The sequence below is a fragment of the Pelophylax lessonae genome, assembly GCF_965119305.1.
Source record: "Pelophylax lessonae genome assembly, chromosome: 4".
NCBI classification, from domain to species: Eukaryota; Metazoa; Chordata; class Amphibia; order Anura; family Ranidae; genus Pelophylax; species Pelophylax lessonae.
This window is the reverse complement of record NC_138771.1, coordinates 502,593,265-502,711,886: the sequence shown is the minus strand read 5'-3', so window position 1 is coordinate 502,711,886 and position 118,622 is coordinate 502,593,265. Positions and strand designations below refer to the sequence as shown.

At 43.6% G+C, this 118,622-nt stretch overlaps 1 protein-coding gene across 1 annotated transcript; it reads left to right on the top strand.

Moving 5' to 3' along the window:
- Nucleotides 1-36,055: 36,055 nt before the first annotated feature.
- On the top strand, nucleotides 36,056-118,392 carry LOC309552433 (uncharacterized protein; the record flags this gene model as incomplete). The annotated part of the gene is made up of 7 exons (XM_082253388.1): nucleotides 36,056-36,087; nucleotides 94,783-95,118; nucleotides 99,642-99,721; nucleotides 101,168-101,236; nucleotides 103,012-103,071; nucleotides 103,148-103,250; nucleotides 118,331-118,392. The coding sequence occupies exons 1-7, from the start codon at nucleotides 36,072-36,074 to the stop codon at nucleotides 118,390-118,392; spliced, it is 726 nt and encodes a 241-aa protein (XP_082109514.1). The 5' UTR covers nucleotides 36,056-36,071.
- Between the last annotated feature and the right edge of the window lie 230 nt (nucleotides 118,393-118,622).

Below are 118,622 nucleotides of genomic sequence, written 5' to 3'. Positions count from 1 at the left end.
TGCCTGCCAAGCTTTAAAGTCAAATCTAAACCATGATATAATCACACATTGTTACATTGGTCCAGCTTGGTTCAATGAAAGCATATATAGGGGTGGAGCCTTGTACTGATGTCACTATGTAGCCCACAGGTGTCAAACACAAGGCCCGCGGGCCGAATCCGGCCCTCCAGGCCATTTTATTTGGCCCTCGCACCTCTCCTGCAGCTGCAGCCGCACCTCCTTTGGTCCTCCTCTAGACCCTGCACTTCCTGCTTCCTAGCAATACCCCAGCTTCTTCCAAGCAGCAGCACAAGGTAAGGGAGGGTGGGGAACTCTTGACTTCTGATGGTGGGGGGACTCTTGACATCTGATGTAAGAGGGGGTGGGGTGCCCTGGACATCTAATCTTACAGATTCAACTGGCCCTTTGGGGGCAATCATAATGCTGATGCGGCCCAAGAAAAAAATTAGTTTGACACCCCTGATGTAGCCAGAACCAGGGGTCCTTGCCAGCTTGGTGAGTAGATTTTAATTTAATCTTGTTTTTATTAGGTTTTGCAGATATTAAAGTACAAAAGACCAAATAATTGACCAGAAAGGTACAAACATATCCATACCTGGAAAACATAGACATACCCGTACATATAAGTCAGTGATGGCGAACCTTGGCACCCCAGATGTTTTTGAACTACATTTCCAATGATGCTCATGCACTCTGCAGTGTATTTGAGCATCATGTGAAATGTAGTTCCAAAACATCTGGGGTGCCAAGGTTCACCATCTGTAAGATTCTGGTACCTCTGGTACCCTTATTTTCCACTTTTCTTTCAAATATGCGTCCCACCTTTCTAATTAGGTGGTACGCATACACCTTTAAGACGGATGACGTCATCGCCGAGCGCCGCAGAGCGGCTATTTCAACCGCCGGCGTTCTCTCTCACATCGTTCGTTCAACCTGCCGTGTGTCCACATGCTTACCTTGCTACCGGAACCTCCAGCTATTCCCTTCTACTTGGAAACAGACCGGAACCTCGCTACCGATCCCTGTATCTCGCTACTGGATCACTCCCTTACTACTGGACCCTGCTACTACTAACTTTACTAGTGATAAGTACCCCACAAAATAAACCCTCCTCTAGTGTTTACAGGTGATCGGAAAAAAATTTGTGAATTCAAAAACGCATGTCAATTACTTTTTTTGTTAAAACCTCGTACATACCCTAGTGATCAAATTAAAGTCTGTACCGTTATCTCATACTTAACGGGTGACCCACGGGCCTGGGCAGACTCTCTCTTTGAGAAAAATGATCAGCTTCTGAACTCCTATTCTTTATTCCTAGCGGAACTCGCTAGTTTATATGATGACCCCAACAGGCAGAGTACTGCTGATATTCAATTGAGGGCTTTAAAACAAGGAAGGAGACCTGTAGAAGACTTTGTAGCTGAGTTCAAAAGATGGACCCTTGATTCAGGGTGGAATGATACATCTCTGCGAACTCAATTCAGACTCGGCTTGTCAGAAGCTGTTAAAGACGAGCTCGCCCGAGCGGATTTACCTGGCACCTTGGATGCCTTAATACAACTCAGTATCAGTATCGACAGGCGACTGCGTGAAAGAAAGGGCTGAGAAAATGGGAATGCCATTGTCTAGTCCTTCTCGGATTTCGGCCGTTGACCCTACTCCCATGGAGGTAGGAACCATACGCCCACCTTTATCAACTACTGAACGAGCCAGAAGAAGATCCAGAAACCTCTGCATGTACTGCGCATCCCCGGATCATTTGATAAGCGTCTATCCCCTTGTCCGCAAAAAAGAGGATGAGTGTTCACATGTTTTGCTAGGAGGATTAACGACTTCCTTTTCTAACCCCTATCTCTTTGTTCATTTGACATTACAGTGGGACCAGACTAGGATTACCACCAAGGCTATGATCGACACCGCATCTTGTGGAAACTATATTGATACATGTTTTGTTACCTTAAATAAAATACTTATTATTTCAAAACCTAAACCTGTTTCTGTTAGTTTCATTAACGGTATCCCACTATCTTCTGGTCCAATCACCAACCAGACACAAGCACTCCTCGTCACTACTAACGAGTCTCATATGGAGACCACCACTTTTGATATACTATCTTCACCCCATTTTTCTATTATTTTGGGACTCCCCTGGTTACACACACATCAACCAATCATAGATTGGAAAAAACTGACTTTGTCTTTCCCTTCTCACTATTGTGAGATTACGTGTAACCTCCCATCTTATGGAAAGATCCTGTCTGTGGTGTCAGATGAGATTGCACCACTATGCTATCAGGATCTGTCCGAAGTATTCCTTGAAAAAAATGCCCAAATGTTGCCTCCCCATAGGGATTATGATTGCACTATCGATCTACTCCCTAACAGCAAATTGCCTTTCGGTCATGTTTATCCTCTTTCACAGGATGAACTTTCTCATCTCAAGGAATACTTGGATGAGAATTTGACAAAAGGGTTCATCAGACCCTCTACTTCTTCCACAGCTGCAGGACTTTTTTTTGTCCGCAATAAGGATTCAAGTCTTAGGCCTATTATCGATTATAGGCAATTAAACACGATTACAATAAAGGATCGCTATCCTTTACCGCTCATCCCTGAACTCATTAAGCAAGTGCGTGGGGCTACTTACTTCTCTAAATTAGACCTGAAAGGGGCATACAACCTAATCCGAATCCATGAAGGAGATGAGTGGAAAACAGCATTCAGAACCAGATACGGATTATTCGAATATCTTGTGATGCCATTCGGGTTGTGTAATGCTCCCGCAGCCTTCCAAAGGTTCATAAACGACATCTTTAGAGACTTACTTGATGTCTGTGTTGTAGTATATCTGGACGATATACTTATCTATTCTCGATCTCTCCCTGAACATATAAAACATGTAAGACTTGTGTTATCCAGATTACTCGCACACAATCTATACATGAAATTAAAAAAATGCCTATTTCATAAAGAAGAAATATTATTCCTGGGATACATCATATCCAAAACCGGAATTTAGATGGATATGAGCAAGATATCCTGTATTCTGGACTGGCCTATACCAACAACTCGTAAGGCATTACAGCGATTCCTTGGATTTTCAAACTTCTATAGGAAGTTCATCAAGAACTTTTCTGCCATTGTGAGACCTCTCACACAATTGACAAGTATAAAGAAACCATTCAAATGGTCAGAAGAAGGAAATCGAACTTTCTGCTTGTTAAAATCAAGCTTTACTTCTGCTCCCATACTACGCCATCCAGACCCATCCCTCCAATATATTCTGGAGGTAGATGCGTCAAATATGGCAGTAGGAGCAGTTCTCTCCCAACGACCAACAAATACTTCACCACTCCACCCAGTTGCTTTCTTTTCAAAATAATTAAGCAGCCCAGAGGTGAATTACCCAGTGGGTGAAAAGGAGTTGCTTGCCATGAAACTGGCACTGGAGAATTGGCGACATCTACTTGAGGGTACCCGGTTACCAATACTAATATATACAGATCACAAAAACCTTCAATACCTCCAGACTAACAAAACTCTCTCCCACCGGCAGGTACGATGGTCATTATTTTTCCTAAGATTCAACTTCTTAGTAACCTACACGCCTGCAGACAAAAATAAAAAAGCGGATGCGCTATCACGATTAACCGAAGATAACTGCGCTGAAATCCCTTCTATTCCTATAATACCCTATGAACGTATTATTGGGGTTGTTCGTTCCCTGAAGGAAGAGATTTTGCACAGTATAAGATTGGATTCACCTCCACCACAACTAAGCACTGATGCAGAAGGCTTCCTCTACTACAACGACAAACTCTACATACCCCCTACTATGCGTACCAAGATCTTGGAGTTATCACATGATGTGCCCATGGCAGGACATATGGGTATGACGAAAACCCTTAATTTGCTTACTAGGCAGTTTTGGTGGCCTGATATGAAGACGTCTGTAAAAAAATTTGTATCTTCATGTGACATCTGTGCAAGGTCCAAAATTGACACTACAAAACCATCTGGTCTACTCTGCAGTCTACCAATACCCCAGGTTCCATGGGAGGTTGTATCCTTAGACTTTATAGTAGAACTACCACCTTCTAAAGGATTTAATACCATTCTAGTGTCAATGGACCACCTGACAAAGATGGCACATTTCATCGCTATCCGTAGACTACCTTCATCCAAACAAACAGCGGAACTACTGATGAAACATGTGTTCAAGTTACACGGAATACCAAAGACTCTTTTATCCGACCGTTCATCTCCAAATTTTGGCAAGCTCTTTGTCAAATATTACGGATTGAGCGAAAGCTCACTTCTCCCTACCACCCTCAGACCAACGGACAGACTGAAAGAGTCAACCAGTGTATAGAACAATATCTGCGTTGCTACACATCATACCTACAGGATGATTGGGTGGACCTTCTCCCTCTGGCGGAATTTGCTTATAACAACGCAACCCACAGTACTACTAAGCAAAGTCCGTTCTACTTGAACTATGGGTTTCATCCCACACTTCTTCCACCACGCATCCTACCATCAAGTAACCCAGTAGCCTCAGACTATCTTACCCAAATAAAGGACTCTCTGGGTTTACTTAATACCACTATCTCACACGCCCATAGCCAACAAAAGAAGTACTACGACCTACGTAGAAGACCTTCTCCTCAGTATGCTATTGGGGACCTCGTTTGGCTATCGACAAGAAATTTAAGATTAAAAATCCCTAGCAAAAAGCTTGGACCTTTATTTCTGGGACCCTTCCCAATTAAGAAACTTATCGGAAAAGCTGCAGTACAGCTCACCTTACCAGCAGATCTCAAGATCCATCCCATCTTCCATGTTTCACTACTGAAACCCCATGTTCCTAATCAGGGAATAAGGCCTACCATCTTGCCTCCACCTCCAGTACAAGTTGAAGGCGGAGAAGAATATGAGATTAAGGAGATTTTGGATTCTCGTATCCACAGAGGAAGACTCCAGTATCTCATAAGATGGAAGAACTATGGACCCCAAGACGACACCTGGTTGGATACCACTGATGTTCACGCACCTAGGCTTATACGAAGATTTCACTCGAAATACCCGGAGAAACCAGTGCTATAGGCCTTCCGGAGCCGGCCTTAAGGGGGGGGGGGGTACTGTAAGATTCTGGTACCTCTGGTACCCTTATTTTCCACTTTTCTTTCAAATATGCGTCCCACCTTTCTAATTAGGTGGTACGCATACACCTTTAAGGCGGATGACGTCATCGCCGAGCGCCGCAGAGCGGCTATTTCAACCGCTGGCGTTCTCTCTCACATCGTTCGTTCAACCTGCCGTGTGTCCACATGCTTACCTTGTGTAACGCTCCTGCGTTTTTGTAGTAGGCTGGATATGCAGCTGCAAAATCTCCACTCAGTAGTCATGTAGAGTTGTGTTGAATAACCAGATCCAACTCTCCAGACTCATCACTGTGGGCCTGTCAGCTTCAACATACAGAAATATACACACTCAATAAGATGTTCCTGGAGTGGTGGAATGTATATGACAGTATGAAGGTGTTGTGCTGAAGGGACAGGTGTGAACAGTGATAGAGATGGTAAGTACTTGATAGGTTTGTTCAGGAGAGTACTAGATGGTATTAGGTAGAGTGCAGATAGGTTAGTAATCGAGTATGGTGACAGGTGGTAAGGACAGCAGATGACAATTACAGGATAGACTAACCCAGTGCAAGGATAGATGGTAATAGACTTAAGAACTAGCAATCTATGTAGCAGTGCAGATGATAGATGGTAGTAGACTCAAGAGCTAGCAATCTATGTAACAGTGTAGATAGTAGATGGTAGTAGGCTCAAGAGCTAGCAATCTATGCAGCAGTGCAGATGATAGATAGTGTAAGTAGGTTATGGAGGATTCCCCTGTGGGGTACTTATCACTAGTAAATGTTAGTAGTAGAGGGGTCCAGTAGAGAGGGGAAGATCCGGTAGCGAGATACAGGGATCAGTAGCGAGGTTCCGGTCTGCTCCAGGTAGAAGCAACCAGCTGGAGGTTCCGACAGCAAGACAGGCTTGAAAGCATGTGGATACACAAGGCAGGTTGAACGAACGATGTGAGTGAGAACGCCGGCGGTTGAAATAGCCGCTCTGCGGCGCTCAGCGATGACATCATCTGTCTTAAAGGTGTATGCGTACCACCTAGTAAGAAAGGTGGGACGCATATTTGGAAGGAAATAGATTATTAAGGGTACCAGAGGTACCAGAATCTTACAGTACCCCCCCCTTAAGGCCGGCTCCGGAAGGCCTATAGCACTGGTTTCTCTGGGTATTTCGAGTGAAACCTTCGTATAAGCCTAGGTGCATGAACATCAGAGGTATCCAACCAGGTGTCGTCTTGGGGTCCATAGTTCTTCCATCTTATGAGATACTGGAGTCTTCCTCTATGGATGCGAGAATCCAAAATCTCTTTGATCTCATATTCTTCTCCGCCTTCAACTTGTATTGGAGGTGGAGGTAAGATGGTAGGCCTTATTCCTTGGTTAGGAACATGGGGCTTCAGTAGCGACACATGGAAGATGGGATGGATCTTAAGATCGTCTGGTAAGGTGAGCTGTACTGCAGCTTTTCCAATAAGTTTCTTAATTGGGAAGGGTCCCAAAAATAGAGGTCCAAGTTTTTTGCTAGGGATTTTTAATCTTAAGTTTCTTGTTGATAGCCAAACAAGGTCCCCAATAGCATACTGAGGAGAAGGTCTTCTACGCAGGTCGTAGTACCTTTTTTGTTGACTATGAGCGTGTGATATAGTGGTATTGAGTAAACCCAGAGAGTCTTTTATTTGGGTAAGGTAATCCGAGACTACTGGGTTACTTGATGGCAGGATGCATGGTGGAAGAAGAGTGGGATGAAACCCATAATTCAAGTAGAACGGACTTTGCTTAGTAGTACTGTGGGTTGCATTGTTGTAAGCAAATTCCGCCAGAGGGAGGAGATCCACCCAATCATCCTGTAGGTATGATGTATAGCAACGTAGATATTGCTCAATGCACTGGTTGACTCTTTCAGTCTGTCCGTTCGTCTGAGGATGGTAGGGGGAAGTGAGCTTTCGCTCAATCCGTAATATTTGACAAAGTGCTTGCCAAAATTTAGAGATGAACTGTGAACCACGGTCGGACAAAAGAGTCTTTGGAATTCCATGCAACTTGAACACATGTTTCATCAGTAGTTCCGCTGTTTGTTTAGACGAAGGTAGTCTACGGATAGCAATGAAATGTGCCATCTTTGTCAAGTGGTCCACTGACACTAGAATGGTATTAAATCCCTTAGAAGGTGGTAGTTCTACTATAAAGTCTAAGGACATAACTTCCCATGGAACCTGGGGTATTGGTAGACTGCAGAGTAGACCAGATGGTTTTGTAGTGTCAATCTTGGACCTTGCACAGATGTCACATGAAGAAACAAATTTTTGTACAGACGTCTTCATATCAGGCCACCAAAACTGCCTGGTAAGCAAATTAAGGGTTTTCGTCATACCCATATGTCCTGCCATGGGCACATCATGTGACAACTCCAAGATCTTGGTGCGCATAGTAGGGGGTATGTAAAGTTTGTCGTTGTAATAGAGGAAGCCTTCTGCATCAGTACTCAGTTGTGGTGGAGGTAAATCCAATCCTATACTGTGCAAAATCTCTTCCTTCAAGGAACGGACAACACCAATAATACGTTCATAGGGTATTATGGGAATGGAAGGGATTTCGGCGCAGTTATCTTCGATTAATCGTGATAGCGCATCCGCTTTTTTATTTTTGTCTGCAGGCGTGTAGGTCACTAGGAAGTTGAATCTTAGGAAGAATAATGACCATCGTACCTGTCGGTGGGAGTGAGTTTTGTTAGTCTGGAGGTATTGAAGGTTTTTATGATCTGTATATATGAGTATTGGTAACTGGGTACCTTCGAGTAGATGTCGCCAATTCTCCAGTGCCAGTTTTATGGCAAGTAACTCCTTTTCACCTACTGGGTAGTTCACCTCTGGGCTGCTTAGTGATTTTGAAAAGAAAGCAACTGGGTGGAGTGGTGAAGTATTTGTTGGTCGTTGGGAGAGAACTGCTCCTACTGCCATATTTGACGCATCTACCTCCAGAATATATTGGAGGGATGGGTCTGGATGGCGTAGTATGGGAGCAGAGGTAAAGCTTGATTTTAACAAGCAGAAGGCTTGATTCGCTTCTTCTGACCATTTGAATGGTTTCTTTATACTTGTCAGTTGTGTGAGAGGTCTCACAATAGCGGAAAAGTTCTTGATGAACTTCCTATAGAAGTTGGAGAATCCAAGGAATCGCTGTAATGCCTTACGAGTTGTTGGTATAGGCCAGTCCAGAATACAGGATATCTTGCTCATATCCATCTTAATTCCAGTTTTGGATATGATGTATCCTAGAAATAATATTTCTTCCTTATGAAATAAGCATTTTTTTAATTTCACGTATAGATTGTGTGAGAGTAATCTGGATAACACAAGTCTTACATGTTTTATATGTTCAGGCATAGATCGCGAAAAGATAAGTATATCGTCCAGGTATACTACGACACAGACATCAAGTAAGTCTCTAAAGATGTCGTTTATGAACCTTTGGAATTCTGCGGGAGCATTACACAACCCGAATGGCATCACAAGATATTCGAATAATCCGTATCTGGTTCTGAATGCTGTTTTCCACTCATCTCCGTCACGGATTCGGATTAGGTTGTATGCCCCTTTCAGGTCTAATTTAGAGAAGTAAGTAGCCCCACGCACTTGTTCAATGAGTTCAGGGATGAGCGGCAAAGGATAGCGATCCTTTATCGTAATCGTGTTTAATTGCCTATAATCGATAATAGGCCTAAGACTGGAATCCTTATTGCGGACAAAGAAAAGTCCTGCAGCTGTGGAAGAAGTAGAGGGTCTGATAAACCCTTTTTTCAAATTCTCATCCAAGTATTCCTTGAGATGAGAAAGTTCATCCTGTGAAAGGGGATAAACATGACCGAAAGGCAATTTGCTGTTAGGGAGTAGATCGATAGTGCAATCATAATCCCTATGGGGAGGCAACACTTGAGCATTTTTCTCAAGGAATACTTCGGACAGATCCTGATAGCATAGTGGTGCAATCTCATCTGACACCACAGACAGGATCTTTCCATAAGATGGGAGGTTACACGTAATCTCACAATAGTGAGAAGGGAAGGCCAAAGTCCGTCTTTTCCAATCTATGATTGGTTGGTGTGTGTGTAACCAGGGAAGTCCCAAAATAATGGAAAAATGGGGTGAGGATAGTATATCAAAGGTGATGGTCTCCACATGAGACTCGTTGGCAGTGGCAAGGAGTGCCTGTGTCTGGTTGGTGATTGGACCAGAAGACAATGGAATACCGTTAATGAAACTAACAGAAACAGGTTTAAGCTTTGAAATAATAGGTATTTTATTTAAGGTAACAAAACGTGTATCAATATAGTTTCCACAAGATCCAGTGTCGATCATAGCCTTGGTGGTGATCTTAGTCTGGTCCCACTGTAATGTTAAATGAACAAAAAGATAGGGGTTAGAAAAGGAAGTCATTAATCCTCCTAGCAAGACATGTGAACACTCACCCTCTTTTTTGCGGACAAGGGGACAGACGCATATCAAATGATCCGGGGATGCGCAGTACATGCAGAGATTTCTGGATCTCCTTCTGGATCGTTCAGTAGTTGATAAAGGTGGGCGTATAGTTCCTACCTCCATGGGAGTAGGGTCAACGGCCGCAATCTGAGAAGGACTAGTTAATGGCATTCCCATTTTTTCAGCCCTTCTTTCTCGTAGTCGTCTGTCGATGTTGATACTAAGTTTTTATTAAGGCATCCAAGGTGCCAGGTAAATCCGCTCGGGCGAGCTCGTCTTTAACAGCTTCTGATAACCCGAGTCTGAATTGAGTTCGCAGAGATGTATCATTCCACCCTGAATCAAGGGTCCATCTTTTGAACTCTGCTACAAAATCTTCTACAGGTCTCCTTCCTTGTTTTAAAGCCCTTAGTTGAATATCAGCAGTACTCTGCCTATTGGGGTCTTCATATAAACTAGCGAGTTCTGCTAGAAATAAGGAATAGGAGTTGAGAATCTGATCATTTTTCTCAAAGAGAGAGTCTGCCCAGGCCCGGGGATCACCCGTTAAGTATGAAATAGTGGTACAGACTTTAATCTGATCAGTAGAGTATGTATGAGGTTTTAACAAAAAAAGCAATTGACATGCGTTTTTGAATTCAAGAAATTTTTTCCGATCACCTGTAAACACTAGGGGAGGGTTTATTTTAGGTTCAGGGGGCTGAACAGTAGTAAGCCGTAAGAGACGGGTTACCTGCTGCGTCAGAGTCTGATTCTCTTCTTTTACTTCAGTAAGAGCGAGTATTAACGCATTTACTTGTTGTGTTAATTGTGTCACTTGAGTGGGTAATTCTGCTGAATCCATTTTTTTTTCTGGTTCGTTCAATCTGTAACGCTCCTGCGTTTTTGTAGTAGGCTGGATATGCAGCTGCAAAATCTCCACTCAGTAGTCATGTAGAGATGTGTTGAATAACCAGATCCAACTCTCCAGACTCATCACTGTGGGCCTGTCAGCTTCAACATACAGAAATATACACACTCAATAAGATGTTCCTGGAGTGGTGGAATGTATATGACAGTATGAAGGTGTTGTGCTGAAGGGACAGGTGTGAACAGTGATAGAGATGGTAAGTACTTGATAGGTTTGTTCAGGAGAGTACTAGATGGTATTAGGTAGAGTGCAGATAGGTTAGTAATCAAGTATGGTGACAGGTGGTAAGGACAGCAGATGACAATTACAGGATAGACTAACCCAGTGCAAGGATAGATGGTAGTAGACTTAAGAACTAGCAATCTATGTAGCAGTGCAGATGATAGATGGTAGTAGACTCAAGAGCTAGCAATCTATGTAACAGTGTAGATAGTAGATGGTAGTAGGCTCAAGAGCTAGCAATCTATGCAACAGTGCAGATGATAGATAGTGTAAGTAGGTTATGGAGGATTCCCCTGTGGGGTACTTATCACTAGTAAATGTTAGTAGTAGAGGGGTCCAGTAGAGAGGGGAAGATCCGGTAGCGAGATACAGGGATCAGTAGCGAGGTTCCGGTCTGCTCCAGGTAGAAGCAACCAGCTGGAGGTTCCGACAGCAAGACAGGCTTGAAAGCATGTGGATACACAAGGCAGGTTGAACGAACGATGTGAGTGAGAACGCCGGCGGTTGAAATAGCCGCTCTGCGGCGCATAGCGATGACATCATCTGTCTTAAAGGTGTATGCGTACCACCTAGTAAGAAAGGTGGGACGCATATTTGGAAGGAAATAGATTATTAAGGGTACCAGAGGTACCAGAATCTTACACCTTGCTACCGGAACCTCCAGCTATTCCCTTCTACTTGGAAACAGACCGGAACCTCGCTACCGATCCCTGTATCTCGCTACTGGATCACTCCCTTACTACTGGACCCTGCTACTACTAACTTTACTAGTGATAAGTACCCCACAGGGGAATCCTCCATAACCTTACTTACACTATCTACCTCTGCACATAAGGACTGTTACTATCTATGCATACTAATTCTATCATCTGCACTGTTACATAGATTGCTAGCTCTTGAGTCTACTACCATCTATCCTTGCACTGGGTTAGTCTATCCTGTAATTGTCATCTGCTGTCCTTACCACCTGTTACCATACTCGATTACTAACCTATCTGCATTCTACCTAATACCATCTAATACTCTCCTGAACATTTCTATCAAGTGCTTGCCATCTCTGTCACTGTTCACACCTGTCCCTTCAGCACATCATCTTCATACTGTTATATACATCCTATCACTCCAGGAACATCTTATTGAGTGTGTATATCTGTATGCTGAAGCTGACAAGCCCACAGTGATGAGTCTGGAGAGTTGGATCTGGTTATTCAACACATCTCTACATGACTACTGAGTGGAGATTCTGCAGCTGCAAATCCAGCCTACTACAAAAACGCAGGAGCGTTACACCATCGCTGATATAAGTGTTTTACAGTGAGGTCAGTCAAAACCATAAAAATTTGGTCATATTATACTGAAAAAAGAGGAAGAACAAAAATCCTCATAGCAGAAGCTAACCAAAAAACATACTAGGTATGGTAATATACGTAAGTCAAACAAACAGAAAACAACAGGGTTCCCATTTATAATATTGAGGAGATAATGTCTACATAGGTGGATGTCCATTGGAAAAAGCACCTCTATGTCTAGGATGTTATCATTGAGTGGTGCTCAAAAACAGAACAACCCAAAGAGAAAAAAGTACTAAAAAAGAGAGAGAGAGAAAAGGGGGTGAAGGGGAGAGGGGACTTGGTCACTGAACAGTTATAGGAGGGCAGGTGCACCTATCAGGATCCTGGAAGCAAGTGCACAACCAAACAGTAGTAGAAATAAAAGAGGCAAAATTGGAAGTTTACAAACCCCCCCACATGAGGCTGCGAGATTCAGATTTGTCCTAGTCTCTGGCAATCATGCTTTCCATTTATTCAATATTGTTCATTTCACAAGTCCAAGCTCAAAGCCCAAAGATAGGCTGACGCCAACATCTGGCAATGATAGATCGGGCTGCTGTCAGGAAGTGTCTAATCAGACTTTTCTTAATTTGTTTGTAGGATCACGGCAGCATAGAGAGAATCGTGATTTGGGGTTGATTTGGGTATTTATCGCCCACCAGGGAATGAAACAAACATAGTATTTCATCCAAAAAAGGAACAATGCACCCCAAATATGGAGCATTGTGCCAGGAGCCTGCAAACAACGCCAACATACATCGGGGACAGAAGGATCAATTATGTGGAGGGTGGTAAGGCAACAAACTCCCAAGAAAAAGAATGTGATAATTGCGTTCCTGGGCTTAGGATGCTACTGGAAGTTTGTATGACAAGACAGATATTTTGTCCAAGTCCAGTTCATCTGCCGGTATATTCAGTTCCTGTTCCAATTGGGAAAGAAATAGGGGTTGGTCCAAGTAAAATTCCTGGAGCAAAATTTGGTATATCAGAGAGAGTGGATGATCAGGTCTCATGGACATGGAGAGTAATGACTCAAAGGTTGTAGGTAATCTCGTCAGTAGGTCAGAAGAGAAGTACTCTCTAAGGTAATAAGTATTCAATTGTTGGCGGAGGAGGAAAAGGAGGAAAGGCCAGGGCCTCTTTAAAAACTTCCAGCCCAAGCCAAATCTGGCACTCCTCTGTTACATCTAAAGATAATAGTTTTTTGCTGGAAAATTACTCAGAACTCCACACAATATATATGTTTTTTAGCAGAGACACTAGGGAATACAATTGTGGTCGTGTTTTTTTGGAAAACAAAAACTGTTTCATGAATTAAAAAAGCAAAACACTAAAGTCAGCCCAATTTTTTTGTATAATGTGAAAGATGATGTTACACCAAGTAACTAGATACCTAACATGTTACGCTTTAAAATTGTGCACATTCGTGGAATGGCGCCAAACTTCATTACTTCAAAATCTCCATAGGCGACGCTTTAAAAAAATTTTCAAGTTACCAGTTTAGAGTTACAGAGGAGGTCTTGGGCTGGAATTATTGCTCTCGCTCTAACGTTCATGGCGATACCTCACATGTGCAGTTTGAACACTGTTTACATATGCGTCCGCAACATAGGTTTGCGTTCACTTCTGGGTAGGAGGGAGGCACTTTACATTTTTTTTTATTGTTTATTTTACTTTTATTTTTTTATTTTTAGTCCCCATGCACACAGTGCGTTTTTACAGTCGCTTTTAGGGGCATCAAGTGTTTTTGTTTGCAGCTTAAAAACGCTCCTCCATATTATTAAATGATTAAATGACCTTTTGCACACACAGGCATTTAGGAGCCGTAAGTGGCATAGGCGTTTTTCAAGCTGCAAAAAAACCCCAGAGCCAGTGTGTTCTGAGGACCGGTGTTACAGTTGTAAAAACGTCTGAAGCTGGAAAAGGCTGCTAAACGCAGCTTCGCTTATAGAACCCCAAGAGGAGCTTTAAACCACAGGGCCCCCCACCATCCAAGAGGAGGGTGGTATCAGAGAGGGGGGATATCAAAATTACCAAATTACCATATGAGAGCGGGCCATATGTATAATCGGGGACAAGACAATACAGAACCATACAGGGGGAAAGGGCCCCACAGGGGAAATTGGAACCATCAGTGGGAATACCAACAAGAATCAGGCAGGTATACAGGATAGAGAACAAGGGGAGTAGGAGAACAAGAGGGAAGAAAGGAGGAAGGGAAAAGGAAAAGGAACAACTAGGCACTGGCGTTTTTAACCACTTTACCACCGGAGGATTTTGCTGTCTTACGTCCAGGCCACTTTTTGCGATTCGCCACTGTGCGACTTTAACTGACAATTGCGCGGTCATGCAACGCCGTACCCAAACGAAATTTATGTCCTTTTTTTTTGTACAAACAGAGCTTTCTTTTGGTGCTATTTGATCACCTGTGCGATTTTAATTTTTTGCGATATTAATTAAAAAAAGCGACCATTTTGAGAAAATATTTTTCTACTTTGACAGTTAAAAAATATCCAATATATTCAATTTTTGTCATATATTTAGGCCAAAATGTATTTAGCTACATGTCTTTGGCAAAAAAATTCTCAATGAGTGTATTTTTAACCGCTTTATGACCGGAAGGTTTTACCCCATTCCTGACCAGGCCATATTTTGCGATTCGGTACTGCGTTATTTTAACGGACAATTGCGCGGTCGTGCAACGCTGTACCCAAATTCAATTTATGTCCTTTTTTTCCCACACATAGAGCTTTCTTTTGGTGGTACTTGATCACCTGTGCGATTTTTAATTTTTGCGCTATAAACCAAAAAAGAGTGACAATTTTGAAAAATTAACAATATTTTTCACATTTTTTTTATATGAAATTCTCCCCCCAAAAAATGTAAAAATCTAAATTTTTTATCATTTTAGGCCAATTTGTTTTCTGCTACATATTTTTGGTAAAAAAAAACGCAATAAGCGTATTTTGATTGGTTTGCGCAAAAGTTATTGCGTTTACTAACTAAGGGAAAGATTTCTGTCATTTTTGGTGTTTTTTTTTAACGAGTAATGGCGGCAATCTGCAATTTTTTTTGCGGGACTGCGACATTGCGGCAGACAGATCGGACCCTTGACTGACATTTTTGACACTTTTGGGGGTACCAGTAATATTACTACAGTAATCAGTGCTATAAATATGCACTGTTACTGTAAAAATTACACTGGCAGGGAAGGGGTTAATTTTTATTGGAGAGGGAGGGGTTAATGTATGCCTGGTGCTTACTAACGTGTGTGGGGGGAGGTGACTGAGTGACACGGGGACAGATCGCAGGTTCAGCTATGCTGAACCCTGCAATCTGACCCTGCCTGTCACTTAGGAGATCCGCCTGCTTTGTTTACACAAGCGGACGGATTTCCACACTAGATCCCCGACGATCGGGGAAGAGCGGCGGTGCTCACCGCCGCTCCTCCCCTGGCCCGACTCCCGCTGTAACTGAATACAGCGGGAGCGAGCCTCCTGGGGCACGCGCGCGCCGCCGAGAGAGGGGAGTGTCTGGTGACGTAGGTCTACGTCGTCAGACGATAACGAGCCACTTTGCCGCAGTACAGTCAACGTGACTGGTCGGCAGGTGGTTAATCTCAGCAATGCAACCCTGACAGAAGCTGAATTAGAAATTTTAGATTTGGGTCTGAATTTTATTTCTTATGTGAATATAAGCAAATGTAACCTTTTATTGACCTTCAGAAATTTGTAAGGAAATTGAATATAAAAATTTACTTTGAAATCAATAAAGATCATTTTTTTTAAACAGGATAATGACAACACTGTTTTTCAGCAGAGTGGAATAAGAAATGCATCTGTTTTTAACCCCAGTAATAAAAAAAAATATTTTTTGGAGGTTTTTAAAACTATGGTTGAAAATGACATAAAAATTATGAACACCAAAAGAAAATATAAGCCATTTAGGGATGTAGAAATAGGTATTAGGGAATTGGAAAAGAGGACAGACATAATCATCCGAGCGGCAGACAAGGGAGGGGCGATTGTTATACCTGAATAAGTGTGATTATGAGGATGAAATGGCTTGCTTATTAGCCAATAAAAGCACATATAAAAAATTGCCAGGAAACCCTACCAATAAATTGAAACATGCCCTGAAAAAGCTTATTAAAAAGGGTAAGAAGTTAGGGATCCTCAGAAAGAAAGAAGCAAGATACCTAATGCCCAAAGCTCCACAAGTTCCCACAATATATTACTTACCCAAGATCCACAAGAATCCCACCAAACCTCCAGGGAGACCTATAGTGAGTGGCATCAATTCTATATTTTCCAGAGTGGGGGAGTACATTGAACATTTCTTGCAGGCTATTGTGAAAGAAAATGAGTCATATTTGAGAGATACTGGAGAACTAATTAAATTATTAGACTCAGAAGATTTTAGGGAGAACTGTCTACTGACAACAGTGGACGTCAATGCTCTTTATACTGGCATTAATCAAACGGATGCTATGAATGCAGTAAAATGTGCCCTACAATGTAAAACTAAATTGAAGAATAAGCAAATAGAGTTCATGCTCTTCAATCTTGCCATGACTAACAATTACTTTTGCTATGGAAAACATTATTATCAACAATGCAAAGGGGTAGCCATGGGAGCTAAATATGCTCCCAGTGTGGCCAATATAGTCATGGCAAGATGGGAGGAAGACGAAATCTTTGGGAAATGGCCAGAAATGTCACTTTACAAGAGGTACCTAGATGACATTGTAATAGTATGGGAAGGCACACAAGAACATCTAAAAAAACTTCCTACAGGAATTGAACTAAAATAGATATGACCTCAGCTTCACAGGGGAATATAATAGGAAGGAAATACATTTTTTGGATCTTGTGTTATGTAAAATGAATGGAAAAATAGGTACAAAAACATTTTTCAAAGATACGGATCGTAATAGCTTCATTCCTACTACCAGTTGTCATAAAAGATGGATATATGACACACCAAATAGCCAATTCACGAGAATTAGGAGGAATTGAAGACTAGATTCAGATTACTTTATGCAAACCAATTTGTTAATTGAAAGAAATTTAGAGAAGAGGTATACTAGAGCATTTCTTGAAAAAGAAAAAGAAAAAAGAAATGGATAGCATTGTAAATGTGAGTACATTTTGATTATTAAACTTGGAAGTTTAAATACAGTACTGCAATATACGAGTTTTTCTCCTCATATGTCACCCGGACTATACCTGAGCATTTGAGAATACACAGTACAGGATCCAATGTACTGTTAATACCCACCTGATAGGACCCCTAATGAGGCCATTGGTAGCCAGAGGAACCGCTTGATGACCAGTGAAGGATATTGGAGCCATCATAATACAGGCCCATCTGGTAAGTGCGGTCCTGGGAGAATGGGGAGCACCCTGACCCACCACACCGGCCACACTTAAAGAAGCACTGGAGATACACGAATCACCTGTGCTGTGAAGTCGCAGCATCAATATTTGCACTGAAGCACTTTTTTTTTCATGCGATTTGGGACTATTATATTTATTATTACACACCGCCCTGCACTGGGATTTTTTCAGTGGTGCGATTTGAACCTATTTAAGTTTTTGTAACCATATGCCTCACATTTTCATTTTCTCTCACTTTCTGCATTTTGCGATTTGATATCGCATTTCATTGAAGAATATCACTTTATTTATTTGTCACTGCGGTGTGGTGGATACCAACCATTTTTATCATCCACATGCACATCCACTTCTTAGTGGCTCCTTTAGATTTATATAAGCACGTCAGCACTTTATATCTGCACTTGTTGCTCATTTGCACTTGATTGATTTATTTATATCTCACTGAGTCACTCAGTCACTTTAGTCATTTTTGCACTTTATTTATACCACACCAACAGTCACTTATTTGCATATATTTATATTTATAAATTCATTTGCTTATATAAGCATAGTGTGCGGTTTGTTATATTATGTTTTAGAGTTTATACATTACATCTACCCCACACAGAGTCGGTTTGACCTTAGATATATAAACTCCAAGAGTTTTCTTCCTTCCTTACATTCATCTTTGGCAGCGCCATTGACCTCCTCAATTTCCTCATTCCTTACTGAACACTTTGTGTACAGTTCAGAGGTAGGCAGCAGCCATATATATACACATATATATATATATTTTTTTAATATACTGTATATATATATATATATATATATATATATATATATATATTTTTTTTTTAGGTATAGACTGACTTTTTATCCTAAGCGCGGATTTATATCTCTTTTCATTGGCATTGTTAATCTCCCTCTAGTGGAGTGAGCACATTATTATGAGAGAATAGTGATAATATAGGTGATATTTAACAGGGGAAATCAACAGATGCATTTCTATAATGTATATATTTTTAAGTTGCTATCTTTACTAAGTTACGAGTAAATTAAAGATCAATTCAGTATAAGTTTTTTGCACAGAATTCATGATTTTTCCTGCACCTTGTTGGATTTCCTTTGGGGACTTTTAGGAATATCAATGAATGGATATTGTTTATGATTCATTTTTTTTTACTTCTTTAACATTTATTTTACTGATTTGTTACACTATAAAATATAATGAAGGTGCCAAACCCCTAAATGAAAAAAAAAAAAAAAAAAAACAACATATACTGCTGCCCCTTTAAATGTGAATGAACATGTGCACAAATGAAATATTTAATAGCGAAAGAAGGTGCTGTATAAATTTGTGTATGTGCTGGGATTCACCACCAATACTATTCAAAAATGATACAATGTATCTATATATGGATATGTGCAGCAAAGTCCAATAGTGTGGTGAAGATGAGTGGCTGTCAGAACACCTGCACCTTTGTGAATGAGAAATGGAAACCTTTTCACCCTATGTGTAAATGGATAATCTTCATGCTCACTAAAAAGATTCAGGCCACCAGGACCTATATCACTTATACAATGGATGGATGCTCCATCCACACTTGCACCCTCTTATCTTCCCGCAGTTCGATTGCATATATATGAGGAATACAAAAATTGTATAATAGTGTAATTCTGTTTTTTATTGTCTCATGAATCAATAAATAATTGTGCTTACAGCAATGAGTGCCTATCCCGGCACTGGTGAGAACCACCACAATAGATATAGGAACCGTCCCCCACCCCCCCCCCCCCCTCCGTTCCTCAGCTGACTTGTCACCCTGCCTTTCTCATTCACAAAGGTGCAGGTGTTCTGACAGCCACTCATCTTCACCACACTATTGGACTGTTAGACATTTTTTGTCAAGTTTTCTGAATTGGACTGATCTTGTATGCACATAGCACTTTTTTGTATCTATTGGGAAAAGTTTTAGTATGCACATGAATTGTATTCACTTTATTTGGACTTTATTAACTAGATGATTTTATTTATCATTTATTGCTGGATATATATATTTATATATTTACTATTCACGTTTCACAGATTGCTAATGGCACTTAGGTTTTATTGAGTACACAGCAAACCATCTCATATAGGTATGTGTAGGTTGCCTTTTTGGCACATTGCTGCACATATCCATATATAGATACATCATATCATTTTTTAACAGTATTGGTGGTGAACAGAGATGTATAGTAACGAAGTAGAACTACTTAAGTACTGTACTTAAGTACCGAAATGCGGTATCTGTACTTTTCTAGAGTATAATTTTTTTCTCCTACTTCTACTTTTACTTCACTACATTTTTTCGATGATTTCGATACTTCTACTCAAGTATTTTTTTTTTGTGCTGCATAGTTACTCGTTACTTTTAAAAAAATTACCACTGCCAGAACAGTAGATGGCAGGTTGCATAAAGCTCAAAATGTGTATAATGTCATTTGTAAATCAGCGCATACGAAAATAAAGGCTGTGTATAATAAAAGCTGCTATACCAAATCTTTCCAATAAAAAGAAAATATGAAACAAACAAATAAATGGTGCTACAGCGCTTAAAGTGCATCAAGAAACTACTAACAAACACAGGTTAATCATTTGAATAAATCATTTGAAATAATAAAAAACAATATGATGTTCAAACTTTTGACTTCTTTCTTTAATAACTACATAACACAGTACTTCTACTTCTACTTTCAGTACTTGAGTAGAAATTTTTTTTCAAAACTACTGGTACTTTTTACTTTTAGTACTTAAGTAGCAAATTTTTTGAAAAAACTACTTGCAATACTTAAGTAAAAAAAATGTTGAATACTTTAGTACTTCTACTTAAGTAACTTTTTCTGCGAGCACTTCCACTTCTACTCAAGTCACTTTTTGATCGAGCACTTGTACTTTTACTCAAGTAGAAATTTCGAGTACTTTATACAAGTCTGGTGGTGAATCCCAGCACATACACAAATGTATACAGTGCCTTTTTTCACTATTAGGGCTCTCTCACACGGCCGCTCCGCTTGTCCGCAAATCATCCTATTTTTTTGCGGATGATTTGCGGACATAATGTAAGTCTATGGCATTGCGGATGTCAGCGGAATACCATCCACTGACATCCGATTTTCCTCCTTTCAGTTCTGTTCTGTTTTTTGGAACGGAACAGAACCCTATTTTTTCATCCGTGTAAAAAACGGAAAGGAAGGAAAATCGGATGTCAGCGGTGTCATCCGCTGACATCCGCAATGCCATAGACTTACATTATGTCCGCATATCATCCGCAAACGGATGGGATGATATGCGTGCACACGGAGCAGATGACACAAATGTCATCCGCTCCGTGAAAAAAAAAAAAAAAGTCCCGCAGCGGACTAAAGCAGCGGAGCGGCCGTCTGAAAGAGCCCTTAAATATTTGATTTTTTACACTGATATGAATTGTTTGAGATATATATAATTTTGAATATTACTTTTTATTACTTTTGCTGTCACATTATTGATTTGTTTTTGGCGCCAGATCATTTTTTTTATTATTCACATATTATTAATTGGCCTCATGCACACACAGGCATTTAGGAGCTGTATGTATGTTTCAAGCTACAGCCAGCGTGTTCTGATACTGCTAAAGGCTGCTAAAAAAAAAAAAAAAAAAAATGCTGCATTTACGTCAAAATCAGTTGTTCCCTATAATAGCCCATTGATTTGAATATAGGTCGCATCGAACTCAGATCAGGATGATCCAACTTGTGGTGCGACATGTCCTCTGAGGATCTTGAAGGGGAAAAATTAGAACAAAAACGATGTAGGCTCCCTCGTAAGACTATACCATGCCCTTATCTGAGCATGTAGCCTGGCAGGTTTAAGAAAGCGGAGGGGACGAGCAAGCACCCCCCACCTCAAAGCACCTTATCCCCATGTTGATGGAGACAAGGGCCTCTTCCCGACAACCCTGGGTTGTGGTTGTGGGGGTCTGCGGGCAGGGGACTTATCGGAATCTGGAAGCTCCCTTTAACAAGGGGACCCCCAGATAACGTGACATCACAAAGGGCGGGTCTCATGGTGACGTCACCAGATGGCCACGCCCCATGGCTATATAAGAACCAGCAGAGAGCGGAGGTAGCAAAACCACGGGAGACAGCGTCAGAGGAGGACTGGGTTGGTGGCAGAGAAGACAGCAGTGGCGGAAAAGACCGGAGGCAGAATAGTCCGCAGGAAGAACACCAGAGGAATAACTCCGGAGGGAAAAGATGGGAGGAAGAAAACCTAAAGGAAGAAGATCGGAGGAAGATTTTTATCAAAAGGACTTCTCAAAACCGTCTCTAGTCTTTATTTACACTACTCTGACCTCTGACTGAGTCACTCAGTCACTTTAGTCATTTTTGCACTTTATTTATACCACACCAACAGTCACTTATTTGCATATATTTATATTTATAAATTCATTTGCTTATATAAGCATAGTGTGCGGTTTGTTATATTATGTTTTAGAGTTTATACATTACATCTACCCCACACAGAGTCGGTTTGACCTTAGATATATAAACTCCAAGAGTTTTCTTCCTTCCTTACATTCATCTTTGGCAGCGCCATTGACCTCCTCAATTTCCTCATTCCTTACTGAACACTTTGTGTACAGTTCAGAGGTAGGCAGCAGCCATATATATACACATATATATATATATTTTTTTAATATACTGTATATATATATATATATATATATATATATATATATATTTTTTTTTTAGGTATAGACTGACTTTTTATCCTAAGCGCGGATTTATATCTCTTTTCATTGGCATTGTTAATCTCCCTCTAGTGGAGTGAGCACATTATTATGAGAGAATAGTGATAATATAGGTGATATTTAACAGGGGAAATCAACAGATGCATTTCTATAATGTATATATTTTTAAGTTGCTATCTTTACTAAGTTACGAGTAAATTAAAGATCAATTCAGTATAAGTTTTTTGCACAGAATTCATGATTTTTCCTGCACCTTGTTGGATTTCCTTTGGGGACTTTTAGGAATATCAATGAATGGATATTGTTTATGATTCATTTTTTTTTACTTCTTTAACATTTATTTTACTGATTTGTTACACTATAAAATATAATGAAGGTGCCAAACCCCTAAATGAAAAAAAAAAAAAAAAAAAACAACATATACTGCTGCCCCTTTAAATGTGAATGAACATGTGCACAAATGAAATATTTAATAGCGAAAGAAGGTGCTGTATAAATTTGTGTATGTGCTGGGATTCACCACCAATACTATTCAAAAATGATACAATGTATCTATATATGGATATGTGCAGCAAAGTCCAATAGTGTGGTGAAGATGAGTGGCTGTCAGAACACCTGCACCTTTGTGAATGAGAAATGGAAACCTTTTCACCCTATGTGTAAATGGATAATCTTCATGCTCACTAAAAAGATTCAGGCCACCAGGACCTATATCACTTATACAATGGATGGATGCTCCATCCACACTTGCACCCTCTTATCTTCCCGCAGTTCGATTGCATATATATGAGGAATACAAAAATTGTATAATAGTGTAATTCTGTTTTTTATTGTCTCATGAATCAATAAATAATTGTGCTTACAGCAATGAGTGCCTATCCCGGCACTGGTGAGAACCACCACAATAGATATAGGAACCGTCCCCCACCCCCCCCCCCCTCCGTTCCTCAGCTGACTTGTCACCCTGCCTTTCTCATTCACAAAGGTGCAGGTGTTCTGACAGCCACTCATCTTCACCACACTATTGGACTGTTAGACATTTTTTGTCAAGTTTTCTGAATTGGACTGATCTTGTATGCACATAGCACTTTTTTGTATCTATTGGGAAAAGTTTTAGTATGCACATGAATTGTATTCACTTTATTTGGACTTTATTAACTAGATGATTTTATTTATCATTTATTGCTGGATATATATATTTATATATTTACTATTCACGTTTCACAGATTGCTAATGGCACTTAGGTTTTATTGAGTACACAGCAAACCATCTCATATAGGTATGTGTAGGTTGCCTTTTTGGCACATTGCTGCACATATCCATATATAGATACATCATATCATTTTTTAACAGTATTGGTGGTGAACAGAGATGTATAGTAACGAAGTAGAACTACCGTCTCTAGTCTTTATTTACACTACTCTGACCTTTTAATGGGGTGCAATGTAGGGGTACAATGTATCCCATACTCATTCACATGGGGAGGGGCTGGGATCTGGGGGCCCCCTTGTTAAAGGGGGCTTCCAGATTCCGATAAGCCCCCTGCTGACGCGCACAACCACCGTCCAGGATTGTCGGGAAGAGGCCCTTGTCCTCATCCATGGGGATAATGTGCTTTAGGGTGAGAGGGCGCAGAGAGCCCTTCTGCCCCAAAGCACCCACCCCCCCATAATGAGGGCGTGTGGCCTGGTATTGGTCCAGAAGGGGGGGGGGGGCGCTCGCTCGTCCCCTTCCTTTTCCTGACCTGCCAGGCTGCATGCTCTGATAAGGATATGCCATGGATTTTGGGGGGAATCTTTTCAGATGTGTAAGAGCCTAGAAACAGCACACCCCAGAACTCCTTCAGTTGTGGCATAGTCTAGTAGCAGCGCATCCTTGGTGCTACTTTAGGCCAGTTGCACATGGGAGTAATAATTTACAGATGTTTACTCAGGAACTTGTTGACAAAGTCTGTGACTAAAAAAACTGTATGTACCTGAGACCTGAGTAATGTTGAGTATAGGTGAGTAAAGGTGTGTAAGCGTATTTACAAAACAAAATGACAGAGAAAGATGGGGCTTTGCGGGCCAGTGGGAGTAGAAGGATCAGACAAAGAACCGTTTGTAAAACCAAAATTACATTTTATTTGTATAAAGAACAATAAAACTCAGCATGGACTACCATGCATATGTGATAACAGAGGACTGACATAACATACAATAATAAAATCAAACAATTAACGTCACTACTTATAGAGAAACATATCCCCAGAAGGGGTTGTAACCAAAATCTGTATAGGATGGAAGTTGGGTCTCAAGCTGGATTCGGTCAGGGTAGGTCCCCAGCAAGCCGACGCGTTTCGCTCAAGGCTTCCTCAGGGCCTGAGAGACCATAACAGACCGATGTTTTCTATGAACAACATAAAAGCATAATCAAATGAATGCCAGTCAGTCATAAATTTCATGATAAATCATACATAATGACATTATATTTCAATTATTTTATAGGTATATTTGGTCTTAAAACACAAATATGACCGAAACATTGTTAAGTTCACTGTGTTAGATGTTATCCCTGAGGACATAAGAGGAGGAGATGTTGATAAAAAAGTGTTAGCACGAGAGGCCAGATGGATATACGATCTAAGGGCGACCGTGTATCCAGGCCTAAATGATATGATCAGCTATAAATCATTTTTATAGTATCTCCACTAAAACAATCCTCCTTTTGAGTCCATAGATCCGTCTCCTTCCTCTCCTCTTTTTTTCCCCCAGGGAGTTCTTTCCTTGCATCACTATGAGGGACAGATGAAGATTTTCTATTAGAATAGGGACTGTCAAGTAGATATAGAATAGAATAGTAAATTAAAATGGATCCTATGTGGATACCACAATGGAGTAATGATTCTGTATATATAAAGTGACTAACACATATATGTATTTTGTGCTATATATAATAGATGACTTGTGAGGCGACACTGCTGTAGCATATGCTGTTGTGGAACGATCAAAATAACCATCTGATATTGCACTGCCTGGGATTATTATTATATACCCCGATATGCCAATTATATATATGTGGCCTTGCACTATTGGACCGATGGTTGGTCTTCTGCAGGTTTCCAGGAGGTAGGATTATTGCCAAGGTATTCTACTATTATCCCACTAGATGGAGCTTGAGTAACAAATAACTCAGCCCTTAATATGACTTTCATCCAATCGGATGCTGGATTCTGGCATCCGGGCGGGTCCAGAGTTGGTCAACACTTCCTGTAAGATAACGGCCTCACTTCCGGCGCGACCGGAAGTGATGTAGATACGCGGCGCCATCGCCGACCTAGTCCCAAGCAGAGGAGAGCATGTCCTCACTTCCGGAGCGACCGGAAGTGACGCGGTCAGGCAGCGTTACTGCCGACCGCAATTATGTAGTAAGCAGTTCCACATGAACTGCCCCAAATTAAGCGCCAATGCGCATCAATGAGGGCGTTTTCCCCCTATATATAGGATTAACAACGTGGAGGCAAATAGGCAGGCTGCTAGTGAACCAGACATAGAGGTAAGTAATGCTAACCCTGTAATGGAAGTATGGATAGGTGCTCGTAGGACTGCATTCTCTGTAATATAGACTGGAGGGCTTATAGATCTGACATTAACTCCTATAATTATCTCTTTCAGGGCTTATACAGCCCAGGACCATAGTGTCCATATAGCTGAAATTTATGCATGTCTCCCTTTCCTGCCTGGAGTCTATCTTAGACTGAGGAAAGGTATGTATACGTTTATGTAGCTTCCTTATCTTTTTTCTAGCATAATAAGCCTCCCCCCACTAACCACGTTATATGGCACTGTGGCCTTAAATATTAACAATTCTTTATATGCACAATCCCGGTCCTCCTTCTAGGTCAGCTATATCGCCATCAAGGACCCTTAAACTGGGGAAATATACACTATATCTTTGAATTACAGAAAGAAAGGTGCTGCCTGTCCTATTCAAGCCATGTAACACAATACTAGGTGGGTGTGAACACTTTGGCTTTACTATTATATATATTTTTGATACTACCATCAAATCAGTAGTCTATCCATCTAACTGTCTCCATTCAACCAATAGCTATCCTCATTAGCCCTCTTCCCTCTTCCACTGATAAAGAATAACCCATGCTCTCATGTTCATAGATCTATTATATCTAGAAGTGAATATATATATAAGGGCGAAGATATCAAGGAGAGGACCTTCACCTTGTGAGTTGGGACTCACCTCAAAAAGTTCACACAGGGGGGATAGCCAAAAAAGGTTGGTTATGAGATCATAAACATATGAAAATCGAAATTATACGGTAGGCACATATATATATCTATTGGCATTTTGATTTACAGCCCTGCCCCTGGCAACACAATCTGGGACGTAATACATTGGATCCTATGCAAGAAATACATTCTTGATGTCTGTTATGATAAATACGGAAGCAATATAGCTCCAAGCAGCATTAGTATCGCTACAGCTTTGTCGCCTAGCGCAAGTCACTATCAAGAAGGGTCAGTACAAAAACTAAAACCAAATATACCTATAAAATAATTGAAATATAATGTCATTATGTATGATTTATCATGAAATTTATGACTGACTGGCATTCATTTGATTATGCTTTTATGTTGTTCATAGAAAACATCGGTCTGTTATGGTCTCTCAGGCCCTGAGGAAGCCTTGAGCGAAACGCGTCGGCTTGCTGGGGACCTACCGTGACCGAATCCAGCTTGAGACCCAACTTCCATCCTATACAGATTTTGGTTACAACCCCTTCTGGGGATATGTTTCTCTATAAGTAGTGACGTTAATTGTTTGATTTTATTATTGTATGTTATGTCAGTCCTCTGTTATCACATATGCATGGTAGTCCATGCTGAGTTTTATTGTTCTTTATACAAATAAAATGTAATTTTGGTTTTACAAACGGTTCTTTGTCTGATCCTTCTACTCCCACTGGCCCGCAAAGCCCCATCTTTCTCTGTCATTTTGTTTTGTAAATCCCTCACAGGGGTAAGGGCCTATATTACACGGTAATTTTATATAGTGTGTAAGCGTATAGACGAGTACAAATCTGCTTCATTGCCAGTGTTTATTCTCACATAAACATGTTTATCGATGAGTAAACATTTTTATGTGAGTAAATTACTGTACCAAAATGTAAAATGTTCCATTTTATGTTTTATGGCTCAGTACTCAACACTGTATTACTGATCTTTACTGTTCAAATCAGTAAAAAACACATCTTTCTCATGTGCAAGAGGCCTTAGATATGAGCCTAGCTATACATACTGTAACTACCCAGAAATTGACTGGAGTAATGGCACTGCTGGAACAGTTAATGGGCAAACATTTAAAAAACCTATTACAAGACAATTTTATGGTGCAGTTTATAGAGGCCCTGAGTAGGAACGATGCTCTTCTGGACCTGGTAATCTCAAACCATGCAGAGTTTATTATCAATATTCATATAAAAGAACACCTGGGTAGCAGTGACCATAACATGATTTTATTTAATGTTAGCAGTAAGCAACAAACGGGAAATATAAAAACATTTAACTTTGAGAGAAAAGTTTCCAAGGATGAGGGCTGAGACTTAGACTGCAAGGGAATTTTGGCATCGTTGAACACAGAACAGAAATAATTGTCATATTTAACCTTTATTTTCAATAAAGCCTTTTGGAACAAAAAAAAGAACAGAAATAAGAATTCTTAAAAAGACTGTATGCAAACTCACTGCAAAGTATTTTCCCATTGCAATAAGTTTAAAAGGCTATAAATAAAACCTATGTGGCTCACGGCCAAAGTTAAAAAAGCTATAAATAATAAGAAAAGAGCTTTTAAAAAATATAAAAATGAAGGAACACTATCATTGTTTAAATGTTACAGAGAATATAACAAAATATGTAAAAAGGAAATCAAGGGTGCAAAAATTCAAAATGAACATCAGATTGCAAAAGATAGTAGAACAAACCCCCCAAAATTCTTCAAATTTAATAATAGTAAAAAGGGCAGGTCTGTCAGGGAACTTCCCACAAGAGAGCTGGATCTGCCGCCCACACTAACGCAGCGACGTCCAGTGGCCTATTTAAACCAGCCTGCTCCAGCCATTAGTTGCTGGATGATCTTCAGCTTCCTGTTTCCTTTTTTCCTGTTCCTGTTTACTTGGATTACCTGTTAACGACCCGGCTTGCCTCACATGTCTTGTCTCTCCTCCTGGCTCCGACCACCGGCTTGTTTACCTACTCTGCTCCAGTCTGCTGTTCCCGTGTATGACCCCTGGCTTGCTCCTTCAGACTCCTCTACTGCTTGATGAACTGTGTTTGACCCCTTGGCTTGACCCTGACCTCGCTCTTGTCGCACGCCTGGCTACCTCCTCCGGTCACCTTCAAGGCAACCTGCATTGCAGCACGCACTACGTGCCTACTACCACAGCAGTCATCTCTTCACCGGAGCTTGCCGCAGCCAGCGACCCCTGTTCCTTTGGGCACAGCACTCCCTGTCTCCACCTCCAGGGGTGCCTTGCACTTAGCCACAAGGGTAGCCCTCTCAGCACCTTGGCATCTGATCAGGTACGTGATAAGGTCTGAGCATGTAGGCGCTTTACAAAATAATCTAGAGTGGGTGACTGGCGACAAAGAGAAGGCAATTATATTAAATACTTTCATCAGCTCTGTGTATACAAAGAAGCATGGGGGAACTCATGACCATAATGAGGATGGTATTGCACCGAATGATCCACAATGGCTTAAAAGTGCTACGGTCCAGAAATATTTAGACAGAATAAAGGTGGACAAAGCACCAGGACCAGATGGCATCCATCCGCGAATCCTAAAAGAATTGAGCTCTGTCATTTCAAAGTCATTGTTTATAATATTTAGGGACTCGTTATTGATTGGAATATTGGACTCGTTATTGACTAGAACTCTTCATGTGACAACACTGAAGAAATTACACTTTCCCACAATGTAAAGTAGTGAGTGTACAGCTTGTATAATAGTGTAAATTTGCTGTCCCCTCAAAATAACTCAACACACAGCCATTAACCACTTACCGCATATCAAAGTAGGGCTACGTCGGCAGACTTTGCGGGCTTATACCGGGATGATGCCTCTAGCTAGTGACATCATCCCGGTACCATGGTTTGAAGCCGGCGGTCAGCTTTCCGTCGGTAATGACCGATGCGGCTCGGGAGCCGCTCGATCGTTACCCGGGGGGGGGGCGGGAGGGGACGTCCCCCCCTCCCACCGCCTTCCGTGGCTTTGCTCTGGGCTCCCGTCCCACCAGGAGCCCCGAGCACCCAGCCGGCACATCCGCCGGCTGGATGGAGTCCCGATGAATGCTGGAAACGGCATCGATCGGGTCTCCAATGACGTAACCTGGAGGCGGCGTCCATGACGTCACGTCCGGGTTACTGTGCTGCAAAAGGCGGCAAATTTGAAAAACGGCTGTATGCAAAAATGCCATTTTCGGCGTTTTGCATACAGGGAAGTGTAGTGGAGGGGTCTAGGGTCTTTTAGACCCTCGATCCCTCCATAAAGTGTACCTGTCACTACATATTGGTGTCACAAGGGATGTTTACATTGCTTGTGACAGCAATAAAAGTGATCAGTTTTTTTTTTTAAAAACCTGTAATAAAGTTAAAAAAAAAGAAAAAATAAATAGAAAAAAAAAAAAAAATTAGCCGCCCCCGTCACCGTTAGCTCGCGCACAAAAAAAAACGTATATGCAAGTCGAGCCGCGAATTAAATCGCTGTTCAACCCACACATGTGAGGTATTGCCGCGATCGCCAGAGCGTGGCCAATAATTAAAAAAAAAGAGCTACACTCTAACTCTAAACTGCTAACCGTTAAATAAATTTAAAGCGTCGCAGATTGAGATCTCTATTGACCGTAGTTTGTCGCCATCCCACGGGGGGGTGCAATTTTAAACCGTAACATGTTGGGTATCTATTTACTCAGCGTGACATCATATTTCACAATATACAAAAAAATGGGCTAACTTTACTGTTTAGTATTTTTTAAATGCAGTGAAATGTGATTTTTCAAATTTTTTCCAAAAAAATGGCGTTTTAAAGACCGCTGCGCAAATACCGCGTGACAAAAAATTTTGCAATGGCCGACATTTTATTCTCCAGAGTCTTTGCTAAAAAAATATATATAATGTTTGGGGGTTCTAAGTAGTTTTCTAGGAAAAAATACCGGTTTTAACTTGTAAACAAAAAGTGTCCGAAATAGGGCTGGGGCTTAAGTGGTTAATGTCTAAACTGCTGGCAACAAAAGTGAGTACACCCCTAAGTTAAATTTGTCCAAATTGGACCCAAAAAGTGTCAATATTTTTTTGTGGCCACCATTATTTTCCAGCACTGCCTTAACCCTCTTGGGCATGGAGTTCACCAGAGCTTCACAGGTTGCTACTGGAGTCCTCTTCTACTCCTCTACTCCTCTAAGACAACATCGCGATCAACCAACGATGTTGAATGCATGTGGTCAGCATCATATCCAGAGGTTGTCTTTGGGAAATAGACGTATGAGTGCTGCCAGCATTGCTGCAGAGGTTGAAGGAGTGGGGGTTCAGCCTGTCACTGCTCAGACCATACACCGCGCACTGAATCAAATTGGTCTGCATGGTTGTCATCCCAGAAGGAAGCCTCTTCTAAAGATGATGCACAAGAAAGCCCGAAAACAGTCTGCTGAAGACAAGCAGACTAAGGATATGGATTACTGGAACCATGTCCTGTGGTCTGATGAGACCAAGATAAACTTATTTGGTTCAGATGGAGTCAAGCGTGTGTGGCGGCAACCAGCTAAGGAGTACATAGACAAGTGTGTCTTGCCTACAGTCAAGCATGGTGGTGGGAGTGTCATGGTCTGGGGCTGCATGAGTGCTACCGGCACTTGGGAGCTACAGTTTATTGAGGGAACCATGAATGCCAACATGTACTGTGACATACTGAAGGAGAGCATGATCCCCTCCCTTCAGAGACTGGGCTGCAGGGCAGTATTCCAACATAATAACTACCCCAAACACACCTCCAAGAGGACCACTGCCTTGCTAAAGAAGCTGAGGGTAAAGGTAATGGACTGGCCAAGCATGTCTCCACACCTAAACCCTATTGAGCATCTGTGGGACATCCTCAAACATAAGGTGGAGGAGCGCAAGGTCTCTAACATCCTCCAGCTCCGTTATGTCGTCAGGAGGACTCCAGTGGCAACCTGTGAAGCTCTGGTGAACTCCATGCCCAAGAGGGTTAAGGCAGTGCTGGAAAATAATGATGGCCACACAAAATATTGACACTTTGGGCCTAATTTAAACATTTTCACTTAGGAGTGTACTCACTTTTGTTGCCAGCGGTTTAGACATTAATGGCTGTGTGTTGAGTTATTTTGAGAGGACAGCAAATTTACACTGTTATACAAGCTGTACACTCACTACTTTACATTGTAGCAAAGTGTCTTTTATTCAGTGTTGTCACATTAAAAGATAAAATATTTACAAAAATGTGAGGAGTGTACTTACTTTTGTGAGATACTGAATATATTTGGTGTCTATTTTTACATGCACTGTTTGTATATTTTTCAATGGCCTTTTGCACTTTGCCATGATAAGTATCACATATACCTTTTGTTATAGCAGTCCTTTTTGGTTTGGGTCAAGCTTGGAATGCACTTCCTTTTTCTCTGCAATGCACAGTGTTTTTAAACTTCATCTAAATGACTTTTCTAGCTACTTTCATCTCATGAACCTAATCCCAGTTAATTGGGGCAGGTGAATTCTTTATTGTGAGCACACATTTGGATTTTCTTGACACATATTTTTTATCGCTCACCTTAATCTTTTGTAATGACTAGAACTTATAGTCAGTGCACTTATGTACACTTCATTTTTTTCTTTTGACATTTATTTTTATATCTTCATTATGCACTTTTTTCCCCCCTATTTTCTTTCTTTTTCTTTTAATTTTTGATTGCTTTAGGTTGATTAGATTGCTTTAGGTTGATTAGATAAGCAATTAGATTAACAAAACATGACATCCATGCTGTTCGGACAAGTGTCATGAACTTTACTTTATTCTGTTTGTTGGATGATTTTATCGCGTTAAAGATCTCATAGCATTTGGGAGTGCGGTCATTCATTTTTTCATTGGATGCATTTACCGGACCTAGACCTGCATACCTTTTTCTATGAGCTTTCATTTATCACCTGGAGCAGCATTATCTCTTTTTTGTGCTTTAGGTTTTGTTGCAGTTCCAGGATCTCACATACACAGCCCACTGGTCTGTGGGGTTGTCTGGGGGCACCCGCTGCCTGCTTTTGACTTGATTTGTTCCCCTCCTCAACTCCCGGGAGAAAATTTGTGGATCAGGGGGTTTCCTCATCCAGAATGACACTGTGAGCCATTTGGACAGTTGACCAAGTGTATCAGGCTTTCCATTATCCATTGGTTCTGTGTGAAGGTTTAGACAATTATATTAATTGTAAGTCCGGGTATTAGGGGGATGTTTGGTTTCCGGCATGGAAAGCCCCGAATCCTCCTTGGATCGGGGCACTCTGAAGCCGATGGGTTGGTCATGTACCTTCCTTCATCCCCGCCAGGGATCTCGGCATGTACTCCGTGTCGGCGGCCGCACAGGCACATCCGCACGGTTACAAGGGATGCAGCTTCTGCCTCGCGCAGGCGCACCTCTTGCCACACCACGGACCCTGCCCACTGGCGTCACGCAGCGCATCACTGCGCATGCGTGACAGCCTTTAAAAGGCCGGGGAACTCCTCCAATCCTTCAGTCTCTCCCGGATCGAGGGAGGAACCGGACCTGGAGGCAATATGCTGTGACATAACTCCCTTCCAAGTCTAACCTTTGTACTCTCACTCAAAACCATTCGAAGTTTTTCCCTTTCATGATGTACTTCACTTCACATGATGTACTATTTCACAATAGCCTCTTTATATATTCCAAAACACTGAAGACGATCTCTATCAATGTGAAAATCACAGCCACATTGAATCCTTGGACCAGAAAAACGTGGCCCAAGAAGTAATTTATTTATTATCATTATTTTTTCAATTTTATTATCTTTCCAAACTACCAGCCAAATCACACTATTTTTCACCCAATACAGCATTGTTCCTGCAGTTCCCGGAGAAACTCTGGGGAGGCAATATTTCAGGAAGTGGACAAAAAATATGAATGTCAAACCACATTTTGTATACATCAAAATCTGACCTACAGTATATATTGCTATTACTGACAATTCTTTTCAATTAATTCTAGAATCGGTAAACATATCCTTAAAAAAGGCCGCAACAGGCCGAAAAATGTCGGATTACCGATCAGGCCCTTTCTCTGCATCTACCCCTATCCTTTGATACGAGGAACAGCAGAGCAGGACCATCCACTATCTATGTTCAAGTCACTTATTATCACGTGTAATACACACTTTATTACTTCCTCTTCACCAGCACAATGGGACTTTACCCATTAGTTCACTCGAATTTTTGTATATAACCTATACATGTAAATAAATTTTACCTATAATTTGCATTACTACCTCTTATCTCTTTTACTCCTGCCCTTAAAATCCCATACCTGACTTGAGGCACCACAAATCGACAAACTATACTCTTGGGATGGTGGCAGAAACGACTACTTTATTTCCAATGTAAGATCCAAAAACCTACTTTTCTAGTTGACTGGCTGTCATGAGGATTCATAGGCTTCTGTCCTTTTCTAATCACTGACCAGGTACAAGCATGCAGCTCGGAATTCCTCTAACTTCACATGCTCATTTTAGGAAGGTGACTGAGAAACAGCTGAGTCCATGTATAGCCAGGCGATCAGTGGCGGCCTGTGCATAGGGGGCGCCAGGGCGCCGCCCCCCTTAAAAAAGAAAAAAAAATTACAAAAAAGAACAATAAAGTTAGGAAAAAAAATAAAAATCGGTTCATCGGCCTGACCGGCCTATGTGGTGGCTAAAGGGGGAGTGGGGTTTACGACCCAGAAAGGCGCCGATTGGCTGCCTTCTGGGGGCGTAACCTGGGCGCAGGAAAGAGCGCTTGGCCACCCCACCTTCGTGATGTCCTGGCTGTGATTGGTCCAGTCTCCAGCCTGGACCAATCATCATCCAGGACATCCGATCGCTGATGTCAGGGGCGGTGCCGGTGCGGCGTCAGTCACTCACCGTCACCGCCGCTCGGACGAGGGAGAAGCCGCTCACCTTCCCGCCGCCGCCGCAGAAGAGGACGAACTGGATCGAGGAGGGGAGAACCCGCCACCGCCAGGTAAGTACATTAAATTGAAGGGAGCACGATCGCTGGTCTCTGCATTGATTGGGGTACGATGCTGTGGCACTCTGCAATCATTTGGGTAAAATGCTGTGGGCACTCTGCAATCATTGGGGTACAATTCTGTGGCACTCTGCAATCATTGGGGTACAATTCTGTGGCACTCTGCAATCATTGGGGTACAATGCTGTGGACACTCTTCAATCATTGGGGTACAATGCTGTGGCACTCTGCAATCATTGGGGTACAATTCTGTGGCACTCTGCAATCATTGGGGTACAATGCTGTGGGCACTCTGCAATCATTGGGGTACAATGCTGTGGCACTCTGCAATCATTGGGGTACAATGCTGTGAGCACTCTGCAATCATTGGGGTACAATTCTGTGGGCACTCTGCAATCATTGGGGTACAATGCTGTGGCACTCTGCAATCATTGGGGACAATGCTGTGGCACGCTGCAGTGATTGGGGACAATGCTGTGGCGCTCTGCATTGAAAGGGGCTCGCACGCTGAACTCTGCATTGATGGGGGCACGGAACAGTGTTCATTGCATTGAAGGGGGCACAGCACAGTTGCATTGAAGGGGGCACGCACGCTGAACTCTGCATTGTGGGGGCACAGCACAGTGTTCATTGCATTGAAGGGGGCACAGCACAGTGTTTATTGCATTGAAGGGGGCACAGCACAGTGTTTATTGCATTGAAGGGGGCACAGCACAGTGTTCATTGCATTGAAGGGGGCACAGCACAGTGTTCATTGCATTGAAGGGGGCACGCACGCTGATCTCTGCATTAAAGGGGGCACGCACGCTGGTCTCTGCATTGAAAGGGGGCATATACCATCTCCTGTACCATGACCTGTGCCATGCCTATACCATATCTGTGCCATGCCTATACCATATCTGTGCCATGCCTATACCATATCTGTGCCATGCCTATACCATCTCCTGTACCATCACCTATGCCATGCCTATACCATCACCTGTGCCATGCCTGTACCATGACTTCAAAGTCACGCAATTTTTTACTGCGTTCTTGGCGCGAAGCAATGCCTATTACATTTTTCTATTTGCGCCCCCCCAAAAATTTTGAGCACCAGCCGCCACTGCAGGCGATTAGCATTTTTCACAAGGAAATCTTCAATGGCCTCAAGGAGCTTACAATCAAAAGTCCCTCTCTCACATACATTTACTAGGGTCACTTTAAACAGAAGCCAGTTAACCTACCAGTGTGTGGTTGGAGTGTGGGAGAAAATTGGAGTACTTGGAGGAAACCCATGCAAGCACAGGGAGAACATACAAACTCCATGTATATAGTGTCTTGCATGGGATTTGAACCAAGGACTGCAGTACTTGTCTCAGACAATGTTATCCACCATTGTCTGAAGAGAAAATGACTCATTGGGGTCATCGTGTTTCCTCTGCATTTGTTGACTAAAAAAGGCAGCCAGATTTGGTGACCACAAAGTCAAACTTCCTTTACTGGTTAGACAAGATTATACCTCAGAATATCATTATTGCGATTACTCTGTGCAAAGATGGGACTGTTTAGCCAACTGATGCTGTTGCTCACAGGTAATTTTTATTACTGTTATTATGTACTGTATATGCCAATGTCCATACCATATTTAGATACAGGGATGCAGGAAACAGAGGTGGCATAAAAAATGTGGCTTCCACATATACTTCTAAATGCATGCAGCTGAGACCTCTGCTTTTAGAACCATGGAAGACTGACAGCAGAAGAGGTCAACTAATCCATCCACTCTCCCCCTTTCTTTAAACATTTTTGCCTGAGGATAGAAGCATGTTTATTCCAGGCCTTTGAAACAATTTTTGAATTTTTCACACATGGTAAAATCTCCATTTTTTTGGGCTAGAAAATTATTTTAAACTCCTAAAACATAATTAATTCTTGAAGGCAGGAGTCCCCGTAGAATAAAAAATTAGTAGTTGTAGTAACTTTGTCATTACTTAAGATAATAAAGTAATACATGTATTTTAATTTGGGAGCAGCAACACTATTTTTGTTGGTTTTGTCTTGCAAAATAGTTTTATTTTTTATGCAATCTGTAGTATAAACTAAAAGACGTAACAAAAAAAAAAACAAAAAAAAAAAAACAACGTGCTGCCTTTAAAAAAAAAAGTGTTTTTTTTTTTTTTTTTTCTTTTATGATCATTGTTATTTCCAAAGCAAAAGTGTTACTTTAGGTAAAAAATAAACTTGCTAGTCTATCATTTGTCCCGCTTTATGATTTTGGTACAAAGCATTTCAAAGTTATTTTACAAATGAAAAAAAGGCTTTTTTGTTTTTAGCACATTTTTTGAATGGGAAAAATTAAACATAAATAAAAAAAAAGTTAAATTGTTACTTGTTAAATAGCAACAAAAAAATCAAAAAAATATTAATAGCTAAAGTGGTAAGGAAAATGGTAAATATGGCTGATTAGAGCTGACTAAAGATTATTACATAGTTAGTCAGGTTGAAAAAAGACACAAGTCCATCTAGCTCAACCAAATCCCATATACACAATCCTACAGTGGGTACGGAAAGTATTCAGACCCCCTAAAATTTTTCACTCTTTGTTATATTGCAGCCATTTGCTAAAATCATTTAAGTTCATTCTTCTTCCTCATGAATGTACACATAGCACCCCATACTGACAGAAAAACACAGAATTGTTGACATTGTTGCAGATTTATTAAAAAAGAAAAACTGAAATATCACATGGTCCTAAGTATTCAGACCCTTTGCTCAGTATTTATTAGAAGCCCCCTTTTGATCTAATACAGCCAGGAGTCTTTTTGGGAAAGATGCAACAAGTCTTTCACACCTGGATTTGGGGATCCTCTGCCATTCCTCCTTGCAGATCCTCTCCAGTTCTGTCAGGTTGGATGGTAAACATTGGTGGACAGCGATTTTTAGGTCTCTCCAGAGATGCTCAATTGGGTTTAAGTCAGGGCTCTGGCTGGGCCATTCAAGAACAGTCACGGAGTTGTTGTGAAGCCACTCCTTCCTTATTTTAGCTGTGTGCTTAGGGTCATTGTCTTGTTGGAAGGTAAACCTTCGGCCCAGTCTGAGGTCCAGAGCACTCTGGAGAAGGTTTTTGTCCAGGATATCCCTGTACTTGGCCGAATTCATCTCTCCCTCTATTGCAACCAGTCGTCCTGTCCCTGCAGCTGAAAAACACCCCCACAGCATGATGCTGACACCACCATGCTTCACTGTTGGGACTGTATTGGACAGGTGATGAGCAGTGCCTGGTTTTCTCCACACATACCGCTTAGAATTAAGGCCAAAAGTTCTATTTTGGTCTCATCAGACCAGAGAATCTTATTTCTCACCATCTTGGAGTCCTTCAGGTGTTTTTTAGCAAACTCCATGCGGGCTTTCATGTGTCTTACACTGAGGAGAGGCTTCCGTCGGGCCACTCTGCCATAAAGCCCCGACTGGTGGAGGGCTGCAGTGATGGTTGACTTTCTACAACTTTCTCCCATCTCCTGACTGCATCTCTGGAGATCAGCCACAGTGATCTTTGGGTTCTTCTTTACCTCTCTCACCAAGGCTCTTCTCCCCCGATAGCTCAGTTTGGCCGGACGGCCAGCTCTAGGAAGGGTTCTGGTCGTCCCAACCGTCTTCCATTTGAGGATTATGGGGGCCACTGTGCTCATTGGAACCTTAAGTGCAGCAGAAATCTTTTTGTAACCTTGGCCAGATCTGTGCCTTGCCACAATTCTGTCTCTGAGCTCTTCAGGCAGTTCCTTTGACCTCATGATTCTCATTTGCTCTGACATGCATTGTGATCTGGAAGGTCTTTTATAGACAGGTGTGCGGCTTTCCTAATCAAGTCCAATCAGTATAATCAAACACAGCTGGACTCAAATGAAGGTGTAGAACCATCTCAAGGATGATCAGAAGAAATGGAAAGCACCTGAGTTAAATATATGAGTGTCACAGCAAAGGGTCTGAATACTTAGGACCATGTGATATTTCAGTTTTTCTTTTTTAACCACTTTACCACTGCTCACAGTAATATTACTGCGGCAGAGTGGCTCGTTATCGTCTGACGACGTAGTACTACGTCGTCAGACACTCCCCCTTCTGGGCGGCGCTTGCGCGCCGCCGGAGGCTCGCTCCCGCTGTTTTCATTCACAGCGGGAGTCGGGCCAGGGGAGGAGCAGCGGCGATCACCGCTGCTCTTACCCGATCGTCGGGAATCGAGTCTGGAGATCCGCCCGCTGTGTGTAAACACAGCGGGCGGATCTCCATAGTGACAGGGAGTGACAGATCGGACTGTTCAGCATAGCTGGACATCCGATCTGTCCATGACTCACTCAGTCACCTCCCCCCCTACACGTCAGTAAGCACCAGGCATACATTAACCCCTCCCTCTCCAATAAAATTAACCCCTTCCCTGCCAGTGTCATTTTTACAGTAACAGTGCATATATATAGCACTGATTACTGCAGTAATGTCACTGGTACCCCCAAAAGTGTCAAAAATGTCAGTCAAGGGTCCGATCTGTCCGCTGCAATGTCGCAGTCCCGCAAAAAAAATCGCAGATCGCCGCCATTACGCGTTAAAAAAAAAAACACCAAAAATGACAGAAATCTTTCCCTTTGTTAGTAAACGCAATAACTTTTGCGCAAACCAATCAAAATACGCTTATTGCGATTTTTTTTACCAAACATAGGTAGCAGAAAACAAATTGGCCAAAAATTTTTTAAAAAATTGGTTTTTACATCTTTTTTGGGGGGAATTTCATATAAAAAAATGTTAAAAATATTGTTATTTTTTCAAAATAAACGCTATTTTTTTGTTTATAGCGCAAAAAGTAAAAATCGCACAGGTGATCAAATACCACCAAAAGAAAGCTCTGTTTGTGGGAAAAAAAGGACGTAAATTTCGTTTGGGTACGGCGTCGCACGACCGCGCAATTGTCAGTTGAAGTCGCACAGCGCCGAATCGCAAAAAGTGGCCTGGACGGAAGACAGCAAAATCCTCCGGTGGTAAAGTGGTTAATAAATCTGCAACAATGTCAACAATTCTGTGTTTTTCTGTCAGTATGGGGTGCTATGTGTACATTCATGAGGAAGAAGAATGAACTTAAATGATTTTAGCAAATGGCTGCAATATAACAAGGAGTGAAAAATTTTAGGGGGTCTGAATACTTTCCGTACCCACTGTATACCCACAGTTGGTCCAGAGGAAGGTTAAAAAACCCCAGGGTGATCCAATTTGTTACAGCAGGGGAAAAAATCCCTTCCTGATCCTCGAGAGGTAATTGGATATTCCCTGGATCAACTTTACCTATAAATATTAGTACCCAATTATATTATGCACACCTAGGAAAGAAACCAGGCTTTTTTTTTTAAAGCAGACTAGTGAGCTGGCCAGAACCACCTCTGGAGGGAGACTATTCCACATTTTCACAGCTCTTACTGTGAAGAAACCTTTCTGAATTTGGAGAAGAAATCTCTTTTCCTCTAGACGTAAAAAGTACCCCTTGTCCTCTGTGATGACATTAAAGTGAATAACTCAACAACACCAAGTTCACTATATGGATGTACTATATCAAGGGCCTTCAAACTATGGCCCTCCAGTTGTTCGGGAACTACAACTCCCATCATGCCTAGTTCTGTCTGTGAATGTGAGAGTTTTACAATTCCACATGGGATGTGTAGTTCCGAAACAGCTGGAGGGCCATAGTTTGAGGATCCCTGTACTACAGTGGGTACGGAAAGTATTCAGACCCCCTTAAATTTTTCACTTTTTGTTATATTGCAGCCATTTGCTAAAATCATTTAAGTTCATTCTTCTTCCTCATGAATGTACACATAGCACCCCATACTGACAGAAAAACACAGAATTGTTGACATTGTTGCAGATTTATTAAAAAAGAAAAACTGAAATATCACATGGTCCTAAGTATTCAGACCCTTTGCTGTGACACTCATATATTTAACTCGGGTGCTTTCCATTTCTTCTGATCATCCTTGAGATGGTTCTACACCTTCATTTGAGTCCAGCTGTGTTTGATTATACTGATTGGACTTGATTAGGAAAGCCACACACCTGTCTATATAAGACCTTCCAGATCACAATGCATGTCAGAGCAAGTGAGAATCATGAGGTCAAAGGAACTGCCTGAAGAGCTCAGAGACAGAATTGTGGCAAGGCACAGATCTGGCCAAGGTTACAAAAAGATTTCTGCTGCACTTAAGGTTCCTAAGAGCACAGTGGCCTCCATAATCCTCAAATGGAAGACGTTTGGAACTACCAGAACCCTTCTTAGAGCTGGCCGTCCGGCCAAACTGAGCTATCGGGGGAGAAGAGCCTTGGTGAGAGAGGTAAAGAAGAACCCAAAGATCACTGTGGCTGAGCTCCAGAGATGCAGTCAGGAGATGGGAGAAAGTTGTAGAAAGTCAACCATCACTGCAGCCCTCCACCAGTCGGGGCTTTATGGCAGAGTGGCCCGACGGAAGCCTCTCCTCAGTGTAAGACACATGAAAGCCCGCATGGAGTTTGCTAAAAAACACCTGAAGGACTCCAAGATGGTGAGAAATAAGATTCTCTGGTCTGATGAGACCAAAATAGAACTTTTTGGCCTTAATTCTAAGCGGTATGTGTGGAGAAAACCAGGCACTGCTCATCACCTGTCCAATACAGTCCCAACAGTGAAGCATGGTGGTGGCAGCATCATGCTGTGGGGGTGTTTTTCAGCTGCAGGGACAGGACGACTGGTTGCAATCGAGGGAAAGATGAATGCGGCCAAGTACAGGGATATCCTGGACAAAAACCTTCTCCAGAGTGCTCTGGACCTCAGACTGGGCCGAAGGTTTACCTTCCAACAAGACAATGACCCTAAGCACACAGCTAAAATAACAAAGGAGTGGCTTCACAACAACTCCGTGACTGTTCTTGAATGGCCCAGCCAGAGCCCTGACTTAAACCCAATTGAGCATCTCTGGAGAGACCTAAAAATGGCTGTCCACCAACGTTTACCATCCAACATGACAGAACTGGATAGGATCTGCAAGGAGGAATGGCAGAGGATCCCCAAATCCAGGTGTGAAAGACTTGTTGCATCTTTCCCAAAAAGACTCCTGGCTGTATTAGATCAAAAGGGGGCTTCTACTAAATACTGAGCAAAGGGTCTGAATACTTAGGACCATGTGATATTTCAGTTTTTCTTTTTTAATAAATCTGCAACAATGTCAACAATTCTGTGTTTTTCTGTCAGTATGGGGTGCTATGTGTACATTCATGAGGAAGAAGAATGAACTTAAATGATTTTAGCAAATGGCTGCAATATAACAAAGAGTGAAAAATTTAAGGGGGTCTGAATACTTTCCTTACCCACTGTATGAGGTGAGCAGGTCCAAAATATTATTGCAATCATATACAATTAAAAATCTTATTTGTATACGATGCGATTCAATATGCTCGCTCAAGAACAAGGATGTTTAAAGAAATGAAATTCTATTATTGACATGACTTGTCAGCCTAGGCCAAGATACAGCACTGGGTACATCACTGATGACCATTCAGAGTAAGAATCATTACCCACTACTCTCTGAATTCTGTCTTATAGCCAGTTTACTATCCATTTACAAACTGATCTTTCCAAGCCTGTAGACTTTACCTTACACATTAGCCATGTGTGGGGAACTGTATCAAACGCTTTTGCAAAATCCAAGTATAGTAAGTCCACAGCCACCCCTCTGTCCAGTGCTATAGATACATTTTTGTTCTGTGGGGGGGTTCAGTAGTAGGTACTATACTTAGTAAAAGTCTTTTTAAAAAAACACAAATTGCGCCAAATTAAAAAAAAGCTGGAAAAAAGGAAAAAACTATGTGTTGCTCATAGTAAGCAATCACATTCTTAAGTCTATTTTCTCAGATCTTCTTAAAAATTGAGCCTAATTTCAGTTTTGCCTTCTTCCAGTTCTTATGAACATTGCCCAGTTTGGTTGGCTATTGTCCAGCCTAAAGCTGGGTACTGGCTGAAGGAAAAAAACTGACCAATCACTGTACTAAAACACGCTGTGTTAGTACAGCGATCTCCCCAGCTGTGCTATTGTGTTTCCCCCTCAGCCATTGGACTGCCTACAGGGTGTTGCACTGTAATAGCCAATCTTACTGGGCAGGTGCAAAGGGCAAGAAAGCACTCACTGATTTTTTTGTTAACCTGGCATACCAGACAAGAGAAGCGGCACTGTGCATTGTTCATACATACAGAACATACCTCACAACTTCTGAGCTTCCAAGAATGAGGGACATGACAGGGAGGAAGTGACTTGCTGCGCGCGTAGCGTGCCGTAACAAAAAAGTGGGAGTGGCAAAACATTAGAGTGGGAGGGTCTAAGAGACATGGTTAAACAAAACCTGGGCTTCCTTGTACCCATAAAATACATTGAGGCCGGGGCCTCCATAATTGCTGTTGTGTTAGCCTGTTAGGCCCTGACTTTTCGCATGTAGCAATTTGGGATCTTTACTGGGCAGATGCAAAGGGCACCATTTTGTGGAAGGAAGCAGTAAAGCACACACTGATTTTTTGTTAAACAGGCATACAGGACAAGAGAAGTGGTACTTTGCAGACACCGCAGAGTCCATACATACAGAAAAAGAGAATATACTTAGAATGTGGTGCACCCGGGAAACACAACACTATCACAACAGCAATGGAAGACTCAGCCCAGCCTTAGTCGATGTCATTAAGGCCCTGTTTACATTTAGTGATTTGGGATCAAGGGTAGAGATGTCCCGAACTATTCGCCGGCGAACAGTTCCCGGCGAACATCGCTTGTTCGCGTTCGTCGCGGCGGGCCATCATATGCGATGTTCGGTCCACCCCCTATACATCATCATTGAGCAAACTGTGACCATGTACCTCACAGTCAGCAGACACATTCCAGCCAATAAGCATACCCTCCCTCCCAGACCCTCCCACCTCCTATAAAAAAGCAAGGACGGCATCCATCTTAGATTCATTCTGAACCTGCAGTGTTAGTTAGAGCAGGGAGAGTGCTGCTGCTGCTGAATTAATAGGGAAATTGTTAGCTAGGCCAGTGTTCTGTGTCCACTCCTGCTGTAAGGACAGCGTCCTGACAGCACCCCAAAAAGCCCTTTTTAGGGCTGGTACATCAGTCTGCTTTATATATATATATATATATATATATACTGTATATATTGCAGTTGCCTGCCCGCCATGTGTGACCCACAGACTGTACTGTGTGCACACCACTCATATCAGGTGGTACAGTACCTTGCAGTTAAAAAAATAATTTATTTTTTCCTCTGTCATATAATTGCAGTTGCTTGCCAGTGAGTGTCAGGCCCACAGACTGTACTGTGCCCACTGCCCATCACTCATATACGGTGGCACAGCACCTTGCAGATAAAAAATAATTTATTGTTTCCTCTGTCATATAATTGCAGTTGCCTGCCAGTGAGTGTCAGGCCCACAGACTGTACTGTGCCCACTTCCCACCACTCATATACGGTGGCACAGCACCTTGCAGTTAAAAAAATAATTTATTTTTTCCTCTGTCATATAATTGCAGTTGCCTGCCAGTGAGTGTCAGGCCCACAGACTGTACTGTGCCCACTGCCCACCACTCATATACGGTGGCACAGCACCTTGCAGATAAAAAAATAATTAATTTTTTCCTCTGTCATATAATTGCAGTTGCCTGCCAGTGAGTGTCAGGCCCACAGACTGTACTGTGCCCACTGCCCACCACTCATATACGGCGGCACAGCACCTTGCAGATAAAAAAATTATTTATTTTTTCCTCTGTCATATAATTGCAGTTGCCTGCCAGTGAGTGTCAGGTCCACAGACTGTACTGTACCCACTGCCCAACACTCATATAGGGTGGCACAGCACCTTGCATGCACAGTACCACTAATCTAAAAAAAAATGACAGGCAGAGGCAGGCCACCCCGCAGGGGCCATCGTTGTCGTGGTGCTGTGATTTCCTTTGGCCCTAGAATAATGCCCAGTGTTCAGAGGACATAGTTGACTGGCTTACACAGGACACCCAATCTTCTACAGCTTCCGCTCGGAACCTTGATGCACCATCCTCCTCCAGCTCAGCTTCGGGCACCTCTCAAGTTACCACTCACCCGCCCGCTGGCACCACCAACACTAGCACCACAGCCGCTTCATTTGATCTGTCAGAGGAGTTATTTACACATCAGTTGGAAGAAATGAGTGATGCGCAACCATTAGTGCCAGAGAATGTAGATAACAGGGATATGTCTCAGTCAGGCAGCATTATACACATGGACATACGTTGTGATGATGATGATAATGTTGTACCTGCTGCTGCTGCCTTTGCTGAGTTGTCAAATACAAGTGAAGCGGCTGATGATGACGATGTGTCCGTGGATGTCACGTGGGTGCCTGCTCGAAGAGAAGAAGAACAGGGGGAAAGTTCAGATGGGGAGACAAAGAGGAGGAGGAGATGAGTTGGAAGCAGGCGGAGGTCATCGCAAGGAGCTAGTGGCACAGTCAGACAGCATGTATCGGCACCCAGGGTCAGCCAGACAGCACGCCAATCAACGCAAGCTGTTGCCACCACCAGAATGCCGTCATTGCAAAGCTCAGCAGTGTGGCATTTTTTTTTGTGTGTCTGCCTCTGATAACAGTGATGTCATTTGCAACCTGTGCCAAAAGAAACTGAGTCGTGGGAAGTCCAACACCCACCTAGGTACAACTGCTTTGCGAAGGCACATGATCTCACATCACAAATGCCTATGGGATCAACACATGATGAGTACAAGCAGCACACAAACTCAAAGCCACCATCCTCCTCCTGGTCCAGCATCTTCAGCCACGTCAACCACTGCTGTCCTCCTTGCCCCCTATCAACAACCCGCCACTCCGCCTCTCACCTTCAGCAGTTCCTGCTCATCTGCCCACCGTCAGGTGTCTGTCAAGGAAATGTTTGAGCGTAAGAAGCCAATGTCACTGAGTCACCCCCTTGCCTGGCGTCTGACAGCTGGCTTGTCGGAACTCTTAGCCCGCCAGCTTTTACCATACAAGCTGGTGGAGTCTGAGGCCTTCAAAAAATTTGTAGCTATTGGGACACCGCAGTGGAAGGTACCCGGCCGAAAAAAATTTTCACAAAAGGCAATCCCCAACCTGTACTCTATTGTGGAAAAGGAAGTCATGTCATGTCTGGCACACAGTGTTGGGGCAAGGGTCCATCTGACCACGGATACCTGGTCTGCAAAGCACGGTCAGGGCAGGTATATCACTTACACTGCGCATTGGGCAAACTTGCTGGCGGCTGCCAAGCATGGAATACGTGACTCTGCAGAGGAGTTGGTGACACCGCCACGACTTGCAGGCAGGCCTGCTGCCACCTCCTCTACTCCTCCTACTCCATCCTCTTCGCTAACCTCCTCGGCTGAGTCCTCTTCTGCTGTTGTGTCTTGCTCCACACCAACTGCACCCCCCCAGCTCCCCAGGGGCTATTCCACATGCCGGATACGACAGTGTCACGCCATCTTGGGGTTGACTTGCCTGAAAGCAGAGAGTCACACCGGACCAGCACTCCTGTCCGCCCTGAACGCACAGGTGGATCAGTGGCTGACCCCGCAGCAACTGGAGATCGGCAAAGTGGTGTGTGACAACAGAAGCAATTTGTTGGCGGCATTGAATTTGGGCAAGTTGACACATGTGCCGTGCATGACACATGTGTTGAATCTGATTGTACAATGCTTTGTGCATAAGTACCCGGGATTACAGGACATCCTCAAGCAGGCCAGGAAGGTGTGTGGCCATTTCAGGCGTTCCTACACGGCCATGGCGCACTTTTCCGATATTCAGCGGCGAAACAACATGCCAGTGAGGCGCTTGATTTGCAACAGCCCGACACGTTGGAATCCAACACTCCTAATGTTCGACCGCCTGCTCCAACAAAAAACGTCGTCAACGAGTATTTGTATGACCGGGGTGCTAGGACAGCCTCTGCAGAGCTGGGTATTTTTTTCGCCACGTTACTGGACACTCATGCGCAATGCCTGTAGGCTCATGCGTCCTTTTGAGGAGGTGACAAACCTAGTCAGTCGCACCGAAGGCACCATCAGCGACATCATCCCATTTGTTTTCTTCCTGGAGCGTGCCCTGCGAAGAGTGCTGGATCAGGCCATAGATGAGCGTGAAGAGGAAGAGGAAGAGTTGTGGTCACCATCACCACCAGAAACAGCCTTATCATCACTTGCTGGACCTGCGGCAACGCTGGGAGAGGAGTCAGAGGAGGAATGTGGCTTTGAGGAGGAGGAACACCAACCACAGCAGGCATCCCAGGGTGCTCGTTGTCACCTATCTGGTACCCGTGGTGTTGTACGTGGCTGGGGGGAAGAACAGACCTTCAATGAGATCAGTGAGGACGAGGAATTGGACATGAGTAGCTCGGCATCCAACCTTGTGCAAATGGGGTCTTTCATGCTGTCATGCCTGTTGAGGGACCCTCGTATAAAAAGGCTGAAGGAGAACGACCTGTACTGGGTGGCCACGCTACTAGACCCCCGGTAGTGGCAGAAAGTGTCTGAAATGTTACCGAATTACCGGCAGTCGGAAAGGATGCAGCAGTTTCAAAACAAGTTAAAAAGTATGCTTTACACAGCGTATAAGGGTGATGTCACAGCACAACGGGAATCTAACAGGGGAAGAGGTGAAAGTAATCCTCCTCCTACCACGACCACGCCAGCAAGGACAGGACGCTTTACAGACGTGTTGTTGAGGGAGGACATGCGGAGCTTTTTAAGTCCTACGCATAGCCACAGCCCTTCGGGGTCCACCCTCAGAGAACGACTCCACCGACAGGTAGCAGACTACCTCGCCTCGACACTCTGAGGAGCGATGAACCCCTTGACTACTGGGTGTGCAGGCTTGACCTGTGGCTTGAGCTATCCCAATTTGCGATAGAACCTCTGGCCTGCCCCGCTTCAAGTGTCCTGTCAGAAAGGACCTTCAGCGCAGCAGGAGGTATTGTCACTGAGAAGAGAAGTCGCCTAGGTCAAAAAAGTCTAGATTACCTCACCTTTATTAAGATGAATGAGGCATGGATCCCGAAGGGACTGACAGTGGGGGATGCATTTGACTAAAAAAGGCCTGATGAGATGCCTTGGGCTAAAAATGGTCCACACGCTGCTGTATTTAATCTCTGCATGCCGGATGACTTACGTGACTTCTCCGCCACCAACTAGGGTTCAAGCCGCAATGTTTTAGTGCACTTTCTGCCTGGAAAACATTGATTTTTCCGGCCGTTGCTACAGCTGCGGCTGCAACAATACCTACTTTTTCAGGCATGCATACATGCCTAAGTTTTCTGGCCTCTGGTGCTACACTGTGGCTGCAAAAACAAAACACAAAAAAAGGCACATACATGTGTCAATTCCCCTTCGTGATCCTTACCTTGTTGTGGTGAAGGGGCTTGCGTATCACAATGAAGCAATCACCTCTAGGAGTGTGTTGGCAATGTTGGCACACCCCAGATGATAAGGTCCTTGCTTCATTGTGAACAGACCAAAAGCGATCGGCTGGATAATTTTTCATAGAAAAAACATTAATTTTCTTTATGATCATCTTAGGTGATCATTAAAGCCTACTAGGCCAACAATGGGCCCACACTGCAGAATCATTGTTTTCTGGGTCACTTAATTGTCACTGAACTACCTCAGCACGACCATAGGCTTTGAAAAACCACCATCGCCTGCAATCTCCAAAACGTACGCATGAGCACAGTCATCACTACACCAAGATTGACGCATAGAGGAATAAAATTTATGTCATGAGTGTGTCAACTATTGAGAACTCTTTGCGGTTGTCTAAAATCTATTCGATACACATCCCCTGATAGGGGACGTAACAGGGATTAAACTGATAAGAATAGTACTACTTAACACATCACTCATATAGGATGGCACAGTACATTGCACGGCGCACGCGCAGTGCCCCAAATTGGAAGTAAGAGGACAGACCAACCATCTTTTTCCATCTCCCGGTTCCTAAAATCTATTCCATACACCGGCCCCTGATAGGGGACGTAACAGGGATTAAACTGGTAAGAATAGTACTACTTAACACACCACTCATATAGGATGGCACAGTTCCTTTTTACGGCGCACGCGCAGTGCCCCAAATTGGAAGTAAGAGGACAGACCAACCATCTTTTTCCATCTCCCGGGTCCTAAAATCAATTCCATACACCGGCCCCTGATAGGGAACATAACAGGGATTAAACTGATAAGAATAGTACTACTTAACACACCACTCATATAGGATGGCACAGTACATTGCACGGGGCAAGCGCAGTGCCCCAAATTGGAAGTAAGAGGACAGACCAACCAAACATGGTGTGGTTTTGGATCCTTGTATAATAAATCGCTCAGCAATCACAGCAAAACCACACCACATTTTGGTGTCACTAAAATGAAATAGAGCACAAACACAAATGCTGCGTTTTGCCAGCATTGCCGTGCCATTTGGATTGGAATCTGGGTGTGGCGGTGGGGGGAATCACAGGGATATTCTGCCCACAATCCCAAATTGCTACACTGAACAGTCAGGGACTAACACGCTAACACAACAGCAATTATAGAAGACTCTGCACCTAGCACCTCAGTCAACAAACTTTGCCAGAAGTTCCACAATCTCAGATACCTAGTGTAGAGAGTCAGCCTAGGACAGGCTGAAGAGAGGGTTAATTATAGAGGGCAGGTACTTCCCTTTGAGACCTGTTTATTAAGCACCTGATCTGAAAGTGTCAGTGGTGCTGTGGTGGAAGCTGTGTGAGGAGCTGTTTCCTGAGAGCTGCTTGCTAGGAGTGAAGATACCAGCACGCTGAGAGGGAAGCGCCATTGTTGTCTATGACCTGTATTGGGTGAGCCAAGTCTTAGGAGAGACTGTAGCTCTGGCTAGAGCTGTGTTATAAGTTGCCTGTAAGCCTGCTTGCTGCAAACACTGTGCTTTACCCTGCAGTGTAATAATATTTCAGGACAAGCCTGTCATTTTCTGTTTGTTTTGCTGTTTTGCTGAATAAAAGCACATTTAATTTCACTGGACTGTCTCTGAGGTGGCTGTTCACCCCTCTGATCCCGTACACTAGTTATAGTATGAATCAATGACAGGAAGAAATTCTGCACTGCAGTTTAAGCCTGAGGAGCACACAAGGGAAAGAGGCGCGCACACACACACACACACACATATATAAAATCCAAAATTTGAAACTGCGCTTGGAAAACATCATTATTAAAACCACAATTAATTGGTGATATAAGCAGAGACTCTGCTCTGCTGTGAGATAATTAACACAGAATACATTCAAATATGTAACAAAACAGCTGCGCAAAAATAGTGATGATAAAAATAATGTGATAATAATAATAATAATGTATGCAATGCATACTAGAACATTATGCCATTAACTTTCAGGAAGAAGATTTTTTGTGGTTTACTACCACTTTAACCACTTAAGCCCCGGAGGATTTGGCTGCTAAAAGACCAGGGTTTATTTTGCGATTTTTTACTGCGTGATTTTAACGGACAATTGCGCGGTCGTGCGACGCTGTACCTAAACGAATTTGACGTCCTTTTTTTCCCACAAACAGAGCTTTCTTTTGGTGGTATTTGATCACCTATGCAATTTTTTGATCATGCGCTATAAACAAAAAAAGAGCGTTAATTTTGCAAAAATAACAATATTTTTCACATTTTGTTATATGAAATTCCCCAAAAAAAAAATGTAAAAATCAAAATTTTTTAAGATTTTCGGCCAATTTGTTTTATGCTACATATGTTTGGTAAAAAAAATTGCAAAAAGCGTATTTTGATTGGTTGGCGCAAAAGTTATCGCGTTTACTAACAAAGGGAAAGATTTTTGTCATTTTTGTTGTTTTTTTTTAACACGTAATGGCGGCGATCTGCGATTTTTTTTTTCGGTACTGCCACATTGCGGCGGACAGATCGGACCCTTGACTGACATTTTTGACACTTTTGGGGTTACCAGTGACATTACTGCAGTAATCAGTGCTATACATATGCACTGTTACTGCAAAAATGACACTGGCAGGGAAGGGGTTAACTGTATTGAAGAGGGAAGGGTTAAATGTGTCCTAGGGGCGTGATTCTAACTGTATAGGGACATGGCTATTGGTGTAAAAACAAAGATCAACGGTCCTACATAGTAGAACCGTCTGACCTTCATTTTTACACCAGGGAGAATGACGGGCGGCTTGTTTACATAAGCCGCTCCGCCTTTCTCCCTTCACCGGAGCGATCGTAGTGTGACCGGCGGACATCGGGTCCGCCGGTCACACGCACTGACTTGTCATTGAACGAGCCGCGGCGGGCGCGCGCCCGCCCGCAATTGGCTCTCAAGTCAGTGACAGGTGAGTGACGTACCCATACGTCACTCTGCCTGGCCGGGGCTGACCGCCGCAGTATATAGTCGTGCGGCGGTCGGCAACCGGTTAAGCTAAGACCAGTAGGCCTAGCATCGCATGGAAAGGGTCAACAACTTCCTCAGCAGGACTACAAGCTAGCAGCATACATTTAAATAGGGATTATTAACCTTCAGGACAGCATTCTAATGTAGTAGCACAGCACTCCATACATCTAAGGGTAAATCTCAGAATGTTCCCACTGTTATGTGAATGTGCAGACAGCACACACATGGTGAGAGAGAGCCTGTATATTTGTAGGTCGCCTTCCTTTTTTTCAGAGCCAATCTTTGTCATAAAATAGATAACACAAGAGCAAAGAAGAAAAAAATGTCAGGATTGGCTTTTGTAAGAGATCATCAACCTTACACCTATTTTACACTCTAATGTTGAGACTGAGGTATGCATTGCAAGCATGAAATAAGAGGAGGATAAGAAGAGATATTATGAAAGAGTTTATAAAAACAGAAGAAAAAAACTGAACTCCAACTGTTCTAGCAGCCCTGAACTTGATCAATGGTTGAAGTTCAGATCTAGAACACAGCACAGAGAGAGAAATACACCTGGTGGTTGTTGGTGACCTGTCCTCCTGGAGTTAAGGTTAAGGTCCAGACTCCAGCACTCAGACTCAGGCTCAGGCAGCTCCTTCCCCAAGCGACAGCCAAAGGAAGAAAGTGGCAGCTCGAAGAGAGGAGGAGCCAATCATATGTGTCAGTGGGTGGGATAGGTGCTGCCCGCTCCCTCCCGCTCTGCTCTCAGTGCTGCTGTCGTCCTGGAAGCTTCTGTAACTGGCTGGACAAGTCAAGACATGTTTCTGGAGTCTCAGTCTGGACTAGAGAAGGTGTGGAGGCGGAGCAGACAGACGAGAGCACTGTCAGCCAGAGCCTCCCTTATCCCAAGCCAAGCCTACAGCCCGGGCGGCGCTCCAGGTGATCAGGTGGAGTAACAGCAGGCAGCAGCATTAAAATAACAATGCATTAGAGCCTAGTGCGGCGCAAAAAGAAAAAACTTTATTTATTTATTTTTTGAATGTATATTGTACACTGATGCTCGGGGGGGGGGGGGTTCAACCCCCCTAACCCCCCCCCCCTTACCTACATCCCTGGATGGTATTGACACAGCCCCACAATGGCTCAAACGTGAAATGGTTCAGAAATATTTAGACAGAATAAAGGTGGATAAAGCACCAGGACCAAATGGCATCCACCCACAGATCCTAAAGAGATTGAGCTCTGTCATTTCAAAGCCATTGTTTCAAATTTTCAAACTCGCTAATGACTGGAATAGTACCACTGGATTGGCGTGGGGCCAATGTGATGCCTATATCTAAAAAGGGATCATAGTCTTTACCAGTGGCGGCTGGTGAAGTTTTAAGATGGGGGGGCGCAAGACCCCGCCCTTCCATTTTGACCCCTCCCATTTCTCAGAAGCCACACCCCTTATAGACTCCACCCATTTTGTCCCCTCTATTTTGCTTGCGTGAACCAATTCTCCCAATATATCACATATTAAGGGGTCCATCAGTACTAGTATATCCCATAATAGGGAACAGGGGCCCTATTATGGGATATACTGTGAGAGACACCCTATTATGGGATACATGGACTGAGAGTGGCATTAACCCCACAGTACAGACCCCCCCAAGCACAAACCCGCACAAACAACTCAAGCACAAACCCCACAGTACATGCCCTCTAGCATAAACCCCACAGTACAGGCCCCTAGCACAAACCCCACAGCACATGCCCCCTTCAATATAGTGACCAGTATAAATGCAGCCTTTCAATGTAGTAACCAGCATACATGTCCCCAATGCAGTGACCAGTATACATGTCCCCAATGCAGAGCTATGCGTGCGTGCCTCCAATGCAGTGACCACCAGTATACATGTCCCCAATGCAGAGATATGCGTACGTGCCTCCAATGCAGTGACCACCAGTGTACATGTCCCCAATGCAGAGCTATGCGTGCGTGCCTCCAGTGCAGTCAGTATACATGTTCCCCAATGCAGAGCTATGCATGCGTGCCTCCAGTGCAGCCAGTTTACATGTCCCCAATGCAGAGCTATGCGTGCGTGCCTCCAGTGCAGCCAGTATACATGTCCCCCAATGCAGAGCTATGCGTGCGTGCCTCCAGTGCAGCCAGTATACATGTCCCCAATGCAGAGCTATGCGTGCGTGCCTCCAGTGCAGCCAGTATACATGTCCCCAATGCAGAGCTATGCATGCGTGCCTCCAGTGCAGCCAGTATACATGTCCCCAATGCAGAGCTATGCATGCGATGCGTGCCTCCAGTGCAGTCAGTATACATGTTCCCCCAATGCAGAGCTATGCATGCGTGCCTCCAGTGCAGCCAGTATACATGTCCCCAATGCAGAGCTATGCGTGCGTGCCTCCAGTGCAGCCAGTATACATGTCCCCAATGCATAGCTATGCATGCGTGCCTCCAGTGCAGCCAGTATACATGTCCCCAATGCAGAGCTATGCATGCGTGCCTCCAGTGCAGCCAGTATACATGTCCCCAATGCAGAGCTATGCATGCGTGCCTCCAGTGCAGCCAGTATACATGTCCCCAATGCAGAGCTATGTGTGCGTGCCTCCAGTGCAGCCAGTATACATATCCCCAATGCAGAGCTATGCATGCGTGCCTCCAGTGCAGCCAGTATACATGTCCCCAATGCAGAGCTATGCGTGTGTGCCTCCAGTGCAGTCAGTATACATGTTCCCCAATGCAGAGCTATGCATGCGTGCCTCCAGTGCAGCCAGTATACATGTCCCCAATGCAGAGCTATGCATGCGTGCCTCCAGTGCAGCCAGTATACATGTCCTCAATGCAGAGCTATGCTTGCGATGCGTGCCTCCAGTGCAGCCAGTATACATGTCCCCAATGCAGAGCTATGCATGCGATGCGTGCCTTCAGTGCAGCCAGTATACATGTTCGGATGTTCCCCAATGCAGAGCTATGCGTGTGTGTCCGACTGAGAGCAGTGCACTTACCTGTGAGTCACGGCGGCTTCTCCCTCTCCTCTTCTTCGTTTGGCGGCGGGAAGGTGAGCGGCGTTTCTCCCTCTCGGCCTCTTCGGCGGCGGGTGACCGGCGCGGGCTTCTTCTCCGGACTGGACTCCAGGTCTTCGGCGGCGGGAAGCTGACCGGGCGGTGACGGTGAGTGACTGATGCACGCTTCGGCACCGCCCCCATTGCGACGTCAGCGGCGTCACAATCGGATGTCCTGGATGATGATTGGTCCAGGCTGGAGACTGGACCAATCACAGCCAGGAATCCACGAAGTGGGGGTGTACAAGCTCTGTGCCCTGCGCCCAGGTTACGCCCCCAGAAGGCAGCCAATCGGCACCTCTTGTGGGTCGTAACACCACCCCCCCCCCACCCCCAGCCTCCACATAGGCCGGCGGCGGCGAAGTTTGCGAACGCAATTTTTTTGAAAACTTTATTGCTCATTTTGTCTTTTTTTTTTTTTTTTTTCTTTAGGGGGGGCAGCGCCCTGGCGCCCCCTATGCACGGGCTGCCACTGGTCTTTACCAAGTAACTATAGACCTGTTAGTTTAACTTCTATAGTCAGGAGGATACTTGAGAATTTAATAAAAGACTACATAGATGAGTTCTTGCTGGAAAATAATTTTCTAACCACTTCAGCTCCGAAAGGTTTCAGCCCATTTTTTGCAATAAGGCACTGCGTTGCTTTAACTGACAATTGCGCGGGCGTGCAACGCTGTACCCAAATAAAACTGATGTCTTTTTTGCCTTAAATAAAGCTTTGTTTTGATGGTATGTTATCACCTCTGCGGTTTTTATTTTTTGCGCTATAAACAAAAAAAGGACCATCATTTTGAAAAAAAATAAAACAATGTAAAAAAATTAATTTTTTCATCACTTTAGGCCAATATGTATTCTGCTACATATTTTTGGGGAAAAAATCCTAATAAGTGTATATTGATTGGTTTGCGCAAAAGTTAGGAGCGTCTACAAACTATGGGATACATTTATGGACTTTTTATTTTTTTTATTGTTTTTACTAGTAATGGCGGCGATCAGCGAGTTTTAGTGGGACTGCCACAATGCGGCAGACAAATCTGACACTGGGTAACACTTTTTGGGGACCAGTGACACCAATACAGTGCTAAAAAAATGCACTGTCACTGCATAAATGACACTGGCAGGGAAGGGGTTAACATCAGGGGTGATCAAGGGGCTAAGTGTGCTCCTAGGGAGTGCTCTCTAACTGTAGGGGGACTGGATTCACTAGAGGAAAAGAGAAATCTGTGTTTCTGCTTAGCTGAAACACAAGATCTCTCTCTTCCTCTGTGACAGAACAGTCTACATAGGCAGACCGCTGTTCTGTCATTCCACGGAATCGCGGCTGTCTAACCCACTGATTGGCTCCCACTGTGTCCATTTGTGGGCCCCTGACATTCCCTGCACAGAATCACTTACGTAATTTTGCGCAGCCCGGGCGCCCTGCCGCAGTATATATACAGTGGGTGGTCCAGAACTGGTTAAGCAACAGACAGCATGGATTCATGAAAGACAGACGTTGTCAAACAAACCTGATTTCTTTTTATGAGGCGGTAAGCAAAACCTTGGACAGTAGCAGGGACGTAGACAAGAGCATCAGTGTACAATATACATTGAAAAAAACAAAAAATACATAAAGTTTTTTTTTTATTTGCGCCGCACTAGGTTCTAATGCATTGTTATTTTAAATGCTGCTGCCTGCTCTTACTACACCTGACCACCTGGAGCGCTGCCCGGGCTGTAGACTTGGCTTGGGATGAGGGAGGCTCTGGCTGACAGTGCATTCGTCTGCCTGCTCCACCTCCACACCTTCTCTCTAGTCCAGACTGAGACTCCATAGACATGTCTTGACTTGTCCAGCCAGTTACAGAAGCTTCCAGGAGAACAGCAGCACTGAGAGCAGAGCAGGAGGGAGCGGGAAGCACCTATCCCGCCCACTGACACATATGATCGGCTCCTCCTCTGTTCAAGCTGCCACTTCCTGCCTTTGGCTGTCGCTTGGGGAAGTTGCTGCCTGAGCCTGAGTCTGAGTGCTTTTAGCTCAGCTGAGCCTGCCTGCTTGCCAGTACCACATGAAAGGATCATCTCAATTTTCTCTGAAGTACTGTTGTGATGTGCAGGTGTCTGGACCTTAACCTTAACTCCAGGAGGACAGGTCACCAACAACCACCAGGTGTGTTTCTCTCTCTGTGCTGTGTTCTAGATCTGAACTTCAACCATGGATCAAGTTCAGGGCTGCTAGAACAGTTTGAGTTCATTTTTTTTTCTTCTGTTTTCATAAACTCTTTCATAATATCTCTTTTTATCCTTCTCCTATTTCATGCTTGCAATGCATACCTCAGTCTCAACATTACAGTGTAAAATAGGTGTAAGGTTGATGATCTCTTACAAAAACCAATCCTGTCATTCTGAATATAAGCACAGTGGGCAGGATGGATTTTTTTTTCTTTGCTCTTGTGTTATCTATTATATGACAAAGATTGGCTCTGAAAAAAAGGAAGGCGACCTACAAATGAACAGGTTCTCTCTCCCCATGTGTGTGCTATCTGCACATTTACATAACAGTGGGAACATTCTGAGCTTTACCCTTAGCTGTATGGAGTGTTGTGCTACTACATTTGAATGCTGCCCTGGAGGTTATCAATCCCTATTTAAATGTATACTGCTAGCCTGCTACATTGTAGCCCTGCTGAGGAAGTTGTTGACCCTTTCCATGCAATGCTAGGCCTACTGGTCTTAGCTTAAAGTGGTAGTAAACCACAAAAAATCTGCTCGCTGAAAGTTAATGTCATAATGTGCTAGGATGCATCCCTTACATTATTATTATTATTATTATTATTATTATTATCACATTATTTTTATCATCACTTTACTTTTGCATGGCTGTTTTGTTACATATTTGAATGTATTCTGTGTTAATTATTTCACAGCAGAGCAGAGTCGCTGCTTATATGACCAATTAGTTTTGGTTTTAATAATGATGTTTTCCAAGCGCAGTTTAACATTTTGGATTTTATATGTGTGTGTGTGTGTGTGTAGGCTAAAACTGCAGTGCAGAATTTCTTCCTGTCATTGATTCATACTATAACTAGGTATCTGAGATTGTTGTGGGAACTGCTGGCAAAGTTTGTTGACTGAGGTGCTGGGTGCTGAGTCTTCTATAATTGCTGTTGTGTTAGCCTGTTAGGCCCTGACTGTTCAGTGTAGCAATTTGGGAGTGTGGGCAGAATATCCCTGTGATTCCCCCACCGCCACACCCAGATTCCAATCCAAATCGCACGGTAATGCTGGCAAAGCGCAGCACATGTGTTTGTGCTCTATTCATTTTTAGTGACACCAAAATGTGGTGTGGTTTTGCTGTGATTGTTGAGCAATTTATCACACAAGGATCCAAAACCACACTATGTTTTGGTTCCACTAAAAATGAAAGGAACACAAACACATGTGCTGCATTTTGGCAGCATTGCAGTGTGATTTGGAATTGCAGGCAGAATCACAAGGATCCTGCCAGCCCGTGATCCCAAATCACTACATGTGAACAGGGCCTTAATGACATTGACAAAGGCTGGGCTGAGTCTTCCATTGCTGTTGTGATACTGTTGTGTTTCCCGGGTGCACAGCATTCTAAGTATCTTCTCTTTTTCTGTATGTATGGACTCTGCAGTGTCTGCAAAGTACCACTTCTCTTGTCCTGTATGCCTGTTTAACAAAAAATCAGTGTGTGCTTTGCTGCTTCCTTCCACAAGATGGTGCCCTTTGTATCTAAGTAAAGATCCCAAATTGCTACTTGTGAAAGTAGTAAGATTGGCTATTACAGTGCACCACCCTGTGGGCAATCCGATGGCTGAGGGGGGGGGGGGGAACACAATAGCACAGCTGGGGAGATTGCTGTACTACTAACACAGTGAGTTTTAGTACAGTGATTGGTCAGTACCCAGCTTTAGGCTTGACAATAGCCAACCAAACTGGCCGATGTTCATAAGAACTGGAAGAAGGCAAAACCGAAACCAGGCTCAATTTTCAAGAGGATCTGAGAAAATAGAATTTAAGAATGTGATTGCTTACTATGAGCAACGCATAGTTTTTTCCTTTTTCCAGCTTTTTTTAATTTGGCGCAATTTGTTATATATCTAAGGCCCTGATACCATCCTCATTATGGTCATGAGCTTCCCCATGTTCCTTTGTATACACAGAGCTGAGGAAATCATTTAATAAATTTGCCTTCTCTTTGTCCCCAGTCGCCCACTCCAGATTATTTTGTAAAGGGCCTACATGCTCAGACTTGTTCTTTTTACTATTTTTATATTTGAAGAATTTTTGAGGGTTTGTCCTACTATCTTTTACAATCTGTCATTCATTTTGAAATTTTTTATGCAGGAGGTGACCAGCGCTATGGAGTTTATAATAAATACAAAAAAAGACCTAAGGTGTAAGCTGCCAACAACCAACCCTGAAAGGGTTAAAAAGTGATAAAATTGTAAAGAAGGTTGAAACCGGCGCTACCTTCAAAGTGCTAATGTGCCAAATAAATGAATAAATAGTGTATAAATAAAGTGCTGGAGTGTATTATTTATTTAAAGTGCTCATATTCTGAGTGATAACGGGTTAGATATTGCAACATTTATCAATCATAAGTGCTAGTGCCAGAAAAAAAAAACTTGAAAAAGAAACCAAACCCGGTGCTTTTATTCAAATTAATAATGTGTATTACAGTGATAAACCGTGGAAGTTTACATAAATAACATATACACATATATATATATATGAAGTTTATATATGTGAAGTTTCACATCACTTTATGATCACAGCACGTAATAATAACAGGTTATTATTTTACAGTCATTCTTCCAATAAAATAAGCACCATTTGTGTATATGTTATTTATGTAAACTTCCACGGTTTATCACTGTAATACACATTATTAATTTGAATAAAAGCACCGGGTTTGGTTTCTTTTTCAAGTTTTTTTCTGGCACTAGCACTTATGATTGATAAATGTTGCAATATCTAACCCGTTATCACTCAGAATATGAGCATTTTGAAATTTTGCTTCCTTGATTTCCTTTTTACATATTCTGTTATATTCTTTGTAACATTTATACAATAATGGTGTTCGTTCATTTTTTTTATTTTTTAACCACTTATGGACCGGAAGATTTTCCCCCTTAATGACCAGGCCATTTTTTTGCGATTCGGCACTGTGTTACTTTAACGGACAATTGCGCGGTCATGCGACGCTGTATTCAAATAAGACTGATGTTCTTTTTTTCCCACACATGGAGCTTTATTTTTTGGCAGTGCTTGATCACCTCTGCGATTTTTATTTTTTGCGCTTTCAACAGAAAAAGAGCGACAATTCGGAAAAAAAATATTTTTCACTTTCTGCTGTAAAACATTTCCAATAAAAAAAATGTAAAAATCAAATTTTTTCCTCATTTTATTCCAATTTGTATTCTTCCACATATTTTTGGTAAAAATTTATTGGTTTGCGCAAAAGTTATCATGTCTACAAACTAGGGGAAAGATTTATGTCATTTTTATTTATTTATTTATTTTTTTTTGCTAGAAATGGTGGCGATCAGCGATTTATAGCGGAACTGCGACATTGCGGCAGACAGATCGGAAACCTAACTGACATTTTTGACACTTTTGGGGGGACCAGGGACATTACTGCAGTAATCAGTGCTAAAAATAGGCACTGTTACTGTACTAATGGCACTGGCAGGGAAGGGGTTAACACCAGGGGCGATCAAACAAATAAATGTGTCCCTAGGGGGTGCTTTCTAACTGTGTGGGGGATGGGCTTATGGAATGAACACAGGGACCTGTGTTCCTAAATAGGAGGAACACAGGAGCCCTGTGTCCATTGCTGACAGAACTGCGGTCTGCTGTGTGTTCAACGGCAGACCGCTGTTCTGTCTCCACTGGGAGCGATCGCAGGTGCCTGGCAGCAATCGCAGCCGCAGGCCCTGTAGATCAACTTCCCCTCTGGGGAATGAGCCCACGCGTGCCCCCATGATCACTCCCGCAAAGCGACATACGGGGACGTGGTTTCGTGGGAACCTGCCAACCTGCCGCCGTATATCTGGCTGGTCAGCAAGGGGTTAAAAGCTCTTCTCCTGTAGCAAGTGGTTAAAAGCTTTTTTAACTTTGGCCGTGAGCCACATAGGTTTATTTTTTTTAGCCTTTTAAACTTCTTACCCATGGGAATATACTTTGCAGTGAGTTTGCATACAGTCTTTTTGAAGAAATTTCTGTTCTGTGTTCATCAATGCCAAAATTCCCTCCCAGTCTAAAGCCTCGTACACACGCGTCGAAAATCGGCAGGGAATTTTCGTCTGACGACCGATCTGCCGATTTTTGGCTTGTTAGTATGATGCTTCCGACAACCAACTCCGACTTTTCGGGCCGAAAAAAAATCTGGTATGCAGGCTATATAATTTTTGTCCGCCGTCAAAACACGGCCAATTTTCGTGCAGTCAGTACAGATTTCGACAGGGAAAAATCTTATGAGCAAGTCTAGGCATGCTCATAAGAGAAGAAAGAACACAAAGAAAGCAAACCAACACATGACATCACTTCTGAATTAGATTTTTGTTGGGCGAGAAAATTTGTGTGCAGTCTAGGCACATTCCAACCAACAAAACACCACTCTGGACAAAAGACGGACGATCGGTCGGCCAATAATCGTTGCGTGTGTACTAGCCTTTAAGCTGGATACACACTATACAACTTTTGTTGATAGATTTGCATTAGATTTACCTTCAACTATGTAGTACAAGGGCCTGCCTGATTGCATACAAATTAAAAGTGTTTAGGTCTGACCTCATATTATATGGTTTTGGTAAATCTAAAGGAAAAAATCCACAGAAAATTGTATAGTGTGTATCCAGCTTTAGTCTTGGAGAGCAGCCCTCATCCTTGGAAAATTTGCTCTCTTAAAGTTAAGTGTTTTTCTATATCCTGTATGCGTTTGTTGCTTACAGCTAACATTAAATTAAATCATACTATGGTCACTGCTACCCATATTTTCTTTTATATGAACATTAGTAATAAGCTCTGCATGGTTTGAGATTACCAGGTCCAACAGAGCATTATTCCTACTCGGGGCCTCGATAAACTGCACCATAAAATTGTCTTGCAATCATTTTATAAATGTTTGCCCTTTAACTGTTCCAACAGTGCCATTACTCCAGTCAATTTCTGGGTAGTTAAAATTCCCCATTATTATCACTGTCCCAACGCTTGCTGCCCCTTTCTATCTGTGCAAGAAGCTGAGGCTCCACCTCCTCATTAATACTGGGAGGTCTATAACAAACTCCAATGATAAAAAAATAACAATATTTTTCACATTTTTTTTTATGAAATTCCCCCCAAAAAAATGTAAAAATCAAAATTTTTTAACATTTTAGGCCAATTTGTTTTCTGCTACATATGTTTGGTAAAAAAAATCGCAAAAAGCGTATTTTGATTGGTTTGCGCAAAAGTTATTGCGTTTACTAACTAAGGGAAAGATTTTTGTTGTTTTGTTTTTTTTTAACGCGTAATGGCGGCGATCTGCGATTTTTTTTTTTTTTTGAGGGACTGCGACATTGTGAAGGACAGATTGGACCATTAACTGACATTTTTGACACTTTTGGGGTTACCAGTGACATTACTACAGTAATCAGTGCTATACATAAGCACTGTTACTGTAAAATGACACTGGCAGTGAAGGGGTTAACTTTTTTTGAGAGGGAGGGGTTAAGTGTGTCCCTAGGGGCGTGTTTCTAACTGTGATTGGCTGTGGCTTGAGGTGTAAAAACAGTGATCAACGGTCCTACATAGTAGAACCGTATGATCACTATTCTTACACAGGAGAGAATGACAGGCGGCTTGTTTACATTAGCCGCCTGCCTTTCTCCTGGTGTAACGGACGATCGCGAGTGCCCGGGGGGGGGGGGTCCCTGACAGAGCGGGAGTGCGCATCCGGCGGCGCGCGCTCGCTCCCCAGAGCCTCACAGGCTAGTGACGTACCGATACGTCACTTTGCCTGAGAGGGGCTGACCGCCGCAGTATATGTACTTGCGGCGGTCGGCAAGTGGTTAATAGCCTAGTCATGTGAAGAATGAAGCCAAGATTCAGCAATACCAATTAAATCATAGTTCTCCTCGTGCACCAGAGCTTCCAACTCACCGATTTTTGCTTGGCAGACTTCTGGCATTGGTGAACAAACACTTTAATTTATGGTTACATTTTGCACGCTTAACCACTTGCCTACAGGGCACTTAAACCCCCCTCCTGCCCAGGCCAATTCTCAGCTTTCAGCGCTGTTGCACTTTGAATGACAATTGCGTGGACATGCAACACTGTACCCAAATGAAATTTTTGCATTTTTTTTCAAACAAATAGCGCTTTCTTTTGGTGGTATTTAATCACTACTGGGGTTTTTTTTGTTTGCTGAACAAACCAAAAAAGACCCAAAATTAAAAAAAAAAAAAACAAACAAACATTTTTTATAGTTTGTTATAAAATTTTGCAAACAGGTAATTTTTCTCCTTCATTGACGTGCGCTGATGAGGCGGCACTGATGGGCCCTGATAGGCACTGATAGGCTGCACTGTTGGGCACTGATAGGCTGCACGGGTGGGCACTGATAGGCGACACTAATGAACAGTGATAAGATGGCACTGATGGGCACTGATAAGGTGGCACTAATAAGGCTGCACTGATAGGTGGAACTGATGGGCGGCACTGAAGGGCACTAATAGGCAGCACTCATGGGCACTGATGGGCACTAATTGGTGGCACTGATGGGCAATGATAGGCACTGGTAGGTGACACTTATGATGGGGCGCTGATTGGCACTGCTGGGTGGCACTGGTAAACACTTATAGGTGGCACTGGTAGGTAGCGCTGGTGGACACTGGTAGGTGATACTAGTGGGCACTGACAGATGGCACTGGTGGGCTCTGGTAGGTGGCACTGGTGGGCACTTGTGGGCACTGGTAGGTGGCACTGGTGGGCACAATTTGCCCTCTCCTCTTAGTGACCGATCTCCCTCTGACAGAAGCCGGAAATCGTTTTTTTTCTCTCCTCACACTGACAGTGTGAGGATAAAAAAAAAAGCTGATCCCTGGTTGCTGTTTACTTCACATGATCAGCTGTCATTGGCTGACAGCTGATCACATGGTAAGGGGCAGGACCGCCCCCTTACTCCGATCTGTGATCAGGCGAGTCTCACTGACTCACTGATCACAGAGCGAGCCGGGCATGCTCCTCAGGGAGCGGGCAGGCTGCTCTTGCACAGGAGTACATCAATATATGTGTTCTGTCTCAGCATCGATTGTACCTGTGACCTTCTTGTAGACCCAGTCTTTAAGTATGTGCAGCAGGTTGAATGATGGCTTTAACAGATAGTTTACTCAATGAATAAAGACTCCAGAGGTGTTCTCCAATGCTTCTTTATGCTTCAAGTTAGCAAAGGCATAAACATAGAGGCTTTTCCATAGATACATTTCCAATGAAGTTACACAGCTCCCATACTCTGCAGTCTCTTCATAACAACTATACAAAATGGAGTTACAGCAGGAAAAGGAGGATGGGAGCAACCAACTAGCCAGAAACAGCAGGGGTGCAAGGATGATACCAATAACATAGCATAACATAACATGTAATAACTAATAATAACTGTAATAACATGTAGCCCTCTAGTCTAAGCTAACTATACTAGAGGTCTAAGTGACTCCTTCACATAACACTGAATCAGAATTGTTGGAAGCAGGCATAATTAGGACTGTCTCAGTGACTGGTCTCAGGAAGGTTTTTGGGCTCCCGTCCTTTACAATCCTGACTTCCACACTTCGGACTTTTCCATCCATCACTAGCAATGGCCTTTGTAATAACTCCAACTGGCCACTGGATCCGGTGAGTTTGCTTGTCTTTTAGAAGAACCAGGTCCCCTTCCTTTAAGTTAGGCTTCTGGGTTTGCCATTTTTTTACGTCCTTGGAGAAGTGTGAGGTATTCCCTCCTCCATCTGTCCCAGAAACAATCTGCAAGGTATTGAGCGTATCTCCATTGACATTTATATATGTCTTTTTCATCAAAGATGCTCTTTGGCGCTAGGATCTGTCCAATTTTCCGGCTCAATAATGTAGCTGGAGTTAAAACAGTCAGACATTCTGGGTCTGTGGATACAGCGGTCAACGGTCTTGAGTTGATTATTGCTGCGACCTCAGCAAGGAATGTAGTAAGTACTTCATGGGTAAGACGTGAAGAACTCACATCAAGCAACATAGAATCCAGTATGCGCCTTGTCATCCCAATCATACGTTCCCATGCTCCGCCCATGTGTAAAGCGTGTGGTGGGTTGAATTTCCACATGCAGCCTAGATCACTCAAATAATTTCCAACTTGTTGTCGGTCGATCTGTAACTCTCTGCAAGCACCAATAAAGTTAGTTCCACAATCTGATCTCAACATCTTCACGGGACCTCTTAGATCAAGAAATCTCCTTAGAGCATTGCTAAAGCTCGAAGTATCCATTGACTTGATATGCACAGCTCTTACAGTTAACCACTTAAGCCCCGGAGGATTTTCCTGCTAAACGACCAGGGGGTATTTTGCGATTCGGCACTGCGTGACTTTAACAGACAATTGCGCGGTCGTGCGATGCTGTATCTAAACGAATTTGGCGTCCTTTTTTTCCCACAAACAGAGCTTTCTTTTGGTGGTATTTGATCACCCGTGCGATTTTTACTTTTTGCGCTATAAACAAAAAAAGAGCGTACATTTTGCAAAAATAACAATATTTTTCACATTTTTTTATATGAAATTCCCCCAAAAAAAATGTAAAAATCAAAATTTTTTAAAATTTTCGGCCAATTTGTTTTATGCTACCTATGTTTGGTAAAAAAAAAATCGCAAAAAGCGTATTTTGATTGGTTTGCGCAAAAGTTATCGCGTTTACTAACAAAGGGAAAGATTTCTGTCATTTTTGGTGTTTTTTTTTTTAACGTGTAATGGCGGCGATCTGCGATTTTTTTTTTTGCGGTACTGCGACATTGGGGCGGACAGATCGGACCCTTGACTGACATTTTTGACACTTTTGGGGTTACCAGTGACATTTCTACAGTAATCAGTGCTATATATATGCACTGTTACTGTAAAAATACACTGGTAGTGAAGGGGTTAACTTTATTTGGGAGGGAGGGGCTGTGTGTGTCCCTAGGGGCGTGCTTTCTACTGTGATTGGCTGTGGCTTGAGCTGTAAGGACACTGATCAACGGATCTACATAGTAGATCCATGTGATCAGTGTTTTTACAGCGAGGAGAATGACAGGTGGCTTGTTTACACAAGCTGCCTGACATTCTCCCTCTCCCCCGCCGATCGCCGAGTGACCGGCGGACATCGGGTCCGCTGGTCACACGCGCGGGGGGGTCTGTGACCGCGCGGGAGCGGGAGCGCGCCTCCGCGGGCGCGCGCTCGCTCCCCAGAGCCTCACAGGCGAGCGATGTAGACCTACGTCACTCTGCCTGTGAGGGGCTGACTGCCGCAGTAAATATACTGTGAGCAGTCGGCAAGCGGTTAAGCAAGTGAACATTACAGCCCATCTTTTGCTGTTGACTTGACCACCACGATTTCTTCTAGCCGTTACTGTCCATGGTCCAAACACATCAATTCCGACATATGCAAAGGGTGTATCTTCACTCAGTCTGTCTGCAGGTAGGTCAGCCATCTGTTGAAACTGCTGTCTACCCCTTAACTTCTGACATTTAACACAGTTGTGAATGATCGTAGCTATTTGCCTTTTCACTCCAACTATCCAGAACCCTGCAATTCTGACTGCACCTTCTGTGTAGTGTCTTCCTTGATGTTTGACACTCTCATGGTAATGCTGTATAATCAATGTTCCCAAATGGTGGTTTCTTGGTATTATCAAGGGGTTCTGTTCTTTCCCTAGCAGGTTTGACCTTTTCAGTCATCCACCGACACGAAGCATGCCCTCGTTGTCGAACACTGGGTTCAGTGTGAATAGTGGGCTACATTTTGGGACTGGTCCATTGCCTCTTAAGCACTTAATCTCTTCCACAAAGACTTCTTCTTGCACACGACATATGATGAACAGCTCAGCCCTCTCATCCTCTAATGCATTGGGTGACTCCTTACAGGTGTGCCATCCATGGCAAGACGATGTCTGATTCGATTTGCGGAAAATCTGACTCAATCTTGCTATAGTCTTCACCAACTTTTTCCAAGAGGAGAAACGTTCAAAACGCCTTACCTCCAATTTTCTTCTTGAGTAGATGTTGGAACTCAATGCTACAACTTCAGGCCGGATTTCCGGATCAGTATCCGGATCCACCAGGTGGAAATCGATATCTTCTTCTGAGTTTGTAGAAGACTGGTCCATTAAAAACTTGGGTCCTGAAAACCAAATGGTTTGTGTGAGGACAACTGCTGGCACTGACCTAGTGGCAATGTCTGCGGGATTCAAACCAGTCGGGACATAGTTCCATTGTTCAGGTCTACTGTTTTTCCTTATTCGTTCTACTCTGTTAGCCACATACACATAGAACCTTCTCACACTGTTGCATATATAACCAAGCACTATCTTGCTGTCAGTGTAGTACTGAATCTGATCCATTTCAATGTCCATTTCATTTTGCAGGAATTCTGCGACTTCAACAGCTAGGGTTGCACCACACAATTCTAATCTTGGGATAGTGTGAGCAGGTTTTGGAGCTAACTTGGTTCTTCCTAGTAGAAACCCGACATGGGGTCTCCCGGACGGATCTATGATCTTGAGATAAGCCACATCCGCTATGGCTTCGGTAGATGCATCACAAAAGATGTGAATCTCTTTCCTCAGACTTCTTGAAACTGAAGTGGGTGAATAGCAGCGTGGGATATTAAGTTCTTTCAGTACCTTCAAGGAGTTTCTCCATTTCTCCCATTTAGGCAGTAGGTCTACTGGCAGAGGGGCATTCCAATCTGTCACTCTCTCAGTAAGCTGACGAAGTATGGATCTCCCTTGGATGGTAACTGGAGTCACAAAGCCTAGGGGATCGCAAAGGCTGTTAACGGTTGACAAGACTGAACGTCTGGTGAATGTCTTCTTAGCGTCAGAGACCTGAAAGGTGAATGTGGCTGAAGTTACATTCCAGAGAAGACCGAGACTTCTTTGCATGGGCAGGGAATCTACTCCCAAGTCCAAATCCTTCAAATCCTTAGCGTTATCTTCTGGATTGAAAGCCCTCATTACTTCGTTGCTATTAGATGCGATCTTATGAAGCCTCAAGTTAGCAGTCAACAGGAGCTGTTGGGTCCTTTTTATCAAATTGACAGCTTCTTCAGGTGTTGAGAAGGATTTCAGGCCATTGTCTACATAAAAATCTCTCTCAACAAATTGCCTGGTGTCAGATCTGAATTCCCTTTCACCTTTCTGCGCTGTTTTTCTCAGTCCATAAGTTGCTACGGCAGGAGATGGACTATTTCCAAAGACATGGACTCTCATGCGATAATCTATCACCTGATCATTAATGTCATTGTTGCGGTGCCCAAAGAACCTGAGATAATTTCTGTGGTCCTCTTTGACTATGAAACAGTGAAACATCTGTTGGACGCCAGCTGTCACGGCAATTGGTTCCTTCCTGAACCGCATCAACACTCCTATAAGGTTGTTCCTTAGATTTGGACCAGTTAGAAGAACGTTATTTAAAGAGGTTCCCTGGAACTGAGCGCTTGAGTCAAAGACTATTCTGATTTGCCCCGGTTTACGAGGATGGTAGACTCCAAAGGATGGAAGGTACCAGCATTCTTTACCTTTCTTAAGGTCTGGTGCTGGTTCAGCGTGAAGGTTATCTAAAATTTTCTGCATGAATGCTAGAAAGTGCTCTTGCATCTCAGGTTTGTTACGGAGAGTTTTCTTAAGTGCAGCAAATCTGGTTAAAGCTTGTTCTCGATTGTTAGGGAGAGTAAGCCTTGGTACTCGGAAGGGTAATGGAGCTACCCAACTGTTGGAATTGTCCTTGAAGAACTCTTCATCCATAATCTTGATGAACTCCTTGTCTTCGACTGAAGGAGCAATCTTGTTGTCATCCCAAGTAGTCTGGTACACTGAATCACCAAAGTCCTTTTGAGAAGTGAGCTTGCAGTTAATACTTTGGAGTGCTTGATATGGAACTTCGTTTTTAAAATCAAGTCTTTCCTTCACATAATAGTGCAATGGACATTTCATCAATCGATGGGTAACATTAGTTTTGTAGGAAGCCACATCCAAGAGCTTGTGAGATTGATCTAAACAGACTTCTCCTATTATCACCCATCCAAGATCAAGTTTCTGGGCCTGAGGAGCATCATGTGGACCGTTACACAACTCTCTTATTTTATGAACTCTAGGAATGTCTCTCCCTAGTAGAATCAAAATCTTAACATCCTTGTTAAGTGGTGGAATGTAGTTAGCAATGTGTCTCAAATGAGGGTGATGACGTGCAACCTCTGGTGAGGGGATTTCTTCTCTGTTGTTCGGTAGCTGATCACATTCGATTAGAGTTGGAAGAGGAAACTCTCTGTGTCCTCATATTCTGACGCAACTATGAAGCCATGGGCTCTTCTTCCAGAAGTATTGACCTTTCCTGCACATGTCTGCAAGGTATAGGACCAGGTCTCTCCTTGAATGTTGAATAGGTCAAAGAATTCTGTACTGGTCAATGAGCGATTGCTCTGATCATCGAGTATGGCATACATTTTTATGGAATTTTGTGGACATCCTTCAGGAAAAACCCTTACAAGACATATCTTGCTACAAGACTTGCTATGAAACCCTTCTCCACATACCTCTGTACACCTTGTGGTTACGGGGTTGGCATATTGCTCAGTTCTCTCCCCGCCATCATCTGATATAGTCTTGGGGTTGCTGCCGGGTGAAGGTTTCTTTTTGAACAGGTCTGAATGAAGAGCGTCCACGTGTTTGGCACTGTTACAGAGAGAACATCTGATGGCGATCTTACAGTCTCTAGCTAAATGATCGGAGGATGCACAACACTTAAAACAGATATTATGCTCTTTGAGAAATGACTTGCGTTCTTCAATAGGCTTGTCCTTAAATGCACGACATTTGGAGAGAGAGTGTGGCGCATTATGAATAGGACACTGTTGATTAAGATTGCTTGCTTTAATGTCTGTAGCCAAGATGTTGGATGCTATCACGGTCTTCCTCACGGCATTAGGATGCTTTAAATCCTTGAATTTACTGTTGGTGGCAATACCCCTTGAAGTAGTTAAAGTAATGGTGGTTGTATCTGGATAGAAGAAGCTTGGGTCATTCTTGGATCTTGCAACCTTCCGCACGAACTCTGCTAAATAAGAAAAGGGAGGGAAGGAAACATGATGTTCATACTTATACTTTGATCCTACACTAGTCCACTTTCCCTGAAGATGACTAGGCAACTTTGCTACAATAGGATTTACGCCCTGAGCAGTGTCTAAATAGCTAAGACCTGGTAAACTAGGATCTAACTTAGCAATTTCAAGTTCCTGAAGGAGGTCACCTAACTCTCTAAGCTTATGATTGTCCTTAACAGAGATCTTAGGAAAGCCGTTTAGTCTCTGGAATAAGGCAGATTCAATGACTTCAGGGCTCACATAGTCTTGTTCTAGACGTTCCCAGGCAGCATCAAGGCCTGCTTTAAAGTTATAAATGTAGACAGATTTAAGTCTCTTTACTTGTTCTGAAGATTGACGCCCCAACCACTTTATTAGTAAGTCAAGTTCTGCTTGAGGTTCAATGTCCAAGTTCTTGGTTACCTCCTTAAATGTAGATCTCCAACTCCTGTAGTTCTCTGGGCGGTCATCAAATCTAGACAGTCCAGTTGTAATCAACTCTCATCGAATCATATACTTGCTGAACTCTGCAATGTCAGTGCTTTCAGTTTTTATGGCCACAGGGGGTACTGATGGTGCGCCGTCTTGGACCATGGTTGGTATTTGATGTTGGCTGGTAGGTGGAGAGAAAGGTGTTGCAGATGGGTTTAATCTAGGTAAGGGTCTGTCGTCTGAAGGGCTCTGAGCATTTGAAGTTAAAGAGAGCTGTATCAAAGGGGGTATAGAGTTCATTCTGTAGTCTTCTGCCGTGCCCTTGTAATCTCTATGCACATAGGGTTGTGGTGGCACATGAGCTGCGTAGGTTGATTCACTTGATTTTGTGACGTGCGGTAGTTGTGGAGGGTCTCTGTTAGTAGGTGTGTCTAGTTGACCAGCTTGCTTTGGCGACACATTGCCTTCTGATCCACTTGCTGGATGATTATGAGAAGAATCTCCAACTGTAGGTGGGACTGTATTGTTGTGGTTCTGAGTTAAGACAAACTGTAGGGCCCTTTCAACAGGGTCTTGACAAGCAGCCAAGCTGGTACAAGCTGCTCCTTCTTCTTCCAATAGGGCTTGTTCCAAGACAGATAACTTTGCTAAAGCTACTTCCTTTTCTCTATTCTTCTGAAGAATTTCTAGCTGAGCCTCTGTTTCTGCTTGTATTCTTGCTTGAATGTGTTTAGCTTCTGCTTCCTTGCATTTAGCTTCTGCCTTGAAGGCTGCTTCTTTTTCAGAGCAGACGGCTTGAACCTGGGCTACTGCGACCTTTTGACGAGCTTTGATTATTTGGTCGCTCAGTGTTGACCTTATAGAGCAGGACCGTAATGACTTAGAAGAAGATTTATGATATGAGCGGGCAGATCTAGATGATTTTCCTGAGTGTCTGGAAGAAGCAGATTTACAGGATGTAGTTTCATGTAGCTGTGCTAATCTACCTTCTATCTGTGCCTTTGCTTCAAGATATGTGCTATGCCTCTGCTGGTCAGTAGAAGTAAAGTCCTTTAATTCCAATGCAGCTTACTCTATGTTGGAATGTGGCAATAGTTCTCAAATGCCTTCTTAACCCTTGAGAGAGCAGTGTTCAATTGCTCAGAATTGTTGCTAGTTTCATTAGTGGCTGTTATACAACTTAAAGTATTTTCCCATAATGCAGTCAGGTTACTAGATGTTTCTTCCTTACTTGTTTCATAAGCCTCCCTTGCCTTCAAGGATGGATGAGGGGCTCTAACATGACGAGGAGAATGAAGTAAGGAGTCTGCTTTATCTTGACTAAATGCAGGTAACTCTGTGGGATCTCTGGCAGACATAATGACAAGTACTGTAGTTTTGGTGTCTTGTTAGAAATCTGCCAGAGCTCAGCTCTGTAGGTAGTGACTTCTGTTAGTAAGCAGGCTGAGCTGAGGAGCTGGATATTTGTGACGATGAGCCAGCTAGTGCTGCAACTGGTTCAGACTGGATAGCTCAGCTCAGTGCACAGTTCACTATCACTTTATACAGGCAGGAATATACAGTTATTTTAGTAGATTCAGGTACTTGATTCACAACCCAAACAGCTTGACAATGATGAATCCTTGGGACTTGATATAGCTATGATACACAGTCCTTACACAGTTCAAAAGGTACTTATGGCTCCCCAATAAATGCAAAACTTGTATAAGCTGGTATTACTAGAGTAATGGGTCCATAGCACAGACCAGCAATCCCTGGCAGTAAAGGCTGTAACAGTAATGGAGCATTCAGTAGGTGGCTGGCTTCATATGCAGAGTAACGCTTCTGTGTAAGATTCTGGTACCTCTGGTACCCTCATTTTCCATTTTCTTTTCAAATATGCATCCCACCTTTCTAATTAGGTGGTACGCATACACCTTTAAGACGGATGACGTCATCGCCGAGCGCCGCAGAGCGGCTATTTCAACCGCCGGCGTTCTCTCTCACATTGTTCGTTCAACCTGCCTGTGTGTCCACATGCTTACAAGCTTGTCTTTCTACCGGAACCTCCAGCTATTCTCTTTTACTTGGAAACAGACCGGAACCTCGCTACTGATCCCTGTATCTCGCTACTGGATCACTCCCTCACTACTGGACCCTTCTACTACTAACCTTACTAGTGATAAGTACCCCACAGGGGAATCCTCCATAACCTTACTTACACTATCTACCTCTGCACATTTAGGACTGTTACTATCTATGCATACTAATTCTATCATCTGCACTGTTACATAGATTGCTAGCTCTTGAGTCTACTACCATCTATCCTTGCACTGGGTTAGTCTATCCTGTATTTGTCATCTGCTGTCCTTACCACCTGTTACCATACTCGATTACTAACCTATCTGCATTCTTCCTAATACCATCTAATACTCTCCTGAACATTTCTATCAAGTGCTTACCATCTCTGTCACTGTTCACACCTGTCCCTTCAGCACATCATCTTCATACTATCATATACATCCTATCACTCCAGGAACATCTTATTGAGTGTGTATATCTGTATGCTGAAGCTGACAGGCCCAAAGTGATGAGTCTGGAGAGTTGGATCTGGTTATTCAACACATCTCTACATGACTACTGAGTGGAGATTCTGCAGCTGCAAATCCAGCCTACTACAAAAACGCAGGAGCGTTACAGATTGAACAAACCTAAAAAATGGATTCAGCAGAATTACCCACTCAAGTGACACAATTAACACAACAAGTAAATGCATTAATGCTTGCTCTTTCTGAAGTAAAAGAAGAAAATCAGACTCTAATACAGCAGGTAACCCGTCTTTCACGGCTCACTGCTGCTCAACCCCCTGAACCTAAAATAAACCCTCCTCTAGTGTTTACAGGTGATCGGAAAAAATTTAGTGAATTCAAAAACGCATGTCAATTGCTTTTTTTGTTAAAACCTCGTACATACCCTACTGATCAAATTAAAGTCTGTACCGTTATCTCATACTTAACGGGTGATCCACGGGCCTGGGCAGACTCTCTCTTTGAGAAAAATGATCAGCTTCTCAACTCCTATTCTTTATTCCTAGCGGAACTCGCTAGTTTATATGATGGCCCCAACAGGCAGAGTACTGCTGATATTCAATTGAGGGCTTTAAAACAAGGAAGGAGACCTGTAGAAGACTTTGTAGCTGAGTTCAGAAGATGGACCCTTGATTCAGGGTGGAATGATACATCTCTGCGAACTCAATTCAGACTCGGGTTGTCAGAAGCTGTTAAAGACGAGCTCGCCCGAGCGGATTTACCTGGCACCTTGGATGCCTTAATACAACTCAGTATCAACATCGACAGGCGACTGCGTGAAAGAAAGGCTGAGAAAATGGGAATGCCATTGTCTAGTCCTTCTCAGATTTCGGCCGTTGACCTCTGCATGTACTGCGCATCCCCGGATCATTTGATAAGCGTCTGTCCCCTTGTCCGCAAAAAAGAGGGTGAGTGTTCACATGTCTTGCTAGGAGGATTAACGACTTCCTTTTCTAACCCCTATCTCCTTGTTCATTTGACATTACAGTGGGACCAGACTAGGATTACCACCAAGGCTATGATCGACACCGGATCTTGTGGAAACTATATTGATACATGTTTTGTTACCTTAAATAAAATACCTATTATTTCAAAACCTAAACCTGTTTCTGTTAGTTTCATTAACGGTATTCCACTATCTTCTGCTCCAATCACCAACCAGACACAAGCACTCCTCGTCACTACTAACGAGTCTCATATGGAGACCACCACTTTTGATATACTATCTTCACCCCATTTTTCTATTATTTTGGGACTCCCCTGGTTACACACACATCAACCAATCATAGATTGGAAAAGACGGACTTCGTCTTTCCCTTCTCACTATTGTGAGATTACGTGTAACCTCCCATCTTATGGAAAGATCCTGTCTGTGGTGTCAGATGAGATTGCACCACTATGCTATCAGGATCTGTCCGAAGTATTCCTTGAAAAAAATGCTCAAATGTTGCCTCCCCATAGGGATTATGATTGCACTATCGATCTACTCCCTAACAGCAAATTGCCTTTCGGTCATGTTTATCCTCTTTCACAGGATGAACTTTCTCATCTCAAGGAATACTTGGATGAGAATTTGACAAAAGGGTTCATCAGACCCTCTACTTCTTCCACAGCTGCAGGACTTTTTTTTGTCCGCAATAAGGATTCAAGTCTTAGGCCTATTATCGATTATAGGCAATTAAATACGATTACAATAAAGGATCGCTATCCTTTACCACTCATCCCTGAACTCATTGAACAAGTGCGTGGGGCTACTTACTTCTCTAAATTAGACCTGAAAGGGGCATACAACCTAATCCGAATCCGTGACGGAGATGAGTGGAAAACAGCATTCAGAACCAGATACGGATTATTCGAATATCTTGTGATGCCATTCGGGTTGTGTAATGCTCCCGCAGCCTTCCAAAGGTTCATAAACGACATCTTTAGAGACTTACTTGATGTCTGTGTTGTAGTATATCTGGACGATATACTTATCTATTCTCGATCTCTCTCTGAACATATAAAACATGTAAGACTTGTGTTATCCAGATTACTCGCACACAATCTATACGTGAAATTAAAAAAATGCCTATTTCATAAAGAAGAAATATTATTCCTAGGATACATCATATCCAAAACCGGAATTAAGATGGATATGAGCAAGATATCCTGTATTCTGGACTGGCCTATACCAACAACTCGTAAGGCATTACAGCGATTCCTTGGATTTTCAAACTTCTATAGGAAGTTCATCAAGAACTTTTCTGCCATTGTGAGACCTCTCACACAACTGACAAGTATAAAGAAACCATTCAAATGGTCAGAAGAAGCAAATCGAGCTTTCTGCTTGTTAAAATCAAGCTTTACTTCTGCTCCCATACTACGCCATCCAGACCCATCCCTCCAATATATTCTGGAGGTAGATGCGTCAAATATGGCAGTAGGAGCAGTTCTCTCCCAACGACCAACAAATACTTCACCACTCCACCCAGTTGCTTTCTTTTCAAAATCATTAAGCAGCCCAGAGGTGAATTACCCAGTGGGTGAAAAGGAGTTGCTTGCCATAAAACTGGCACTGGAGAATTGGCGACATCTACTTGAGGGTACCCGGTTACCCATACTCATATATACAGATCATAAAAACCTTCAATACCTCCAGACTAACAAAACTCTCTCCCACCGGCAGGTACGATGGTCATTATTCTTCCTAAGATTCAACTTCTTAGTGACCTACACGCCTGCAGACAAAAATAAAAAAGCGGATGCGCTATCACGATTAACCGAAGATAATTGCGCTGAAATCCCTTCTATTCCTATAATACCCTATGAACGTATTATTGGGGTTGTTCGTTCTCTGAAGGAAGAGATTTTGCACAGTATAGGATTGGATTCACCTCCACCACAACTAAGTACTGATGCAGAAGGCTTCCTCTACTTAAACGACAAACTCTACATACCCCCTACTATGCGCACCAAGATCTTGGAGTTATCACATGATGTGCCCATGGCAGGACATATGGGTATGACGAAAACCCTTAATTTGCTTACTAGGCAGTTTTGGTGGCCTGATATGAAGACGTCTGTACAAAAATTTGTATCTTCATGTGACATCTGTGCAAGGTCCAAAATTGACACTACAAAACCATCTGGTCTACTCTACAGTCTACCAATACCCCAGGTTCCATGGGAAGTTGTGTCCTTAGACTTTATAGTAGAACTACCACCTGCTAAAGGATTTAATACCATTCTAGTGTCAGTGGACCACCTGACAAAGATGGCACATTTCATCGCTATCCGTAGACTACCTTCATCTAAACAAACAGCGGAACTACTGATGAAACATGTGTTCAAGTTACACGGAATTCCAAAGACTCTTTTATCCGACCGTGGTTCACAGTTCATCTCCAAATTTTGGCAAGCTCTTTGTCAAATATTACAGATTGAGCGAAAGCTCACTTCTCCCTACCACCCTCAGACCAACGGACAGACTGAAAGAGTCAACCAGTGTATAGAACAATATCTGCGTTGCTACACATCATACCTACAGGATGATTGGGTGGACCTTCTCCCTCTGGCGGAATTTGCTTATAACAACGCAACCCACAGTACTACTAAGCAAAGTCCGTTCTACTTGAACTATGGGTTTCATCCCACACTTCTTCCACCACGCATCCTACCATCAAGTAACCCAGTAGCCTCAGACTATCTTACCCAAATAAAGGACTCTCTGGGTTTACTTAATACCACTATCTCACACGCCCACAGCCAACAAAAAAGGTACTACAACCTACGTAGAAGACCTTCTCCTCAGTATGCTATTGGGGACCTCGTTTGGCTATAAGAAGAAATTTAAGATTAAAGATCCCTAGCAAAAAGCTTGGACCTTTATTTCTGGGACCCTTCCCAATTAAGAAACTTATTGGAAAAGCTGCAGTACAGCTCACCTTACCAGCAGATCTCAAGATCCATCCCATCTTCCATGTGTCGCTACTGAAACCCCATGTTCCTAATCAAGGAATAAGGCCTACCATCTTGCCTCCACCTCCAGTACAAGTTGAAGGTGGAGAAGAATATGAGATTAAGGAGATTTTGGATTCTCGTATCCACAGAGGAAGACTCCAGTATCTCATAAGATGGAAGAACTATGGACCCCAAGACGACACCTGGTTGGATACCACTGATGTTCACGCACCTAGGCTTATACGAAGGTTTCACTCGAAATACCCGGAGAAACCAGTGCTATAGGCCTTCCGGAGCCGGCCTTAAGGGGGGGGGGGTACTGTAAGATTCTGGTACCTCTGGTACCCTCATTTTCCATTTTCTTTTCAAATATGCGTCCCACCTTTCTAATTAGGTGGTACGCATACACCTTTAAGACGGATGACGTCATCGCCGAGCGCCGCAGAGCGGCTATTTCAACCGCCGGCGTTCTCTCTCACGTTGTTCGTTCAACCTGCCTGTGTGTCCACATGCTTACAAGCTTGTCTTGCTACCGGAACCTCCAGCTATTCTCTTTTACTTGGAAACAGACCGGAACCTCGCTACTGATCCCTGTATCTCGCTACTGGATCACTCCCTCACTACTGGACCCTTCTACTACTAACCTTACTAGTGATAAGTACCCCACAGGGGAATCCTCGATAACCTTACTTACACTATCTACCTCTGCACATTAAGGACTGTTACTATCTATGCATACTAATTCTATCATCTGCACTGTTACATAGATTGCTAGCTCTTGAGTCTACTACCATCTATCCTTGCACTGGGTTAGTCTATCCTGTATTTGTCATCTGCTGTCCTTACCACCTGTTACCATACTCGATTACTAACCTATCTGCATTCTACCTAATACCATCTAATACTCTCCTGAACATTTCTATCAAGTGCTTACCATCTCTGTCACTGTTCACACCTGTCCCTTCAGCACATCATCTTCATACTAACATATACATCCTATCACTCCAGGAACATCTTATTGAGTGTGTATATCTGTATGCTGAAGCTGACAGGCCCACAGTGATGAGTCTGGAGAGTTGGATCTGGTTATTCAACACATCTCTACATGACTACTGAGTGGAGATTCTGCAGCTGCAAATCCAGCCTACTACAAAAACGCAGGAGCGTTACATTCTGGTGACTGCAGCAGTAACACACAGGCAAGTGGTTACTCACGTTTCTGAAGCTGCAGAGATAACCATGTGATGGATTCTTATGGAAATTTACTGTTCTGTCTCAGCATCGATTGTACCTGTGACCTTCTTGTAGACCCAGTCTGTAAGTATGTGCAGCAGGTTGAATGATGGCTTTAACAGATAGTTTACTCAATGAATAAAGACTCCAGTGGTGTTCTCCAATGCTTCTTTATGCTTCAAGTTAGCAAAGGCATAAACATAGAGGCTTTTCCATAGATAAATTTCCAATGAAGTTACACAGCTCCCACACTCTGCAGTCTCTTCATAACAACTATACAAAATGGAGTTACAGCAGGAAAAGGAGGGTGGGAGCAACCAACTAGCCAGAAACAGCAGGGGTGCAAGGATGATACCAATAACATAGCATAACATAACATGTAATAACAACTGCTAGACAGTTAAAGCTGCATGGCAGCACAATATACCCTCCCAAAAATCAGGTCCACGCTGTAGCCGTCTTTCGGCTATAGCACGGGCGGCAAGTAGTTAATTTGCATATTTTTTATTTTAGTACAAATAGTACCATTTCCAACGGTTGTTTGTAACATGGGAACCTCCTTATGCTCTGCTATAGCTCTCCTCCCATCTTTCCTCATTCCACCCACCTTTCCATATGGGGGCTGACCCCTGTCTGACCTGTCTGCCCCATTATAATCTAATTCACCCTCCAACCTTAATCCTAGTTTAAATACTCCTCCAGCCTTCCCTTAAACCTCTCCACGAGCACAGCAGACCCCCTTCCATTTAGGTGCAAACTATCTTTAGCATATAGGTTGCACCCCAATGACAAGTCAGCCCAGTGCTCTAAAACCCCAAATCCCTCCTTCTTACACCAGGTCTTTAGCCACGCATTCAGCTCTCTAATCTTCCCCTGTCTTTCCTGTGTTGTGCATGGCACAGACAATATTTCAGAGAATATCACCTTGGAGGTCCTTCCCTTAAACCTGCAGCCTAGTTCGGTAAATTGGTTCTTAAGGAGCCTCCACATGGAAGTCAGGGCCGGACTGGGGATAAAAACCAGCCCTGGAAATAATTTCATACCAGCCCCACAGCATAACGTCACCTCACCCTGTTTTCAGGTGATCATAGATTGTATTACATCCCCATCTATAAAAGAAATATGGAGCACATACCGCTCGTCACCAAGATTCCCAATATACCCTCTGTATCCCCTTCCAGTAAACGTCCATACTAGTGATCGACCGATATCGGTTTTTCGTTGCCGATACCGATCTTTTAGCCAATGCATATCGGTATCAGACGATATTTTTGTACAATTAAAATTTTTTTTTTTTTTTTTAAAGTGCTTTTGTGGAGGGATCTGGGAGAGGAGGAACCCTTCCTCTGCACTTAAAAGCATTCAAAACGCCAAGTTTGGCTGTTTTGAATGCTGTAATTTTTTTTAATCTGGCACCAGACAGTACCCAGAAGTGATATTACTCATGGCATCACTTCCGGGTTTTTGCATGGAGACATAATCAGAGCCGAATGCAGCTTTCATCGGGTATTCGGCGGCCGTGCAGGCTGGTTGCCCAGGTCTCCCGGTGGGACGGGAGACCCGGACGAGCTGCGGAAGGCTCCCCTCCAGCTCCTTGTAACGACAGCCGAGTGGCTTCTCAGCATCGGTTGTCATTATAAACAGCTGACCTTCGGCTCTGGACGCCGGTACCGGGGTGATGCCTCTAGCTGCAGGCATCACTCCGGTACATGCACTTTCCCGAAATATCGGCAATATTGGCCACCTTGGTGGTATATCGGGGAAAGTATATATCCCTCTAAAATGGTTGTCCCTGTATCCTGTGTCTGGGCTGCAGCATAGGCACAGTGGCCCTCTCACTTTAAATGCTCCCACAACGCCAATAGGAGCCACTGCTGGATCCGCAATGGGGCCACAGTGGTGATGCCAGACCGTCGTATGCATGTTGCTGCTGCGCATAGGTGCACGGTGGTTGCAATGGAAAAGATCTGGCATCACAAACCCGCCCCATCCACCCATTAGGGAGGAGAGACTGGGCTGACGCCGCACAGTCATCCAATCAGGGGCCACCTCCCGCAAGGGGAGGGGGAGATGAAAAGTGCCCCAGCCTGAAGAACATATCTCCGTCAACCAGACGGGCAGAGTGCGGCATGCCCACAAGACCAGCATACACATTCCCTCCATAGCTATCAACACAAAAGCGTTCAACAGGTCAACTCTATAAGGCATATACATTACACCCAAATATGGGCCATATAAAAAAATACCACAAAGGTGTCTAACGTAGCACTGAATCTCTAAAGCAGGGGTAGGCAACCTATAAAAGATGGAGATCTACCCGGACAACATTGAAGAGATCACCGGGGTGCAGAGCTACCTTTTTTTAGCATCCCCTTTTATCATTTTTTTTTTTTTCAAATTAACTAGCAAATCCATAATAAAAATTAAAGATGGCATAAAGAAAACCCTGAAAAAAACTACTAAAACTAATGTGACTGTAAAAATATAAACTTAGCCTACCTTAAAAGTTAGCTTCAGTGAGAATCTCGTCATTCACTTTCATTCACATTTTTTTTGTCTTGTCTGGGGGGTAATTGGTTGCCCCCACAAGTCAGATGCCGGAGTTCATCATGAAGGCAGAACATCTGGTACTGCAAGCTGATTTTCTTGATTAGTTTCAAGCCTGGCTATCTGCTCTGATTTCTGACCAGTGTCAGTAGTATGTAGGGCAGTGTACAGGGGTCAGTAGTATGTAGAGCAGTGTACAGGGGTCAGTAGTATGTAGAGCAGTGTACAGGGGTCAGTAGTATGTAGGGCAGTGTACAGGGGTCAGTAGTATGTAGAGCAGTGTCCAGGGGTCAGTCGTATGTAGGGCAGTGTACAGGGGTCAGTAGTATGTAGAGCAGTGTACTGGGGTCAGTAGTATGTAGAGCAGTGTACAGGGGTCAGTAGTATGTAGAGCAGTGTACAGGGGTCAGTAGTATGTAGAGCAGTGTACAGGGGTCAGTAGTATGTAGAGCAGTGTACAGGGGTCAGTAGTATGTAGGGCAGTGTACAGGGGTCAGTAGTATGTAGAGCAGTGTACTGGGGTCAGTAGTATGTAGGGCAGTGTACAGGGGTCAGTAGCATGTACAGCAGTGTACAGGGGTCAGTAGCATGTAGAGCAGTGTACAGGGGTCAGTAGCATGTAGAGCAGTGTACAGGGGTCAGTAGCATGTACAGCAGTGTACAGGGGTCAGTAGCATGTAGAGCAGTGTACAGGGATCAGTAGTATGTAGAGCAGTGTACATGGGTCAGTAGTATGTAGAGCAGTGTACAGGGGTCAGTAGCATGTAGAGCAGTGTACAGGGGTCAGTAGCATGTAGAGCAGTGTACAGGGGTCAGTAGCATGTAGCGCAGTGTACAGGGGTCAGTAGTATGTAGGGCAGTGTACAGGGGTAATCAGTATGTAGGGCTGGGGTCAGGAGGGCAAGGTATAGGGGGTAAGGGGGCACACTACTAGGGGATCAGAAGGGCACAGTGCAGGGGGGGTCAGGAGGGCAGGGTATTGGGGGGGTCAGGATGGCTGGAGTGTCAAGAGGGCATGTCACCGGGGGGACAGGAGGATATGGTATTGGGGGGGATCAGGAGGGCTGGGGTGTCAGGAAAACTGGGGTGTCAAAAGGGCATGGTGCTATGGTGTCAGAAGGCCATGGGGCTGGGGTTCAGGAGGGCATGGTGCTGGGTGTTCAGGAGGGCATGGCGTTGGGGGGGATCAGGAGGGCATGGCGTTGGGGGGGATCAGGAGGGCATGGCGTTGGGGGGGTCAGGAGGGCATGGCGCTGGAGGTAAGGAGAGCATGGCACTTGGGGTCAGGAGAGCATGGCGCTGGGGGTTCAGGAGGGCAAGACGCTGGGGGTTAGGAGGGCAAGACGCTGGGGGTCAGGAGGGCATGTCGTTGGGAGTCAGGAGGGCAGGTCGCTGGGGGTCAGGAGGGCATGTTGCTGGGGGTCAGGAGGGTAGGTCGCTGGGAGTCAGGGGGGCAAGATGCTGCGGGGTCAGGAGGGCATGTCGCTGGGGGTCAGGAGGGCAGGTCGCTGGGGGTCAGGAGGGCAAGACGCTGCGAGGTCAGGAGGGCATGGCGCCGGGGGTCTGGCACTGGGTATTCAGGAGGGCTGGAGTGGGCTAAAGAAGGTGCACATGTCTTTGCTCTGATTCCTGTGTTGCATTCCCACCTGGCAATGCTGGCATCACCCAAAAACTCCTTGGATCGGGGAGGAGGGACTGTGGGGATGAGGGAGGGATCATCATCGGTGCGCCCGTGACAGTCACCAGTCGCAGACTCGCAGCCTCGCTTGCACGACCAGCCTACCTCTCTCCACTCAGCCAGTCAGTTTCTCAATTTCCCCGCCGCGCCAGCCGCCCCGCCCCCGTCGGCGTCGTGACGTCATGTTGCCGCTAACAGTAACTATCGGACTGACGGACCTTCACTCACCGCCCCAATGCTTAAAGCGGCGCTGCGGCTGGGCCGGCCCTTAAAGCGGCGCTGCGGCTGGGCCGACCCTTAAAGCGGCGCTGCGGCGGCCCTCAAAGTGGCCCCAGGGCCGGCGGCCCCCCGGGAGATTTCCCGGTATCCCGCTAGGCCAGTCCGGCCCTGCCTTCCATATATTCTGTCATGGGTTCCAACTTGGACCAAGGTAGCTGGGTCATGCCCAGCCCCTCCCAGTAATTTATCAAGCCGGTCCACCACATGCCAAACCCTGGCACCAGGGAGACAGCAAAACATTCAGTTGAGGCGATCCTGGCAACAAATTATTTTATCAGTCCTTCTGAATATAGAATCCCCTATTATCACCAACTGTCTAGGCCTATCTGCACTACCCTTACCACCTTGACTAGATTGGCTGCTCTCCCGGCTGTTAGGGATAGCAGTGACATCTCTGGCAGCCACCTCTGAGCTTGTCACCCCCATATCTTCACCCAACTTGGCAAATCTGTTAGGGTGATCAAACCCAGGGCTGGCGTTTCTTTTCTGTGAGCCCCTACTGTGACGGACGCGCAGGGCCGGACTGGCCTACCGGGATACCGGGAAATTTCCCGGTAGGCTGCCTGCCCTTTGGGCTGTGGGCAGCTGCGGCGGTGCCAAGGACCGATCCTGGGTGGGTGGCTGGTTGCACAGCATGTGCACCATGAGCTGAGACAGAGGGGAGTGGCGTCAAAGTCCTGTTCTCCCTCCTCCCCTCCTTGTGTACGACACACAAGGCTCGAGTCTGAAATGTAAGAAAGTCCCGCCTCCTAGACCGGCTCCTGAGATAGACGGCACACTGATCCAATGCTGTGAATTCGAATCAGTGTGACGTGATCATAGGAGCCGGTCTAGGAGGCGGGACTTTCTTACAGTGGCTTCCCGGGCAATTCAAGTCCAAGCTCCCTGACACCCAAAGAGATTGCTGATGTATGTGATCCAGGCACAGGTAGGCTGCATTTGGTGGGCACGAATTAGGCTGCATTTGGTGGGTACGGATGAGGCTGTATTTGGTGGGCACGCATTAGGCTGTATTTGGTGGGCACGCATTAGGCACGGATGAGGCTGCATTTGGTGGGCACGGATGAGGCTGCATTTGGTGGGCATGGATGAGACTTCATTTGGTGGGCACGCATTAGGCTGCATTTGGTGGGCATGGATGAGGCTGCATTTGGTGGGCACGGATGAGGCTGCTTTTTGTGGGCACGCATTAGGCTGCATTTTGTGGGCACGGATTAGGCTGTATTTGGTGGGCACGCATTAAGCTGTATTTGGTGGGTACGGATGAGGCGGCATTTGGTAGGCACGCATTAGGCTGCATTTGGTGGGCACTGATACAGATTAGGCTGCATATGGTGGGCACGGATGAGGCTGCATTTGGTGGCCACGCATTAGGCTGCATTTGGTGGGCATGCATTAGGCTGTATTTGGTGGGCACGCATTTGGCTGCATTTGGTGGGCATGCATTAGGCTGTTTTTGGTGGGCACACAGTAGGCTGTTTTTGGTGGGCCCGGATGAGGCTGCATTTGGTGGGCACGGATGAGGCTGCATTTGGTGGGCATGGATGAGGCTTCATTTGGTGGGCATGCATTAGGCTGCATTTGGTGGGCACGCATTAGGCTGTATTTAGTGGGCACGCATTAGGCTGTATTTGGTGGGCACGCATTATGCTGTTTTTGGTGGGCACACATTAGGCTGCATTTGGTGGGCACGGATGAGGCTTCATTTGGTAGGCATGCATTAGGCTGCATTTGGTGGGCACGCATTAGGCTGCATTTGGTGGGCATGAATGAGGCTGCATTTTGTGGGCACGCATTAGGCTGCATTTTGTGGGCACGGATTAGGCTGTATTTGGTGGGCACGCATTAAGCTGTATTTGGTGGGTACAGATAAGGCGGCATTTGGTAGGCACGCATTAGGCTGCATTTGGTGGGCACTGATGCAGATTAGGCTGCATATGGTGGGCACGGATGAGGCTGCATTTGGTGACCACGCATTAGGCTGCATTTGGTGGGCATGCATTAGGCTGCATTTGGTTGGCACGGATGAGGCTGCATTTGGTGGGTACGCATTAGGCTGCATTTGGTGGGCACGCATGAGGCTGCATTTGGTGGGCACGGATGAGGCTTCATTTGGTGGGCACGCATTATGCTGCATTTGGTGGGCATGAATTAGGCTGCATTTGGTGGGCATGGATGAGGCTGCATTTGGTGGGCACGGATGAGGCTGCATTTGGTGGGCACGCATTAGGCTGTATTTGGTGGGCACGCATTAGGCTGAATTTGGTGGGCACTGATACAGATTAGGCTGTATTTGGTGGGCACGCTTTAGGCTGTATTTGGTGGGCACGCTTTAGGCTGCATTTGGTGGGCACGCATTAGGCTGCATTTGGTGGACACGCATTAGGCTGCATTTGGTGGGCACGGATGAGGCTGCATTTTGTGGGCACGCATTATGCTGCATTTGGTGGGCACGGATGAGGCGGCATTTGGTGGGCACGCATTAGGCTACATTTGGTGGGCACGCATTAGGCTGCAATTGGTGGGCACGGATGAGGCTGCATTTGGTGGGCACGGATGAGGCTGCATTTGGTGGGCATGCATTAGGCTGCTTTTGGTGGGCAGGGATGAGGCTGCATTTGGTGGGCACTGATTAGACTGCATTTGGTGGGCACGCATAAGGCTGCATTTGGTGGGCACGGATAAGGCTGCATTTGGTGGGCACGGATGAGGCTGCATTTGGTGGGCACTGATTAGGCTGCATTTGGTGGGCACGCATTAGACTGCATCTGGTGGGCACGCATTAGACTAACTGTATAGCTCTTGCTGGGCGCAGGGACGGGCCCTGCTGGTAAAAATTCCATACTAATTTGAAATTGGCAAAGATCAAGTGTTGTATGTGTTTCTGTCAGTGATCTAGTGGGGGCGCTGTCATCTGACCTGGCCAAGGAGTGCAAACTGGCTGCAGTGATGGAGACCTGGAAGGTTAGTATCAGCAGGAACAGAAACTGAAATTGGGCCTTTGTTGTTGTTGCCTGAACATTGCAAACACTCGCAGTTACTCTTGCTGGGTGCAGGAACGGGACCTGCTGGTAAGAATTGCATACAAATGTGAAATTGCATGAGCTATACAGGTACCAACAATTGAGCCTTTGCTGTTGGTGGTGCCTGAACACTGTAACCAAGGCCTCGCAGATACTTTTGCTGGGTGCAGGAATGGGACCTGCTGGTAAGAATTGCATACAAATGTGAAATTTCATGACCTATACAGGTGCCAAAAATTGAGCCTTTGCTGTTGGTGGTGCCTGAACACCATAACCAAGCCCTCGCAGTTACTCTTGGTGGGTGCAGGAACGGGACCTGCTGGTTAGAAATACATGCAAATTCTAAATTGCATGTGCTATACAGGTGCCAAAAATTTGGCCTTTGCTGTTGGTGGTGCCTGAACTCCGTTACCAAGCTCTCGCAGATACTCTTGCTGGGTGCAGCAATGGGACCTGCTGGTAAGAATTACATACAAATGTGAAATTGCATGAGCTATACAGGTGCCAAAAATTGAGCCTTTGCTGTTGGTGGTGCCTGAACACCATAACCAAGCCCTTGCAGATACTCTTGCTGGGTGCAGGAACGGGACCTGCTGGTAAGAATTCCATACAAATTTGAAATTGCATGAGCTCTACAGATGCCAAAAATTGGGCCTTTGCTGTTGGTGGTGCCTGAACACCATAACCAAGCCCTCGCAGATACTCTTGCTGGGTGCAGGAACAGGACCTGCTGGTAAGAATTACATACAAATTTTAAATTGCATGTGCTATACAGGTGCCAGAATTTGGACCTTTGCTGTTGGTGGTGCCTGAACCCTGTAACCAAGCCCTTGCAGATACTCTTGCTGGGTGCAGGAACTGGACCTGCTGGTAAGAATTCCATACAACTGTGAAATTGTATGTGCTATACAGGTGCCAAAAATTGGGCCTGTGCTGTCGGTGGTGCCTGAACATCGTAACAAAGCCTTCGCAGATACTCTTGCTGGGTTCAGGAACGGGACCTGCTGGTAAGAATTACATACAAATTTGAAATTGCATGAGCTATACAGTTGCCAAAAATTGGGCCTTTGCTGTTGGTGGTGCCTGAACACTGTAACCAAGCCCTCGCAGATACTCTTGTTGGGTGCAGGAATAGGACTGCTGGTAAGAATTACATACAAATTTGAAATTGCATCTACTTGTCATACAGGTGCAATAATATTGGGCCTTTGGTGTTGTTGGTGCCTGGACACCGTAACCCATCACAGTTAGCAGGGCAGAGGGACAGGGCCTGCTCTTAAAAATGACATACGACATTTAAATTGTATGCACCTGTCATACAAGTGCAGAAAAAGTAGGCCTTGGGGGTTGGTAGTGACCTAAACCAAAAACATTGTTGGAAGCTAGCAGAATCAAGGTAGAGGAATAGGATAGGCAGCATATGCAGTCTTCAAGGGATGGCAGACCCCTAGCAAATTCAATCAGTTACATCAGCATCAGGGGCTTGATAGCTCTTGTTGATCCAGGACTGGTTCATTTTGATAAAAGTCAGCTGGTTAACAGAGTCTGTGGACAGACGCACTCTTTTGTCTGTCACAAAACCTCCAGCAGCATTGAACGTCCGTTCGGAAAGCACACTGGAAGCAGGACAGGCCAGTAGCTCCATTGCATATTGAATGATTGATTGATTGGTCTATCTTAAAGACCCAGTAACCCAGTGGATGCTCAGCTGGAAAGGTCTCCAAGTCTGCTCTTGCGCCTAGATAATCATGCACCATATGATGGAGACGCTGCCGATGGTTGCTTAAACCTAACAGCCCTGGGTGCTGCTGAGGACAAAAGAACTGTTTAAAGGCATCGGTCTGCCAGCCGCCTTCTCCACCGCTACTCCTTTGGCTGAACGATGCCTCAGAAACACGTCCAGAGATTGTTGACCTCCCAGTGTCTGGAAAGGTGGTACACAAATTTTTTTTCAAGGCCTCCTCAAGATGTTCATCCTCTGCTCCCTCTGCGAAGGCAGGATGAGCTCTGCAACTTTACCCTTGTAACGTGGATCAGGAAGGGTTGCCAACCAGTAATTATCCCTCTTATTGATAGCACGAATCCTTGGGTCCTTTTGCAGGCTTTGCAGAATCAGGGAGCCCATGCAACGTAAGTTGGAGGAGGCATGAGCTTCTGAGTCCTCTGGGCCACTAAGGATGACATTGTAAGCAGGAGCAACCTCTCCCCAACCACGTACAACTCCTGAGGTTTCTGGGGAATCAAAACCATCCCTTGAAGACTGCTGTATGCTATCCTCTACATCCATGCTGCCAAAATCTTCCTCCTCCTCCTCCTCTTCCTCCTGTGTGTTTTGTGGCCCTGCAGGAATGATATCTGCATAAAGGCAGCCTTGTGAGGAAAGGAAGTTCTGTTCTGCCTCAAGTGCCCTGTCCATGATTCCACGCAGCGTGTGCTCCAGCACGTAGACTAATGGGATAGTGTCACTGATGCATGCATCCTTAATCAAAAGCCACTGGCGTGGCGAAAAAAAAAGCCAAGCTCCCCTGACCCTGCCCTTGTGCCATACTCGCACAGGTGCTCATTGATGGCTCTCTGCTGCGTGTGCAGCCGCTGCAGCATTGCCAACATTGAGTTCCACCAGGTGGGCATGTCACAAATGAGGCGGTTGGTGGGCAAGTTGAATTCCCCTTGAATGTCAGATAAGCGAGCACTGGCATTGAATGAACAGGGGAAATGGCCACAGAATTTTCTGGCCTGCCTCAGGAGATCTTGGAAGCCCGGGTATCTGCTCAAGAAATGCTGCACCACCAGATTCAGAACATGTGCCAAGCATGGAACATGTGTCAAGGGTTCCTGTCGGAGGGCAGAGAGAAGGTTGGTGCCATTGTCCCACACAACCATTCCTGGCTCAAGCTGTCGTGGCGTCAACCCTCTCTGAGCCTGCCCCTGCAGAGCTGACAGAATCTTTGTGACTTCTATTCCCTAGAAAGACCAACTGAAGCACAGCATGGCATCTTTTAGCTTGACTGCTTGCGTAGCCCCTTGAATGCTTAGGGAGCACTGCTGCTTCAGAGGACAATTGCGCAGAAGAGGACATGGAGGAGGAGGAGGACGAGGAGGTGGTGGAGTAGCCAGATGTGGCAGAACCAGCACCAGCTTTTTGGAGGCGTGGTGACAAAACAAGCTGCAACACCGAACCCTGTCCTGCATCCTTCCCAGCTGCCAGCAGAGTTACCCAGTGCACCCTGAAAGAAATCTAACGTTCCTGTCCATGCCTGCTGGACCAAGAGTCGGCAGTAATGTGCACCTTCCTGCTAACCGCTTTGTCCAACAAGGCCAAAACACTACCTTCCACATGACGGTAGAGAGGCGGAATGGCCTTACGTGAAAAGAAATGCCTTTTTGGGACCTGCCACTGTGGTGCAGCACATTCCACAAATTCGTAAAAGGGAGCAGAGTCTACCAGATGAAAACTGTAATGCTTGCAATTTGGCCAAGCTAGCAATTTGGCCAAGCTAGCATTAAAACGCTGAGCATGTGGATGGCTGGGACAGTATTTCTTTCTATGGTTCAAAAACTGGGGTAGTGAAATTTGCCTGCTGCTCAAATCAAGCGGTGGTGTACTGCTAGCAGATTGGGTGCAAGTCTCTGTGGCACTCATTGCTATACCATTATCCCTCTCAATGCTGGTATTTGAGAAGGCATGAGTTATAGTAGGGTTAGAGATCACAGATGAGGAGCAAGGTGATGTATGCCTGTCTTGATCTGGTGCCTCTTTCAGGTGCTGTTGCCAACGGACTGCATGGCAGGTCGTCATATGCCTTGTCAAGCATGTGGTGCCCAAGCAGCTGGTGTTCTGGCCACGCTTGATCTACTTTAGACAGATGTTGCAAACAGCAACGCTGCAATCTACTGCACAGGTGCTGAAAAAAGCCCACGCTATGAACTTTTGTGAGTCCACAGGGAGTTTGCAGCACCCTGCACCTGTGGAGCTCTGTGCTGTGACGGAATAGGTTGGCTACTCATATGGCGGCCCCTGGAACACATCCTGCCTTGTTGGAGTTGTACGTCCTCTCCATCCTCCCCCTCCTCCTCCTCCTCCTCCTCCTCCTCCTCCTCTATCCTGTCAGGCACCCAAGTACAGTCAGTGACCTTATCATCCCCTCCCTCCTCGTCACTGGAGCAAAGTTGGCAATATGCTTCAGCTGCGGCAAAATGACTGCTGGTTTCTTGTCTGTCATTGTCATCCCCTCTGGTAGAAGGCAAACTACTGTGAGCATGGGTGTCAGAGGACGAGGAGGATGAGGACGGCGTATTGATCCACTCCACCAACTCTTCCACATGTTGTGGCTGAATAGCACCGGCAACACCGTAAATAAAGGACGGGCGTGCCCCGCCTGCAGAGGATGCACTATGTCAACTTTGACCACCACTTTTCACAATGGACACAGAGGCTGCTTGCTCTCCTTTCGTGGCCTGAGTGTCAGCCTCTCCTTGTCGACCTTTCGGACATGATGTTGATACAGATCAATATAGGGCATACGCAACTGACCAATAGATACTCAATGACCTGATATGATGTAATCGATACACAAGGCACTGATTAACAATACTCTCACTGATATGATGTAATCTATAACCCTATAGATGATCTGTGCTGCTTATAGGATGTATGCAAGTGACCGATTAACAATACTCTCACTGATATGATGTAATCTATAGCCTGTTGGATGATCTGTGCTGCTTATTGGATGTATGCAAGTGACCGATTAACAATACTCTCACTGATGTGATGTAATCTATAGCCCTATAGATGAGCTGTGCTTCTTATAGGATGTACGTAAGTGACCGATTAACAATACTCTCACTGATATGATGTAATCTATAGCCCTATAGATGATCTGTGCTGCTTATAGGATGTATGCAAGTGACCGATTAACAATACTCTCACTGATATGATGTAATCTATAGCCTTATAGATGATCTGTGCTGCTTATTGGATGTATGCAAGTGACCGATTAACAATACTCTCACTAAAGTGATGTAATCTATAGCCCTATAGATGATCTGTGCTGCTTATAGGATGTACGCAAGTGATCGATTAACAATACTCTCACTGATGTGATGTAATCTATAGCCCTATAGATGAGCTGTGCTTCTTATAGGATGTACGTAAGTGACCGATTAACAATACTCTCACTGATATGATGTAATCTATAGCCCTATAGATGATCTGTGCTGCTTATAGGATGTATGCAAGTGACCGATTAACAATACTCTCACTGATATGATGTAATCTATAGCCTTATAGATGATCTGTGCTGCTTATTGGATGTATGCAAGTGACCGATTAACAATACTCTCACTAAAGTGATGTAATCTATAGCCCTATAGATGATCTGTGCTGCTTATAGGATGTACGCAAGTGATCGATTAACAATACTCTCACTGATGTGATGTAATCTATAGCCCTATAGATGATCTGTGCTGCTTATAGGATGTACGCAAGTGACCGATTACCAATACTTTCACTGATGTGATGTAACCTATAGCCCTATAGATGAGCTGTGCTACTTATAGGATGTACGCAAGTGACCGATTACCAATACTCTCACTGATGTGATATAATCAATAGCCGTATAGATGACCAGCTGTCATGGTTATAGTATGTACGCAAGTGACCGATTAACAACACTCTCACTGATGTTATGTAATCGATAGCCCCATAAATGAGAAATCTCTCTCCCTCCCTACTAGGAATGAATGACTGGCACTGCACTGTCTGACAAACTGCAAAGAAACGATTCTCTCCCTGCCTGAAACACGTTCCTGGCCCTCCCTACTCTGCTAGGAATGAATCACTCACTGGTGCTGCACTGTCTGACAAACTGCAAAGAAACAAATCTCTCCCTGCCTGAAACATGTTCCTGGCCCTCCCTACACTGCTAGGAATGTCTCTCTGCACTGTCTGACAAACTCCAAAAAAAAGCTACTCTCGCCCGCACAATCACACTACATGCTGCGGCTGCGTGGGCAGCCTTTATGAAGTGTGGGACGTGTACTTGGCCCCTGAGCCATGATTGGCTAAAGGCAGCCTGCCTTTAGTCCAATCATGGCAGAGATCATTTGATTGGCCAAAGCATGAGGTCAGGGTGCATGCTCTGGCCAATCACATAACGTGCTGCACGCACGGCACGTGTGCGGTGCATTATGGGAATCTCGAATTTCCCGCGAAGAAGCACATTTGTTCGTCATTCGACAAACGATCGAACGATCAATGTTCGAGTTGAACTTAGCCTTTGACTCAAACTCAACGCTCATCCCTGTGTGTGAGAAATAACCTGTTATTATGACAATTTTGTTTAAAAAAAAAAAAAAAAGAAAATTTCCTGATTTTCCAAAGAATTGTGGGAAAAAATTACAATTACAAATTAGAAAAAAACTCACCATGCCTATTAATAAATACCCTGGAATGTCTACTTTCCAAAAAGGGGTCATTTGGGGGGTATTTGTACTGTCCTGACATTTCAGGGCCTCAAGAAATAAGATAGGCCGTCGGTACATCAGGTTTGATTAGGTGTGATCAATTTTCAATGATTGGCACCATAGCTGGTAGACTCTATAACTTTCACACAGATCAAATAATATCCACTAATTTGGGTTATTTTTACCAAAGATATGTAGCAGTTTTTTAGACCAAATTTATGAAAAAAAATTACTTATTTGAAAAATTTTATAATAGAAACTAAAACAAAATGTTTTTTTTTTAAATTGTTGCTCTTTTTTCACTTTTATTGCAAAAAATTAAAAACCCAGTGGTGATTAAATATCACCAAAAGAAAGCTCTATTTGTGTGAAGAAAATGATAAAAAGTTTGATTGGGTACAGCGTTGCATGACTGAGTAATTATCATTCAAAGTGTGAGAGCGCTGAAAGCTGAAAATTGGTCTGGGCAGGAAGGGGGTGTAACTGTCCTGTATTGAAGTGGTTAAACCAGATATTGGTAGTTTTGGCAGTGTGGGCAGGTACCAAGTCTTGCTGGAAAATGAAATCAGCATCTCCATAAAGCTGGTCAGCAGAGGGTAGCATGAAGTGCTCTAGAATTTCCTGGTAGAGGGCTGCGCTGACTTTGGACTTGATAAAACACCGTGGACCAACACCATAAGATGACATGGCTCCCCAAATCATAACGGACTGTGGAAACTTCACACTGGACCTCATGCAACTTGGATTCTGTGCCTCTCTACTCTTCCTCCAGACTATGGGACCTTGAATTCCAAATGAAATGCAAAATATACTTTCATCCGAAAAGAGGACTTTGGATCACTGAGTAACAGTCCAGTCCTTTTTCTCCTTAACCCAGATAAGATGCTTCTGATGTTGTCACATGTCCAGGAGTGGGTTGACACAGGGATTGCAACAGTTGTATCCCATGTCCTGGATATGTCTGTGTGTGGTGGCTCTTAACCACTTGCCGGCCGCCGCCCGACTATATACGGCGGCGGTCAGCCCCTCCCAGGCAAAGTGACGTACTGGTACGTCACTAGCCTGGGAGCGAATAGGGGGCGAGCGCGCGCCGCCAGAGGCACGCTCCGGCCCCCGCTCGTACCCGAAGAAGCCGACGCGTGTGACCGGCGGACCCGATGTCCGCCGGTCACTCGCGATCGTCAGGTGGAGAGGGAGAAAGGCAGGCGGCTAATGTAAACAAAGCCGCCTGTCACTCTCCCCTGTGTAAAAGCACTGATCACTCGGTCCTGCTATGTAGGACCGTTGATCTGTGCTGTTACACACAAAGCCACATCCAATCACAGTAAGAAACACACCCCTAGGGACACACATAACCCCTCTCTCTCCAATAAAGTTAACCCCTTCCCTCCCAGTGTCATTTTTACAGTAACAGTGCATATGTATAGCACTGATTACTGTAGTAATGTCACTGGTACCCCCAAAAGTGTCAAAAATGTCAGTCAAGGGTCCGATCTGTCCGCCGCAATGTCGCAGTACCGCAAAAAAAATCGCAGATCGCCGCGATTACTCGTTAAAAAAAAACAACAAAAATGCCAAACATCTTTCCCTTAGTTAGTAAACGCAATAACTTTTACGCAAACTAATCAAAATACGCTTTTTGCGATTTTTTTTTTTTTTTTACCAAATATATGTAGCAGAAAACAAATTTGGCCAATTGTTAAAAAATTTAGATTTTTACATTTTTTTGGGGGGAATTTCATATAAAAAAATTTGAAAAATATTGTTATTTTTGCAAAATTGTCGCTCTTTTTTTGTTTATAGCGCATGATCAAAAAATCGCACAGGTGATCAAATACCACCAAAAGAAAGCTCTGTTTATGGGAAAAAAGGACGTCAATTTCATTTGGGTACAGTGTCGCACGCCCGCGCAATTGTCCGTTAAAATCATGCCGTGCCGAATCGCAAAATAGGCCCTGGTCAGGAAGGGGGTAAAATCTTCCGGGGCTTAAGTGGTTAAAGCACTGACACCAGCTGTAGTCCACTCCTTTGTAATCTCCCCCAAATTCTTAAATGGCCTTTGCGTCACAATCCTCTCAAGGCTGCGGTTATTCCAGTTGCTTGTGCACCTTTTTCTTCTTTCCACTCAAATTTTCATTATTATGCTTGGATACAGCACTCTGTGAACAGCCAGCTTCTTTAGCAATGACCTGTTGTGACTTACCCTCCTTGTGGAGGGTATCAATGACTGTCTTTTGGACAACTGTCAAGTCAGCAGTCTTCCCCGTTATTGTGTAACCTACTGAACCACACTGAGAGATCATTTAAAGGCTCTGGAAACCTTTACAGGTGTTTTGAGTTAATTAGCTGATTAGAGTGTAGCACCATGAGTCTACAATATTGAACATTTTCACAATATTCTTATGTTCTGAGATACTGAATTTCGGGTTTTCACTAGGTGTAAGGCATGATCATCAAAATTAAAAGAAAAAGCTTGAAATATCTCACTCTGTGTGTAATTAATCTACATCACTGTTTTTCAAACTTTTTTCAGTTGAGGCACCCTTTAAAATTATGGACAATCTCAAGGCACCCTTTAAAATACATATAGTCTCAAGGCAACCCATTCTAAAATGTAAAAAACTATTCTAATTGCTTTACATATTGCGGCAGCATTAACACACGTAGGACACCCAACATTAGAGGTGATTTATTCTTATAAAGCGGATACACTTTTGCACACTCGTACCAACTAGCATTCCTATTTTTCTCTTCTCCCTCAGTTTCTCTCCATCACTTAGCTAATGTGACCCCAGTGTTGACACAGAGGGGCAGGGGAGGGTCAAACAAGGATGCAGTGCAGGCGTTTATTAACACCCTTCTTATCAAAACTGATGACATCACTGGTTGTTAGGATGCCAGTGGCTGGAGGGTTGCAATAGTGCACAATGAAAACCTGTGGCTTTTTGTAACTAAAAGGCAGACTTCATCCATCTGCTGGCTTGTATACATTTTTGGCCATTTTTTAGGCATTTTGCCAAGGCATCCTGGTTGAAAAAGGCTGATCTACATAATATACTGTATGAGCTTCACTTTTTTAATTGAATTACAGAAAAAAAATTACTTTTTGATAATATTCTAATTTTTTGAGATGTACCTGTAATAAATAAATAAATCCTGGGATGCAAGCTCACATTACTTTTATATTATGTTTGTTTTCTTCTGCTTCCTATGTATTCTGACTAGAGGTCTCTTCTCTGTCCCTACAGGTTTCTTATGGTTATGCGTTCCTGTTTTTACATCAGCAGATGACACTGTTACCATACCGTGCTCTTACACAGTTCATAAATACAAATATTCTGTGTGCTGGGGCAGGGGGTCCTGTCCACCCTCCTACTGTGCCAATTTGATCCTCAAGACTGAAGACAAAGAAACCTGGAGGAAAGCAGATAGATACCAGCTGAAGGGTGATGTAGAGAAAGGAGATGTGTCACTAACCATCTCTGGTGTGACCATGGAGGATGCTGGAACGTACTGCTGCCGTGTGGAGATCCCAGGATGGTTCAACGACCTGAAGAATAACATAGATTTGGAGATACAAGAGGGTGAGCCCTAAATTCATGTTTAAAAGAGAAACGTTAATGGTTTTGGTGAAGTTTATTTACTAATTTCAAAGCTGAAATATGGGGGTGATAATGTCACAATCTTCACCTCATCCAATCAGGTCTTTGTTTACGATGTGGCAGGATAGCAACTTGGCACAGGATCTGAGAGACCAATTACCGTAGTAGTGGAAGTGATTTTCTGCATCCTTATTGGTCCCACAGGTATGGCATATGAATACTGACATTGATCCAAGCTGGACCAATGTAACTACTGTATATGATAAAATCCATACTTGAAATTCAGTTTATAGGCTGGGTTCTCTTTTGTGAGAAAAATAAATAAATAAATGCACATATTTTGCAGGAAAAAATGTGCATTTCTAGCTTTTTTTTAACAGTAGCCTGCAGAGCATTGCACACGGAATCAGTGGATCTCGGAGGCTCTTGCAGACAAGCTCAACAGCTTTCTGCTTGTACTGATGTATGGGCTGTCAGTTTGAGAGCTGCAGGGCTTTTGAATGAACTATGAGTTCGCTCATCAGCGCCCTCATGTAGAGGAAGATGGGACTTGGAGTTTTCTAATTCACAAATCACTGTGAATGAAAGACACATCTGTGCGAGCTGCGACATTTCAAAATATGATAGCGGGTGTGGTGAGAAGATCCTTTACTCACTGTCACAGGGATGGGGGTTCTGGCTGTGGGAGGCGGGCAAATAAGAGCATGTTACAAGCTAAGTATGGGTGTAACATTTAACATGCTCCAAAATGTGTACTTATCCTTTAGGTTTATTATATGTTCTAATTTTTCAGTTATGTGGCTTAGATATTTTTTTTTAATACACAAACATAAAGGAAGACTATTAATTTTGTGTTTTGGTTATTTAATTTTATAAACTGATGTTAAAATTATATAATTTTTTTAATTATGAGTTTCAGATTATTATTATTTTTTTTTTAACACATTAACTTTTTACATTCAAAAAAATAAACATTTTCACATTAAACATCTAGAAGCAGTGACTGTGAAGCTCTGCCAAGCCTATGTTGACCATCTTGTATTGAGAAGAGTCATTTATTTTGGTCTATATATAGCACCTCCTTCGCTTAGCTCTTTATATTCCATAAGGCTTAAACCACTGGATGGAAGTTAGCTCCTGATATTGATATCCCATAGGCTCAAACAACTGGGTGCAAGTTGTACATTTTAAAAAAAATCATCATTGGCAAAATTCCATTTCTCTTTTGTTAGCACTGAATATAACAATCAAAGAGAACATATATTGATCAAAATATATTAATGGCTTAGAATGGTAAGCAAGAATGAAAGGGTCTATTTCTGTTTATATATATATATATATATATATATATATATATATATATATATATTTATATACATACACACACACACAGTGGGTAAAATAGGTATTGAAGACGTCACCACTTTTCTAGGTAATATATTTCTAAAGGTGCTATTGACATGAAATGTTCACCACATGTCGGTAACAACCCCTGCAAACCATACATACAAAGAAACCAAAACAAATAAGTTCAGAAATTAGGTTATGTGTAATAGAATGGAATGACACAGGGAAAAAGTATTGAACACGCAAACTGAAATGTATTTATTACTTCGCACAAAATCATTTGTTGGTAATGACAGCTTTAAGATGCCTCCTACATGGAGAAACTAGTTGCATGCATTGCTCAGGTGTGATTTTGGCCCATTCTTCCACACAAATAGTCTTCAAATCTTGAAGGTTCTGTGGGCCTTTTCTATGAACTCTGATCCTTAGTTCTTTCCATAGATTTTCTATTGGATACAAGTCACGTGATTGGCTGGGCCATTCTAGCGGCTTTATTTTTTTTTCTTTGAAACCAAATGAGAGTTTCCTTGGCTTTGTGTTTAGGATTGTTTTCTTGCTGAATTGTCCACCCTCGTTTCATCTTCATCATCCTGGTGGATGGCAGCAGATTTTTTATCAAGAATGTCTTGGAACATTTTTCCATTCATCTTTCCTTCAATGACATGAAGTTTGCCAGTAAAGTATGCTTAAAAATATATTCACGTAGAAAAATGCTGATGAGTTCAATACCTGCTATGTATATATACATATATAAGCAATTTTAAATACAATATTCAGACAACTTACACCTAACATTCATACATTTTTTAATTGGATTATATTGGGAACTATGCAAGAGCTGAACTGGGACCTATACTGAGTAAAAGTTGTGTAAACCTGTTTGAAAACATTTATAAATAGATCCCCTTGAAATTTAAAAAGCAGAATTGGTTACTGCTTTTGATTAGAACCAAAAAAGAAATGAGTCAGTTATACAAAATAACATACGAGGGGATGATACATAATTTATCTTGCTGTAGAAGCAACATTGCTCTGATGTGTTAATATTAGGGATGGGCTTTATGTTCAAGTCGAAAGTAAGTAAGACTCGAACATCGGGTGTTCCTGTGTTCGCTGAATACCTGAACACCACGGGGCGCTCGGCGGGAAGTTAGTCCGCCGATGAGCGCCCCATAATGCACTGCGGGATCGCAGTGCATTAAGTGTTTGTGATTGGCCAAAGCATGCACTTGACCTGTATGCTTCGGCCAATAACAGCACAATGTCCTGTCTGAGCCATGACTGGCCAAAGGCCCCACACTATATAAGGCTGCTTACACGGGAGCCCTGTGTAGTGTGTTAGTGGAGATTGGGGAGATAGTTAGTGGATTGTGCGTCCAGTCAGTTTAGTGCAGTCAGTGTAGTGTAGTGCTGTGCTGATTCTTGTGTAACAAGTGTAGTGGTGCCTCTGAAGTGTTGGTGTATATGACAATTGCACCAACCTTCTCTCCGCCCTCTGACAGGGACACTTGACAAGGGAAAAAGGCAAAGTGTTTTTTAATTTTTTTCTATATTTCGGGTTCGGCAGGCGTCATGATTGACAGAGCAATACCCAGGTCCTCATACACTTTTTATGGCAATAATTTGCATATAAGCCTTTAAAATGAGGACTTTTGATTTTTCATGTTCATGTCCCATAGACTTTAATAGAGTTCGCTAGAATTTTTTATGTTCGAGATGTTCTGGTTGCGAACCAAACAGGGGGTTGTTCGGCCCAACCTTAGTTAATATGTTCTACAAACAGGAGATATGTTTTATAATTTTAACAAAATATGTTTCTAAGCATTTAGGATAACTTAATCAATATGTAACACTATTCCAAAATAACAGTGGTAAGGGGCTTGGTGTATATTGTTAAAAAATAAAATTTGTTGTAAATACCAAGAGACCCACATATTTTAGCAAAAATCTAAGACATTATTTTATTTGGGGGTGTGGGAATTGTAGTTTTTTTTTAAGCCGGTTGAGGCATATGTTGTCTGAATCTGATCCAGGAATCCAGGTAATTACAATTTTTGAAGTCTAATTTAGGATTGTCAGTTTGTGTCCCTAAAAGGTGATCTACAAATCAGGACTTAGGCTCAGGCACATTACTCTTGATGTATTGTTTTATTTTCTCTATGGCTGATGTATTACACATTACGTTATATAACACATGTACGGTAAATTAACATTTGTCTCTGCTTCCACCACCTAAAAGGATTTTACTTTCAGCATAAACAAACACTTATTGTATGGTTCAGTCAGATACCACAAACCCTAACAGTGTGTTTTTGGGCTGTTTGAGGAAATTCCATAACATAGAGGCAGGGCTTTTTTTCTCAGAAAATAGGTGCAGGAACTCAAGCACGACCCCCCAAACCCCCCCCCCCCCCATTCAAACCCTCCAAACTGCACAAAATAGTGGTTGTGGTCCAATTTCACTAATAGTGGGAGGGTCTTAATGGGGCATTAAATACCAGAAGTGCATTGCATGCAAGGTTCAGGGGTGTGCTGAGGGCAAAGTTTGGGGGGTGTTCTACCTGCAGATTTTAGGGATGCGCTATAAACAGAATATAGAGTTCAGCCTTATTCCACAGCTGCTTACCTCTGCAACCCCCCCCCCCCCTTAAAAGCTCCACCATCTTCCACATGTCTTACTTTTGGTGCTGTATTAAGCTGAAGTACCCACCTGGCTCTAGTACCTCCTCGCACACTGTAGGTGGCTCTGCCTCTCTCATTTGCAGGGAAATGATCCAGTGGGGATGTCGGTATCCGCAATGCACCCTGGGCACCTGCTTCTCACTTGTCCCCATTCTGCACTCAGTGGGAGCCACTGGGAAACAAACTATCATTTGTAAATACAGAAGCCGGACTTCTGTGTTTACAAGTGATAGTAGTGAGCAGGGAGCCGAGGGCTCGAGCCAGAGGTGGTGGAACTGTGTTCCACCAAGTTCCAGCTGAAAAAAAGCCCTGCATAGAGATGACTCAGCCAAACAGAGAAGGAACATGAAAAGATGAAAAGGATGGGGTTTGAAAAAAAAAAACAGGACCATGTCAAAAAAATTATCACAAAATGCTCTTGTTTTAAGATTATTTTTATTCAGACACTGATCATTTCAAACTTGTCCTTAAAATAGATGAACCAAAGATATCTCAGGTCTACAGCAAAGAAGGTCAACCTCAGAGGGCTCATACGAAGGTCGTACATAAGATAAAGGTATCCATTCACTTTTGCTTAGAACACCTAAAAATTTTGTTATTTGTTCAGTTTCATGTCATTATTTGTTCAGTTTCATGTTTTTGTTAGAGAGATGAAACAAGCCAACAGGCAATACAAAGTAGAGGGAGGTGGGGAGAGCACTAGTAGTCAATCAAGTTCTGCTTAATTTACATTAGCTGACAGGTGCAGGGAGAAAAGTGAGCAGAGGGATGACTTCATCAAGGCTCTTGTACTTCATGGTCCAATCAACAGGCCAGGTGTTCTCATACTGCATTGCTGCTGCAGTGGAAGTTGAGGATCGGGCCAAGCTGCTTGTCAGCAGTGCCTGCATGATAAGTTTGACTGCACAGAATTACAAATCCTCTGCCATGTAAAACAGTTACCAGAGCGCATTTGAACCGTGCATTTATCAGTTTGCCCAGAGTTCAGATAGAAGGGCTTGCAGAAAAAACATATAATGTGAACGAGTATAATCGATACCACTTCAGCTACGAAAGATTTACCCCCTTTCATTACCAGACCATTTTTTTGCGTTACGGCACTGCGTTTTTTTAACTTACAGTTGCAGTCGTGCAATGCTGTACCCAAACATAATTTATGTTCTTTTTTCCCAAAAAATAGATCTTTCTTTTGGTGGTATTTGATCACCTCTGCGGTTTTTATTTTTTGCACTATAAACAAAAAAAGAACGACAATTTTGAAAAAAATAAAAACCACAGTATTTTTTACTTTCTGCTATAAAACATATCCAATAAAAAAAAAAAAATCGAATTTCTTTATCAATTTAGGACAATATGTATTCTGCTATATATTTTTTGGTAAAATAAAATCTCAGTAAGTGTATACTGATTGGTTTGCGTAAAAGTTATAGCGTCTACAAACTATGGGATATTTTTATTTTATTATTTTTACTACTGCGATATTGCAGAGGACATAACGGACACTAAACACTTTTGACACTTTTTGGGGACCAGTGACACTAATACAGTGATCAGTGATAAAAAATATGCAATGTCACTGTACTAACGACACTGACTAGGAAGGGGTTAACATCAGGGGCAATCAAAGGGTGAAATGTGTTGTAAGCCAGTGCTTGGTTACTGTGGGGGAGGTGCTTTTACAACGTGAAGGCACTGATCCATGTTCCTGCTTTACAGGAACACAGGATCAATGCCTTCTCTACTGCCAGAATGGCGATCACCAAGCTGCCTCTGTGCCAAACAATAGGGGGGTGCCGGCAAACATCGAATCTGGGGTACCTGCCACTGGGCTCCCACTGTGTGACCCGCCCCAGACCCGGAAGTGTCAGATCACGTATTAGGTACGTGATTTGACGCAGAGTGGCCAACCTGCTGCAGTATATCTATGAAGGGTGGTGGTAAACTGGTAAACATGTATATACCAAGTAAGTTATATGTAGAAGTATAATTTGTTCCTTTTTAGAAGCAGATCCATGAAGAGGAAGTGACATCAAACCATCCGGCACTGCTAACAGACTGGACACCGAGTACAGTGAGTACATTAGGTTGATTAGTTTATCACTTTCTTTCCTTACAAATAAAGTTCCTAAAGTACATAAAGTGTAACTCACCTATTGAAGCAGAACTTTCAGCCATTTTGAAACTTCTAAAAGTCCTGACTAAGTAGCAAAACCAACAAGGGGGTCACTAATACCTTTATTTGCAATAAAATACGCCTTAGTGCTTCCCCTTGAAATGAGTTTCACTAAGAATTTGTGTTCCTGACATAATGGATAAGGCTGGCCATACAATTTTCTTGTAAAATTATCCTTTAGATTTACCAAAATCATATGAGGTCAAACATAAATACAGTAATACCTTGGTTTCTGAGTATAATTTGTTCCAGCAGGATGCCTGTAATCCAAAACACTCGTATATCAAAGCAAATTTTCCCATAAGAAATAATGGAAACTCAGATGATTCGTTCCACAACCATTTATTGGTATAAATAAAAATATGCTGCTATCATATATAAAGTACATTACTGTACAGTATAAGCATGCCATCCCCTCTGTTAAATAACATTGTGTCCCTGTGTCTGTACTGTGTATATAGATGCCAATTTATACTGTATCAGAGCATCTGACGGCGCTCTGTGACCCCTCGGATCTCTGCTTCTCTCCTCCCCTCCTCCCCGGATGATGTCATCGGGAGTGATTAGCCCCGCCCGCCGGGGAGAGCAGAGAGATGAGGAGTCACATAAGCGCCAGGAGACGCTCTGAAACAGTAGAAATCCGCATCTTTTATATACAGTACAGGCACAGGGACACATAATGGTATGTAACAGAGGGGATGGCATGCTTATTCTGTACTAAACTGCTCGTATATCAAGATGGCGCTCGCATATCAAGATAGATTTTTTTTAAAATGTTGCTTGTCTTTTAAAATGCTCGTAAACCAGGTTACTCGCAAACCAAAGTATTACTCTACTGTCAATTTGTAAATGCAATCAGACAGGCCCTTGCAATACATAGTTGAAGGTAAATGTAAAGGAAATTGAAAAAGAAAATTGTATAATGTATGGCCAACTTAAGGATGTGAGAAGGCCAGCAGGAGTTCCGGCAATTAGCTTTGGGAGGCAGTCCCATTAAATGCAGTGGGAAGCCCCGCAGGTTATCACGGCCACTCGTATGTAATCTCCCATGCACTGATCACATGCGAGCGATCGTCCCTAAGGCCTGCCTACTCACCATCCCCCTTATTGGACATGCTCGATGGACCTGGGGGGCTTGTCTGGTGGGCTAGGCTAAAGCCCAGGTGAAGACCCCTTTTTTTCCCTTCTATTGTTCTATGCTGCTGCATGTTAAGATTTCCATTGATTAAATAGATTTTAAAATATTGAAGATTTAAAAAAGATTGAAGATTTAAAAAGTAGTGAACATTGCTTTTGAAAACACATTAACTTGTTCAAAGAGTTTATGAGATTTTAGTGAAAACAAAGGCAACAATTTTTATTGTTTTGGATATAGCGGAGATGGATTAGAACACCTGTCATGTTTTTATTGCTGTCTGTGCCCCATTAGGGAGAGTTGCTATATTTACATTTAACCTGTTTACTGTTATTGAGTGTGAAAAAAAATATCACATTTTGGGTGGTCACCAGAACAGGACTGGAGGGGAAATATTCCCATGCAGACACTAGATCTGGTGACAACCAGGGATTTCCACTGCTGTTTTGGCTATTAGACAGGAAGTAAATGGAAATATCAATGGCAAAACAAAAAAGCTGATAGGGGTTATAACCCTTTCTTACTCTTTCTTCTCTAGAGCAGTCTTTCTAAAAAGGAGAAGATCACCTCAGCAGCAAAGGATGCAGGAGAAATCAAAGTGAGTTTCATGGCAGAAAAAAACCTGAAATAAATATTTCATTTCACAGCTAACTACTTTTAACTTTGTTTTTCAGAGGATCACACATCGCAAACCCCAATACAATCTACCAAACAATTTTACCAGAGCAACTATTATACTCGGATTGACTTTGCTGTTGCTACTCATATTTTGTAAGTGTGAAACATGCCTAAACCAACACACTTTAATGAGAAATTTCACCCCCTTGCCTTTTATTTTCATCCCCTCTCACCTTTTATGATCTATTTTCTCACATTTGTCCATAAAAAGATACTCACATGCCCAACAAGTCTAGCATTATGCTGTTATGATTCACTGCTGCACACCTTTTCCCAAACCACTATCTTCATTGCTTTCATCATTCGGAACTGGCTGTTTTTTCCATGTCCTAGCAAACAGCACCCCCCCCCCCTGCCCCCCCTCAATCCTCGGATCCAGACATTCTGCTGGGTGTGCCCTCTTCCAGCACTGTAATGCCTCCTAGGATATTGCATGTGGATATCCCAGAAGGATGCAGATGCAAGGTGATATCATTCCCACTTAGGTGAGAATGGTGGCAGGTAGCAGAATGGACCATAAAAAAATGCACCACGCATCCTTTAGGAAGGCTTACTATGGTACTATTCATAATGAATCACAAAATAAGGCATGCATTATTGCAGCACAATAGTGTGAATGGGCCCTTAAGGATTTCCTCTCCTCTGACTTGACAAGGTTTTGTTTTACGGTTTCCTATGCTAAAGTTTAGGCGGTGTTAGATACACTTTAATGATCAAACTATATCCCCAGTCTACTTGGAACATGACATCAGGACAGTCCGAATTTCTCTGCTAATTTACCATGACTTGTCTGTGTAAATCAGACACAGGACATTGTTCTGTCCTTTTCTTTTAAAAAGAGGTTGTAAACCTCAGCCATGAAATATTAACAAAGCATATACTCTATAATATCTGCCGCTTTATTCCTCTGCTATCAGCATGAATCACTTCTGACAAGTTTTCCTGACACCAAGAAAAAAAAGGGACCACCAGCTGATTGACAGCCTTAGCTCTGTTCCTGTGTACGGTGTGAAGGGGGGTGTACCACTTCCCTGCAATCAGCTCTCACAACTCTTCTCATTGAGCTCTGAAGTGTGTAACTTCAGCTCTCTGCTCCCTTTTTTCTTATTTTTTGTAATTCCTTTATTTAGTCAAAGGTTACGATACAAAAAGAATAAATTGCAGAATATGAGATGACAAGGTACAAAACACATAATGGTAAAGAAAACATATCAAGTTGACCACAAACATTTGAGATTTGGCAAAAACAAATACAGTTGCAAAAGAAGCATAGAGTTTGATAATGTACACCTCTCAGAGATGCCATATACAAGGTCATTGAACATAGCAATCGACAACCAATTGAGGAGATATTAAATTGGCCGGTGACAGATGTGTCATCCGGCAGACGGAACTCGTTTACAATAAGATGTAAGTACATTTTTAGAAGAGAGGTATTGGTCAATAAAAGTTGTGAAGATTGAAGAGAGGTGATTATAAAAATCTTAAAGAGATGTAAATACTGTATATTAAATCCAAAAAGGATCTTATGATAATGAACAGGGTATGAATAAAAGAGAGAAGGAAAAAAGAAGAGGGGTGGAGGAAGCAGGAAAAAGTGTGGAGTGGCTCCCCGAATCCGACCCCCACCGTGACCCCCCGTCACTCAGCCAGGATGTGAAATCTCTTGTAGGTAGGCATCCGAAAGGGTAAAGTATTTCCACAGTCCCCATTTGTCGTGGAAGAGACCCTCCCAATTGAATAGAGTGGCTGACATATCTTCCATGTCCCTGAGTTCATTGACCTTGGAGAACCAAAGAGACCTCGTGGGTGGAATTGCTGATCTCCAGCAAAGGGGTATACATGCCTTGGCTGCGTTTAAGAGCTGAATAGTAAAAGAAGCTTTATATTTTTTGATAGGCCTTCGAGTGAGGTGGAGCAGGCATGCAGCAGGGTCCTCTGTTAAGTCTACATTGGTTAGGTGTTTGATGGTGTCGGTCACTGCTCACCAAAATGGTTTAATTTTTGGATATTCCCAAAAAATATGGTACAAGGTCCCCCGGTCGAGATCACAATGCCAACATGTGTCTGGAACTTGTGGGGAAAAAAGATGTAGAATTGAGGGCACCCTATACCACCTCGTGAGGATCTTATAGCCTGTTTCCTGCACCTTTGTGGCAAATGAGGATTTTTGTGCAAAATGGAGGATCTTTTATTTTTGAGCTTCTGTAAATTTGGTGTTTAGGTCAGATTCCCAGGGCACCAAAAATGGAGGGGAAAAATTTGAGGGTGGGCTGATTAAGGCAGCATAAATGATGGAGAGACTGTGGCGGATCGGTTCCCTTCCTTCCATGACATATACGCTCTATTTCCATCAATTGGCCAAAGATACCTGGAGGAGAGAGACATTTGTGGAGAAAATGTCAGAGTTGAAGACCACTACAAAAGTCCAGTGGGTGATTAGCCGCTTTATTCAAAATTTCCATGGAGAGTATTCCATGGTTCCCAAGAAAATTCTGAAGGTGTAATCGGCCCTCTGGGATCAAACCAAGGAACCGTGTCCCCTCGAGGCTGGGAGGGAAATCTGGGTTGCCCAAAACGGGCACCATCGGGGAGGGAAGAGGGGAGACTGCGGTATGAAGGAAAGCCTCCCCAGCGACTGTGAGCATGCTGCCCAAGGCAGTGGCGTATTTAGGTTTTGTGCTGCCCTAGGCCTGACTAAACTTGTGCACCCCCTAATTTAAATGTGACACACCTCTTCCTGTAAAGGCCACACCCCTTCCTGTTTATGACCCGCCATGTCATCTGTAAACCACAGACCACAACCACAGTCTATCAGTGCAGCCTCATCAGCTCCCATAAGTTCAGCCTCATCGGTGCCCATCAGTGCAGCATATTAGTGCTGCCTTATCAGTGCAGCCTCATTAGTGCCCATCAGTGCAGTTTATCAGTACCCACCATTGCCACCTCATTAGTGGCCATCAGAGCAGCATATTAGTGCTCATCAGTACAGCCTATTAGTGCCCATCAGTGCAGCATATGAGTGCCCATCATTGCCTGGGGGCACAGGAGAGTAGGCGGAGCATTTGGCTGCAGTGCCACACTTATTAGCATTGGCGGCCGTCGGGCCAGTTGTAATAAGTGTGGTCGGAGGCCTGCGGACTGTCCGAATGTCCTGACCGGCTGGTATTATTATATTGGTAGGTAGCAGTGTGACCGCTTCATGGGGGGTACCAGACTGATTTGCCTCCTGGACCCTGCCCTCCGGCCCAATTCACGACATAAGACTGGCACTATACAAAAAGTGTAGCGCAAGCCAGCGGGGACCCTTTTCGGAGCCGGGAGGAGGCTGTTTTTTTTTTGTGCAGGGTGCAGGTTTTTGCTGCCCCCCCTGCAAAGTGCCGCCCTAGGCCTGGGCCTTGTTGGCCTAGGCCAAGATACAGCACTGGCCCAAGGTGGGGTGGCTACTAAGTTCCTTTGGGATAGGTAACGTAATCCATGGCCAGCTTTTCGCCGTGTTGCCAGAGTCCTCCATTTCCATGACCACCCAGCGTTTGGCCTCGGCATGACAATACCAGTTGATCAATCTGGTTAAATGGGCTGCCCTAAAGTAGGCTTTCATATTCGGTAGCTGCAACCCCCCTAGACTTTGGTAGATAAAGGAGCTGGAGTTGAATGCGTGGTCTCCAATGTGACCAAACAAACACCCGGAACAAGGCATCCATGGGTTTAAAGGAGAGGGATGGGAGACGCACGGAGAGAGCCTGTATTAAGTACAACATTTTGGGAAGGACAGTTATTTTGAGAGCGTTGCACCAACCAAACCATGTAAGGGTGAGAGAGTGCCAGTGGGTTAGGTCTTTCTTAATTTGCGATAGGAGGGAGTCAAAGTTTGCCGCGTACAGAGCCTCAGGATCAGGTGTGATCTTCACTCCAAGGTATTAGATAGAGTCTGTCACTAACCAAAACGAGCAAATAGCCTGGAGTCCCTCCGTTGTGGTGCAATCTAGAGAAATGGGGAGGACTTACAGAAGTTGATGTGAAAAAATGACAGTGCGCCATAACGGTGAAGGGCTTGCACTGGGTTAGGAAGGGATGTTGGGGGATAGTCATGAAAAAACCAAGTCATCTGCGAAGGCAGCCACCTTGTGGGCTCCGGATGACTTTCGGTAGCCTGTGACTTTCGTCCCCCCCCCCCCCTCGTATAGTGCACAAGAAAGGCTCCAGGGTGAGGATGAAGATCAGAGGCCAAAGCTGGCATCCTTGATGGGTTCCGTTTGTGATCTCAAAGAAATCCGAACGTGAATCATTAACTTTGACCACTGCAGAGGGACAGGAGTAGAGGGAGAGTATCCAGGACATCATGGATAATCCCAGCCCTATGTGGGACAGAATATCCCTAAAAAACTGCCAATTAACTCTATCAAAAGCCTTCTCTGCGTCCGTAGATAACAGAAGAAGGGGGGATCGGGTGGATCTGGCTGCATGAATTAGGTTGAGAACCCCTATGGTATTATCGCAGGGTTCCCTTAGGGGGACAAAACCCACTTGGTTGCTGTGGATCAGGTGGGGAATATGTTGGAGTAGTCTGTTAGCCAAAATTATTGCAAACAGTTTAAGATCCACGTTCAGGAGAGCAATGGGACAGTGGTTACCACACTGGGATTGGTCCTTACCCTCCTTGGGAATCAAAGAGATTTACGCTCTAAGAGAGTCAACTGGCATGGGTTGACCATCCTTGATCGAGTTAAGGGCCGTAACTAAGTGAGGTGAGAGGATTTTGTAAAAGGTCTTGTAATATTTCGGGGGGGGGGGGGGGGGGGAGACCATCCGGCCCCAAGGCCCTCTTGGGTTTGGAGTTTGCTAATGCCAGTCCCAATTCCTCCACCGTGATGGGTTCCTCAAGTTCCTTTCTCGCTTCGAGCGGTAAGGATGGCATACCTGATGAAGTTATATAGGACTGAATAGATGCAAAAGTTGGATGAGGCGATGTCGAAGCAGCTGCCTTTCCAAGACCGTATAGATCCTGGAAAAAAGGAGCAGAATTCCGCTACCATATCCCTTGAAGTGGTCAACTTCCTCCCTCCATATATAGCATGAGCTAGCAATGTTCCAGGCTTATTAGAAAATTCCAACATAGGTTGCCAGCCGATGCCAATTTCTGTTTTGTCTTGTGAAATAGAAGAGGCCACAGTTCCTCACGGACCTTGATCAGGTCTTGGTAGGTGGAGCGCGCCAGCGTAGCCTTATGAGCACACTAGCGACTGCACTTTGCTAGAAGATTGTCAGTAAGCCTAGAGCGCTCGCGTTTGAGTTGTGATCCTATTTGTATTAGTAGCCTTCTCACCACTGGTTTATGCGCCTCCCAAAGAATTAGGGGATTGTCCACGAGCCGCTGTTGGTGGCAAAGTAGTTTGACAATACAGTCCGTAGTGCGGTGTCTGGGGACTGTAGTAGAGCTTCATTGAGCCTCCAAGAAGGTGGGCTCGTGTGCGTTGAGTCTATTCGAAGGGTCAGGTGAATTGGGGCATGATCCGAAAGGTAGATGGCGTCAATTTGAGTGGACACCACTTTAGTGAGATCTTTGTGAGGTATTAAAAAACGTGATGCATTTGGAAGAAGTAAGAGTAGTCCTGGTCTTGGGGGTGCAGTAACCTCCAGGGGTCTATGAGATGAAGAAGTAGTAAGTCTGTTTTCAGCCTTCTCCGACAGATAGATGAGAGGAGCCCAGAGAGACATCTAGTGGGAGATCCATTGCAAAATTAAGATCCCCACCGAAGATCAGAAGCCCCTCAGTAAACTCCAAGAGGTACGGGATTAAGTCCTGGAGGAACTGGGAATGTCTGGAGATAGGGAAATAAACATTGGCAAAAGTAGCCTGTACATCCATGATCCTCCCCTTGAGAAGGAGAAAGCGTACCGTGGTCCATGGTACTGACTTGGCTATCAGTATGCTAACCCCTTTGGCCTTTGAAATAGGCACGGAGCTGTGGTACACCAACGGGAAGTCTCTATTGGATAGTCTATGGACGTTGTTTGAGGGTATAAGGGAGGGGGGGAAAAGGGAAGGGAACATGGGAGGTGTGTGGAAGGGAAAAGGAAGGGAAAGGAGGGAGAAAGGGAGGAAAGGAAGGAGGGGGGGAAAGGAGGGAAAGGGGGAAAGGGGGAAAGGGAAAGGGAAGGGGAAGGGGGAAAAGAAATGAGGGAGCCCATGGGTGGCAGGAGGAAGACATGCGCAATCGAAAAACAAACATTAATAGACACAATTAAATGGAAAGACAAAAGCAAATAGGATAACTTGAACAAGCAATAGCATAGTGATTGAACGCAGACTCATTATTTAGCATGATTAAGCCACTCTGTCCTTAGTAGTGGCAGGTGTAGATCTGAGAGATTCCCAGCTGGGTGGTCTGGAGCGGGTTTCTCTTCGGGGTCGCTGCGGTCCCGCAGAAGGAACATCAAAGGCCTCTGGGCAAAGATGAAAGTCAAGCCAGTCAGAAACTATCACAGCTGGTTTGTCTAAAAAGGTAAAAAGGGCTGGCAGCCAGTCTGGAATATGTAGGTAGAAGTCAGAGCCTTGCTTTTTCACAATAATGTGGAAGGGATGACCCCAATGATAGGTTACCTCTGCTGAACAGATAACTTCAAGTAGCGGGCGCAGCATCCCCCTCATCTCCTGGGTATGTCTGGATACATCTGGGTACACAGGAATGGGGGCCCCCGTCAAAATATATGGGGCATTTAGACCACGCTTGGCGCAGGAGTTCTTCTTTGATGGTAAAAAGTGCACCCTGCATAGGACATCACGTGGGGGGGGGGGGGGTTGGGCGGGTGTTGCAGATCTGGAGGCATGCCGTGCTGGTGAGACTGTGTGGGGGCCCTGCACCCTGTGGACACGGTCCAGCTCCACTGCGGCGGCCTACCCAGCAGTTAGTTTAAGATAGCAAGAACTGTGGAGCGTAGATCAGGTCCCATGGTAGCTTCTGGGTACATCTAAGGCGCAAATTGTTGCGTCTTTTGCAATTTTCACTGTCATCAAGCCTTAGTTGAATGTCAATAAAATGTCGGAGAATGGCCTGTTGATCTGCTACTAATGCAGATAGCCGAGCATCTGTAGAGTTGAAGGTCCCCTCTAGCTCAGCCACCTTCTCCTCTACAGAATCCACCTGCGTGCAGATATCCCCCAGTTCCTTGGATAATGCATTTACTATCAAGGCTGCCATTTCTTGAATGTCCTGTTTTGTGGGAAAGTCAGCCAGTATCTCCCTGATATCCCTCACTGAGTGTGCAACAAGTCCCTGTGTATCTGAGAATCCGAGAGGAGAGTCCACTCTAGGGATGTCAGGGGATATGATCGGTGAGTCTGCCTTGCCAGTGCAGGGTGTAATGTCTCCTGGGGAGGTCACCTGGATAGTTGTTAAGTTCTTGGCTGTCTGGCCAGCCGCGCTGGAGCGCAACGGCGCCATCTTGGGCTGTTTGGCTGGGGAGAGAACCAGCTGCTGGCAGAGGAAATAGTGGGAGATATCCCGGCTCCTGGCCTCCCCTGGTGTCTGTGGGTTGTTTCGATCGCTGGGCATGTAAGAGTGTGCTGGTCGGCAGGCTGTATGAGGTGATCCCGGTCTCAGCCTTTGCAGAGCTCCACGAGGTGCGTCCTCACTCCTCCATCGCTAAGCCATGCCCCCTGCTCCATTTTTTCTGACAGCTCAGACAAGATTTACAAAATTCTTGATTTTGAACAGCTGTAGAGAAGATTGCAGACAAAAAGGTCAAATTTATGTAGGAGGATTTGTTTAATCTCTGTATAACCTGAGGCCATATGCGAGAGTTTACAACCACTTTAAGGCTAAACTGCTTAATCCCATTTTCACCTGTTATATTTTGTCTCATCCATGGCTAATGCAAGATCTGCAGATACTAGGTCAACAACTCTAGTCCTTCAAGAGACATTGTCCTACCTTGCCTTTGCAGGGTAAATTGACAGTGTCTCTGCATAGGTCCTGGCCCCCGCCCCTAGGCCTATAGTCGGAGGAAGCCTGACAGCGCCAGGAGTAGCTTAAGTGTTAAAAAAAAAAAAAAAAAAAAAAGTATAAAATCCCTTAGCACTGATAGAAAATGGGTATGTAGCCCATATGTGTCATAATGTCAATGTCTTAGAGTGGTGCCGTTTTAGGGGTTCCAATGTGTCTATGGCTGTAGCACTTCTTCAATGAGGATATTGGATGCCACTATGAACTGTAAATTAAAGATGAAAAAAAGGTGCCGCCATCTAAGTGTATCTATTTATTAGGTTAAAACACACATTTAAATAAAAGAATTGCACTTACAAGGATGTGGCATTCGTATGCAGATCGTTTGCCTCCTATGGAGGCCAATGGCTGCTGGCAAGAGTCCAGAGGGATGGATAAAGCAGTTCTGATTGACGGCTATGCCAGGCAGAGTAATTCCACGGGTGGTTGTAACAGTGGGGGCTGCGCTGGACGGCTCCGCCAATGGCAAGGTATCCGTGAGGAGCAAGGTGGATGGTCTGTGGATCTTTGCCGAGCAAGCTGTAAGCAGAGGGAGCTGCAGACTGGTGCTATACCAAGCTGGAACACAAGCCGGCAAGGAGGCTGGGGCCGGAAGACGTGGGGATGCATAGACGTCATGAAGTAGGCAGCAACATGTTTCGGAGCAGCTTCAAAAGGGGATAGCAAGGGATAAGTGAACTATTTTTTATGGAATACAAAGAGGAGAAGGGGGAGGGGTTCAGTGATAGAGGAGATCTCTATTAACCACTTTAAGACCGGAAGGATTTGCCCCCTTAATGACCAGGCCCTATTTTGCGATTCAGGACTGCGTTATTTTAACGGACACGTATGACGCTGTACCCATATAAAATTGACATCCTTTTTTTCCCGCAAATAGAGCTTTTTTATTTTTTGCGCTATAAACAAAAAAAGAGCGACAATTTTGAAAAAAAAAAAAAAACATTTTTCACATTCTGTTATATGACCTTCTCAAACAAAAACCTTAAAAATCTAAATTTTTAACATTTTAGGCCAATTTGTTTTCTGCTACATATTTTTGTTAAAGAAAAATTGCAATAAGTGTATTTTGATTGGTTTGCGCAAAAGTTATCGCGTCTACCAGCTACGGGAAAGATTTATGTCATTTTTATTGTTTTGTTTTTTTTATACTAGTAATGGTGGCGATCTGCGATTTTATGCGGGCCTGCGACATTGCGGTGGACAGATCGGACCCCTAACTGACATTTTTGACACTTTTGGGGGTACCAGTGACATTACTACAGTAATCAGTGCTAAAAATATGCACTGTTACTGTAATAATGACACTGGCAGGGAAGGGGTTAACAGTATAGGTGATCAAGGGGTTAAATATGACCCTAGGGGAGTGATTCTAACTGTGGGGGGAGGGGGGGCGTGGCTTCTGAGATGACCATAGAGACATGTGATCCTATCATTTCAGGGAGAAGGACGGTCGGCTGTGTTTACAACAGCCGGCCGTCCTTCTCTCTCTGCGGGGAGCGATCGAGGGTGTCAAGCGGCAATCGAAACCGCCTGACACACGCATCAGCTTCCCCGCTGCCGAGTGGGGGCGGGAGCGCGCCCCCTAGCTTCCCGCGTACCACGTAGATCTACGTCGGTTTGCGCAGGAGAGCCACCCTGCCGCAGTAAATAGGCGGCGGGTGGTCAGGGATGGGCTAAAGTAGAACTCCACCCTACAGTTCCATTCTAAATACTCCTAAATGAATAAAAAATGATAAAAGCTTAAATCATATAGGATAAAAGGAGGGGGGAGGGGAGGATGAATGGAATAAAAAAAAAATTATATAAACAAACAATGAAAAAGGAATTATGAAAATGGGTGTTTAAAATTATATTTAAAAAAAAGGGGGATTCGTAATTCCATTATGGATGAGGACTCTATTGTAATAAATATATGCATTACAGTTCTATTTTGGATGCTCATATGAACCGAAAATCATATTACCACTTAAGGGCCAGGCCAATTTGTGGTTTAGAAGTTAAAATCAGTATTTTTTTGCTAGAAAATTACTTAGAACCCCCAAACATTATATATATATATATATATATATATATATATATATATATATATATATATTTTAGCAGAGACCCTAGAGAATAAAATGGTGATCGTTGCAATACTTTGTCACACTGTATTTGCGCAGCGGTCTTACAAATGCAATTTTTTTGGAAAAAATACACTTTTTTAAATTAATAAATAAGAAAACAGTAAAGTTAGCCCAATTGTTTTCTAAAAATGTGAAAGAGAATGTTACGATGAGTAAATTGATACCTGACATGCTTCAAAATTGCGCACGCTCATGGAATGGCGACAAGCATTGGTACTTAAAAATCTCCGTAGGCGATGCTTTAAAAATCTCTACAGGTTACCAGTTTAGAGTTACAGAGAAGGTCTAGGGCTAGAATTATTGCTCTCGTGGTGTGAGGTTTGAAGACTGTTTACATATGTGGACGCGATTTGCGTCTGCGTTCGCTTCTGCGTGCGAGCTCGGAGGGACGGGGGCGCTTAAATTTTTTTTTCCTATTTATTACATTTTTTTATTTTTACACTGTCCCTTTAATTTTTTTTTATCACTTTTATTTCTATAATCTATGTAATAGAAATAAGAAGGACAGGTCCTCGTTAATATGAGATCTAGGGTCCAAAAGACCTCAGATCTCACATCTACACTTTAAAGCAAAAGAAAAAAATATAATTTTTTTCAGCAAGAAAAAAAAATGGGCCCTTTAAGGCCATTGGGCAGAAGCGACGTATGACGTCGCTCCGGTCCTCCAAGGCCAAAGAGTCGAGTGGGAGCCATCTTGCCCTCACTCGACTTTCTGCCTGGGACAAAAAAGGACCGGATCGTTTTACCGCTACCAATGGCTCTGGTAAGCGGGATAAACAACTGGGAAGCGGCGGGAGGAGGGTGGGCCCATAAAAATGATCCTGCGGCAAACCCACTGCTGCTCTTTGTCATGAAGTGCCATGTTGAACTTCCAGTGACCAGTATGAGAGAGTGAAAGCGATAACACCAAATTTAGCACACCTGCTCCCCATTCACACCTGAGACATTGTATCACAAACGAGTCACATGACACTGGGAAGGGAAAATAGCTAATTGGGCACAATTTGGAAAATTTCACTTAGGGGTGTACTCACTTTTGTTGCCAGCGGTTTAGACATTAATGGCTGTGTGCTGAGTTATTTTGCGGGGACAGCAAATGTACACTGTTATACAAGCTGTACACTCACTACTTTACATTGTAGCAAAGTGTAATTTCTTCAGTGTTGTCACATGAAAAGATATAATAAAATATTAACAAAAATGTGAGGGGTGTACTCACTTTTGTGAGATACTGTATACAGTGTGTATATTTATATATATATATATATATATAAATATATATATATATATACACACACACACGCTTGCACATATAGAATACACGTGTGAAGAGCGTGGTAATATGGATGCTGATATGTTAGGAAACATCATATACAGTATAAAGGATAGGAGGACTTTCCAAAAAATGTCATGATTTTTTTAATGGTATGTGTTTCTGTTTAATTGTTGAGCCCCATAGGAACAAAAGTGTTTAGTGAGAAATTAGTCTCTCATTCACACAATATTTTATATCTTTCTGCTGTCTGAAGGGTACTGGGAATTTGTTCTACAATCTATACTACTAATCCCTCAGTGGATTTGGTGTGTACTTCTCTAAAATGATTAGGTACACTGTATTTTTCTCTTTTTTTTTCTCCCTCCCCTTGCTCTATAGCTCTCCTGTGTTTGCCAAATCTGGTTCCCTGGGTCCTAATGGTCCCGCCTATGTAGAACAGGCCACAGGGACACCTGAGGGCATAGATAACAACTTCAGAGGAGCACTTAAAGAAGTTATTTAAGGGGTCATTTTTGTAGTTGGCCTTAAAGGACTTGAGGCCATTGGGGAGAAATGCACAGGTCAAGCAGTTCTTCTTGTGGCATTTGTACATGCCTACCAAGGGAAAAAACCTCCCCTCTTGGGGCCCAGTTTTGTAATGGTTTTTAATTTGCTTGGAGCAGTTTGGCTTTTAATGCTACGTGCTCCTTGACAGGTGAATTTGGGCTGGGTAGGTAGAACATGTTTTAGGATGGGATCTTGTTAAAGGATTCCCCAATGTTTTTTGAAGATCCTCTCCATTCCTTCTTTAAATGACAAACCTTTGGTTTTCGGCATAGGATTTTTGAAAGCAGTAAGGGTACTTTTGATGTGATCGAAATGATACCCTTTTTTTCCATTTCGGATGGTGACAGCTGCTGAAATGGACATAGGAATTTACCAGCGGTTTCCTTAAAGTGGTTCTTTGTAATGATCTCATGTTCTTGGGACCCAGAACCAAATCAAGGAAAATTAAAGTGTCGGGATCATGAACATGGGTGAAGAATAGCCCAAATGAATTGCTGTTACAGTGTTTGACAAATTCTAAAACACTTGTGGGTGGTCCATCCCAGATGATGACGAAGTTGTAGATCTATCTGCCATAAAAAATGATGTGCTGTGCAAAAGGGTGTTGATGGTGAATGTACTCTAGCTTCCATGATCCCATCGTGAGGCTAGCATAGTTGGGGGCAAAGGAGGCTCCCATAGCTGTGTCATTAATCTGGAAGTAGTACTGCTCATTGAACAAAAAATAATTGTGCTCAAGGCAGTACTGGGTGGCCTCAACGATAAACTGGATTTGTCTGTAATTTAGGTCGGAATGGTGAAAAAAGGAAATGTTGTACGGATTTTTTTTTTTTTGTTTTTTTATTGGGAATGTTTTATAGCAGAAAGTAAAAAATATTGTTTTTTTTTTTTTCCAAAATAGATTTTTTTATAATAGCGCAAAAAATAAAAAGAGGTAGTCCAATACCACCAAATGAAAGCTCTATTTGTAGGAAAAAAACATCATCAATTTTATTTGGGTACAGCATCGCACGACCGCGCAATTGTCAGTTAAACCAACGCAGTGCCCTATCACAAAAAATGGCCTGGTCATTAAGGGGGTAAAACCTTCCGGAGCTGAAGTGGTTAAGAGATCGGAGGGCTGTAATTTCAAATGGGGACAACTTAGAAAAACCATTAGATCTTTTTGGAACACATTTCAGTGTGATCAGCATAAACCAAGGTGTGGAAGGTGTGCAAAAAAGCCCCTTTATGTGGGTGGGATAAAATGTGGATTTGAGTTTAAAGGAAGTATGTTTTACGGGAAGTGTATGGTCACCAAAAATCCATATGATCATTTTCCCACAGTGACTCTTCCAGAACTTTAAGTATCTCTATATCTGCAGAATAGAGATATCTATAGGGGATGGGAGGGATTCAGAATCTGAAAAATTGGCACTGTTGTGTGGTTTCGTGGCATAGAATATTTTAACAGTCAAATTGTGTATGAATTTATTTAGATCTTTAAAGAGAGTGTATAAATTCGGATGGGAAGTGGGAGCAAAATTTAGGCCTTTCCATAACAGTACTTGGTCTTCTGTAGAGAGGGAATGGGAGGATAAACTAAATATTTTTATGGTACTATAGCTGGGTCTTTCCTTATTCTTTTCCCTCCCACCTCTCCTTCCTCCTCTAGTTTCTGATGTAACAGAGTCCCCTTCTATAATGGAATTACGAATCCCCCTTTTTTTTTAAAATCCTTTTAAACACCTATTTTCCTTTCTTCTTTTTCATTGTTTATATAATTTCTTATTGTTTATTTCGTTCATCGTTCTCCCCCTTTTTATCCAACAGAATTTCAGCGTTTATCATTTTTTTAAAATTAATTTAGGAGTATTTAGAATGGAACTATAGTGTGGAGTTCTTCTTTAATAGAGATCTCCTCTATTACTGAACCCCTCCCCCTTCTCCTCTTTGCTCTCCATAAAAAATAGCTCACTTATCCCTCGCTTTCCCTATCGATTTGACAAAAGAGCGAAGTTGCTCCGAAATATGGGGCCATCTACTTTGTGACGTCTATGCATTCCCACGTCTTCCGGCCCCAGCTTCCTTGCCAGCTTGCGTTCCAGCTTGGAACAGCACCAGACTGCAGCTCCCTCTGCTTACAGCTTGCTCAGCAAAGATCCACAGAACACCCACCTTGCTCCTCATGGATACCTGGCCGCTGGTAGAGCGGTCCAGTGCAGCCACCACTGTTACAACCACCTGTGGAATTACTCTGCCTGGCATAGCGGTCGGTGAATCATGACTGCTCCATCCATCCCTCTGGACCCTTGCCAGCAGCCATTGACCTCCATAGGAGGCATGCGATCTGCATACAAATTCCACATCCTTGTGAGTGCAATCCTTTTATACAAATGTGTGTTTTAAACGTTTAACCTAATAGATAGATACACTTAGATGGCGGCACCTTCTTTTTTATGTAACTTAAGTGTTAGGTGTTTTGCCAAATTCCCAGGGTTTAATGGATGGGTAATTAGTTGCCATTCATGTAAATTTTTGCAATAAGTAGATCATACAAGAATACCTCAATTTAGTGATGAATATTTGGGATTAAGAGCCCATTCACACTGCCGCGACTTCTCAGGCGACTTGTCAGCCTGACAAGTCGCGGTCGGTCGCGGTCCATTGAGTAGTACAGGACCCGTTCTAATAGGAACGACACAAGTCGCTCCGACTTAGAAAAAGGGTCCTGTACTACTTTGGGGGCGACCTCGGAGCGACTTGCATAGACATCCTTTTTGTGAAGTCCCTGCAAGTCGCGCCGAAGTCGCGGTGCACGCGACTTCACAGGTCGCCCCCCGAAGTCGTGTCGCCTCAGTGGGAACCGGCTCTTAGGGTGCAATTGCTCATGCTAAAAATTAGAAAAAAGAAAAAGGCTAAAAATAAAAAAAGAGACACACTAAAAGAATAAAGAGAATAGAGACACAAAAAAATAATAGAGACTAAAAATAAAAGACTAGAGAGACTCAAAAAAATTAGAGAGACTAAAATACAAAAAATAATAAAATACAACAAAAAATAAAATACACGCCTTTGGGAAGAACAACTTTCACATTGCATAAGGTGGGACACATGTTGCAAATTCTGACCAGGTTTCAGAATATGCCCAAATATAGGTGTAACATGAAATGTTGTCAGAAAGGTAGACTTTTTTTTAAAAACTATTTATCCTCTCATTTCAACTGTTTTCTTTTTCAGGCACAGTAAAGAAAAAACAGACCAAGGACAAGACAAAGTCATGTTGTTATAGGAGGACCCAAAGTTAAAACAAACCTACAAAGACCAATGGACGCTCCATAAGGACAAAAATATTTGCATCTGTTAATTCTTTGTTACTAACTTGAAGAAAAAAGTAACATACTGTAAGCATCAGATTGCGTAGGAAAAAAAAAAAAAAGGATAGTGTGGAAAAAAAAAAAAAGACCCCCCCCCAGCCTAGGCAGCTCAATGTCTTCAAGACACAGTTTTGGAAGACTAAGGTCACCTCCTCTTCATA